At 40.8% G+C, this 121,896-nt stretch overlaps 2 protein-coding genes and 1 long non-coding RNA gene across 6 annotated transcripts; 1 reads left to right on the forward strand and 2 right to left on the reverse strand.

The window, feature by feature from the left end:
- Positions 1–46,981: 46,981 nt before the first annotated feature.
- LOC133060461 (uncharacterized) lies at positions 46,982–57,433 on the reverse strand. Its single transcript, XR_009693768.1, has 3 exons — positions 57,094–57,433; positions 47,537–47,641; positions 46,982–47,359 (listed from the first exon to the last, which is right to left on the reverse strand). It is a non-coding gene; the product is annotated as an uncharacterized LOC133060461 (long non-coding RNA).
- Positions 57,434–71,172: 13,739 nt separating this feature from the next.
- On the reverse strand, positions 71,173–93,548 carry FASTKD2 (FAST kinase domains 2). 4 transcript variants are annotated; one of them, XM_061148914.1, is made up of 12 exons: positions 93,424–93,548; positions 91,613–92,433; positions 88,414–88,517; positions 87,411–87,519; positions 87,003–87,078; positions 86,616–86,755; positions 85,352–85,524; positions 80,402–80,565; positions 78,511–78,723; positions 78,016–78,100; positions 76,212–76,326; positions 71,173–75,285 (listed from the first exon to the last, which is right to left on the reverse strand). In XM_061148914.1, exons 2-12 carry the CDS (start codon positions 92,330–92,332, stop codon positions 75,166–75,168), a joined length of 2,019 nt encoding a protein of 672 aa, XP_061004897.1. In that variant the 5' UTR covers positions 92,333–92,433; positions 93,424–93,548; the 3' UTR covers positions 71,173–75,165. The 4 variants fall into 4 exon arrangements, with proteins under 4 accessions (XP_061004897.1, XP_061004898.1, XP_061004895.1 ...); XM_061148912.1 differs by having other exon boundaries at positions 71,176–75,285; positions 87,003–87,126; XM_061148913.1 differs by having other exon boundaries at positions 71,176–75,285; positions 87,003–87,126; positions 93,341–93,464.
- Positions 93,549–93,698: 150 nt separating this feature from the next.
- MDH1B (malate dehydrogenase 1B) lies at positions 93,699–121,063 on the forward strand. The gene is made up of 11 exons (XM_061148916.1): positions 93,699–93,811; positions 98,303–98,415; positions 101,617–101,751; positions 101,936–102,078; positions 104,087–104,583; positions 109,556–109,697; positions 111,066–111,229; positions 114,390–114,529; positions 114,847–114,898; positions 116,985–117,065; positions 120,244–121,063. Exons 1-11 carry the CDS (start codon positions 93,790–93,792, stop codon positions 120,321–120,323), a joined length of 1,569 nt encoding a protein of 522 aa, XP_061004899.1. The 5' UTR covers positions 93,699–93,789; the 3' UTR covers positions 120,324–121,063.
- The last annotated feature ends 833 nt before the right edge of the window (positions 121,064–121,896 follow it).

Genomic DNA, 121,896 nt, shown 5'->3' on the forward strand with positions numbered 1-121,896 from the left:
AATGATAGCTCTCCTTTGGTTAGCTCTAATTTGTATTGTGTTGGCTTCATCCTCAGGCATGTTATCCCTCTATGATGACAAGATCTCTCGTCTCAGCTCCAAGCTTACTTCCTAAAACTTAAAACCCAGAGAAAAGAGTTTATTGTGCACCATAGTTCCAGGGGGAAAAAAAAAAATCCCAGAACTGAGTTTCACTGAATTTGATTGACTTGAGTCACATTCCTAAACCACTCACGGTATGAACAGGGAATGCAGTGTTTCAACTGGCCAGACCTAGGTGACATGCTGGGCTCTGGAGCCAGGAGTAGAGTCCATACCTACAGAGCCTGAGAGTGAGGGAAGATTGATTTCCGGAGAAAAACCAAGGGTCAGCTATAGAATAGAGGGAAAGTGGGGTTTGAAAGTTCAGAACAACAGATGTCCACTGTAGGATAAAACAACTGCCTCTAAGGCCCCTTGAACCCCTAAAATTGCTCCTTGAAACTTTTTCTTTATTAGGTAAGGAGATCATTACCCAGAAAGTTGGAATAATTTGCCCATCTCACAGCTAATTAATAATAGACATTGAATCCTGATCCCTTAACTCACCATATTGTGTTTTAATATCTTTTCAAGGGTTCTAATTCCAGGGATCACAATGCACTCAACACAAAACGGTTCACAAAGTGTGAACTCTACCACCTCAGGCAAGTATCCTAATGAAGATCATTTCCTATATTTCTTCTGAAGATGCTCTGATCACTTATCGTAGGTGTAGCAGAAAGTCTCAGCCTTGCCTAATTTGGTTGGCTGAGCCTACTCCAAATGCTGGCACCTGTTTCTAGTCCAGCTGAAGATGCCTTGAGTTCTCATTTTAAATGTCTAAGAAGAACAGAGTTTGTGGTTACCATAGCAACAGTCTAGCAGTGACTCCTGTGTGGAGATGGGAATACTCACAACAATACTGTTTCTTCTTCTTGATCTAGACTAGCTCTGCAGTGGACCCAGGCAAGGATGATTTTCTTTTTTAAGCTTCTCAGATGATAATGTATGATCAGTGTTAGGAGCCCTGATCTAGCCCTTTAAATTCTTATTAAGGCAGGTTTAGCTGAGAGTTCAAACAGTTCATTCAATCCCACACCTTTTGTTTCACTTCAGAGCTTCCCCTAGTGCATATCTGGTGACTTATTTTAAATTGCATTTTTTCTGTCTTCTCAAAGGAAAGGATATTGTCCACTCTGGGATATTGTGTGATTTCTGGCTTTCCAAGGTGCAAACTCATGAATATTCTTAATTAGAACTGTGGTTTCTCCATCTCTTTCAAATTGGGCTGTGTTGGAACTTAATTGCAGCAAGAGACTTGGAACATCTGGCAGGTCTGAAGCAGCCATGATCTGTGGTTCTGAATATACCGTATGAATTACCAGCAGAGTGATGCATCACTATGATTGCTGATATGCTGTGGAGATGCGGAGGAAGAAGGAAGCAAAGCAAATAATGACCTCTCAATTAAGTTTTCCAAAAGGCTCAGATGATTAACTGGCTACAGGCAAAGTTTACTTCTCAATCACAGACATAAGCAACAACATAAAACAGGCACACCTGCCATCTCAATAATTTAGGGATGGTGAAAAGAAACATCTCATTTTTTTTAACATTAGCAGGCTGTCCAATGTTTGGCAGCTCCTTTTCAAGGGATTTTTATTTTTCTTCCTTCATTTGTGTGAGCTTGAAATAAGTTCTATTCAGTTTCATATTATTGACTTGATTTATGTCAAAACATTGTACTGGTGATGACCTTGGCAAGAATAGACATCTTCAAGAGAATATGGCTTGTTATTTAAGATGTGATCCTTAGAAACTGGGTGAGAAATGTTTAGTAGAGAAATTCCACCTGATTTTTTAGTTCTTAATGGATTAAATTTAAATGTTTATGATTGAAAACCATGTTGAGAGTTTTGGTAAACAATGAGAATTTGTTCAATAAATACGGAGCATACACTATTTGCAAACTTTTAAAATGCTACAAGGAATATAAAGATGCATGTTTGGGGGATGTTTACAATATGTAAGAGGAGATGGGAGAGCCATTATTAGTCAGACTACTAGGCCAGATGTGATAATGTATGATAGTATTTCAAAGTAAGTAGACTTTGAACTTGGCAGGGGAGAGCAAATCATGTAAAAGGACCAGTAGAAACAAAAATTCACAAGAGACAAAGAGTGTGGCAAGAAAATTCACAAGACAAAGGGTGTGGCAAGAAAAATTCACAAGAGACAGGCAGTGGCAGGTAAGACCCATTGAGTGTCTATAGGATGAGAAGCAAGGCACAGATTTTTTTACATGTTATCACAGTTCATTCTTGAAACAACCTCCTGAGCTTATTCCCAGATAATTCTCACATAAGTAGATTGAAGCTCTTTTAAAAAATTTATTGGAGTATCATTCTTTACAACGTTGTGTTAATTTCTGCTGTACAAAGCAGTCGATCAGCAATATGTATACATCCACGCCCTCCCCCGGGGACCTCCGTCCCCACCACCATCCCGCCTCTCTAGGTCACCACAAACACCAGGGTGAGCTCCCTGTGCTATAGAGCCGCTTCCTAGCAGCTACATTACCCGTGGTGTTGGTATATGCCAACGCTACTCTCCCAATTCATCCCACGCTGCCCTTCCCTGCCACGTCCTCACTTCTGTTTGTTATGTCTGCATCTCTGTCCTGCCCTGGAACTAATTCATCTGTACCAGTTCTCTAGATCCCACATACTTGAGTTAATATGCAATCCTTGCTTTTCTCTTTCTGATTTATTTCACGCTGTATGACAGACTCTAGCCCTGTCCACATCTTGACTCCCTTTCTGACACAAATCCATACCCTTGGGGGTCTTTAGTGCTTTGTCTTCTTCCCCAATACCTTGTGAGATATCTTTCCTAAACCAATGCAGGGTTCTCGTTGGGAGGAGGTCAAGGAGGATAGATCAATGCAATTGAGTGAGCCTGGAAGTGGGAAGATACATGTTGAGGCCATGGCCCAGGCACAGCATGAGCTGATAATGACTTGACCTAGATTCCAGCAGTAAACATAGGAGAATAGAGGGAACACATGAGACCTTAAGGACAAAATATTTTTCAAAAGATAGCAAGGAGAGCTTTTCTAGCTTGTAGATTTGTTTGTACCATGAAAACCACTTCTGTTCTCAATGAGGTTTAGGGTAATTTTTTCCTTCCTCTTCCAAAAGCTATAGTTCCATCTAAGTTTTGGCCAGAAGGCTGTATTCTCTCTAGTTATAAAATAGAATATCAGCAGGTGGTCTCAGAAAAGAATTTTCCTAACATGCTGTATACTTTGTCAGGAAAATTTTTTCAGACTGCTAGCTTTTTTTTTTTTTCCTTAAATCATAACTTCGTTTCCAGATATTTAAACCTTTATTTCCATTTAGCTTGCTTTGAAAAGCAGCAGATTAGCTGGAGCCCAAGATTGTCTATGATGAGCTGAGCGGCAGAGAACACGGCCACAGTAAGGGAGCTGAGAACGCGAGTCATTTGTCTTTTCAGCAGGCACACACAAATGATCCTTTCCTGCCATATGTTCCAGAGAATTCTTTTATTTCCCTTCAGGTATTTGACCCCCTATTGAATAGCGGCATTGATCAAAGTTGAAGCTGCCAAGTGACTGATAGAATAGCTTCAGTTTTCAGTAAATCAAATGTTAAAAAAGAATCAAAAGTAAAATTCTTGATGTTTAATTCCCATTCCTGAGTCCCTGGCTTATGTGAATATGAGGATATTGCTTAACAATCTTATGCTTCTGGTTTCTTTTCTTCCTTTCTTTTTAAAAAATGCACACAGCCAAGGAATTCTACAATAAGAAATTTTTTTGACTTCTACTGACCTTGGAGATGGAACTCCTTCAGTAAAAATGGTGATTTGAAATAAAGCTCCTTGTGTCTATTTCTAAAGAATTATGACTTGGAAGGTTCATGTGAGGTGAAGGGGAACAAGAAGAAATAGACATCAAGTTGAGACGCTGTGCCAAACATCTGGAGGAGTTGAGAGCATTATGGGAAAACAGATGGCGGGAAGCTTGGCCAGATAAAATTAAAGGCAAGGCCGCACAGCATCTGATTAGCTAAGAGAATTCTCTTTGAAAGGAAAATATCTATAAAACCTGTACTTTGAATAGTCTCTTGACACAAAAAATGCTTAAAAAAATTATACAGTTCTTATCAGGCCTTGAGGTTTACTTTGAAGGTTTTCATTTACTAATTACTATATGTATTGTTTTGTTTTGCTTTTTAATTAGAAACAAGACCCTAATTGATTACCAAAAGGCTTATAGATAAAGACCTACACTAAAAATTATTTCTATGCTATTTTAATTAACCTACTGAAATCCTGTTTGAACACTCAGGGTCTGAGTCATTTTTGGATGTGAGTGAAATATCTGTGTTTGTCAAGGAAAGCTGATAACACTTCTTTGGGAATTGGCTTTACCTCTTCAAGAAAGAGCTTACTTTCACATATGAACATTTTATCCATTAGCTAAAGCAAGCACAGGGCTGAAGGCTCGTAAGCCTTGCAAAGGTAGATTAAAATATTTAAGATCTGATCTTAAGAAATGTGTTGGGTCAAAAAAAAAAAACACTCTAAAAAGTAAATTAATATTTATGTCAAGAATGTATAATAATGTCAAAACAAGATTACCAAGATGGCTTCACATTTATATAACAAAATACAGTGTTGTATTTATTGTGACAATATAACTTGAGCCCTCCAAAATCAAGATGCCCAAGATTTAGAGATGTCTTAAAACAGCGCTGCTAGTAAGAAAGCACACACATTCTTCTGCAATACAGTACATCCCTTTTGTTGCCTGAAAGGAAAAAAGTGCCCTTTCCTTTAACATCCAAATGAAATAGTTGGCGTCTTCAATCCATGAACTGAGAGATGAACAGCCCACTCCTCCAGATTTCAGGGTATCCCCCAGTGGTCCCCCAGAGGTAGCATCCTAATTACCTCTTGCTCAGACTTCCTGCTTCTTCTGAATTCTTGATACCTATGATGCTGGGAGGGATTGGGGGCAGGAGGAGAAGGGGACAACAGAGGATGAGATGGCTGGATGGCATCACTGACTCGATGGACATGAGTTTGAGTAAACTCTGGGAGTTGGTGATGGACAGGGAGGCCTGGCATGCTGGGATTCATGGGGTCGCAAAGAGTCTGACACGACTGAATGACTGAACCGACTGACTGACTGACTTGTCCTTCTCCTGTGACTTCTCTCCTCTTCCAGTGCTATGTGCAGCCACCTTGGTCTTCATTTCTTCCAAAATACACCACTAATGAAAAAGCCATTGTGCACAACAGACTCTTCTGAGTGTTTTGGAGGAATGAAGAGGAACTGGCCTCCCGTGGAATAATAAACAACTGAACATCAGCTACAGGACAACAGTGCACTTGCAGTTCCTCAGCCATCTCCACAGGGGAAATTTTTTTACCATCACTTTCTCCCCTTGTGGCACAACTGGTAAAGAATCTGCTTGCAATGAGGGAGAACTGGGTTCAATCCCTGGGCTGGGAAGATCCCCTGGAGAAAGGAAAGGCTACCCACTGCAGTATTCTGGCCTGAAGAATTCCACTACTGTGTAGCCCATCCGGTCGCAAAGTGTCAGACACAACTGAGCGACTTTCACTTTCACTTTTTCTTGCCTTGGGTATCAGCGCCTGCTACCAAATTGGCAGGACTTCCATCCCTATCAAGATTCCCATTTTGCAACTCTCCTCTTCCAGCTCCCAGCATCTTGCCTACCAGAGAAAAAGTGAGCATTCCTGTTACAGACCACCTGGCTTGCCCCACCTGGTGCTTTCTTTTGCACACCAAATGATGCCCATTATTGGACGCTCTTGGCAAAGAAGTCTTTTGCCCTTCGTTAAATTCTGCTACATCCTTGAAACGTAGAAGATGCTAAATAATCTTTTTTGGAACGGTAGTCATTACCTTCCTAAAAGATTTCCAAAGAAGAACCACGTGCTCAAATTAACAAATGGCATATGTTCCAGTAAGCCTTCTTCCTCTGATTTTTTTGCGGGGGAAGGGCTAAGGCAAAAAAAAAAAAAAAAGCCCTAGGAGATTCAACTCCTTTGCTGCCTAACAGAAAATACAGAGTGGAAAGAGTCACAAGACACAGCTTTTGCTTTCCCAGATCAACATATTTCAACCCAAAATACTGATTGAGTGCAGGGTAGGGAATTAGAGAATGGGTTATACAGTAAAGCCAATCATCATTAGAAGAGTTAAATAAAAAGAGACAAACACGGGAATGAGAAGCCAACTAAAGCCCCAGGGAGAAGATGATGCATGAGCTGGGCCTTGATGGAGAAGTGGGATCATTTCCCAGAAATGCTGGGGAACCATTTTCTTCCATTTCATTTGATTCTGGACATCTAGACTGAAACTATAGCCTTAAAAGTCCATTTTATCTAGATGTGGTTTAAAGGACAAAACCACAGTGTTGGTTTACTCCACAAAGACTAAAGAAAATATTCATTGATTTTCACCAAATTTGCTAAACTCTCTGAGACTCAAGGTACTCTTTGACTCCAAAGTGAGCTAAGTGCACTGATTTTTCTCATTTACAACCGGCTACGGACGAGCACTAGGCTAGGAGATAGGATATGAAGGAACATACGCAGTAAGACATGGGCTCTCTGAGAGCTGAGTGACGGGTGATACAGATGCACGATAAAAATTGTAAGACACACACACACAAAAAAAATTGTAAGACAAGGCAGTGAATGGTGACTTGGAGAAGGGCAGGGAGATCACAAAGGGTGGACCAAGCCCTCCTCAGGGACGTTGTGATGGTTCTAAGAGGAGGGGACATCTCAACTCCTTCTCAAAAGATCAGAGGAGATCATTGGATAGAGATAAGGTGGAGAGCATTCCAGAAAAAAGAGGCAGCCTAGGCAAAGGTGGAGCGCACATTGAGGGCTCTGCAGTTGAAGCTGTGCGGGAGGAGAGCTGAGAAGGAGGCTGGAAGAACTGGGCTGCGTGCTTTAGGGTGCTCATGCTCCAAACAGGTTCTAGAGGATCCTGTGGATGCCCCTGAGAGGACCGAAACTGGTCAAGGTCAACAAGGTGAATGATTTCAGGAGACGGGCTGAGCGTGCCCGCACCCTGTCCACACCCACACCCACTTCCACAGAGCAGGGCTGCTTCAGTGTTTCATAGAAGATTCCATATTACATTTCATTTAGGGGGAAAAGGAAACCAAAGGACACCAACAAAGCAGGTGACAATGACAACTGTAGATGTGTGGTTGAGAAGGACAATTCCAGCATCAGTCACAAAGAGAAGGGAAGACACAGAGACCAATAAGTTGTTTATTCCTGTGGTTCAGGCAAGAGATGATGAAACCTTGAATGAAGGTATATCAGAGATCAGAAATAGAATGCAATCATTACAGGATTGTCAAATGTATTTCAGGGCCACTTTGTAGAGGAGGAAAATGTTCCAGAGGGCTAAGATTGTGCTGGGTGAGGAGGGAGAAGTGCATAGTGCACAAAAGGGCTTATTCATTTCACTTAGACCTATGCACAGGAGAGGCCACATGGTTTTATGGTCAACTGGTTAGATGGTCCGTTTAGGACTGTTTTCATGACCCAGGCTCCCTTACTGATGGAATCCAGCTGACAGCTGGTCACTGGGGATGGAACAGTCAAAATGTATTCAACATGGATTGGGAATCCCCCCCCCCTCAAATTTAGTCAATTCTCTGCCTCAGATGCAAATAAGCTTCTCCATGCAGAACCAGGGGATAACATGCTCTGGTGAGTGGCCTCCCGAGTCTCTTTAAGACACCTGAGTTCACAGGTGTGGCCGTCCTCTGCCTGCTCCAGGAGTACCACCTGCCTGCCCATGGCCTACTCTAGGCCTATGCTCTCTCTCTCCCTCAGTCCCTCGACCTTGCTGCCTCGCATCCCCTTCCCCAAGATCCCTGACCTTGTGTATTACCAGTCATCCTCTCCCACACAGGCTGGTAAAGACTCCAGAACTAAAGGATGGAGGAGGAAAAGGGAAGGGAGCCCATCACTGTAGCCGAGCTTAAGGTTAGAACTGTGAAACACAATTAGACACTCAGTGAACTACAAAGATTAAATTGCTAGCCAGCCTCCTGTAGTTCACCATGCTAACAGTGTTTCTCAAATTTGTCACATTTCAACATAGATACAGTTGTAGAAGTTGATATACATGTACATAGAAAAAACTGAAATGTTAGTCAGTCAGTCATGTATGACTCTTGTGACCCCATGGACTGCAGCTTGCCAGGCTCCTCTGTCCATGGAATTCTCCAGGCCAGAATACTGGAGTCAGTTGCCCATTCCCTTCTCCAGGGGATTTTCCTGACCCGGGGATCAAACCTGTGTCTCCTGTGTCTCCTGCATTGTAGGCAGATTCTTTACCCTTTGAGCAAGTAAAATCTAAAATAGAGCAAAAGAAATCTGGAAACCAAAAAAACAAAAGAATCACTATGCAATATATCTGAAACTAACACAATCCTATAAGTCAATTATACTTCAACAAATCCATATATGTGTGCAATCAGAAAAAAAATTTCTAAATAAAATAGAGCCAAAGAAACCAAGGCCCAGGATACTACGGGAGATTCATGGAGGGACAGGAAATGTTTTTGACCTACAGAGCATCCTTAGTGATCCATATCCTTCATCTGCTATGTCTTCTTCACTGGAGGGAAGATGAGTCTGGTTGACAAGAAAGTAACCCCAGAGGTAGTATTTGGTAAAGGGGAACATTTTGTTAACTTAAGAGATCGTCCTCCATCAAAGCCAACAGTCTCTATTTCTTTTTCAATAATTTCTACTCCATCCTTCAAATGCTCTCACATTCTCTGTAAATCTCCCCCCTTTTCACACTAATCCATAATGATTTACTGCTCTCTGAACTACCATTATGCTGAAGTGGTTAAGATCTGCGGGTCTTGGGATCACTCAGGTTTGAGTTTGAATTCTCGTCCTGATATAAATTTATTGAGTGAATGCTGGCAAGTTATTTAACCTCTCTGAGCCTCAGGGTCATAAAACCTAATATTCATAGACCATTGACTCCACATCAGGCACCATTTCAAGCAGGATACTTACTTTTTCTCATTTAAAACCAACTCTATAAAGTAAGTTCCATGATGATTCTTATTTCACAAATGAGGAAATAGAAGCAAAGGGAGGGATATCAGTGCTCCAAGAGTCCCACTGCCAGTAACAAAGGCTGGATATAACAACCACATATCTGGGGAAAATGGTTCTCTGCAGCCGGGAGAGGCCAGGCCACATTGGACCCAGGACCTTGGGATCTGAATCCGGAGTCTGGCCCACCCACCATGCCCTACTGCCTCTGCACACCTATGCACCTTTGGTTGGTGGTTAGGATTCAAGAGGTATGCGCGTGGCATCCTTAGTCCTTAGCATGGGGCCTGGCACATAGCAAATACTTTTTAAATGGGAACCGTAATGACTAGGAGTCTGATTGTGATGATGATGGTTATTTGCTCAGTCATGTCCAACACTTTGTGACCCCTCTTTGTGACTATAGCCTGGCAGACTCCTCTGTCCATGGAGTTCTCCTCACAAGAATACTGGAGTGGGTTGCCATTCCCTTCTCCAGGGAATCTTCCCAACCCAGGGATCAAACCCACATCTCCTGGGTCTCCTGCATTGCAGGTGGATTCTGTACCATCTGAGCCACCAGGGAAGCCCTTGTGGATTTTGTTTTCGACCACTTAACACTTAGATGTTTTCTTCGCTCTGTATCTGTTCCGTCATCTTCCCATCTTGTCGTGTCCCTGGAGAAGGAGCCAGTCTCCGATCTAATCCCCATAGCACAATGCTGGGAACATATGTGCCAGCATCCATGGATTACCGATAATTCTAGATTGAGGCAGTGTGTGTTGCTGTGGGTTTTCCCCAGTTTAATCCAAAAGGATCAGTATTATGGCAGAGTATGGGCCTATACACATTCCCGTCTTTATGTCTTCATAATACGCCCTGGCTTGAAAACATAGATGAGTCACTGACCCTGCCATAAACCCAGAAGGAAAGAAAGACAGAGAACAAGAAAGGAGGTGGCAGTGGAAAAGGGAGGAAGAGAGAGAGGTAGAGACAAAGAGAGGAAAATCTGCCTCCTTTTGAAGTACCTTTAAGCATCCTTAAGAGAAACTGATACTCTGATGACGCTTCCTCTATCTGTCCCAAACCCTGCCTTCCAAGGGTGATTGCAGTTTGTACTAAGAACATGTAGGGAAAACTTTGATCTCTTTTAAACATCAGACAGGGGTTAAAAAAAAGAAAAAAATCAAGACCGTGGCAGTCATGAAACTGCCATTCTGCTCTAACAGAGTCAGTATTGCCACCTTAGGAATTGAGGACGGAAGTCCTCTGCGAAGTTGTCAAGGAGGTTCTATTTTTGGCCCCCCAGTCTGTTTCCGCAGTGATTAGAAAAAGCCAGCCAGAACACAAAAAGTGGTTGAGGGCATCTGAAATATCCATGAAAGGGACACGGAAAGCACTTACATGTGTCAGACGGAGGAGACAATTTGAAACAAAGGGAAAATCTGGAGGCAGATTATTTAACATTCATTTATGCATTCATTCAACAAATATTTGCTGAGTGCCTATTTGGTCCCGAGCCCTGCATGGGGTGATCCTATGGAGGGTATAAATATTAAACAGGTTCAACTTCTGCCCTTATCTTACAGTCAAGTGGGGGAGATAAGACATGCACATATTTATTATTTAGTGGTATCGTGTAAATGTCTGAGGTGGAAATCTGTGGGCTAAAGGGCTATATTAGTCATTCGACCGAGAGTGAGGACACAAATCAGCCTGGCCCACGGCATCATCAGCCAGCACATGGCCTCAGCCTTCTGGCCTTTCCATAAACTAACAGCACACAGGTCCTCACTCTTTCAGAGGAAGCAATGGCTGCATGAATTACACTCAAAAGGCTGTATTCAATGGCCTAGGATTTTAAGACCCTTAAAGGGGCAGATTCAGAATTTCAGAGAGGCGGGGTCCCAAGATGGTTTAGCACAGAAGCTTTGGAGGTGCCGTCCTGGGTTTGCTCTCAACCCTGCCTGCTGGCTTCTTGACAATGGACCTCTCGAAACCTCTGTCTCCCCCTCAGTAAAATGTCAGTTATGAACATTCCATGATACAACGTGCTCTGAAATAGAGTACACAGGAAGAGACGCCTGGTCGGAAATGGAGTGCTCTGAAGACAGACGCTAAGTTGACAAGGTCATTTTGGGTTCACAGCATTCTATCCTACCATACTAGGCTCTGGTCCTGCAGTCTATTCTTAGTTCCTCCTTTTGTGATGTGTGATACTAGTTTAGCCATCGCATTGTTCTCTTCCCCATTTTTTTGTTGCGGTAGCAAAATATAGCTAACATAAAATTTGCCATTGTAGCTGTGTTTAAATGCATAGTTCAGTGGCATGGTGTACATTCACACTGTGAGTGCAACCATCACCATCATTCATCTCCAGAACTTTTCATCTTTCAAAACTGAAACAGTACACCCATTAAATGTTAACTTCCCATTCCCCTCTTTTTCCAGCCCCTAGCAACCATCATTCTACTTTCTGCCTCTATGAATGTGACCATTTTAAGTACCATATATAAGTAGAAATGTACAACATTGATCATTTTGTGTCCATCACTTTTCACTTGGCATAATGTCTTCAAGGCTTATCCATGTTGTAGCATGTATAATAATTTAATTCCCTTTTTAAGATGGACTAATATTCCATTGAATAATATATATCACATTTTGTTTATTCATGCATCCATTGATGGGCATTGGAGTTATTTCCACCTTTTGGCTCTTGTGAATAATGCTGCTATGAACATTAGTATACAAATATCTGTTCAATCCTTCTTCATTTAAAAAATATATTAATGCTGTATTTTAAAAATATCTTTTATCCCTTGGAGTGACAATATATGGGTTGTTAAGGTAGTTTCTCATTAAACCATTCTGTGATCTTGGTGGGAGTATTAGGAAAGTTATTTTATTTTGGTCCTATAATGTAATTCTTCAATAAATCTCTATAATTGTAAGGCAAACACCCTTGCAACCAGCATGTTTTGTCAATACAGATTGGCTATATTTTAAAATAAATTACTAAATGTAGAAAATGTTGAACAGATACTATTGCTGAACTTTAAGAAGCATTACATGTTTTCTTTAGCAGTAAATAAGGCTTGTAGAAATAGGAATTGACTAACAATGTCCCACGGGCCAGAATCCAGCCCACTGCCTGCTTTTTCACTGGCTTGCAAACTAAGAAAGGGTTTCATACTTTTCTAATGGTTGAAAAAAATCGTAAGAAAAGTAGTACTTCATAACATGAAAATTTCAAAAATTCAAATTCAAGTGCCCATAAAGAGTTTAATCAGGACGCACCGACATGCGCTCATTTCTATATTGTCTGTGGCTGCTTTTGAGCCACAGTGGCAGAGCTGAGTAGTTGTGACAGAAACTGTAAAGCCCTTGAGTCCTAAATATTTATGATCTAGCCCTTTAGAGAAAAAGAATTTGCCAACCACTGATATAAATCACTGATCTACCCTTACTTCCTCATTTGTAGCTGAGCAAACCAAGGCCCAGTAAGCGTCCTGTTGGACTGGCGATCACAAAGCATAGAGTCACTGTGAGGAGTCCAGCGGGCCCAACAGCCCACCCCACGTTCCTAAACTACACCCCAGTGTGTTCCTGGGGTAAAGCCCAGAGTCTTACCTTCCAGCTGCACATCATGAACCAGTATCATCACTGCATCACATTAACAGTGCAAGAAATTGTGTCTCTGTTCTTAATTTCCTCTGCTGAATGCGAGGGGGAAAAGAGATATATGCTTAGTTATTAACTTCTTGGAGAGAGTCACACCGGTTCATATCTTTCTAGGAGGACCTTTGTCTTTAATTTCTTAAGCACTATTTCATTTGATGAAATACTTCCCAATTACTTTCAGGATAAAGCTTAAGTGACTAAATATGTTATAAAGCTCTTCCTGACCCTGCTCCAACTTAACCTTCTCAGTCTTATTTCTCTATCCTTGCCTTCCTTGCTGCTCTCTTTGTCTTCCGTGCTCAGAAGAATTCAGCAAACTCTCAGTACCCACTGCAGATGCATCTTACCTTTGCGTCTTTGTTCATGCTTTCCCTAGACCAGGGACTCATGAGTCTGCTCATCCATCCAGCAAGGTCCTCTTCATCTTCCAAGGTTCACCTCAAGTGCCTCAGCCTTTGAGTGGCCTCCCCAGGTCCTGCCACAGGCAGAAGTAGTAACTCTTTCTTTCACTGCAGATGGTGGTCCAAATCATTTGAGGAATTCTGTATTAAAACATCTGAATTTATTATGGGATTAGACAAGAAGTTATCTCTATAGATCAGCAGACAATATGACATCAAAGGGGTGGGCCCACAGACATTTTCCAAGCTTTTAATTCACAGAGATATTATTTAATGTATATGCAGAGTACATCATGTGAAATGCCAGACTAGATGAAGCACAAGCTGGTATCAGCTTGTGGGAGAAATATCAATAACCTCAATATATGCAGATGACACCACCTTTATGGCAGAAAGCGAAGAGGAACTAGAGAGCCTCTAGATGAAAGTGAAAGAGGAGAGTGAAAAGCTGGCTTAGAACTCAGCTTTCAAAAAACTAAGATCATGGCATCTGGCCCCATCACCTAATGGCAATAGTGAAAGACTAATATTTTCTTGGGCTCCAAAATCACTGTGGTTGGTGACTGCAGCCATGATATTAAAAGACGCTTGCTCTTTGGAAGAAAAGCTATGACAAACCTAAAGAGCATACCAAAAAGCAGAACATACCTTTGCCAACAGAGGTCTGTATAGTCAAAACTATGGTTTTTTCAGTAGTCATGTATGGATGTGAGAGTTGGACCATAAAGAAAGCTGAGCACCAAAGAATTGATGCTTTTGAACTCTGGTGTTGGAGAAGACTCCTGAGAGTCCCTTGGACTGCAAGGAGATCCAACCAGTCCATCCTAAAGGAGATCAGTCCTGGGTGTTCATTGGAAGGGCTGATGCTGAAACTGAAACTCCAATACTTTGGCCACCTCATGCGAAGAAGTGACTCATTGGAAAAGACCCTGATGCTGGGAAAGATTGAAGGCAGGAGGAGAAGAGGATGGCAGAGGATGAGATGGTAGGATGGTATCACTGACTCGATGGACATGAGTTTGAGCAAGCTCTAGGAGTTGGTGATGGACAGGGAAGCCTGGAGTGCTGCAGTCCACGGAGTCCCAAAGAGTCGAACACAAGTGAGTGAGTGAACAACAACAAAGCGATTCAGTGCCGTTCGGTCATCATTAGTCACAAGAGCTTGGACTGGCTTCGTGTGCTCCATAATGTGGAGATATTGTAACTACAGTTTCTGAGTCATAATGCTTTATACTAATAAGTACAAAGCAGTATGTTATGAAAACAAAATATTTTGTAATGTTTATTTTGAATAAACATTCTAAAAGCTAGAATAATAAACTCGGAGCCTCATTTTGTTTGATTCTCACCCGATAAATAATCCTGCCAGAACTGAACTGTGCATTTGAGTTTTCTTCATTCTTTTTAAAAATTATTTATTTATTTATTTACTTTGACTGTGCTGGGTCTTCGTTGATGCAAGGGCTTTCTCTAATTGTGGTAAGAGGAGGCTACTCTCTAGTTGTGCGTCGGCATCTTATTTAAGTGGCTTTTCCTGTTGCAGAGTATGGGCTCCAGAGCACAGGTCAGTAGTTGTGGCTCCTGGGCTTACTTGCTCCAAGGCATGTGGGATCTTCCCAGACCAGGGATCGAGCCGATATCTCTTGCATTGGCAGTTAGATACTTTACCATTGAGCCACCAGGGAAGCCCCATGAGTTTTCTTCATTCTTGTTGAGCTGATAAGACTTCAATGTCAACACAACTCAGCACATAAAAAAAACTTCCTAAAGACAGCATAACATACAAGTGAGACTACAGGGAGGTTTAGTTTTTTTGTTTTGTTTTGTTTTGTTTTTTTGATATAAATTATGGATTTAGGTCTTGATGTGTTACAATGAGTTATGTCATTATAGTGACTGGAGCCTTCCCAGGTAGGGCCAGTGATACAGAACCCACCAGCCAAAGCAGGAGACACAGGAGACTCAGGTTCAATCCCCGGGTCGGGAAGATCTCCTGAAGGAGGCCATGGAAACCGACTCCAGAATTCTTGCCTAGAGAATCCCATGGACAGAGGAGCCTGACGGGCTACCGTTCCATCTACAGGATCACAAAGAGTGGGACACGTCTGAACTTACTTAGCAAACAAGCATAGGGACTGGAGGGAAAACATCCGTAGTATGTTCAATCGGCTCTTCAGGTCATTTCTAGCAGCATTTCATTGCCACCTTCTTGATTGTCTTTCTCTTCCCTTGTGTGCATTGACCACAGAGACAATGGAATTCCCACTGGGGTGAACTTTGGAACTGCCATCCATGTTTCACTACTCCTAAAATTTTCTCTAAAGATAATTGTAGAGGTCAAAAAAATTGACTTCCTGTCAGAACACCTTGGATCCAGGCTTTTATTCTTACTATTGACAGTTATTTTGTCAAGTCAGTCTCTTTTGGCTATTTTCTCATCAGTAAAATAGTCATAGCAATTCCTATCTCCCAGTTTGTTTTTTGAGAATTAAGTTGTGTGATTTTTTTTTTCAGAGTTGGGCACACTTAGGAGTATGACACTTGTTCAGAGAGTAATTCATCTCAAACACATCCTGCCAAATGGTCACTGAGTCCCAATGAAGTGCCATTCTGCATTATGCCTAGTGATGAGGAAGCGACCACCCCACCTCCAGCTGGCAGAAAGACAGAAAAGAAATAAATGTCTAAGAAGAAATTGTGGTGGATGACACAAAGGAACAGATGAGCACCTCTGAGGGAGAAAACACCTTTGAGGGGTTGACCTGTAAGCATCAACCACAGAAAGGAGATGGGTTCCAAGTGAATGATTAAAAAATAATCAAAGCCATCCTCTAGTGGGACCAGAAAGACACTGCTCTCTCTAACAGCAGAGGTGTCTCCTTGTCTATGCCACATAAAGAGGGAGGGCCTGCCCGACGTGTCTGCTTTTTCTAGGTGAGACTTCAAGGCAGGAGTGGGGAATAGAAGTATTGAAAACATCAGGAAGCACGCCATCCTTGTACAGCACTATCTAGGAATCATGTGTGAAGAAGGATTATATATACATTATATATATACTCTATGTATACATATGTACACATTCTCTATAGCATAATTGTTGAGAGTAGAGAGTCTGTCTTTCCCAAGCAACCTCAAGTCATTACTCCATTTGGGATAGTGGAGCTACACTTTCTAGATTCACTCAGTAAACATTTATTTGGAGGCACACATGATGGATGCCTGGGACTGTGATTGGCACTGGAGAAAGACAGAACCCCTGCCTCCTGGCAGCTCAGAACCCAGCCTAGAGTAGACGAGTCATGGAGGGATCCAGGGCAGGACCAGAGATCCAGGTGGGACACAGGGCAGCATGAAGGAGGAAGTGAGCTCAAAGCTGATGGACCCACAGAGAGAAGTGGCTCAAAGCAGAGCGGATGGCCGCTGGCAGGAGGCTTCCTGGAGCAGACGTGTAAACACGAGCAAGCACAACCATTCAGGATATTGTAGCTGGTTCCATACAGTTGGAGCAGAATCTTTGCATTTCAGAAGACAAAGAAGAAGAAAAAGCAGCTCATAGAGATGGGCTTTGCGTGCCCTTCTAAAGATCTAAGATTATGTCCTAAGGGTTATGGATTACTAATAAATCATTCTAAACAGAGGAGTGATGAATCACTTTTGTATCCATGAAAATGTTACTATATTTTACATTTAATTTTTAAAATTTCTATGTACATATAAATGTATCAACCATAAATGTGCAGCTCAATAATCTACAAATTATTTTGTAGGAGGGGATTTTGTGATTCTATAGTAATTTACGGTCATTTTGGTCCTGCCTGCTTGCTAAATCACTTCATTCGTGTCTAACTCTTTGCAACACTATGGACAGTCATCTGCCAGGCTCCTCTGGTCATGGGGTTCAAGAATACTGAAGTGGTTTGCCATGACCTTCTCCAGGGGATCTTCCTGACCCAGGAATCGAAACTGCATTTCTTACATCTTCTGCATTGGCAGGTGGGTTCTTTACCACTGGTGCCACTCTGGAAGCCCTGTTATCTCCTTATTTGTTACTATAGGTGTTTAGTTCTTCCTCTGAGAAAGTGAAAGTGAAGTCGCTCAGTCGTGTCCGCCTCTTTGCGACCCCATGGACTGTAGCCCACCAGGCTCCTCCATTCATGGGATTTTCTAGGCAAGAGCACGGGAGTGGGTTATCGTTTCCTTCTCCAGGAGATCTTCCCGACCCAGGGATCGAACCTGGGTCTGAAGACAAGCTTAAATCTGAAGCTTCAACTGCCAATGAAGACAAATTTATTCTGGTCAAAATTATGATAGATTCCTCCTAAATCTGAAGGATGTAGAAGAATTCAGTAAACATGATATTCCTAAGGGCAGTGTGGTTGTCAAATTTCATTCTGGCAAAGGGGTAACAAAGGTGGATGGGGGAGGCACCGCCCTGTTTGCTGGGGAATGGGTAGGACAAATGAAGAAATGAGACCACCAAGGCAGAGAACCCAGGAGGTGTCCTGCATCCAGGCCTTCTGGAAACAGATCACCCTGGAGGACCCTACTTTCCCCTAGAACCAGGTCCTTTTGGTTTTTTTCAATTCCACTTCCCAGTGGCATGAATTAATTGACTCCATTGATAAAGATCAGTGTCTTTTTGCTGTGGCTCCCCCTCTGCCCTGGGCATCTTCCTCGGCCTTTTATGCTTACCTCTAAGTTCTGCTCATTTCTAACCATCCTTACAGTGTTACTCTCTCTGTGAGCTCCTCCTCCTGCTACCGTCTGCTGCTGCTTCAGCCACGAAACGCACTCCCTTTGGAGTGGTTTGTTGCTCTCAATCACTGACCTTGTTGGGCTAGGTGGGCCACTTCCCTACGCGCTGGCCAGCCTGTAGTCTGACTTCGCTGGTGCCTCTCTTGGTCCGGTCTCTGGGTCCAGGGTGATAGGACAGGTGAGGCAGAATATGATTCCTCCATGTGAGGGGTTGCTTGGGCTGCTACCTACGCAGGGTCTGTGAGCATGACTTCCCTCCAGATCTGGGATCGATGCAGAAATTCATAGATCCGTTTTCCACAGAGGCTACAACCCACCTTAAAGTAGTTCTATGTCAGCTTTAGAGTCCAAAAAAGAGCAGGACAAGAGTCTAGGGCTGATGATTGCTTCAAAGCAAGAAGTAGAATGAATCCTATTACTGCATTTTTATCCCCTTACAAGGCTCTCTGAGCATTGCTTTAAAAGTATGTGAGCCAGGTCAGGTTTCCCTGCTTAAAGCTTTCTAAAGATTTTGCACTGCACTCAGAATAAATCTATCCTCCTCCCCATGGCCACTCAGGTGCTGCCTGATCCAACTTTTCCTCTTCTTCAACATCAGCATGGGAGTCTTTTCCGCTCACTCACCAGCCTTCAGCCAGGTCAGCCTCCCTTCTGTCACTCAAACACGAGAGCTCAGAGAACTTATACCTGCTGGTCCCTCTATCTGGAACTCTTCCTTCAGCTCCCAGGGAATTAGATCCTTTATGTCCCAACTTGAATGTCACCTCCCCCAGGAGATCTTCCCTGACCAGCTGAATCAGAAACTCAGAGGGTGGTGTGAAATGACATCCAGGCTTGACGGCAAGACAAGAAAAATTTAAACTTAAAAAAATATTGTCTCTGCCCTCTGGCCTCCTCTCACCCCTCCACTGTGCATCGTGTTTCTCCATTATGCACCTACTCATCAGCAGAAATTCCTGCTCAACCATGAAGAGCAGCTTCTCCTAAGACAATTCCTTAAAGATGACATTCCTTCTTATAAGAGATCACTGGCACTCGGATCTGGATCATGCAAACTGTCAATAGGAAGTCATTTGATGTACAGCCCTCTGTCTCAAAAAAGCTTATATGACAGTGTCTTGACTTCTAACAGGTGGTACAGTTCTTGGAGTTTTCTGAGTTGCTGTTCCTGGGTTATAATCTTCAAATTTGGCTCAAATAAGAATTCCACTTCTTTCATAGATTGACTATTGATTAATTTTCATCAACAACGGGCACAACACACACTGAATTTTGAGAATCTTGTCTAAGAGAGCACATGGAAAGAATTCTACTTAAAGTCAGGGAGAGTCTGAGTTCTAAAGGATGCAATACTACAAATTTATCAGATAAGTAAATATATATAGATAGATAGATAAAGATATATACATATATATCTTTATGCACTGTTTATGTGATAAGTGCTATAAAGAAAACAGGATAAAAACAGAAACCAATGATGCTAGTATGCTGTGAACCCTGAGTTTCCCCCAAATCCATTCATTCATTTGTTAAAGAGGGCCCTGGCCTTGGCCAAGTGTAATTGATGTAGGATGGTCAGAGAAGACATTCTGTGGTCCTGAATCTGCACTGATTTGAGATGTGAGTCAGGAGCTGTCTGAGGATCTGAAAGGAGGGTGGTCCAGGCAGAAAGGTTTAAGCAGAAAAGAGCTCAGCATATTTGAGAAACAAAAAGGAGACTAGTGTGTCTAGAGCACAGAGCTGGGATGCAGAGAGAAAGCTGAGAGTGCAGAAGGAGGCGTGAGCTATACGGACATGGCGGGCGGGTAGCTTGCATTTCATTCTCCTTGCAATAGGCAGTCCTCAGAGTATTTTAAACAGTCAGGTGGCATGAATGGATTCTTGGTTTTAAAAGATCACTGTGGATGCTCTGTGGAGAATGGATCATTAAGGTAGAAATGTAACTGATAATTTTTGCTTAAATATTTAACTGTTTAACTTTGTTTTATTGAAGTATAGTTGACTTACAATGTTTCAGTATATAGCAAAGTGATTCAATTTTATGTATGCATATATAAAAATATATACATTATTTATCAGATTCTTTTTCATTTTAACTTAGCATAAGATATTGAATATAGTTCCCTATGCTATACAGTAAGTCCTTGTTGTTTATCTATTTTATTTAGAATGGTGTGTATCTGTTAATCCCAAATTCTCAATTTATCTCTCTCTCCCCTTCTTTCCCTTTCAGTAACCATAAATCTTTTTCTATGTCTGTGGGTCTTTTTCTGTTTTGTAAATAAGTTCCTGTGTATCATCTTTTCAGATTCCACATATGATGTCCTGTGATATTTTTAATAACACATTCATGAGGCTTGCAGTGTACTCAGCACTACTTTAAACCCTTTGTAAGCTGTTACTCACCAAGTCCTATAACACCCCATGAGGTAGATACATCACTCATTCCATTTTTTGAATGAGACAACTGAGATTCAGAGTGCCAATAACTTTTCTCAGATTGGACAGCTGGTAAATGGCAGACGCAGGACTCAGACTTAGGCAGCAGGAATTCAGAGTCTGGGCTTGTGACCACCATGCTTTAAATAGGTATACTATTCACGCCTTCGCTCCTGACAAAGGATGGCTTTGAGCTTAAAATAGCATGCTCTGGTAAAGTGCTTTGAATATTAAGAAGGGTACTATATGACTTTAACAATGCCATTATATTGTATAAATGTAACTCATTAAACAAAGTATAATGAATTGGCTGCTAATCTTCTGTATATTGTGGTTAAAAGCAGCACTAATATTTGCAGCAAGAAAAACAATTAGCACGTTCATTAAGTAGAGTCCTGCTCATACACTTCACTCATTAACTTTAATCATCTATGAGATGCTTAAACTAAACTAACCTGTCAGCCCCAGAGTCATTAGTGCTTGTCTTCAAAAGATGATGCTTTAATTTTTAGGGCATGTTTTAATTTTACAGACTAACAAAGAAGCCAGCACAGTCACTAATTTCCCTTAATGGTACTCATGATCAAGATATTGAATATTATTTAAGCTAAGAAATCATTATCCTTCACAATAGCACCATTAACTGGATCCTAATTAATAGCTACATTTCTTTCCCTTCTCTTTTCCAAATCTTCTATCTCCTATTTGGCCTTTAAATAGTAATATACATTCTTAAACAGAATATATCAATATTTCTAAGATGGTATAATTCTTAAGTCTAAATCAACACAAAGAGTTCCATATATGACACCAGATAACAAAGAAAATTTAGGAAAGTAGTTCTTAATGTTTTGAGTATGATAGATATGTTTGGTGGACTTCCTTATAGCTCAGATGGTAAAGAATCTGCCTGCAATGCAGGAGATCTGGGTTCCATCCCTGGGTCAGGAATATCCTCTGTAGAAGGAAATGGCAATCCACTCAGGTATTCTTGTCTGGAGAATGCCATGGACAGAGGAGCCTGGTGGGCTACAGTCCATGGGGTCACAAAGAGTCAGACATGGCTAAGTGACACACACAGATACCTTTGAGAATCTGAGTATACTATGGACCTCCTTCCAAGAAAAAAATGTACATGTATACAATTCACTAGATTCACAAAACTTCTAAAGTGTATCCTTGCATCACTAGGAATCCCAGGGTAAGAATCTATGCTCTAATTTAACTTGCCTGTTTAGAAGCAACTGAAGTTTATATTTATTTGATGATAAAAGCGAATCTTAAAAGAATACTAACTAACAGACATAGAAGGGAGAAGTAGAAAACTCACTGCTAAGAAAATTTGAATATGGAGTTGATATGGGATGGTCTTAGGATAGGAATGCTCTAATTTTTAGGAGATATTTGTTAACGTATTTGAGGATAAAAGGTCAAAAGACTGAAATTTACATTGAAAAGTTTTAATAAGATAAACAGATGATAGATGGATAGAGACATACGTATATACATACAGTTATGGACTGAATTGTGATTTCCCCTTTAAATTCACATGTTGAAGCCATAATCACCAATGTGACTATACTTTGAGATGGCTTTTAAAGAAGTAATTAAGGTTATATAATGCCATAAGAATGGGGTCTTTCAAAAAATGGGCCAAAGAACTAAACAGACATTTCTCCAAAGAAGACATACAGATGGCTAACAAACACATGAAAAGATGCTCAACATCACTCATTATCAGAGAAATGCAAATCAAAACCACAATGAGGTACCATTACACGCCAGTCAGAATGGCTGCTATCCAAAAGTCTACAAGCAATAAATGCTGGAGAGGGTGTGGAGAAAAGGGAACCCTCTTACACTGTTGGTGGGAATGCAAACTAGTACAGCCACTATGGAAAACAGTGTGGAGATTTCTTAAAAAAAGTGGAAATAGAACTGCCATACGACCCAGCAATCCCACTCCTGGGCATACACACTGAGGAAACCAGATCTGAAAGAGACATGTGTACCCCAATGTTCATCGCAACACTGTTTATAATAGCCAGGACATGGAAGCAACCTAGATGCCCATCAGCAGACGAATGGATAAGGAAGCTGTGGTACATATACACCATGGAATATTACTCAGCCGTTAAAAAGAATTCATTTGCATCAGTTCTAATGAGATGGATGAAACTGGAGCCCATTATACAGAGTGAAGTAAGCCAGAAAGATAAAGACCAATACAGTATACTAATGCATATATATGGAATTTAGAAAGATGGTAATGATAACCCTATATGCAAAGCAGAAAAAGAGACACAGAAATACAGAACAGACTTTTGGACTCTGTGGGAGAAGGTGAGGGGGAGATGTTTCGAGAGAACAGCATTGAAACATGTATATTATCAAGGGTGAAACAGATCACCAGCCCAGGTTGGATGCATGAGACCAGTGCTCAGGCCTGGTGCACTGGGAAGACCCAGAGGGATGGGGTGGAGAGGGTGGTGGGAGAGGGGATCGGGATGGGGAATACATGTAAATCCATGGCTGATTCATGTCAATGTATGACAAAAACCACTACAATATTGTAAAGTAATTAGCCTCCAACTAATAAAAATAAATGGAAAAAAAAAAAAAAAGAATGGGGTCTTTATCAAGTAAGACTGATGTCCTTACAAGGAAAGAAAGAGACAGGAGTATACATGCACAAAGAAAAGACCATGTGAGGACAAAACTGGATGGCAATAAACTTCACAATTGAAGAAAATAAACTTTTTTGTTTAAGCCACCCAGTTCATGGTATTGTGTCATGGCAGTTCTAACAGAGTAAGATAAATTGGATGGATAGATAGATGATAGATAGAGATATTAAATGTAGGGAAATAATAACTAAAGAAACTAGATTGCAGGTATGTGGTTGTTACTTTACTATTGCTGCAAATTTTCTGTTTGGAAGTTTGCTAATAAAAATTAAGAGGGGGGACCTCCTTGCTTTTGAGCATTTGGGATATTGGAAAAGAAAGCATGAATGTAATATTAAAGTCTAGGGGGGAAAGTAGGATTTACATGGATATTTATTCTTGAATAGAAGCTGATATGAGAAGATTCCATGGAAAAGAAGTTTCAGAGTTGTTCTAGAAATAAGATTGGGGAAGAGGTTAATAAAAAAGGAATGCCTCAGGTTAGAATCCTCATTGTCTCAACCCATTTTAATTTCAAGTAAACGGAAACTTATTACAGATTTTCTTCATTTAATATGTTCTGTGTACAGCTATAACTATCAACTTTGATCACCAGAGTATTAAATTTTGAAGAAGCTGTTTAAAAATATTGATTTGATTTATGGCTTGCCAGAGTTTGAGGATATTACCAGTAGATAAGGCAAGCAGAACTGATGTGGAATGAGGCCCTTCCACTGCAAACGTAGGATCACTGGATAAAAGGACTTTTAATACATTGTTAGGACATAAAAGGAAATAATACATAAATGGAGAGATGTACTACAGTCTTGAATGGAAAAGCAATTGTAAAGACATCAATTTTCTCCAAATCTATACATAGGATCAATGTAATTCCCATCAAAATCTCAATCAGATGTTTACGCATCTCGATTCTAAGATTTGTATTAAAAACCAAGGTTGCCAACAGTAGAAAACAAAAACAATCTACATAAAAAGAGGAAGAAAAAGATTGGGTGCCTTGTCCCAGCAGATGCTAAGTTCTGGTTACGAAAATGTATCATAGCGTGCTGTGGGAAAAACAAATAAATAAACTAGTCCAGAAACTGAACCACATTATATATATTGATATATCATAGAAGACACTTTGCATATTACTGAAAAATAGGGAGATTTGCAAATACCTGGTGCTTGGACCATTGACCATGTTTATTGGATATAAAGCTAAGTCTTTCACAATATAGCCAAAAAATCTACTTAATTCAGGTTAAAATTTCAAATAAAACTTCTTTTTTATAAATTTAGGTTAAGGAAAGAACTTACTTCATTATGACCAGATATATAGACAAACTACAAAGGAAAACACTGATACTTTTGACTACACCAAAGTTTAAATTTTCTGTATGTTAAAAGGCCTTATTGAACAGACGACAATAATCAATTCATGGGTAGAAGATATTGCAATTCATACAGTAAACAGAGGCTTAGTATGCAAAATATTTTGAACTCCTCAAAGTAAAAAGAAAACTAAGTTAATAGGCAAAGGCAGAATAAACATTCAATGAAGGGAAAACAGAGTCAAAAAAGTATGAAAATGTTCCCTTATTAGAAATCAAGGAAATGCAGATTGAAACCACAGAAAGGTGCCATTTACACTCACTACATGGACAGAAAATGTAAAGTCATACAGTCCCACGTGTTGGCAAGGATGAGGGGCAACAGCAGAACTTACACACACTGATGTGTGACTCATCCACATTTTCCAATAAAGTTAAAAAATTCATATACCCTGTGGTTCAGCAGTTTAATTTCAAGCAAATACCGTAACAAAAAGCTTTCCTGTGTGAATATCCATATAGTGTTGTTCATAATAGCAGACAACTGGAAACGAACTCAGTGGTCATGCTGAAACTCAGTCGCTCAGTCGTGTCCGATTCTGCAACCCCACCACGCTCCTCTGTCAGTGGAATTCTCCAGGCAAGAATACTGGAGTGGTTTGCCATTTCCCGCTCCAGAGGATCTTCCTGACCCAGGGATCGAACCCTGTTCTTCCGCATTGCAGGCAGATTCTTTACCATCTGAGCTACCAGAGAGGGCGAAATGGTCACAATGACACTTAATAAATATCATTATCTAGATAGATAGATATACCCCTTAATATTTTAATTTGTACTTCCTATGAAGGTTTTTCTCTTATGTATCCACTGTATAGCACAGTTATCAACATCAGGAAATTCAACAAGGATGGAATATTTTTATCTTATCGTCTGTCCATAGTCAATTTTCCCTATTGTTTCAATAATATATCTTTATCTTCCAGTACAGGATCCAATCAAGGATCACACACTACACTTATTTATCATGTTGCTTTATTCTCCTTTAATTCGTGAGAATTTCTCAAATTTTCCTTTCTTACTCTTTCTTGATATCAACTTTTTTAAGAATATTGAGCAGTAATTAAACAAAAATTCTCAATCTGTTTTTTATTTCATGTTTGTAGTTTTTTAATTTTTATATTTAGATCTTCAGTTAATGTGCAATTTATTCTTGTATGTAGTGTGAGCAATGATTCTAATTTTATCTTTTTCCAACTGGTTATCCAGTTGTCATGCTTCAACACCATTTGGTTGAAAAAAAGCTAATCTTCGTTCCAATAACTTGAGATACCACCTTTCCCATGTACTAGAATCCTTGATATAGGCAGTTTATGTATGAATTTCCCTTTTTTTAACTTTGATACTATTTCTTTTTTTAATGTTTATTTTTATTTATTTGACTGAACTGGGGCTTAGTTGGTGGCACATGGGATCTTTGATCTTCACTGTGGTATGCGGGATCACCGGGGATCGAACCTGGGCCCTCTGCATCGGGACCAAGCAGTCTTAGCCACTGGACGACCAGGGACGTCCCTGAACTTGCTATTCTGTTACCAGTTACTCTAAATAATCACAGAGGCTTTGGAGTGTTCTCAGATAACTGGTAGACTTAGCCTTTTCTCATACTTCTTCCTTTTCAGTGTTTTTCTAAATATTCTCATGTGTTAATTTTCCTCTATTAAGTTTATAATCAATTTATCTAGCTGTGAAAAGGAGCTTGTTGGTGTTGGTGCTTTTATTAGGATTGCATTAAATTTATAAATTAATTTAGGGAGATATAGCATCTTGACTATGCTGAGATGATCTAAGCAAAACAAGAAATGTCTGTCCATTTGCTCAAGTCTGCTTTTTTGAACATTTTTGATCTACAAAAATGGCATTTTAATACAGCTAAACCTAATGAATGGAGAAAATTTATCATGCCTTTGGATAGGAGACTCAATGTAATGAGGATGTCACTTCTTCCCAACTTAAAGCACAAATTTAATAAAACTCTAATTATAGTCTCAGCAGCAATTTCATTGCCCTTGATAATAATTATAAAATTCATTTGGAAAGATAAAAAGTCAAAGAAGATAAGAAAGAGAAGGATGTTGGAGACTTGCTCTATTAGAAGCCAAGATTTCCCATAAAGTCAAAATAATAAAGACAGTGCGGTATGGGTGTGTAGATAGATAGATGGACCAGTGGAAGAAAATAGAGAATCCAGAATCAGAAGCATGGTGTATTAATCAGGGTAAGTTAATAACAAATATGTCCAGAAATTTCAAAGGTTTAGCACTTACAGTTTACTTCTTGTTCATACTGAGCGCACTCTTACTACAGATGACCAGAAGATAATTTAACAATCCAAGCAGTTCCTTTCTTGTCTGCCATCTCAACATTCTTCAGGGAAGCTGAGAGACTGATCAATGAATTTTCAGTCTCACCTCAGAATTGACACGCGTGCTTTCTGCTCACAGGTCATTGGTCATTGCTAGTTACATGGCCCTGCAGAACTGAGAGCAGATGGGAGATTGCATCTTTAGGTATCCAGGAAGGACAGAATAATCAGATATTGGTGAGTGCTAGTAATGTCTAGGGATTCCCTGGTGTCTCAGGGGTAAAATATCTGCCCAACGCCGGAGATGCAGGTTCAATGCCTAGGTCAGGAAGATCCCCTGGAGGAGGAAATGGCAACCCACTCCATTATTCTTGCCTGGGAAATCCCATGGACAGAGGAGCCTTGGGGCTATAATCCATGGGGTTGCAAAGGGTTGGATATGACTGAGCATGCACAGTAATATCTATCTCATACAGACAGGAACCTAGCATATGAAAACAGTGACATACAGATAGGTAAGAAAAAAGTGGAATATGCAAAAACTCATAATGGATAAATTGGTTTTCACATAGAAAATAGTACTAAATTAACTCTCTATTTCACACTTTGCCCAAGCATCCCAAATGAAGATTTAAATGTAGAACACCAAACACTAACAGTCTTATTAGAAATTAGAAGTTACTCTCTTTACTAAATCTAGTAAGAAAGACAAAAAGCACCAGTTTTACTAGATAGTAATTAGAAGTTACTCTCTTTACTAAATCTGATAAGAAAGACAAAAAGCACCAGTTATATAGAAAAGGATTGATAAATTTCACTAGGAACAAAAGAAAACACAAATAATGTTTAAAAATAAACTGTAAACTTTAAGGAGATATTTGCAGTATATAAAAACAACAGATTGTTATTAAGAAATTTAACTCCCTCAATAAGTATGAAAAAAAAATTTTTTTAAACACAAAAAATATGATTATATAATTGGGCAATTCTACTTCTAGGTACAAAGATGAATACTGGAGTATTGTTGGTATTAAATAAAAATTAGAAACAACAAAAATGTTCAAAGATAGAAATGGATAAATAATCCATTAAATGCATAAATAATCTGCAGCATATCAGTACTTCCCTGGTGGTCCAGTGGCTAAAACTTCGCCTTGCAGTGCAGGGGGCATGGGTTTGATCCTTGGTTAGGGAGTTAAGACCCCCTATATCTCTAGGCCAAAATATAAAAATAAAAACCAAAACATAAAACAGAAGTACTATTGTAACAAATTCAATAAAGACTTTAAAAATGGTCCACATTAAAAAAAAAAGTCTTTTAAAAAAGTAAATAACCTAAAGCATAACTTATACAATAGAATTCTAAACCATGATTAAAATAAAGATCTAGATCCACTCATATCAATACAGAAAGGGGTTAGAAAACACAATGCTGAATAAAAATGCAAGTTGTAGAACATGTATAGTAATGATGTCATTTATTCTCTATATTCTGAATAACTCTGTGTATCTAGTATGTGGTTTGTTCATGCATACACATGTACCTAGTCCAATATAAAATTTTGAAAATGAAGAACACACATTAACTTCAAGATAAGGGTGGATGACAGAGGATGAGATGGTTGGATGGCATCACCGACTCAATGGTCATGAGTTTGGGTAAACTCCAGGAGTTGGTGATGGACAGGGATACCTGGAGTGCTGTGGTTCATGGGGTCACAAAAAGTCAACTGAGCAACTGAACTGAACTGAACTTGAGGCGAGAGAGGAATGGGCTTGGAAAAGTCCTTCCCAACTCTATTCAGAGTGCTTTGATCTCCCCACCACTGCTCCATAAAAGATTTGGACTAAACATGGCAGAACACCAGCATTTATTAAATCTCGATAGTTAGTAACAGTGTTTGTTATGTAGCTCTCTATACTTTTCTGTTTGTTAGATACATTTCTCAATAAGAAGGGAAAATAAAGGAAAGTAGAAAGCATTAGAAGACCTGATTTGTTAAATGTTTTCTATGTGATCAAAACAGAGCCCCCTAATTAGAACAAATGCACAGACACTACATGCATAGGTTTTCACAAACACTATATTTATTCATCAGAGACCAAGCTAAATTGGAAGTTTAAGAAGCCTGAGTTTGTCTCTCTGAGGTCAGGTCTTACTTTTCCCACTGGCTTCCTTTTAAGGACACAGTAAATGTTGCAGTGTTTATCAGAACAGATCCTGCCTGGGCACTGGAAACCTTCAGAGGTGCATTTATGTTTTCAGGTCACAGGAATACAATCTAGTCCATAAAAGCAATAATTTAAATAAAGGCACCCCAATGACCTTTGCAGAGTAAGCGATCTCACAAATAGTCCTGTTTTATGGTTACTAATATGCACATGTCATATTCCTGCTGCTAAGAGGCTTTGAATTCCTGAGAGGGAAAAATGATTATAAAATACTATCTAACATACTTTTCCCCCTATTTTTGGACATCAGTAGCATTTTAATAGCTGCCATAATTTTGGTTACACTGTAAAGAGACCCATATATCATTTACGAAGCTACCCAGACATCTGTTTCTTGCATTTAGGTAATTAGTTTTAGACCAAGTTATGGTGAATGATGTATATTCATTTGACCATCTGCCTCCGTAATATAGCTTACTTTCAGGACATGGCTCTTGTCTTGTTCTACGTCATATCCTCAGTACTCACTGCATAGGTGCTTTGTCCAAAATTCTGCTTCTATTTTCTGATCATTTGTATCTTTACTCCTTCCATTAAGATTTACAGAGCAGACCCACAACGAACACAAGACAGATTTAGTTTCAGAAAGGTTTAGGAGATGCAGTCAAATCCCTTTAAAGATAGACTGGTCAAATAGTTACAAATGGATGTTTTTATATGTGATGTGGTTTTTCCTAAATCAACAAATCTTATTATATGTTGTACATCACGGTAACAATGACAGCTAAGAGCAGGGCTCTGAAAGGACTCTGAAGTGTCAGGGTGAATGTCAGACATTTCTTTGGGGGAAGAACAACAGTTCTCAGGATAGTGCTGTGGGACCAGCTATGAAATCATCTTGAATTTCCTGTTATGTTCAAAACTCACATGTGTTGGTATGGCAGCCTTTCTTGCTCCTTGTTCTATTAGCCTTGGAAAAGTGGATTACCATGTTATTCACTAGGGGTTAGTTGGTTGGGGAAAACAAAAAACAAAAAAGAAAGGGAGGAGGGGGGGAGTGAGTCTTATTTTCCGATTTCAATTATAGGATGCAGTGTGTGTGTGTGTTTTAATCTGAGACTTAATTTTCCATAATAATATTCAAACATCACTTTGCAGGGCATCATTTCTATTTTCAATTGCCATGCTGCTGTTCCTTCCTCACAAGAATTATGGGTGAATAATTCACCCTAATTTTCACTTCTCTATATTTTCTGTGTTTTTTATAATAAGCACATATTAATTCTATAAGTAGGAGAAAGAAGCACTTTAATTCAAAAATGTTTTAGGATTTGCCAAAATATTGTGATTTCATCCCATAATTTTATTTCTTCCTTATCCGGTTCTACCACTCACAGATGTAATGTGATAGTAACTGGGAATTCCTTTGTATCCACTGCTTTTCTGCAAATTTTAGGTAACTATGTCATACTAGCTACAAATTCTTTACTTTGTCCCTGTTGTTACTAAGAGATTACAACACTCAATTGGCAAATGTTAACAAGTAGCAAAGCAAATGTAAACACCATTTGCTCTGCTGATATTTTAATAGGTAGGCTTTCTTTGCTGTAAGGTCTCTTGACACCATAACATGATAGATATGCAAGTATCACTTAAATAGCCAAATAACAATATAATGTAAATGGATCAATAATTAGATGCCCACAAATTTAATATACTATAAGATTCAGCTAAAATAAAGAATGGAACAATAAAATGTGATTTTATCTACTAGATTAGACCAGGCTGAATAGATAAATACACAAATTTTAAAGGTCAATAACCATAGAATCACAAGCATTCTTAAATGTGCTATATTTTTTTTTCTTCAAGACCTTACTCAAATTTTACCTCTCCCCTGAGGCTTTTCCTATTATTTCTAGAATGGTCTCTCTTTCTCTGGCTTTTTCTATAACTGTGTCATTTTATTATAGCACTCACCACGGCCTCATAGTGTATTGTCCCCACACTGAGGGACATCATAATTATGCATATTTTAACATTTCTGAAATTGAAATGCCTACTATAATTTATATGTGTATTTCACGTGGTGCTGTTTTTCCTTCTCTCCCTCCTGCTCCCTCCACTCAGCTCTCATTAAATCAGTGGAAGGATTTACAGCTGATCAAGCCTGGGAATAGCCTTGCAGGAGGCTGGAGGACAAGTGTCATATCTGTTGATTCCTGTGTTCTGTAAGAACATAGACCACAGTGCTTACAGGACAGTGGTTGTTGTGCATGTCTGACTCTTTGTGACCCCATGGACTGCAGCATGCCAGGCTTCCCTGTCCTTCACCATCTCCAGGAGCTTGCTCAAACTCATGTCCAGTGGAAATTAATAACCTCAGGCTCTCTAAGGAAAAAGGAAAATTTCAAAGAGGTGACCAGCATCAGGAGGAATTTTTTAAAATTGTATAATTGGAGTCATATCCAACAATTTCTCTTTCATCTCTCGAAATTCACATTAGGGTTAAGTCTCAATCTCAAATGATTCTACAATATTGTATTAGTCTGCACGGCACCAAACAAATCAGACTTAATCTATTTTATGTAAATGACTTAAAGGTCAAAGCTCCAACTTGCTTTTCTTTCTCTAATGGACACTCTGCTGAACTGTCCAGAGGCCTCTACCATCTCAAGAGTGAAGCACTGATATCCTGACTGCTAAGAGTGTGGATGGCTAACAACTCAATATTGAATCCTGCTGTAGAGATTGGTTTTTGTTAAAGAAAATTGCCTAACCTAAGCACACATCACCCTCCTGGGAACAGGCCACGTCTAATGACTGTCAGAGATATAAAAGGCACATCTCCTGCCCCAGTTGGAGATAATATTGCAGAAACACCCCCAACTCCAGAGCAAACCATGGGCTTGGCTGGGGCCTTGGTCACAAATGTACCACATCTTATTCTACACTCTCTTGATTCCTTCTCTTTCCCATGAGAGTTTATCCAAGGCAATCCTCTTGTGTGGTTGGTGGGAATACAAATTGATTTAGCCACTATGGAAAACAGTATGGAGATTTCCTTTAAAAACTAGAAATAAAACTCAACATGACCCAACAATCCCACTACTGGACATATACCCTGAGGAAATATACCATAACTTATATTTGGGTAAATATACTGGGCATATACCATAATTGAAAAAGACACATGCACTCCAATGTTCATTGCATCATTAGTTACAGTAGTGATGACATGGAAACATCCTAGATGTCCATAGACAGATGAGTGGATAAAGAAGTTGTGGTACATATACACCACGGAATATTACTCAACCATAAAAAGGAACACATTTGACTCAGTTCTAATAAGATGGATGAACCTAGAGCCTATTATATATAGTGAAGTAAGTCAGAAAGAGAAAGACAAATATCATATATTAATGCATATATTAGGAAGATGTACTGATGAACCTATCTTCAGGGCAGCAATAGAGATGTAGCAGATACAGAGAACAGATTTATGGACACAGTGAGGAAAGGAGAGGGTGGGATAGATTGAGAGAGGAGCATTGAAATACATGCATTACCACATGTTAAATCAGATAGCCAATGGAAATTTACTGTACGATGTAGGGAGCTCTGGGACAACCTAGAGGGATGGGATGAGGGGTGGAAGGAAGGTTCAAGAGGAGTGGACATATGTATACCTATGGCTGATTCATGTTGATATCTGGCAGAAACCAACAAAATTCAGTTCAGTTCAGTCACTTATTTACGTCCGACTCTTTGTGACACCATGAACTGCAGCATGCCAGGCCTCCCTGTCCATCACAAAGTCCTGGCATTTACCCAAATTCATGTCCATTGAGTCGATGACGCCATCCAACCATCTCATCCTCTGTCGTCCCCTTCTCCTCCTGCCCTCAATCTTTCCCAGCATCAGAGTCTTTTCAGATGAGTCAGCTCTTCACATCAGGTGGCCGAAGTATTGGAGTTTCAGCTTCAACATCAGTCCTTCCAGTGAAAACCCAGGACTGATCTCCTTTAGGATGGACTGGTTGGATCTCCTTGCAGTCCAAAGGACTCTCAGGAGTCTTCTCCAACACCACAGTTCAAAAGCATCAATTCTTTGGCACTCAGCTTTCTTTATAGTCCAACTCTCACATCCATACATGACTACTGGAAAAACCATAGCCTTGACTAGATGGACCTTTGTTGACAAAGTAATGTCTCTGCTTTTTAATATGCTGTCTAGGTTGGTCATAACTTTCCTTCCAAAGAACAAGCGTCTTTTAATTTCATGGCTGCAATCACCATCTGCAGTGATTTTGGAGTCCCCAAAAATAAAGTCAGTCATAGTTTCCACTGTTTCCCCATCTATTTGACATGAAGTGATGGGACCGGACGACATGATCTTTGTTTTCTGAATGTTGAGTTTCAAGCCAGCGTTTTCACTCTCCTCTTTCACTTTCATCAAGAGGCTCTTTAGTTCTTCTTCACTTTCTGCCATAAGGGTGGTGGTGTCTGCATATCTGAGGTTATTGATATTTCTCCCAGCAATCTTGATTCCAGCTTGTGCTTCTTCCAGCCAGCGTTTCTCATGATGTACTTTGCATATAAATTAAATAAGCAGGGTGACAATACACAGCCTTGATGTACTGCTTTTCCTATTTGGAACCAGTCTGTTGTTCCATGTCCAGTTCTAACTGTTGCTTCCTGACCTGCACACAGGTTTCTCAAGAGGCAGGTCAGGTGGTCTGGTATTCCCATTTCTTTCATAATTTTCCAAAGTTTATTGTCATCCACATAGTCAAAGGCTTTGGCATCATCAATAAAGCAAAAATAGATATTTTTCTGGAACTCTCTTGCTTTTTCGATGATCCAGCGGATGTTAGCAATTTAATCTCTGGTTCCTCTGCCTTTTCTAAAACCAGCTTGAACATCTGGAAAGCAATTACCCTTCAATTAAAAATAAACAATTTTTTTTAAAAGAGTCTATCCAGAGATTACCATTACCCAAGAAACCTGATCAGTGACAGTTGATGTGTTAGGAGTGATCCCAAAAAGTGAGCCAAAGGAAAAAAAAAAAAAAAAGTGAGCCAAAGATTATATTTTGGAGCTGGACAATCCACAAACCAGTTAATAATAATAATTCTTATTACTGGGGGAGGTGAAGCCTGGATAAAACCTAGCATGTGGCAAAACGTTCACTGTTGCTGAATTGGGATGGCATACTAGCAAAATGGAATGTTTAGCCTGTCTAGTAAATGAGGCACTTGCAAAATACAGAGAAAAGAAGAGTAATAAGGGTAATTCATCACCAATTAAAGACGAAGTGTGAAGTCAAAGCCTGCTTTGCAAAATGACTCTCATCTCTTGCCTCTAGAAGAGAGACAAGGCTGAGAATGAAGTCCACAGCCTGTTAAGAACAAGAGTAGCATAATTCCCAATAATTCAACATCCCTGGCAGGTCTGATACGCCAAGGTCAAGACTCTGAGTAGGAAGGAACAGGACCTTGAGATCTGAGATAGGAATATCTGGGTTGGTACACTCAACAATCCTGAGACCCCAGAGTCCCCTGAACCCCTCTGTGGACGTGACCTGCTTTTCCCTGTTAAAGGCCCGTGCTCCTTCTCCCCCCACTCCCACCTTGATGGAAGACAAAGCAGAGGGAATCTACTCTTACAAGATAACATGGACTCTATTCAGCATCTTCCCTGACCTCCCTTCTGGGCACTCAAATAACTAGAATTAAATCACAACAAAATTTGCCTGGGAAGAGCTGGGCATGCTAAGAGAGGAAAGAGGTCATAGGCCGAAGAAGCTACGGGTCCTGGACAAATATGTGCTAACAGAGACCCAGAGAGTATGTGTGAGACTGATGGCCAGGGATGAAAGAGGGGAGAGCATAAAAGCAGATAAGGGAGAATGTATAGGTATGAGAGTAGCACGGGATTTAACACTTGAACAGGACCCAGTTGGGCAGAGATAATATATGTTACCAGGAGGTTTTTCAGGAAACAAAGGCCTACACTAAGTGATGTAGAAATACTGTGCTGTAAAGTCAAAGGAAGGATTAAGAGCATCAGAAAAGTGGGCAATAGTGGGTATACCAGATAAAACTAGAAAATCCTCCAGATGACTCTGATCCACAAGAAGGCCTAGAAAGCATACTACTTAACAAGAATGAATTCACTGGTGCGAAGGGCAATACATTGTTAAGAAGCTCCATGGTGACCAACCTCTATAGATCCCACCTGACAAATAGGGGTATCATTACAAAATTGACCTCCTCAGTAGTTATGGGGATCACTGGATCCCCAAAAATAAAGGAGAGGGAGCAACTGGCACTTAGGCATCTGAAGCAAAGTGGGTGCTATTATTGCAATAAGTAGCAAGGTCAGAGAGGCAGCCAAGCAGGGCTTGGCCCTTAGAAAAGGATGGGGATGCTTAAAAGAACAAGGCCTCCCTAGAAATAATAGAAGTAGGGACTACAGTTTACTCCAATTAAACTTCTACTTATAAGTGTCTCCTGGAGAAAGAGGGACATGGACTCCCAAATGAGCTGTTCCCAGGACATCCATTAATCAGGTAGACTTGAATGTCCTGAGAGGAAGGTTCTAGCAGACTCTGTGTGCTGACCCCAGATCCTCCTTCTAGGACTGAAGAACTCAGTCCCCCAGATGCTAAGAGAGTTTGCAACTGCCAGCTCATAACTGAGTCTCTCCCTGGAGACTGTCCTCTACTAAGAGCACCATCACACCCAATATAACACCCCACCCTGACCCCAGGCGTAGCCACATTCCTTTACTCATCAGCAAGGAAATAGGCAAGCCCATCTTCTTTGCCCTAATTTGGACAGCTATGCAGAGTTGTTCTAGATCCAGAGGTTTCCTTGGAATCATCCACGGTCTTGGTGACTGTCTCATAGCCCAAATTTTCTCTCTGCTGTATCTTCTTCCTTCACCTACCTACCACAAATGCCGGTCACAAGAGCATCTTCCAGTATTCTGTAGGCAAATCTTTGCCCCAAGTCTGCTTCATAGAGAGCCTGACATGCCACATCCCCCTCTACCCACACCACAACTGACATAAGCAGCTTCTAACTACATGTCTTTGGACTTGCTGGAGCAGAAACACCTTGAGAAAGAAAAGATATATGCATATTTCTCATTTTCCACCCCATGCTGATAAACTCATAGTCTTCATGAATGGGCCCCAAGAGTGTGTATTTTTTAAAGCACTCTGTACGAATTCTGTTTTGTAGCTTAATTTAGGAACAGCTCCTACATCAAGAAGTCAGCCTCAAATCAGCCCATAATGTAGATCTTATCCCATCTTCCTGTTTCAGCATATTACATAATCGAGAAGCAAAAATGGTCAAAAGTAGGGTACCATCTAAATAAAACATGCAAAGCTAGTGTCAGTTCTCAGGGGAAGCTTCTATATTTTTGACTATTGGACACTATGACTGTTTCAACTCATCCCATTTCCTCCTTGACTCAAAAAGTCAAAACAGGGTTTGTAGCCAACCTCTGGCTTTTAAGAGAACTTTTTCCTTTGTGTTTCCAAATGTTAACTTCACCCCTGGCTGTCTCTCCTTTTAGCAAATACAATTTCCCTTTCACCCCAATTTCCTCCTCTATTTCTTGTGATATTTTATATTTCACAAATTACTGTAGGCAGCCTAAAATCCATTTTTGATTCTTGTGAGGAACAAGTGGAGAATGATTAAATGGAGAAGGAGAAAGAGGAAAAAGCTCAAGTCTGTGCCACAAGTAGAGGTAATAGTGGGATATACAGGACTTGAATTATTCAGAGTATAGATGATCACATGCTGCTTTTATCAGACTTTTTTTAGAATGAGAACTTCACGGAGTGTTTTTCTTAACATTGGACAGTTAAATTTGCAATGTGTATACCAAGGTGAAAGGGTGAGAAGAAATGGGAAGATGCGCTTGGCCTTGGTTGGTGTGTACCCCATTGCTCTAACTGAAGGTTCAAGTTTCAGAGTTTGCCTTTAGGCAAGACCACTTCCCCCAGGCCCCACCTGTCCTTCAGACCCAGAATACTAACATCTGTACTGAAGCTGGTGGGGTGGAGAAGGTGTAGGGGGCAGGACTGAGGGATATGTTTAGAAATCATCCTTACTTTGTCCACTGAATCATATTTATTGTAATTGCAGATCCCTAAATTCCTGTCTGATTCCATTCTTTTTCTACCCAGTAGCCCTTGTGTGTTTTATATTAAGATTCCGTGTCATGGGAGGGAAAGTGAAAAGCTTTCTCTGGAACAAATTTGAAATAGAAACCTAAAAATGTTTTTGTTTTTTTTCTTTCAGGCTGAATACATGTCCTAGATGAAAGTGCCAAAAAGTCTGACAGTACGTTTGTGATTATAAGTTTTTTCTCTCCTTCTGTAGTTGGTAATTACTTGGGAGAATAAAGCTACGCTTTCCCAATGTATCAGAATTTTAGAAAAAAATGGCTTGCACACGTTAAGTTTATTTTTTTCTCTCTGGAAGGTAAATGATCATGATTAATAGCAATTCCACTGGTGGGACTCCTGTGCCACTTGACCCCCTAAGGAAAAATGAGAAAATAAAATCAAGCTAAAATGCATTTGTCTTCATCTCAAGTATGTGTTATTCACTTCTATTTATTTAATGGTGTGTTTTATCAGTCTTTGGCTGGGGTTACCTATAATATTCTTGCATCTCCTAGAAGATTTGCAATGGCCCAGCTTCACTTCAGAGCTTGCTCTGGACTAAGCTTATCATCCAGCCTGGCTTCCTACCCTCAGGCACCCTCCGGTCACTTCTCAGTCACTCAGTCATACCTGACTCTGCGAGCCCATGGACTTTAACCTGCCAAGCTCCTCTGTCCATGAGATGTTCCAGGCAAGAATGCTAGAGTGGATTTCCTCCTCCAGGGGAATCTTCCTGACTCAGGGATTGAACCCAGGTCTCCTGTGTCTCCCGCACTGGAGGCAGATTCTTTCCCACTGTGCCACCTGGGAAGCCCAAAAGCCATCTGGTCCCTTATAGACAGCCTAAGGCAGGGAAGCAAGCACCAGTCCCTCAGTCCATACCAAAGTGTGGGGTGAACTTCAAGGGTTCTTGCTAAATTCACTAAAGGGCTTGATGGTATGTAAATGCTATACTAGTCAGCTTACAAGAGCTAAGAAGTCAGAACCCTGAGGGGTATTAAGGCATAAGATAAACTTCCTCCTGAAGCAGAAGTGATTTTTGAGAAAACTGACCAATATTTACCTGGCTTATCTGGAGAAAAAAATATAACCTCACCTTTGTATGGCATGTTATTATTCATGATGAACTTTCACCATATCATTCATGGGGTTGAATGATAAAACTGTGAAAGAGGCAGAACTGTTGCTATCAATTTCTTTACACAACCATCTTCTCTGCCTCAACTCCTGGACACTAAGGTCTCCCTTGCTCTGACATTTATGGATTTATTCAATATATTTAAGATACACAAAATAATTAACTGGTTTTATTGATCACTCTCGTAAAGGGTGCTAAGACATCATCTTCACATCCTTTTGGACAGAATGACCACTTCAAGGTCTCAGCTTTCTCATCTTAAAATTGAGGGGTTGTTGATATCACTTCTATGTGGGATCTAAAATATGACACAAAAGAACAGATCTACAAAGCAGATTGATAGATATAGAGAACAGATAGGTGGTTGCCAAGTGTGGGGAGCGGGAGTGGAGGAAAGCTGGATTGGGAGTCTGGGCTCAGCAGGTACACGCTATTTTATATGTGGAATGTATAAACACGTTCCCACTGTGCTGCACCGGGGACTATATTCAACATTCTGTGACAAACCATAACGGGAAGGAATATATAAAAGAATATGCATGTATGTATAACCAAAGCACTTTGCAGTACAGCAGAAATTAATACAACATTGTAAATCAACTACACTTGAATAAAATTAATTCTTTAAAAAACAAAGTATATACCCTTAGGAAACTCTCAAACATGTGCACAAAGGAAGGTGAACAAAGATGCCTATGAAAGCATTACCAGTAGTAATGGAACAGTCAGAACAACACAATTGTCCATTAATGGGGCAATTGACAAATAAGTTGTGTTGTTTTTTTTTAACAAGGGTTGGTATTATAGGATTGCTTAGCATCCATCTAGCTCTAATACTCTCTTGACGTATAAAAACTTCTAACCAGAGTACAGACATGAGCAGTCCACAGCGGAAAGCACATGACCACAATGGGCATAAGACACAGGAAATTCTCCCATAAACAAAGAACTGTATTAACTGGACAGGTTATAGCCTGTAAAAGAAAATAAAAAATAAGCGCCATGAAGCGGGGAGACAGCATGCGGTCAAGGCTGTTAGTGATGACACACAGACCATCTGGTTTGGGTGATCTCTCCATAAAATTTGTAATAGTGATGGGTTAAATCGGGTATAGCAGGATATGTAGGGAGAGCATCAGTGAATCCACTGGGGGGTGACTAAAGCAGATTATGCATTTCAAGAATGAACAGACATCCATATAGGAGAAGATCTGTTACTGATAATAAGATCTGGCTTCTGTGACAATGGTGGAAAATTCCATTTTTCCATTTACCTTGCTGGTCTCCCTTCTCAGACTCTTTTGCTGACTCTTCCTCCTCTGTTACAATCTCTAAGCACAGTTGTGCCCCAGGGCTCAGTCCTAGGGCCCTCACTTATGCCATGCACCCATAAATTATCAGATCTAGACTCACGCCTTTAAATAGCATCTATATGGTAAAGACTCCCATATTTTTTCTCTAGATCTGACTGCTCTATTGAGCTTCAGCTTCATATCCAATGGCTGATTAAGCATCTCAAATGTATCATGACCAAAATAGACTCACGATCTCCTCTCTAACTCCAGACGCTACCAACCCAAATCTCCTTCCTCCCCCAATCTTCCAATCTCAGCAAATGACATTATCTTCCATTAGCTGCTTAAACCTAAAAATCTGTGTATCATCTATGATTCTTTTTCCCTCCACCTTGACAACCAGTTCACAAAACATCAGCCTCTGCCTATCAACATATCCTGAATCCATCCATTTTTATTCATTCCCACTGCTATCATAATCCAAATTACCATCATCTCCCATCTAGAATACCATAAAAAAAGTCATTGTACCTCTAGTTGCCAGACATAATATCCAATCTCTAGGTGTAGATACTTGACCATAACTAGGTCAATCACATTCCTCTCCCAGGAATTTGAATCTTAATCAAGGGAACACATAGAAGTCACCCTCTGTCATGTTCCTATTTTAAGAAGTTAGCTAAAACAATGCTGACACCACAAGAAACAACACAAGGCTTCCTGATCCTGAGATTCTAGAGCTTTTTTGGCATTGTTCCTCTGAAGCATCATCATTTAGCTTTTCTTTTGGTTTGGTAAGTCACCCAATATCCTTCTCTAGAGAATGATGCAGCGGAATGTTTCCTTTGGGGGCTCCCTGAGGAATCCACAGATGAACTCTAGCTGTGTGCCTGCTGTGACAGATAACCAAAAACCCTGATTAGAACAGCAGCAGTCCTGATATCAGCAAACAAGACTTCTCTATTTTAATTACTATCATATCCTTCATGCCTAGTACAAAGCCTCACTAATACTATGGAAGCATTAAGAAACTGTGTGTGAAGTGAGTGATTGAATGTTATCCAAGAAGGAGAGCAGGGAGTTCCAGAGAGAAAAAGCATCTCATTGAGATAAGAGAAAGCATATATTAAAGAAACTACAAAGAGGTCAGTCTGGATGTGTCCTAGAAACCCAGAGAGGGGTGGTCAAAGATAAAGCTAGGGAGATAAAACAGTCAGGAGTCACATATGGCTATAATCCTCATGAAAGTGTGAACTTCATGGAGGAAAGGGCATATCTTTTTAAAATTTTAGGCAGGGGAGAAAATGATAAAACTTTGTGTTCAGAAAGGACACTCTGGCAGCAGTTTGTAGGCTTGGGTTAGAGAGGTGATGGACTACAAATAAAGATACCAATTTAGGGACTTTCAGGCGGTTCAGTGGTTAAAGACTCTGGGCTTCCAATGCAGGTGGCATGGGTTTGATCCCTGGTTGGGGAACTAAGATCCTGCAGGCCATGTGGCATGGCCAAAAAATAAATGTTAATTTTTTTTTAAGTATAAAAGAAGTAATCTCGGCAAGAAGACTTGGTGGCTAGCCTAAGGTAGTAGTAGTATATAGCTGTATTTTGAGAGGAATTTTTAAGAAGTAAAATGATGATGATGGACAACTAACAGGTAAGGATAATGTCCTGGTATTTGACTTGTCTGCCAGATGGGTAGAGAGGCCACTGACTAAACTAGAGAATATAGGGGAAGGAGCAGGTATCAAGGGGATGGCAATGAGTTGAGTTGTGGATGTTTAGGTTTCTATAAAACATGAACTATAGAGTCCAAGAAGTATCTGGGGGTAAATGGATCTAGAGCTAATAGGAAATATGGGAGCTGAAGATGTGAGTTAGGCAGTCATTAGCATAAAGACATAATGAAGACATAGGAGCAAGTAAGATTAAGCAGCAAGATCATGTAAGGAATAGAAGCCCCAGGACAAAAACCTGGGGAGAAGTATACCAACATTTAGAAACAGGTAGAAGAAGAGTAACCCCAGGTGGTGATAGTGGTAAAGAACCTGCTTCCCAACGCAGGAGACATAAGAGAAGCAGGTTCAATCCCTGGGTTGAGAAGATCCCCTGAAGAAGGAAATGACAACCCACTCCTGTATTCTTGCTTGAGAATCCCATGGACAGAGGAGCCTGGCAGGCTACAGTCCATGGGGTCACAAAGAGTCAGACACGACTGAATAGACTTAGCAATATTGAAAAGGAGTGGCTAAAAAAAAAAATTAGGAGACACAGAAACATTTTAAAATCAATAAAAGGGACAATTCCAAGAAGGAAGGAGCAGTTAAAAGCTACTCTGTAAACAAATGAATAAGGACCTCAAGTCTGCATCACATTTAGCAACAAGGGTATCACTAGGATTCCTGGAGAATGATTCCAAGGAAGGAAATGGAAAGGAGTCAGTGGGGGTGGGATAAAAGGGAGGTGCTAGAGAATTGAGGGCAGAACCTCTCCTAGGAGTTCATCCTTGAAGAGGAGGAAGGGAAAGGCAATTGTTAGAGAGGGATTTGGGGCGGTGGGAGGGTTTATATGCTTAAGGTGCATGCATGTGAGCATCTTTAGACAGTGGGGAAGAGACAATAGGGGGGAAAGAGGGTCGTAAATAGATGGGACTGAAGTGGAAGAGATTCTAAATGCTGACAGGCAACCCCCTCTACTTTCCCATCAGCCATCTCTCATGCTTTCCAAGTAACCATTTCACAGTTTCCTACTCCACTAAAACTCTTGACCTCCCGGCCCCCAGCCACTCTCAGCTGAAGACAGATAGCCTCCCACAACTCATAGAGAAGAGCCTTCAGACGGGAACTCCCCGGACATTTTTATCCAGGCCAATCTACTCCTCCCTTTGTCTGATGTGCTGAGAGGGGTTACAACTCCTGCTTGGGGCTACAGCCCCACTTCCTTCTCCCTCATCCTCACTCTGCCTTTTTAACAGCCCATCCTTTGGGTCAGGTATACACTAAGCTCAGAAGTTGCAAAGTTGGAGATGATAAAGTTCTTCCACAAGGAGTTCAGAGTCTATTGGAGAGAAAGATAAGTGACACTACTTATTCCTTGGAGGAAAAGCTATGACAAAACTAGACAGCTTATTAAAAAGCAGAAACTAGGAATAAAACCACCATATAGCCCAGCAATCCCACTCCTAGGCACATACCCCGAGGAAACCAAAATTGAAAGAGACACATGCATTTCATTTTTCATTGCAGCACTATTTACAATAGCTGGAAGTAGCCTAGATGTCCATTGACAGATGAGTGGATAAAGAGGTTCTGGTACATATACACAATGGAGTATTACTCAGCTATAAAAAGGAACACATTTGGGTGAGTTCTAATGAGGTGGATGAACCTAGAACCTAGAGTGAAGTAAGTCAGAAAGAGAAAGATAAATATCATATTCTGATGCAAATATACAGAATCTAGAAAAATGGTACTGAAGAATTTATTTACAGGGCAACAATGGAGAAACAGACATAGAGAACAGACTTATGAACATGGGGAGAGGGGAGAAGAGGGTGAGATGTATGGAAAGAGAAACATGGAAACTTACATGACCATGTGTGAAATAGATAGCCAACAGGAATGTGCTGTATAGCTCAGGAAACCCAAACAGGGGCTCTGTATCAACCTAGAGGGGTGGGATGGGAGGGAGACGGGAGGGGGGTTCAAAAGGGAGGGGATACATGTATGCCTATGGCTGATTCATGTTGAGGTTTGACAGAAAACAGCAAAATTCTGTAAAGCAATTATCTTTCAAAAAAAATAAATAAGTTTTAAAAAAATATTCAAAGAAAGAAAAGAAAAAAAAGCAGAGACATCACTTTACCAACAAAGGTCCATACAGTCAAAGCTATGGTTTTTGCAGTAGTCACACAAGGATGTGAGAGTTGGACCATAAAAAAGGCTGAGCACTGAAGAATTGATGTTTACAAACTGTAGTGCTAGAGAAGACTCTTGAGAGTCCCTTGAACAGCAAGGAGATCAAACCAGTCCATCCTAAATGAAATCAATCCTGAATATTCATTCAAGGACTGATGCTGAAACTGAAGCTCCAATACTTCGTCCACCTGATACAAAGATTCGACTCACTGGAAAAGACCCTGATTCTGGTAACGATTGAGGGCAGGAGGAGAATGGGGTGACAGAGGATGAGATGGTTGGATGGCATCATCGACTCAATGCACAAAAGTTTGAGAAAACTCTGGGAGATAGTGAAGGATAGGGAAGCCTGGCATGCTGCAGTCCACGGGATCTCAAAGAGTTGGACATGACTGAGTGACTGAACGACAACTATAAAGTGGATAATAATGTTAGTGCTGTGAGAAAAGTTTGAATGACCCCAAATGGTTCTTTTTGGACTCTCAGGAAATCCTCCTAAACTTCCAAAGACGAGGCCCTCTCAATTTACCAGCCCCAACTCATCAAGGATCATCACAATAGCCCTACAGAAAAATGCCATTTTAACATTGTAGAAGAAAACAAAACTCCAAATTCTCCCAGATGTATTTCACAGCATAGAAGCAAAACTTTCTGTTTTGAGATACAAAATGTATTCCTAGTAAATTTTCTGTAGGATGTAAATAAACAATGCACCACATTCAATTTCAAATGTCATTTATTTTCTGGTAGCATATCTTAATTGCCACATTCCAGCGACAGGTTTATGGAACAAGACAGGAAAATCCTTAATGTATATTCAGGTTTCCCTTGGATTTAGTTTAAGAAAGCATGGTAAATATGATAGACAATGTAATTATCACCATGTTGAGCTTGCTACATTAAGACTGAAGTGTATTCATGTATGAATAACTGAAATGTATGAAATATTCAAATTGTATCAGTTTGAACATGACATTTGAAATATGTAATTTCCAATGGCTTCTCTCTCAGCAATGAACAGTCACCATCTGGGCATCATCAATAAGATGCAAGGGCCCCTGCCCAAACACCCCATAAAATGAAACTGATTCCAGAGAAAGAGAGCAATCACTAAAGCAGATCCAAAAGACTGTGTGGCAGAGACTACCACACGCCCTCCCCATCATCTCCATTTTCCCCATCTTCCTGTGAGTACTATAAAATTTGGGTTTTAGCTGAGCACTTGACTGCCCGACTAGAGGCTTTATTTTCCAGATTCCCTTGAAGGTAGGTGTGATCACATGATGTTATTCTGACCAATGGGATGAGCAACTTCTGGATTATATCCTAGATGAGCAACTTCTGGGTTATATCTTTTCAAAGGGAGCTCAATCCCTCCTTCCCTCTTCCATGGGCTGGAAAGAGGATATGATGCTTATGGCCTGGCTTAGATCAGCCGACTGAAGACATTAGTCCAAGGGAAGGCAAAGAAACAAGGTAGAAGAAAACTTAGACCCTACAGAGCTGGTGGAGCAGAATCATCTACCTACCCCAGCCTTATCTTTACCTCTGAACTGTTACATAAAAGAGAAGTAAACTTCCAGCTTATGTGAGACATGATATATTGGGGTCTCTGTTATAGCAGTTTATTCTGAGCATGACTAATACAACTTGGTTCTAGATAACCATCTTCAAAATGAGGAACCTCTTGCAGGTACATGCTCATAGCCAGTGGAGGATAACCACAGAACCCACTGTAGCCCAGGAACCACCAAGACCCTCTAGAGTCTAGAGGATCACCAGCACCCAACCTGAAGATAGAAGAAGAACCTGAGACAAGGACAGTTGAGTGTGACATACTCATCTATAGCATACTGGTCTTGTGGGTTTCTGTTACATCCAATACCAGAAAATCGGTGAATTTTTTTTTTTCATCAAGTTGTTTAAGGAAAAAAAAAAAGGAACCAGGTAGGCAAGGTAAAGGCATACTTTTCCCCTTGCTGCCACATTCCAGTGGCCCACCAATACAGACAGCAATCTGACAGTGAAGGATTTTATAACCAAAAATTTCACAGAGCAATTAGAAAAAAATAGTCCTTTGTGTACACTGAATGGTCAGCAATATGGTATTATTTGTTCTAAGAGCTATTAGCACTGCATTCCCACACATGGTCACAGTTTGCTATTTTTCTGTCCACATTTTTTTTTTCTATTATCCATTGGATGTTATACTAAATACATATTAAAATGTAATTTTTTTCTGGAACAGAACCTTCTATTGCTGAATTGGTACATGAAAACATTTTCATTTTTCATAAGAGTTAGGGTTCATTGTTGATTATAAACCCCATAAACAAACATCCTTTTATTGCCTCATTGACAATTACACAATATCTCTACCCTCTTACCTACTGAGTTTTATGGAAACTATTTCAACAGCACAGACATTTATCATCACAGGAGAAACTCCCATTTAGACATTAACTACCTCAGCTTTATTAGAAACTCATTTTCCACAGATGTCCAGGCATGATTTGCTCCTTTTTATCAGGAAATAAATAATATCAGGTAATAGCTTCCTGTGGCAAGAGGTTACATCTTTATTATACCCAGGGATATAGATATCAACCAGTCAGGGAACAGCCAGATGGCTTATCCTTCTTATCAATAAAATTTAATTTTCACTAAGCCAATTGCAACCAAGCTCATTTTAAAATAGGAAGCAGACACTTAGGATTCTTACAAGAAGCAGCAAATACGCCATCCATGAGAGTTTCAGATTTGCACTAACACAGATCCCAAACCAGAAACCTGGGCACCTTCCTTGGCACTAGGCCAATCATTCATCAGGTCCTATTGGTTCTAACTCATGTGGTTTCCTGAATCTGTCTACTCTCTACATTTCTATATTAAATTAGGGATATAGTGTAACTATCATCTATCACCTGGTTCATGGAAACAACCAACTCATTCCTGCCCCATCCTTTCTCCTCCTTGCTGTCACAATTGTCTTTCAAAAATGGAAGCTCATTCCTTTTAGGACAGAGCAAAATGCCTAAATGTGATTTTAAATGTCCACCTGGTCAGCTTCGTTACCTAGTTTCTGGCCTTGTCTGCTCCCTCCCTCCACTCCCTACCCCTTATCTCTGACTCTAGGTTTCATTTATATGCTACTTGTAGTTCCCTCAATGACCAAGTTCACTTCTGCTCATTTGCAAATACTGTTCCTTTTTTTCCCAGGATGCCTTTCCCTCTGACCTTACCCTCCCTTCCAATTCAACCTCAGTAGCTAACTGCTGCTTTCCTTGAGTTTTCGGCATACACATCATCTCCTTAATGAAGGCATTCCTGGTTCTTTAAGACTAAATAGGGTGCCCTCCCTATATGCTTTCACTGCATCTAAGTGAACATGTAATAAGTCTCATTGACAAACAGTAGCATTGTCAACATCAACTGGTTAGTCTTGTGAGATCTTGCATAGACGATCAGCTTGGGCGGGGGGTGGGGGGGGGGTTGCGCAGTGTTACTCAAACATGATTAATTACTGTGGTTTCTGATTCTGACATCACCACCCTCAGACCACTGAACTTCACAATTCCACCAATATTGCTAGGTGTCTCAGTTAGAATCTACAATAAACTGGTCATATCAGAAAACAGACATAACAGAGGCTTAAACAAGGTATGTTACTACACTTAAACAAAAAGGAAAGTCTAGAGCTGGATGGTCCAGGGTTGGTACTGCAACCCCACAGTCATCAGACACTGCAACTCCTTCTTCAGCTGCTCCACTATCTTTAGCATAATGACCTCCACTATCAAAGCCACAAAATGTCTCTGGGTTTCTAGATACTCAATCTTCATCCTAAACAAGGAAAAGGGAAGAGTAAGTAGTAAAGAGGGACTTTTTTTTTTTTTGGCCACACCACATATGGAAATTCCCCAACTAGGGATTGAACCCATGCCCCCTTCATTAGAAGAGCAGAGTCTTAACTACTGGACCACCAGGGAAGTCCAAGATGGCCTCTTCTTGATGCCTTACCTATTGCCTTCAGCTTGTATCACATTGGCTGCCTTCAGCTTGTATCACATTGGTCACTTGTATCACAATGAAGCTTCTCAGTGATGCACACTGACATCTCAGCATCTTATTAAGAAAGAAGGAAAAAAGTGAATAATGGGTAGGCAACTAGCAGTTTATTTCACATTCAGCCTAGTTCTGGAATCCATTCCTGAAGAAAATAATTACCTGCTTTATAAATTCAAATTTCATGTAATCCAAGAAACAATTGTTTAGTAAGAATTACAGCAGGGACTTGTACAATTTGTAAAATAGCACACTTCAAATATGAAAGAGTTTTAAAAATTCAAATCACTTACAGTCTTTTAGGAACACATCTCTTGTGTATGGGGAGGGACACCCTCATGCAGAAATCTCACTTATTCACTCCTATTATCCACAATGAACTATTGATAACTAACATTGAATGTATTACCTTCTTTGCTCCTTAACTTATGAAGCAGAATTATTATTCCCACTTTGTAGATGAGAACATCGAGACAGAGAGAAGTGACTTGCATAGAATTATGTTGCTGACAAGAGCACCAGTATTTGAACCCAGTTTGGTCTGGTACTCTCTACTCTTTTATGAAGACTCTCCACTAATTCTCCCTGCCCTACCTTCATTTTGACCAATGATTCTGTCACTCCAAGGATGAATTTCCACCATGCTGCTTGCCACATTAAGATTGAAGTATATTCAAGTACAAATAACTGAAATGTATGAAATCTTCAAATTGTATCAGTTTAAATATGACAAAAATAACGGATCCCAGGCTGCCCAGTCTTTAATGGAAAATATTGGCCACTTTATTGTGTTTAATATGCAGTGAGTAATTTACTCAGGTTATGCGGGGGAGTCTTAAAGCTAAAAATGTCTACACAGATAATCTAGAATGCTTTACTCATTTTTGAGATGAGAAAATAAAAACTGGCTAAGTTCATTGGTGAGAGTCACACAACCAATGAATTGAACGGCCAAGGAGGGGATTCAGGCCTCTAGACTCTAATTTTTTCTAGGCTCTCTTCTTCCTCAGCTTTATCTTTCCCAACATCTTACAGCCACTGATTGAAGCCCTCTGCCACAACTCAATATTCTTTATTTTATAGAGGTATCAAAACTTTTAAAAGTCCAGCTTAAATTCCATGGTATCCTTAAGGCACTCCATGATTTTCCTAATGAAAATTAATTATTACTCATTCTTCACTTAAGCTATACTTTGAACTTCAGTTTGAGCATTTAATTCCTTCTGATTTGTATTAATTTTGTGTACTGGTATCCTGTTTTAGATATTATAATAAACTCTTTAAGAACTACTTCTTTATAACCTCCAACCATTTTGCCTATTATTTTGTCTATACTGGGTGTTCAACATGTGTTTATTGAACGAATGAATGAATAACATAATAGTATTTTAGTATTTACAGTGTCTTCCATTAAAGCAAGAAGTGTGCACTAATAGGCTTATTTACATTTCTCCCTTCAATTCCCCAGTGCCTATCACTATGTCTGATAGAGTCAGAACCCAAATAGCTGATAAATGACAAATAAGTGAATGAATTTCTTCTGTTTCACAGACATGCACAAGATTTTTAGAATTTCAATCCAAGTCTTTCAGAAGCATGAACTCAGCGGAAGCAAATACCTCAAAACAGCTCAAAACATTCTTGCAAAGAAATTATTGTGGAATCTGTGAGAACACCCAATTGGCAGATACACGACCAACCACAACACATCAATGGCATACAACAATAAGTGATTCTTACTCGTTCCTTTGAGATGGTTGATTTGGCAACTCTGCTAATCTTAGCTGAGCTTGACTGAGTGGTTCTTTTGGTTTCACTTGGACAGTCTCACATGTATAGGGAGATCTATTGTTGTGAGGGGTTCAGTTCAGTTTCAGCCACTATAGGATGCTGTTGGCTGGAATGACTGGGCCAATTCATCTTTGTCTCAAATGTCACTAATCATCCAATGAACTAGTACAGACATTATTAAAGTGACAAAGAGGGTAAGAATGAGGACAAGCCTGATTGCACAACTGCTTTCAACCTTTGCTTATGTTATGCTTACCAACAACTCATTGGCCAAAGCAAGTTTCATGGCTGGGATCAGAATCAATGTGAAAAGGAACTCTAAAGTAATATAGCTAAGAGGGATGAGTGGGGGAATTGGAACCATTTTTGCAAACCTACCACAAAAGTTAAAGACTAAATATGGCTTACTTAAATCTTTTGACCCTAGTACATAATAGTAGGCTCAACAAAGACTTGTTGAACAGAAGCACAGATCAATGGATACATAGATGAATGGATGAATTAATGAAGCCAGTTTATGAAGCTCTTAACAGAAATTAGTCATCAATAATTCATATTAACTTGATGGCAGCAAGAAAACATTTATCCAGAGGTTTCTACAAGATCCAATATAATATCTTACAAAAATAGAAACAAACACACACTTATTGGATCCATCAAGCAACTCTGGGGATGGGCTCTCAGAATGCTTCTCTAATGAACTTGAAGTACTTTCCAAGACATCTATCTACCCTTCTTTATTATCTTCCCATGTAACTAGCTGGGTTTTTTTTTTTATCACAGTTGTATTAAAAACAGTTGAATACTGTCAATTCTTGTTTTCTTACTAAACAAAGCTAAAGCATCAGAGGCGTATTTTTTATCTTAAATATAAGCATTTTTATTGTAAGAACAGAAACATCAAAAGACTCCTGAACCCATAGCTAGCTACTGACAAGGCCATGCAAAATTTCCTGGAGTTTCTAGGCAGATCTCTACTTGGGAAACTTTAATAGAGGAGAAAATTTTCCACTGGTGATTAAATTACAATAGAACATTCTGAACTGCAACTCATAATTGCTATGCCTTCCTCTATATTCTTTGTATCTAACCCAAGAAGAGTAAGTAGCATTCTAGTGAAATGGATTTAATAAAAAAAATTAATTCATCCACGTCAAGGGGTTAGGATGGTGAGACTTCTATATAATACTTAAAGGAAACAGGAAGAAAAGCACCCTTGTTGCAAGAAATAACAGATCTCTTAGTGAGTTCCATATGATAAATATATGAGAAATAGTAATTATTGATAGTATTAAACATTCCACATTTCCTGAGAAACATGAAAAGTTGTACATGTATAGTTAGTTCAATAACTAACATCTATTGACTTTTAGCATCTAGGTCCTGTGCTAAGCACTCTTTATTCATTGCCTCATTGAATCCTTTCAATGTCTTATGTGATGGACGTCTTTCAAATTCTTACATTTTTCCTACACATTTTACAGAGGAAAGAACTTATACTGCTAACAATAGGATGACCATGAATCCAGGTTTGGCCAAGACTATCCTGATTTACACTTGTTGCCCTGGCATAATGATTGATGATACTCCCCTTCAACTCTTCGAAGTACACTGGTTTGGATAATTGTTATGATCTTTTTGTTTAAGAATTTTTCCCACAAAGTGAATAAATGGCAGAGCTAAGACTAGAAGGTAGGTCAGTCCAACACCAAAGTCAGCAATTTCACACTAAAATCCTCACTGTCTTGCAAGTTCAACCAGAATGATTGCAATCACAAGTCCATTCCTCTACTATCTGCCACCTTAAGTCCAGAAACTGGGAGCATGAAATGCTCAAATGTAATAAGACTAGAAAGTAGAACTTGAGTAAATTCTAGCTGTATTTCAAGAAGACTGGAAAAAACAAATTGCCAGGGAAAGGAGGAAGGAATACAGACTTTCCAAGGCAAAGTCCCTGAAATGACTCCTTTGGATAGAAATTAAAACATTATTTTATGTACTTAAATATCAACATATTTGGGCTTCCCAGGTGGCACTAGTGTTAAAGAACCCATTTGCCAATGCAGAAGACGTTAAGAGATGCGGGTTCGATCCCTGGGTCAGGAATATCCCTTAGAGAAGGGCATGGCAACCCACTCCAATATTCTTGCCTGGAGAATCCCAGGGACAGAGGATCCTGCTGGGCTACAATCCACAGGGTTGCAAAGAGTCGGACACAACTGAAGCAATTTAGCACAACACATCAACGCATTTATTGAACTGCTGTTGCTTATTGAATATGCACATTGAAGAGGTCCCTGTCAGCTACTGTCCCTGCTCTCAAGTAGAAGAGAGAGGACAGCTTTACAGATGGTATATAATTCCCCTTTCTCCTTTATCTTGTTCCCAGTAGAGCAGCAACTTTTATCTTCTATTGTGCAACAGGAAGGACAGTTTGTATTTCCAAAGAGGGTCAATTTGGTTACAATGTAAATCAGCAACATCATGAATTTCTTCTTTCTACCCTCCCTTCCACCAATAGCAGGCATTAGCAGCACAGAAATGTAGAGGAAGTAAGGCGGAAAACTATGGGGAAAATGTAAATAAGAAGAATTTTTATATTTACTAATGAGTAGATTTCTTGAGAAAAGAGACAATTATCTGAGTTTTTCGGATCCTGTAGATTTCTCTTTGCCACATGCCTTATGCAAAATTCAAGCAGATTCTCCTTATGCAAATCAAATTGGAAAAATATTAACCTGGAGGTGTTGTTGTTTGTTCTTATAAAAGAATTGTCTTTAAATTTTTTGAGAAAATACATTGACTAAATCAAAGGATGAAGAAATAACTAGTACAGAAAAAAAGATAGTCATAGAAGTCAGTTCAAATTATAAGAACAGAAGCCAAAAACAAATGAGGGAAATAAAAGCAGTAAAAGAATGAGCATGTATAGATATGAGAGAAAAGAAGTTGATATCAGGCCTTCCTTATAGAATAATCAGAAAGAGTGCTGGTGACATTAATAAATTGCTTTCCCCAAATACAATATGAAGCTAGAGCACCTCTGGTTCATGGGGGATAAATCCATTTTTGACAGTGATAACAGATGTTTTCAGTCGCTTGAGTGCTCTGGAGAGAACTATGGGAGCAATAATGCAAACCCCACCTAGGAGATAGACAGAGAAGGAGAGGAAATTCACTGATTCATAAAGGAAGAAAGGAGTTGGGTGGCCACTCAGCCATCTGCCTGTCATCATGCAGAGCCACACCTAAACCATCCCAAGCTGATGAGGCCTCCAGAGACGTAGCTGCACAATCTCCTTGGTCACAAGGTTCCAGGGTGGAACGCTGGTCAGAATGTTTTCCTTATTACTGATCAACACCCAGTACAGAGGATTATTCTCTTTCATTCCATTTGCAGGGGAAACACGGCAGGCGAGCCCCTCACTGCCTTGTTTTCCTATAGGGCCAAAGGGCACTGGCATTATTTGTAGTTGTGGAGATACCATCTTCTGGAAGAGCATTACCAAGAACTCCCTTTGTCATCTCCAGGCACTTTTATCAGGATCATCAAAATCAGCTAACATTAAAATAGGGAGACTGGGGACTTTGCTGGCAGGCCAGTGGTTAAGACCTCATGTCCCAAGGCAGCAGGTATAGGTCTGATCCCTGTTCGCGGAGCTAAGATCCCACATGCCTGGTGGCCAAAAATCAAAACATAAAATAGAAGCAGTATTGTGACAGATTCAATAAAGGCTTTTTAAAGATGGTCCACATTACAAAATAATGTTTTTTTTAAATAAGGAAGTTATCCTGGATTATCTGAGTGGGCACAGTGCAATCAGAGACCCTTAAGAGGGAGGTAGAAAAGTCAGCATCACCCAGTCATTGCTAGCTTGGAAGATGGAAGAAGAGCCCAGGACAAAAGAGTGCATGTAGCCTCTAGAAGTCAAAAAAAAAAAAAGCAAAGCAAACAAACAAAAATCCAGATTCTCTTTTAGAGACCCTAGAAAGGAAGGCAGTCCTGTTGACACACTAATTTTATCCTAGTAAGACCTAGTTGAGTTGGACATGAGTTTGAAACTCGTGTCCAACTCAATAGACTCAGTAGACGTGAGTTTGAGCAAGCTCCAGGAGATGGTGAAGGACAGGGAAGTCTGGTGTGATGCAGTCCATGGGGTCTCAAAGAGTCGGACAGGACAGAAATACAACAAAGACCTAGTTTGGACTTCTGTCCTCCAGCACTATACATGTATGTTGTTTTAAACCACGAAGTTTATGGTAGCTTGTTCCAGCAACAAAAGGCAACTAATACACTGTGCAAAATGTATCACATCCAATTATCTCTAACTCTTACAAACACTATAAGAGGCATGATCACTGCATTCATACAAATGAAGAAACTGAGGTTCCAGAGGTTAAGTGACTTGTCTAAGGCCTCAACCAGTAAAATGCTGAGCTAGAGCGTAATCCAGGTGCATTTGACTCCAAAGCCCATTTTTCTTCTCTATGTGAAACTAACCCATGAGAAAGCAAACCCGAGATGACCTTAGCTTGGTGTCCAGACACGCACTGCTCGGCCTCAGCTGTTAGATGGGTTCCATAGAGGCTGAACAACACACACACACACACACACACAGTCAATTACCATTTAAAAATAGCTCCCTCTCCAAAGAGCCAAGTGAAAGTATTATTTTGGTCTAATTGGTCTTCATGTATTCACTATGTAGGACTCTTCTGAGAAAAAGGAGAGAGGAGACAAGGGTGACTTGTGAATGTAACCTAAAAGCTTGGCTAAAAGCACTTTGAATCAATAAGCAAGCCGATGCTTTGGTCTGGGAAATTTACTATAGTCAGATTCAACATTCTTCCTTGTTTTCACTTTCATAATCACCATAGATAATGCTTTCTGTTAATATTTTTATAATAAATTACCAAATGGTGTTAGTAGCCAGCAACTTTTCTTACACTGCTTCAACACACAGAGATAGGAAATCAGAACCATAACCAGAGTGCACGTTCATGGATTACTAAAATACTCACATAAGAATTACACACTAATTCAACTACAATAAAAAAAAATTACACTTGAAGAGCTTATTATATACTATTCCTTCCCCTCTGAGAAACATTTGAGCAGAAGCCTAGCATGGTTACCATGGCAACTATAATGCAAAATTGGCAGTAACTTTATGAATTGCAAATTCCTCTAAGGGTGTTGGGGATTTTTTTTTTTTCTACTTCCATTTTTAACCATCTCATATGCATTATTCCAGCAATATGTTAAACAAGGTTTTTGGGAACTCATGCATCATTTCGAAACAAGCTATGTTTTAAACCCTCAAATTTCATTATTCTAACAAGTGCAGGCTAAACAGGGAACACCTAATTTAATGAATTTTAAATTGTCCATTGTTTTTAACACGTTTATTACCCTCACCTTTTCTGAAAGAGTTGAATAAATGGAATCCCAATCCTTTTTAGTGTTATCTAAACCTCTCTGAGAATGGAGAAAGGGGATAATCCCAATTTCAAAAACAGAACAATATAAAATAAAAACTCACACTCTCACAATGTGTTTTTCCCTCAAGGTAACTTCAACTGCACTGTGCCAAACCTTTAGTCAAATGACTGGTCAACATTCACTGTTTTCCTTTCTCAAACCCACCTTCTCTTATAGCTGCTTCTCTCTCATTAGACCATGAAAATGACTCAGAGAAGTTCTTTGAGTAACCAGTTACCAAACATGGATCATTTGCTTTGGTAGATTAAAGACTTTCAAAGGCTGCCAAAAATATTGTGCTACAATGCGTGTGCCTTCTCAGTAATGAATTCTCACAATGGGAAGTAGGATTACCCCATAATCATAGCGGGTTTGGGTATTGGCACAATATCTTCAGCTGTGTGACTTTGGATAAGTCTTAGCTTCAGCTTCTTCATCTACATAACAGGTATTTTCATTTTTGCCTGGTCCATTTCACCAGACTGTTGGAGGATCACATTTTTTAAAAATGTATTCAAAACTACCATATCCTATTAAAATATCACTATCAATTCTTCTTAAATTTTATTTCAGGTAACCAACGCTAGGAGGCTCAAAATATGAATATCCTTTATCTTCAGAATCTGATATCAAGAAGATAGGTGCCAATTCATGGTGTCGGTGTCTTGGGATTTAGGAGATGAATCGAAATAAAGGTAAGAACAAAAAGATCAGATTTAAATCATATTTTTACATATATATGTATGACTTAGTCCCTTCACTGTTCACCTGAAACCATCACAACATTGTTAATTGGCTATACCCCAATACAAAATAAAAGGTTTCTTTAAAAACTTAAATTCTGTTTTATTAAGGAAGACCTAAATGACTGCCTGGAACACCTACTGATTTGCCAGACTGTCCACAGGAAGTGACTGCATTCAAAGCACATCTCTAAGACCAATGTCCGTCTACTTGCTGCTGAGCGAAGGGAGCAAAAGCATATGTGAAGACAAGCATGTCTACTGGCTTGTTCCTTCCTGGGCTGTTCTACAGCAGCTTCCCAAGGTCAGAAGAGCATTAGCTGTTTTCCTACCCTGGAACAGTAGCCTTCAAAAAGGATGTGAGAGGGCATGAAAACCTGATAGACGTAAATTATCACGAACAAGATAACCAAAGATATATGGGAGAAGTTTCAAAGACTGAAATACTGCTTGATTTCCAAGGACTTCCCATTCATTTGTTCACTGGTTCACTCAATAAACATTTACTGAGAGTCAGTTATACTCTGGGCTTCCTAGATGGCACAAGTGATAAAGAACCTGCATCTCTTATGCAGGAGACATAAGAGATGCAGGTTTGATCCCCAGGTCGGGAAGATCCCCTGGAGGAATGCATGAAAACCCACTCCAGTATTAAACCCCATGGACAGAGGAGCCTGGCAGGCTACAGTCCATAGGGTCATAAAGAGACACAATCAGACACAACTAAAGTGACTTAACACATACACACACAGTTACATAAAGGGAATGGTAAGATATACTCTCACTCATGAAGAACTCTCCAACATGGATGGCAATTATACATCTCTCCTTTCTCACCCCAACTGCATCTAAGGACTATGGAACACAGAAATGGCACAGATTAATCAGAATGGGCAGGCAACGAGTGAGCTGATACGTTACACGCAGGGTAGGTGTTGCTCAAACTGCATCAATCACAAGCTTTCCAGGTGGAGACAGGATGGGAGGGATGCTGCAGAGGAGAAAGCAGGTGGAAAGACTCAGGGAGATGAGACTGGAATGTGGCTAGAACACAAGATGCCAAGGATGGTGAATAATGACCCAGGAATCTGAAAAAGCAAGTCGGGGGTTAAATAGCACACATTGCATGCATGAAGCCATGAGTCTGGCATTTTTTGAAAAGGGGAGAGAAATGACCCTGTCAGACCTGGGCTTTAGACAAGCCTCTTGAGGAGTTGCAGAGTTGACCAAAACAAGTACAAGTGGTCTAAAGTCGCTGACCTGTCCATCAAGAGAGCTTGCTTTCACCCGGACAGATCTGAACCCTCAGGGTTACAGGCAGCCTGGAAGAGCAGCAGGAAGGAAGCTCTGCTCTGCTTCCTGAGAAGTGAGGACAACCTTGGAAACCTGCTAGCGCAATCTCAGAAGGTGAGCACAGATTACACAGTATTTCTACCTTCCCGAGCTTGGCAACCATACAAAAACGCAGTCGACTCCCTTCACTCTGAGTAACTCACACCAGATGCAGATGCCCTTGGACTCTTCCAGTTCCAGCTACAGTTCCCCAAATCACTTCTTCCCAGAGGTCAGGCATATGGAGCTCATTAAGTCCCATTCACCAGCATTTCAACTGTGTACAACTTTTTGTTTGCAGTGCAGTTTAATGTTGAATTTGATTTACGAAGCACAGGGTACTCTTGGTCCCGGATGACAGCCTGGTCTTCTTCTAGGAGCTTAAATTGTGGCTGGAGGCAATGGGGAAGACCTTTGACCAAAAGCTGGAACTGGAAATCTGGGCTATGCTAATGATTTGTAAAGAAGAGAGAGTGGTGTGTCCTAGAGATGTTCTCTCTGACTTCCTTGTCATGCAGACAAGTACACCAAGCCCCAGAGAAGTTCAGTGACAGGGTTGGAGGCTGGAACCCAGGTCTCTTGATCCTCAGTCCAGTGGACTTTCCTCCTACTCACACTCTTATCCCCACCCCACCTCCTTACAGTTCAAAAGAAAAACAAGAGGGTGGGGAAAGAGTCTTTTTAAACCATGAAGAAATTCATTCAAAAGTGAAAGAAAAAAGAAAAAACATGATAATGAATTGGTACCTTCAAATCCTAGTATAAAAATGAGAGAAACTGGATGCTATTTGTTTGAAAATGACTTACTGCCATGCAGGAGACCCAGGTTCAATCCCTGGGTGGGGAAGATACCCTGGAGAAGAAAATGGCAACCCTTTCTAGTCCTCATACCTGGAGAATCCCATGGACAAAGGATCCTGGTGGGCTACAGTCCATGGGGTTGAAAAGAGTTGGACACAGCTGAGTGACTAACACACACACACTTTGTCTGATTTATATGAAGTTATATAATGTGTCCATATGGCTCTGGAATCAAATCTGAAAGATTAAATAACTTGTTCAAAATCATGTGACTAAGTCTAGGGTCCTTCATCTGTGAAATGGGCATAATAATATATACCTCAAAGTTAGAGGCTTTAATTTAATTAACCTTTGAGAAAAATGCAAAGAGACAGTGGCTATTATTACACTTGATATATTATAGTTGTGGGTCTGGGCTTAAAATAGTTTCCCTGGGAGACTTACCCTATATGCATTCCCATGATGCTGACATTCTTCAAAATATCAGCTGCCTTTCCCTTTTGGAACTGCTTCCAGAGCTTAGCAGAAAATTTTCTCTTTATGCCTACATTTGACCAAAAAGATTTTAACTCAGTTTTATCAACCTCATTCACCAATGTTAGCTGTGAGCATGTTTAACCATTTGTGAAAACCACAGCTAAATGCAAAGGATGAAAATTTGAAGATGTGCCATGACTGAAGATATTTGGAAGAATTTGCTTCTTCCAGTGGAGGGGATAGATATCCTGTTTGCCAGACCAGGCCCCCAAACCTTGGGAAAGTCATAAACCATGGCACCAAACAGTGTTTCAGAGTCGAGAAAATGGAAAGCAGGGGTGCTGATCCTCAAGGTCAGCCCTGGGGAAGCTAGAATTTTCTGAACTTCTAAGAGAGAAATACTTAAAGCTATGGTTTTTCCAGTAGTCATGTATGGATGTGAGAGTTGGACTATAAAGAAAACTGAGCGCCAAAGAAGTGATGCCTTTGAACTGTGGTGTTGAAGAAGACTCTTGAGAGTTCCTTGGACTGCAAGAAGATCAAATCAGTGAATCCTAAAGGAAATCAGTCCTGAGTATTCATTGGAAGGACTGATGATGAAGCTGGAACTCCAATACTTTGGCCACCTGATGCAAGGAACTGACTCTTTGGAAAAGACCCTGATGGCGGGAATGATTGAAGACAGGAGGAGAAGGGAACGACAGAGGATGAGATGGTTGGATGGCATCACTGACTTGATGGACATGAGTTTGAGTAAACTCCCGGAGTTGGCGATGAACAGGGAAGCCTGGTTTGCTGCAGTCTATGGGGTTGCAAAGAGTTGGACATGACTGAACAACTGAACTGAACTGAAGAGAGAAATACAGCCTCTCTGAAACAGTTACATGTGGATTTTCACAAGCAGGAAAGATCACTGTAGTTCTGGTAATGATTATTTCTTATTCTGTGTGAGGGACTGAAGGAAGGAACAAGCTTGTGGGAGCCCTAAGCACTCTTGACCTTGAATGCAAAGCAGCCTCTGGAATACGGAAGAGGAGCACCCGAGCCACTTCTGCCCCACCCATAGTCACATATGCAGGGTAATCTTATCCCTTTCTCTCTCCTCTTTCCTCAGAGAAACACACACACCCAAACACACACACACACACACACACACACACACACACACACACACACACACACACACACGGAATAGACTCTTTGCCTCTGAGACTTTCAGGTTCTAAGGTTAGCATCTTGCCAGCAATTTATACCTCAAACATTTTCACGTGTCATGTTGTTATCATTACAACCCTATCACTACAGTGCTGGTTAATCATGAATAAAACAATAAACATTGCTGTCTGACTCAGGAAACTCAGACAGGGGCTCTGTATCAACCTAGAGGGGTGGGATGGGGAGGGAGATGGGAGGGAGGTTCTGGAGGGAGGGGATATATGTATACCCATGGCTGATTCAAGTTGAGGTTTGACAGAAAACAACAAAATTCTGTGAAGCAATTATCCTTCAATAAAAAAATAAATAAATTTTTTAAAAATCTGAAAAAAAGAAATAAAAAAAGTCTTTTCCCTGGCAAGCACAAATAATTGCAGATGAGTTCCTCTTCTTCACACTGTTGTGTGCTATTATAAGCAGGAGTAGAGGATATTTTATTGCAAGAGATAATTTTTTTCTAATTGTAATGTTGACTCCCTTCAGAGTCTAACCTTACCGCGAGGGCCCAACAAAGTCACCTAGAAGGAGTTTGCAGCTCTTGCCTGCGACTTATGGAAAAAGTAGTCTCTTTCCTTGGTAATAAGTTCAAAATGGGAAACCAAGCAGAAGAGGGTGGGGGCTGCTTCACCAACCAGAAGTTAAGAAAAGAAAACCCACAGGCTGTGGATTCTAGAAGCAGCCTAGCTGCTGGGGGTGAAGGAGCAAGGGAGAGAAAGCCAGTGATTTCTTTGAAAATATCTTGGAAGGCTTTCCGGAAGTGAAACCAGCCTGACGTGTGGGCTGGATCAGTGCTTAGACTGCTGTTGCTGCTCTGACGCTTAGTCGTGTCTGACTCTTTGCAACCCCAGGGACTGCAGCCCACCAGTATCTTCTATCTATGGAATTTTCCAGGCAACAATACTGGAATGTGTGGGGTGCCATTTCCCACTCTAGGGGATCTTCCCAACCCAGAGATCGAACCTGCGTCTCTTACATCTCCTGCTTTTGCGGGCAGATTCCTAACCACTAGCGCCCCGGGGGAAGCCCTTTACTTAGACTGGAAACAGCTCAATTTTCCCCCACCCCCTGCCTGGCATGCCTGCTCAGCCAGCTTTCCTTCCTCCCCCAGTGAGGAGACCTCAAGCCTATACCGGAACATTTTGGGGCCACACTTGACTATTAGAATAATCTCACTGTTAGGTATTAAAAAGTCCACCTACTGATTGATTCCCCAAATACTAATCTCTCATCCAATTTAATGTGGAGCCCCATGCTGAGGTCATAGGGCAATATTTCCAGAATTAGCCAAGCTCTATGGCAACCATGGTCATGAGCCATCCTGTTTGTCATGAACCAGCCTGGCCCTAACCAGCCAGCTCCTGTCTCCATACCAGGAAAGATGGGCACCAAAGGCCACTGACCAATGACCTAATGCCACCCTTCCCCACAGGAGTATTGTCTTGAGACTTTAGAAGTTGGCCCAAAGCCCATGAAAGGGGTCAGCTCTCCCTGGTCTGTCAGGAAGTGGGTCCGCTATCTTTGCAGTGACCCTCACTACCTCAGCACTTTGTCCTCCATAAATTCTCTCTCTTCTAAAATGCTCTGTGTCTGGAAATTCTGTTCCAACCTGAGCTCAGACTGCCTCCACATTTAAGGCTCCCTCCTGCTCAGTTAGGAGCAGCGTCTCTTCTTTTGCTGTTTGTCCACCTCGTTCTTTCCTTCCCTCCTCCTGCCCTCCTCACCGTGATCCCTATGGCTCCTCCAGGGTCAGAATGGAGAGGAAAGGCAAGAGGTACAGCATCAGGGTCTTTATATTTACCCGAGACTTGTGAAGGTGCCTTTTTGTGTGTTGGATGTGCAAATGCTAGTTCTTCCACGATGGGGGCTCTTAAGAGACACTCGACCACCAACACGCCCCTTTCCATTGGCTGCAGCCCTTTGACACCACAGGTCCCCTGCCCTGACCCTACGGTGGGCTCAAGCTGACTGTGAAGAGCTCACACAGCCTCCTTCCGCTGGGTTTGCTGCACCCTAGCAGAAAGTCCTCTGTTTTTGTTTAGTTGCTGAGTGGTGTCTGACTCTGTGAACCCACAGACTGTAGCCCACCCGGCTCCTCTGTCCATGGGATTTCTGAGGCAAGAATACTGGAGTGGGTTGCTATTTCCTTCTCTAGGGGATCTTCCCGACCCAGGGATTGAACCTGCATTTCCTGCAACACAGGCAGATTCTTTACCATTGAGCCACCAGGGTGATGCTTTTCAGGATGACTCAAACCTGCCATCTTCCTTGGCATCTGTTTATTTGATGGAAAAGATCATGCCTTCCCCTCCTCAGTAAAGCTTGGAAGCCTGCAACCCTCTCCCGCTGCCCTCTGCTTTTGCTCCGCCATCTAGCAACTCCAGGCCTTTGAGCTGTTTCAAGCAAAAGTCACGATCCTACCTCCAAGACCCCGAGTGCTCAAAGGACTCATTTCAAGCTCTCAAAAGAATTCTGAGTGGAGGTTTCCAAGCGTTCCTCTCTGAGTCGTGGCTCTATTTCACCGAGTGAACAACGGGTCTGAGCCAGCAAACAAGCCCTTCAGGACAAGGGCCACCCCTCTTCCTCTCTGCACTCTGAGTTCCCTGCGTGGCAGATGGCTCTAGCTGGAGTCACAGATCATGTTACTTTTGAGTCTCCATCAGCCTTTGACTTTACTAAAAATTTTAAGCATAACATCCTTCCCTGTGATCATTTTAGGCAATTTATAAACATGATATCATATCTATAGCACATATAGCATGCATTTTTAGACTACTTAGAATATATAATTCTCACATATAAAAGCTTATATTCATACATAGTATTTCCACAACAGTCAAGTCAAAGATGGTCCTATTATTATAGTATAGTAGAACTTATCTCGGATGAATTAAACTTGGTCCTGAAAACCTTGTCAACCACACATAATACATGGTGCCTAATACATTCATAAATTTTTACGAAATGGATGAGTAGGTGAATGGATGGATAAGTGGAAGGGTTTTTTTAAAGCACCAAATCTAGGAAGGCAGCATGAAATTAGTGATGGGTGTGGTTCCTTTTCTTCAACAGAATCATTGAGACCTTGGGAAGTGTCATTTAACCTCTTAATGTCTCGATTCCCTCATCTGTAAGTGGATATACCATGAAGACCAGCTGCAAGCATCGAATGAGGTCATTCTGAGAGTGCTGAAGCCGTATATGGCGGAAAGGCATTGGTGGGGACAGAGGTTTTGAGCTCTCCTGTTGCCTTGAACAATTTCGATGTTTCTGTGACTCATTTTCACCACCTGCAAAATGGACACGACAAGACCTCTCTCCAGCTTTCCTTAGAAGGCAGTGCCCTTACTGGATATCGGAGGCCCTTTGATATCAGGGTCCAGAAGATCTAACTAGCTGGACAACCAGAGACCAATCATCAGAATCTTTCTGCTCCAGTTGTCTCAACTGTTTAAAAGAATAATGATGACTACTGCATAGCATGGTTGTAAGAATCAAACGTCTTCAAGTCATTCAGTGCCTTGTTCATAGGTAACGGTACTCACTCTATACAATTATTAGAATCACCAGTGTCCTGTGAGTTACCAGTAAAAAATACCATGGGGTTACCTCTTCCTTTATTGCCTAGATTCAGTCATTTCTGAATAAGCTTAGTTGCTATGGTTACCATCCAAAGACACCACATTTGAAAATGTGTTGGGAGATGGGGATTGATGGCAGAAGGCTTTAGTGGGGGACACAAAGCAACTTCAGCAATTGAGACATTTTAATCCATGTGAACTCTTTCCCTTGGAAACCAAAGTCACATTTTGCCAAAATGCAAATGAACTCAGGAAGCAGAGTTTCAGAAGTTCTGACTCACATTTGGCCGGTCTCCTTCCCCGCATCACTGGGACCTCAAGGACAGGTATACCTGGCCCTGAACCAACGCCTGAGCATCTCAGCTTGCTCCCCCAGGATCTGGCAGTCTGAAAGATGGTGGTTGCCAGACAGAATTCATCAGACTCACTTCCCAGATGCTATCGCTTCTGATGCCGAAAGAAAAATAGGTTGCCCAGAAATTGAGGTTGGAGGGGATGAATCTAGCTGAGAAATGCACAGTGATACACACAAAACAGTCAAGGGCGATTCTTGTTCGAATTCATTAGCATATTCTATATGGATATTCCAGGGGTCCTCCCGTCCCTCCAGTCCCACACTGAGTCCCCAGAGGGGCAAGCACTAACATCCCAGGCTAAAGCATCCCCCACAGCAGAGTTATAAATGGTTCTCGACCTGTCAAAATGAGGCAGGGCTCCAACAGAGAATGAATAAAAGTTGGCCTGACCCCGCTTCCTGTTTCCAGCTACAGCCAACTCAACACCCGAAGGGGCCTCACCGGCAAGAGTATTGTATACTCAATCCTACTAAAAAGACTCTTTCTTCCTGGTCAGTTTTTCCCAGACATCTCACGGAGCTGTCCTGCTCTCATTTGAAATTCAAACCAGAAGGAAGTCACCTCTAAAAATACCAAATTTCCCACTTGCACTTTCACGATGATGCAGCGCCACCTAGGGGACATTTGTATTCACTTCCTACGCTTTCCACTGTAACGTGCCTTCTAAAATATTGCGGCACCCTGCCCCCACCACCAGCTCCCCATATCTACATGAGATAGGTATAGAAGCTTTTCCGTACACGTTTTTCAAGATTTCAGCTCCAGCCTTAATTCAGCAGGAAACCCTGGTTGGCTAGCTCATTATATAAGGATGACTGCCAAGGGCTGCAGTTCACACTTACAGTTCAGTTCAGTTCGGTTCAGTTCAGTCGCTCAGTCGTGTCCGACTCTTTGCGACCCCATGAACTGCAGCACGCCAGGCCTGTCCATCACCAACTCCCGGAGTCCACCCAAACTCATGTCCATTGAGTCGGTGATGCCATCCAACCATCTCATCCTCTGCTGTCCCCTTCTCCTCTTGCCTTCAATCTTTCCCAGCATCAGGGTCTTTTCCAATGAGTAGCTCTTCCCATCAGGTGACCAAAGTATTGGAGTTTCAGCTTCAGCATCAGTCCTTCCAATGAACACCCAGGAATGATCTCCTTTAGGATGGACTGGTTGGATCTCCTTGCAGTCCAAAGGACTCTCAAGAGTCTTCTCCAACACCACAGTTCAAAAGCATCAATTCTTCGGCGCTCAGCTTTCTTTATATTCCAACTCTCACATCCATACATGACTACTGCAAAAACCATAGCCTTGACTAGACGGACCTTTGTTGACAAAGTAATAATCACCATAGAAGTTTTGCTTAATTATAATATTATTATCAATATATTATATTAATATATATTATGTTATATAAAATAGATCATAGATTTTATAACAGAATATTTTATATTCTACTATATAAATATATATCATATATAATAGAATGTAATACATTTAATGTTAAGCATTATATAAATATTATATATTCATATAAAATATATTTAATATTGTATCGATAGCTCAGTTGATAAAGAATCCGCCTGCAACGCCGGAGACCATGGTTCAATTCCTGGGTAGGGAAGATCCTCTGGAGAAGGGATAGGCTACCTACCCACTCCAGTATTCTTGGGCTTCCCTTGTGGCTCAGATGGTAAAGAATCTGCTTGCAATGTGGGAGACCTGGGCTCGATCCCCGGGTTGGGAAGATCCCAAGGGAAATGCTACCCACTCCAGTATGCTGGCCTGGAGAATTCCAGGGATTGAATAGTCCGTGGGCTTGCAAGGAGTCCCACGCAACTGAGTGACTTTCACTTTCACTTTCAATATATGAAAATGGGCTTCCCAGGTGGCACTAATAGTAAAGAACCTGCCTGCCAAAGCAGAAGATGTAAGAGACTCCGGTTTGACCCCTGGGTTGGGAGGATCCTCTGGAGGAGGACACAGCAACCCATTTCAGTATTCTTGCCTGGAGAATCCCATGAATAGATGAGCCTGGCAGGCTACAGTCCATGGGGTCACACAGAGTTGGACACAACCGCAGCAACTTAGCGCATACACAAAATATATTAAAATAATATAAATACATATTATTTATTAATATAAGAATCACCAATTAAGCATCTGCTACATGACAAGGAATATTTCTAATATGTACAACAGTCCTTCATATGGGTACTAGCACTGTTGTTTTTACAGATGAAGAAACCAAGGCTGTGAAAGTTAAAAGATTTATCCAGGATCCCAGATCAGGGCTATCTTACTCTTTCCACTATAAAATGCCACGAGTTGTGCCTACATACCAGTGAGTCTGCTCATCTTAGTGACAATAAAGCAGAGAACATTCAAATATCAGCTTCCAAAGAAGTCATCCTGAAGCCTGTACTGTCATTACAATAACCAATGCTTGTAACATTTCTAGTATCTGTGGTGGGAAGTGCCCCAGAACTGTGAGCCGCATAACACAATCTCTTTATTTCAAATGCATGTCACACATTTAACAAAAACACGGTGGAGATACCCTGACTTCAAGCAGTGTGATTTTTTTCAGGCCCCTCCTCTGTATACTTTGATTGGGTATATCTGGGCTAGAGCCCAGGAATTCGTACTTTCACCAATTATGCAAGTGATTGTAATCATTAGGAAAGTTTTAGAGATAGTGGTGTAAAGACGCATGAGTTTTGGATCAGAAGGACTCAGGCTACAGATCTAGGTCTGTCTTTTTTCTAATAGTGCACTCCTGGGAAACCCATTTAAAGCTTAAAGCCCATGAGCAACAGTTTCCTCATCTATAAAATGAATTTAACGTTTATCAACAGCTGCCAAGCAGATTGTGATAAGGATGAATGAGATTATGGGTGTGAAATGCTAGTATAGCACCTGGCACAGAGTAGGCACTTAATAAATGCCATTTCTATTGTTACCTAGTCACCCACTCTCAATTCATCAAACTTGCCTTCTGTGGTTTCTTGTTATTTCCAAAAATTAAATCCACAGCAAAAGAATATGAGGATACATAAAATATAATATAGTAACATGTACTTAATTTAAAAATAAACAACTAAAGATTTTCTTAGGAAAAATGACAGATGATTGGTAGATGATAGAGACAGAGATACATAATCTTTTTTTTGGTGATTGTACTTATTTTTAAAATGTCATTATTAGAATATAATTACAATTTTGTGTTAGTTCCTGCTGTGCAACAAAGTGAAACAGCTATATACATACCTAGACCCCCTCCCCTTTGAGCTTCTCTGCCACCCCCCACCCCATCCCACCCCGCCAGGTCATCACATAACACCAAGCTGAGCCCCCTGTGCTGTCCAGCGGTTTCCCACTAGCTATCTAATTTACACATGGCAGTGTATATATGTCAGTGCTCAGCGATATATAATCTTTGGGGTAAGAAAATGCTCTAGAAATATGAAACTAAGATTTAAAACAGTTTGACACTCAGGAGAATAACAAGTTTCTGGGAGGGGGCAGAAACAACACCTTGATACAAAAGGTAGAAGCAACCCAAGTATTTAAGGATGGAGGAGTAAACAAAATGTGGTGCATATATACAAGAGGATATCATTTATCCTTAAAAAGGAAGGATATTCTGATACATACTGCAGTGAGGGTGAACACGGTGGATACTACGCTAAATGAAATGAGCCATCACACAAAAGGACAGATACTGTATGATTTCATTCATATGAGGTATGTATCAGATTCATAGAGACAGAAAGTGGTATTGCTGGGGGCCAAAGGAAAGGGGATGGGAGTTAGAGTTGAATAAGCGCAGTTTCAGTTTTACAGGCTGAATGGCGTTCTAGAGATGGAAGGTGGTGATGGCTGCACAATCAATAAGAAGACATTCTGACTGCCCTCGTGCTGTACACTTTAAAATGGCCAAGAGAGATGGCAAATTTTGTATATTTTACACAACTTCTTAAAAACTTAAAAACCCAGATTGATATCAAAATCACAGTTGAGGTGAAATTGAGAAATGTCTTGTTTTCTGCTTGTTGTTGCTCTGTCATGTCCAATTCTTTGTGATCCTTTGGACTGTAACCCACCAGGCTTCCCTGTCCACGGGATTTTTCAGGCAAGAATGCTGGAGTGGATTGCCATTTCCTCCTCCACACCTCCTGCCTCTCGCATCGCAGGTAGATTCTTTACTGCTGAGCCATTGGGGAAGTGTCTTGCTTGGGTTGTTTTTCTAGGACAAAGAGTGCCATGTGAGATTCTGTGGCTTAGAAAAGCATATGGTGCAACCTTTTTAAAATGATCAAGTAAGTTCTCAAAAGGGTGACCTTCTTTAGTTGCCTCTATTTTTCTTTTAAAGCTTCGTGTTTACCCAAGATATATTGTTGGGCAAGATAGGAGGTTAAGTCTAGAATACTTGTTCTGATTTTACTACCTCAGCCCAGGAGAGTGCTTTGAGAAGAATGGCTGTGGATCAGAGCACACCCTAAGGAAAACTTAGAGTAAGTGGTATCTGCAATCTTAAAATGCAGGGGTCTGTGCAGAGTTCAGCATGGCGGGGATGGGAGAGGGTGTCTGTGCAGCTGAATACAGGCAGGTGTGTCAGGGGCATAGCCTGTGGACTGCTCTGGATGGGACCCTGTTTTCACTATGGCCTACAGCAGCAGTGGAGGCTACTTCATGTGAACCTCAAGCTGGAGAAGAGGGCATTGCCCCTCCCTTTCTATTATCTTCAGCTGATTTTCTTCAAGACTAGCATTTAACAGAGTAGATGAAATATGTTTTGATGAGTGTGACACTGAAGCACTTCAAAGATCCCAAAATATGATAGCATTGGCTTATTGTCTAACTTAAACACTGTGACAAGATGAAAGTTTCCCTTCACTGCATTTTTTTTTTTAGTAAAAATATGAACAAATTTCCCAAGACAATTAAGCAAAAGTTTGAGGGTATTCTTCTTTCTCTCTTTCTACATTAGGATTGTGGGTCCTCGTGTAAAGAAACTGCCCGAGATGGAACTGGCAGGGTTGCAAAATGGGGAAGTATGGGGAAAATTGGGTAGAAGGAGAGAAAAGTAGAAAACAAAGTCAAGTTGGCTGACTTTGCCATTCACCTGCCAGTGAAATTTTATTGCTGCCTGGAGGAGCCTCCTGAGGGTGACGTACATGTAAAACCAGTTGACAGTATGTGTGGATATTCCTAGTGGGTCTTAGTTACATGATATATGTCTCTTACCTTGAGTGAAACTCTTTAGGGCAAAATTCAGAAAGTGTTAAAAAATGGTATCCCATTATGTGTGTGTACATACACCAAATGCATTATATATAGTACATGTATACTATATGTGTATGTATATAGAATATATATATATATATATACTATAATATATATTACAGTGTCTTTATCAGTGTTCAGCTGCTGTTAATAGAAACCATTAGTTCAAACACAACATACTTGGATGTCAACTTCTGGGCATTCACAGAAGCCTCCTTCTGCTGATGAGATATTTGGACAAGCTGAAGCAGCAGCCTTTAATCTGACTTCCAGGAACGCCTCTCATAACGCCACCATAGAACTGGCTGTCCAGAGAGCTGCTCTCTCTGCTTACAGCCCCGAAGGTAGGAAAGCATGAAGATGCTGCCCTGCTGTGGGTTCCAGATCCACATTACCTGAGCCACTGTGCCCGCAGCAAAATGGAAGTCCCACATCCTGCTGCACCACACCCTGGGATCTCTGCTATTGTTATTCCAGGAAAATCCAATGTCCCTGACTGATGGCAGAAACAAGGCCCCCATCTCATCTGGCCTTCTTAATCTCAGGCAGGCACATTCGTTTGGGAGGTTAGGTCACATCTGGAATTCAAGCTGTAAGGGGGAGAGGTTGGAAAATGTATAGATGTCAGTGTTGTGGGCCCACCAGTGAGCCTCACACACACATGTGGCACAAACGGGTCATAAGTGTATCAAGAAAGAGCTATTTCCGCAGCCTTCTGGGTAGCCACAAGCGGCTGAGCAGCCAAAGGCCAGTTGGCCAGTAACCTCCTCACCTAGTGCTCCCCAGAAGGTAGCCTGAACAGAGTGGAGGCGGGGAGGTTGATGGTTCACTTCTCAGTTCCTATGGATGAACACGAGAAGCGTCTGGCCCAGGACACGCTGCTGTGATGTTGCGTGAAGCCAAGCATGTGTCCAGTCACCTAGAGAGTTTCTTAAGAAGCCTGCTGCTGAGTGAGACACTGACCCTCATGAACAAAAAACACTCCAGCTGCTGAGTAAGTTCATCGTAAGGTGCAGTCAGGGGCTGAGAAAGGCCAGATTCCCCTAAGTACAGCTCTGGGTAGATGTTCCCAATCTCTGTCTTATGTTTACTTATATTTGTTCACTTAGAGATGTCTGAACTAGTTGCAGAGTGACTGCTCTGTCAACACACACACACTGTGCAAATTAGAACTCCATTATTATTTGTAAATATTTGATATGAAGAAATTTAACTGCATTTATCAATTTGTATTATCACAAAAAATATCATTACATTTGTCAATGACAGAACAAGAAAACGGTTAGGCTCTAAATACAACTCTTAGTTTTTGAATGCTTTCAAAAAGTTTAAAATTATTTCACCAGTTATTTATGTAAAGTGTCCTGTCAACAGTGATAACCAAGAATTGATAAAATATCTTGATCAAAAATTGCATATAGCCATTTCAAACACACAACTTGATATTTAATAGTTATGTCTAGAAAGCAAGATCAAGCTTCTCATTAAGGAACTTGGGAAAATTAATGTGTTTGGGAATTTTATACAAAGTCAATAATTAAAGTAGTTCTTAATAATACTTGGAATTTTACTAATTTTAGTTCTTGTTATATCGTATGCAATTTTGTTCTACAAGGCTCCAAATAAACACCAAAATACTCTCCCACTTAGTGCTAAAAGAACTGCCATTCCCTGTGTGCACCACAACCTAAAAAAGAGAAACCATGGAATAGGGTAGAAGGAACCAATGTGCAAAACAGGCTGCCCTGTCACATACACAAGGTTTCACAGGAAACACAAGCAAATTATTTACTTGCAACATTAACATTCTAAGGATACTGCTCCTGGCTCCACTCCCTTTTAAAATTCAGATGTCAGAATTAACACAAGTACCACCATCAATATTGTTCCATCTCAAAAAACCTGGGAGAAATAGTTTTCAGATCATATATGGTCTCCCTTTGCTGCCAAATCTTGTTCACCCTCCTCTATTTAGCTGAGTACAGCTCTGAAAACCCAACCCAGTGACCCCTTCCTGCCCCACCCCCAACTTCTTACCTTCTGCTTTGGACCTTGTCATACATCAGTTTATCTTTCAACATACAATAATGGCATCTTATGAGCAACTTGAGAGGTTCTCTATTTTCATTTCTTCATATCCCCCACAGTTCTGGGTATATATTAAGCTCTTAGTAGTTACCACTAATAGCCAAAATGCTGTTTGGGAAATCAAACATTAGAAATGGATTAAGATCAGTTAATACGTGGCTCAGATAGTAAAGAATCTGTGGGAGACCCAAGTTGGATCCCTGGGTTGGGAAGATCCCCTGGAGAAGGGAATGCTACCCATTTCAGTATTCTTGCCTGGAGAATTCCATGGACAGAGGACCCTGGCAGGCTACAGTCCATGGGGTTGCAAAGAGTTGGACACAACTGAGAAATTAACACTTTCACTTTCTTTTCACTTTTAATCATTTTACTTTCTATTTTAAGTATAATACATATTCATTCTTGAAATACAAAAAATAAATCATAAAGGATTGAAATTACTCAATTCTACTATTCAGAAATACCACTTTCTACATTTTTATACACCTCTTGCCATTATTTAAAACAAAATTTGGAAAAAAAACAGGAAAACAAAATTTGGAAAAAAAAAACAGGAAAACAAAATTTGAATCCTCTACATATAGAATCAAGTGTTTGTTTTCCCATTTAATAAAAGTGTAAAGTTTTCTCCACATCATTAAGTAAATTATGGTATATCTAGATATTTTACAAATATTAAAATGATGTCTTAGAACAGCGCTTCCCGCATTTTCATGAGCATACAAATCACTTGGGATATTGTAAAAATACAGGTTCCTGTTCAGTAGGTCTGAGATGGGTTCCAAGAGTCTGCATTCCTAACAACCTCCCAGAAGATGCTGATCCTGCTAATCTGTGGACCACATTCTGAGTAGCAAGGGCTTAGAAGATATATATTCCATTAATGAGGAACGCTTAAGTACTTCCCGGTGTTAGGCTATATGCAGTAAAATATGAAATCAATGGAGTGGTAAGAATCCTTACATACAGTGTGGGAATAATACAAATATTTATCATGTGTATACTAAGGGTGCGTAAGTCACAAAGACAATTAAAAATCTAACTCCTAGTCAATGTCAATAGGTATCAATGGTTTCAAGACAATAGAGCATTCCATGGTGGTGGAAAGCCCGTCACTGGTTTCCAGGGAACAAAAGGAAAGGCAAAAAGGGAGGAAACTTTCGGGGATGGTGGCTGTTCACTACCTTGATTGTGGTGGCATTTTCATGGATATTTTATATATATGTGAAATCTGTTAAAACAACAGATTGGGCACTTTAAATATATGCAGTTTGCTGTTTGTCAATTATACTTCCATAAAGCTATTTTTTAAAGTACAGGGGGAAAAGTCACAAAATGCATTCCAGAAAGATTGTATTAATTTACATTCTACCAGCAGCATACGCAAGTGCCTGCCTCATTACCTGTCACCACTATGATTCTTAAAAGGAAAAAAACACACGGTGCTAATTTAGAAAGGCAAAACCTCTCATTTGTTTGAATGTGTATGTCTCTGATTACGAACAGACTGAAATTTTTTGATGTTGATCAGCTCCTCACTCGTTTTTCTTTTGTAATGTGTATCTTATCAAACTATAGGAGCTCTTTACTTAGATATGTGTCATAAACATATCACCTTTATTTTTCTCTTGACTAGATGTTTACATTTGTGTGATGCAACACAAATGGACATATTAAAAAAGTTTAAGAATCAAAAAATAAAAACAAAAGCCAATCCTAACACTGCTCAAAACACAACCAAAAAAAAGGTCAGGACTCAAAATTAAACATTAAAAAAAAAATCAGTCTTTTACATCTATTTACATCTTTTACATCTATTACAGCCTTCCTTCACAAGGTGGCTGACTTATTAGCATAAGGCTGCATCAGAAGCAAGCCATATACATAAATGTATCCAACTTTATATCTTTCATATTCACTCTTTCAGTTGGTTAATAAAGTAGATTACTTTATCCTCTTTAGAGTTTGGAACTAAAATATTAACATATTTTGTGATTTAATCAGGAAGAGTCAGGATTTAGATTTATAAACTCCCATCTTTTATTTATTGATCCTAATTGTGTGAGAAATGGGCCCATGAAATCAGATGAGTTAAGTGGTTTTCATTTTCAATCAACTGAATAAATACCAGAAAAGGAAAATATTTATATATTTTCCTGGAGTGGAGAGTAAATCTTAATCCTGAGAAGACGTATGTACTATTAAATTATTTTCCTTCCCTCTATACCTTCAGTCTCACAAGATTTTTTTTAGACTATACAGCAAAGAAGAATGCTAATACCAGTAATACCAGTGAAAGAGCAATGCTGGTTCCTCCAAAGAATCGATAAATTTGTCCAATCCTTTGAAAATGAGTCATAATTAGCCATTAGAAAAAACTTACATATGTATTTACTATTTAAAGAATGAAAATGTTAGTTCCCTAATAAGAGTATTTTCAACTCTTGTTCTGAAGCTTATAAGATTAAATCACTTGGTCAAGTACATAAAACTAGACGATGTCCAATCTGGAATAAAAGTCCAGATTTCCTGATACACAAGCTGCAGAGCAGCAGAAAAGGAAATAACGTGGAAATCAATGATGTGGCTGAAACTCCAGAAAAATCAAATTCTTGAACCTTTACTTCCTCATCCATAAAATGAGGGAGGTGGATTAAATGATTGATGTGTTTCCTTTCAGCTCTAACCTTTTCTAAATGCAGGGAGGATAAGCTGCTAAAACCTGTGACAGATGCAGTCATATTGCTAGAGGCTTTTTATTGCCAACTTGGGGTTTCTCAACTACTTTTCTTGTAAGTCCATATGAGCTCAGGTTCAAATTCCAGCCCTATCCTATTTATATAGCCTTTATAAATAATTTATCCTCTTATTAGATAAGAGGAAATAAGGGTCCCAAGGAAATGGCAACCCACTCCAGTACTATTGCCTGGAAAATCCCATGGACGGAGGAGCCTGGTAGGCTACACTCCATGGGGTCGCAAAGAGTCGGACACAACTGAGCGACTTCACACGTCAAGCAGTTAATGGAGAAATATACCCAAATACTTAGCAGTGCCCGGCAGAGAGTAAGATGTTCAGTAATTGCACGTCTGTGTATTTGGAGTATCTCAGTCCATCCCAGCTGACATTAACAGAATGCCATAGACTAAGTAGCTTATAAACAACAGAAATGTATTTCTCACAAATAACTGTGGGAGAGGTTTGGAAGTCCAAGATCAAGGCTTTGGCAGATTCTGTGTCTGGTGAGGGCCCCTTTCCTGGTTCACAGATGGTCATCTTCTCACTGACTTCACAAGGAAAAGTGATAGGGAGCTCTCTGAGGTCTCTTTCAGAAGAGAACTAATTCAATTCATGAGACCTCCACCCTCATGATCTAGCCATCTCCCAAAGCTCTACCTCCAAATACTATCACACTGGGGGTTAGGTTTCAATAAATGAATTTCAGGGATGGTGAGAGGGTGGGGCCTCACCACACACTCACCTCACATTCAGGCTTTTGCATGGGGGTAAAATAATACCAACATACACATGGTAAAACCTGCTATATCAAGCAAGTCAAACCTGCTATACCAGCAAGTCAAATATTAGACAGACAGGCATACGACAAACGTGAACAAGTATTTCCACAAAAGAATTACACACATAACTGAAAAATAGCCCCCAAGTCTGGCTCACAAGAGTTCAGCTATATATATTTAGTTAAAAAGACTTTGTGAAATGGTGAACGCAGTGGGGAAGAGGGAGAAAGGAATGACCTCAAAAAAGAGGCAACCCACAGCCTATCAGTCTTAAGGAATTTGGACTCCTTGCCATCTCTGTGTTATCTCATCTCTGTTTCTCTTAGGTTGGTCCACAAACTACTTTCACCTAGAATGCTTGTTACAACTGCAGATGCCCGATACTCACTCATTTTTAACATGCCACCTCCTTAATTTGTATACATTTTTAACTTGAGAACCTAGTCCAATCGCTTTGTGGTCAGTGCTTGAAAATGCTGTCCACAACTAAGTCCTAAAATAGCTTAGACTCCAAGCTGAGGACTGCCCACACCAAACTACCTGCAACCCATCACAGCCAAGAAATCAGTTTCTAATGCATCAAATGAGATGCAAATGCATCTATGAGAATGCAAATGCATCAGATGAGTTTCAAATGCATCTAATGAGAAACAGTAAAATCTACAGCTCATGAATCTGTAGGGTATCTGCATACTGGAAAGAATAGGTACTACTGCAAAGATGACCCTTCTGGAATTTTCTCAGCATATTCTAAAGTGCCAGTAACAACATTTCTTTCATTCTTAACACTAATTTTAACAGTGAACTGAAATAACACTTCGTATTATGGTGAGCAGTCACGTAAATTACATCAACAACTGAATTACAGTCTTTATTAAAGTTATTTTTACAAATTCAGGTCTCAAAACATTAAAAGGTTGCTTTTTACTTTAACATGTGCTTTGCAAATGTGTATCAGCAGCAGACAGTGCTTTGGGTGAATAGATTTTAGTCTTCAAAAACGTGACTGCATCCTTCATCTGTAGTTTTTCCACCTCCCAATTATTGACCTTACCAAAGAAAGAGGAAAATAATCAGTTTGCAAGAAGATGATGACATATAAAATAAAAGCTAGTTTTGACACCCAAGGATATTAAAATAACATCAAGCCAACCACTTACAATTTATGCACATTTTAAAAAGTTTAGTTATGACTATATATACTAGGGTTGAAGAAAGCTCTCACAGTGAAAATTACAAAAAACTTTAAAGGTCCTCTAAAGGGTGCAAACATTTCTTTTTTGGGATAATCTTCCTTAGAATATACACAATAGCCAAAATGAAAAAAAAAAAGTGTTACAGATTAGCTTATTAGAGAAATGGGCCATCTTAACCTTGATGATCCAGTTTTAGATACTAAAGTATCATAATGAAGATTCAAATGTTTACATTTCACATTATATGCAGGACCAAATGACTAGCATTTAGATTGATCCTAACATTAATATAAATTTATTTGTATGGTCCTCACTCCATACAGATACCTTGAGGCTGCTCAAGTTGTAGTGTTCAGAATCATATGAAGCACAAAGAGGGAAGAACTATCCGCTTACAACCCTCCAGCATTTTCTAGTGAGAAATATCCTTAATGGCCTCACACTGACCCATGAAAACAAAGCTTTAATCAACATCTTTTCTTCTCCTATTTAAGATAACCTAGAAACTGAATATGGCTTCATGTTCTTAAAAAGGAAAACATATTATTTACATTTTTCCACTTAACAAAAAAGATTAAATTATCAAACCCCTAGTAATCAACTGAGCAGGAGCCAAATCATGTACCAGAAATGTTCTTTTTCAAAGAAAACAATAAGCAAAACACTTATTCCAATACTGCTGGCAGTTCCTCTAGTCCTAGTAACCAACTACAACCATAACATTCCTGGCAAAATGAGCATCAGTAATTGAAGATGATTTCATTTGCAGTTTTTCTTACCACGATTACATGAAAACCCATTATTTTCAAATGCCGCATTTTCATAGCAAGGTATCCTTTGGGGTGGGTTGAATCCAAACAGTAGGCAGATTTAGGAACACAGAGTACAGCTACTCTGAAAACACAAATACAAACTAGTTACTAATGAGGTGACTCTGTACATCCTTGCCTGTATGCTTGTTCTTTGGAGATTTTAAAGCTGAGCCGCCACTGACCACATTCCTCACCGTTCCCTCCTGTGCTAGCCCTTCACTTCCTTATGACCTGGCTGTGCAGACATTCCAGTAAGTGAAGGCCACTTAGGAACCAAAAGCTTATAAAGATGTTTTATACAAACAGTATCTCTTAACCATCTTTAAGAAGGGCTACATTCTTCATGAGGAAAATTTTCAGATATGAAAGCACCCATTTTAGGGCTTTCTTATACAGAGGTAACTGCTGATCTAAATATAATTATTTATGCCACTACAAGTACTGGTGTAGATAACACTAAATGGAAAATGCTCTGTTTGTACATATTGTCTCCCCAAGAGACAAGCATTTAAAAACCAGGATGGGGAGACCAAAAACAAAGAAGAGATAGACAAGACTGTTGAAAAGATAATATCTGTATGTGTAAAAAACACTGAAGGTGAAATTTTTTTTCATTGTTCACAGCCTTTTAGAAAGATTAAGTTCATTGGGGGAAAAAGACATTTGTATCCTTACTGTCTCCTGTGATACTACTCTGACTGTTATCTGAGATAAAGAGAAAGAAATTTTATATCTTTAAAGGAACACTGATTTCTCATTTCTTCTCAGTACTTTAGGCTGAGAGCTATTACATTATATTATTATGCCAGAACAGCTGAATTCCAGAAAAAGAAAAATGATCTTTCAATGAGGCCAGAGAGAAAGGCTTTTCTTAAGGGGAGGTAGGCACTACGTATAGGGAAGACAGTGGCTGAAAAGATGGCCAAGGGGCAATCTGGACGGATTTGGAAAGGAGCAAAAGCTACAGAGCTGCATGTGAGTGGGAAGCGATGGGCAGATAAAAGAGTCTGAATCCCTACAGACTTTTTTCTGTACCTCTCTCTATGTATTTATGTCCTACAAAGCAGTAGGGGATGTAAGCCGCCTGGGGCCGGGATCCATGCCTGACTCAGCTGTGTGCGCCCCGCAGGCCCTCGCAGAGCCATTCCACAAAGGCTGATTGAACAGGGGGTGTGGACACAGGGTGTGTGCAACACGACCTGACCCAGCTGCTTACAAGGCAGAACATGCTCCTGGGGAGCAGCATCAACTTATCCCAGAGACGCCTTCTGTACTGTGGGAATCGAGGCAACTACTTCTAACTAACCTCAATATGATGTGATCCATATACAATATACCTTAATTAAAAAACTAAAGTTTTTCTACCTTTTGAAAGGTTTGACCGGTAAAACAAAATATTTATACTGGGTATTTTATTTGGGTAGAAGTCTTAATTCTTTAGGATCACTATTGCATTATCTTGTCAAAAATTCACACTGCGCTGATGGTTTGAATTATGTCAGTGTTGTTTGAGTGCACTGTTTAGCCTTAACTCCTAATATTTAAAAACTGCCTGTTTCATTAAATGGATGGCCAACTCCAACCCACAGTCTTCAACCATAGAGCCTACATGTATACCTAAGTAGTAGACTAATGGATGAAAAGTCCCTAGGTGCATAACAAGCTCCACACAAATAGAAAGTCTCTGTATTGTTACTGCTATTTAATATGAAGTCTTTGGGAATTAAGATTTAAATACAGAGAGCTCAGCAAATGAGTGTGTGTAAACAACCTCTGAATATCTGTAGCAGTCACCACATCCACATCGGAAAATGGAAGCACTTGGCTCCGGTTATTATCCATTCTGATTTCAAAATCTGGAAGAAAAAAAAAAATGGATACTAATTTTTCAAACATTGCTCAGTGACTTTTTTTGTTTGAAAATTACTACTCCTCCTACCAATAATGGCAACGGCAACAGCGAAGCTGTGCTGGGCTCGCTTACATGTGCCGGACACTAGTCTGGGTGTGACCTGTACGGTCTCACCTGCAGGTCACAGGAACCCTGTGAGGTGGGTAGTACCACGACTGCCATCTGACACACAAGGAAAGAGGCTGGCGAGTGCTGAGAGAGGCACTCAGAAGCCGGGGAGTGAACATCCACACCCAGCTAGTCTAGCTCCAGGGCCAGTGCTGCCCCACACAAGCTGCCGCAGTAAACCCCTAACCTTTTGTCAGAAAAAAAAATATAAAGTCAAACAGAAGACACTCATATAAAGTCCCATACCGATAAAATAATTGTGCGGCAACCGTACACTTTGAGAGAAGTGTCCTTCTCCCAGAAGGTCACTCAGCGCTGCGGCAACCTTTGGTTGAGGATATGAGGGTGCGGGGGGCAACCGCGGCAGCGCCAAGTCCAGGTCCTTGTGACGAGGAGCGTCATCGAGCTTTAGACAAGCAGCCACAACATGCAGCCTGTGAGCATTCCTCTCCACGTCACCTAAAAAAAATGTAGTTAAGAAAAATATTAATGCCACATTAAAGAAACTGTATTAATGTACCTATAATTCTGATTATTTGCTTCTTATCAGGAGGGATTTCTCTGTGCCCCCCAAGTTCCCACAGTGTGTAGATCTGTGCCTGTACCTGATAAGGTTTTAAGGTTTTAAATACCTTTCAAGGTGCTTTAGCCTCACTCTTCACTGAACTGATGGGGAAATGCTCAAGAATGTTAAAACGAGCCTCCTGATTAAGGGCAAAGTTGGAACTAGAATTCAAGTCTCCTGGGCTCACGGCTGCTTCCCCTACATTAGACTGCTTGAAATATCAGCACACAGTGTTCCTCTTACACACTTCAACTCTGAAATTTCATTCCACTGTTTTTAAAAGGATTTCAAATAACCCTGTTTCCCAGATATGGGCTTTCCAGGTGGCGCAATGGTAAAGAATCCACCTGCCAATGCAGGAGACCCAAGAGATTTGGGTTCGATCCCTGAGTCAGGAAGATCCCCCAGAGCAGGATATAGCAACCCACTCCAGTATTCTTGCCTGGAGAATCCCATGGACAGAGGAGCCTGGCAGGCTACAGTCCACGGGGTCGCAAAGGAGTCAGACACGATGAAGCAAATGAACATGGGCATAAGCCTGATACTGCTTTCCCCCTTTTTTTTTTAAAGGAAGAAGAATATTTATTTATTTGGCTGTAACAGGTCTCAGTTGCCACGTGTGGGATCTAGTTCCCTGACCAGGTATCTAACCCAGGCCCCCTGCATTGGGGACGTGGAGTCTTAACCACTGAACCACCAGGGAAGTCCCTGCTTTTCTTTTTTTAATAGTAAAAACCAAAAGTAAACAGTTAATTTTGGTTCCAAGAGTAAATAAATTCATTATTTTGGTAACTATTTGGTTTTTAATCTAATGGCTGTGCCCTCATTACAGACCATGAGTGGCAAAGCTTTATAGCTGCAAAAGTTGACTTAACTTGGCTTCAAATGTGACATGTAAAAATTAGAAGTATAAACACCTCTGATAGTGGCATAAAGAGCAACTTGAACATTTAGTCTTTGTATAGGTGCATAAAGTATAAATAAAGAAAAACAATGACGATGTGTTTCTTACTCCTGCCGTCTATGTGCAGGGTCTGTCATTAAAGGAGGCTCCACAGGGACTTCCCTCAAAGCTCAGATTCTTTACCAGAATCCGCCTGCAATGCAGGAGACCCTGGTTTGATTTCTGGGTTGGGAAGATCCACTGGAGAAGGGATAGGCTGCACACTCCAGTATTCTTGGGCTTCCCTGGTAGCTCAGCTGGTAAAGCTGCAATGCGAGAGACCTGGGTTCGATCCCTGGGTCGGGAAGATCCCCTGGAGAAGAGGAAGGCTACCCACTCCAATATTCCATGGACAGAGGAGCCTGGAATTCCATGGACAGAGGAGCCATGTGTCCATGAGGTCACAAAGAGTAGGACACAACTGAGTGACTTTCACTTTACTTACTTTACTTTACAGGTTTGCTGGTTTAAAGCATGGCCCTTTGACTCCACCATCTTTGTTCCTTTCATTAGGAGCACCTGCTCCAGAAGGTTTAGCTGATACCGCTGCAACCAAGCCCCTATTCAGAATCACTGGGGAGCCTGGCAGAACTGTCTTATTTCACTCACACCGCGCACTGACATCCTACCTGACGTCAGCAGATCATCAATGACGTCCTTTTGAAGAAGCTGATTAATGAGGGCCAGGGGAAAATGGTTCATCCAGCAAAATGAACACACTGCATTTAACAGGTTTTCAGAAGATATGTGGTGAAGACTACCAGTCAGAGCACTGGCCATAACTCCTAGGAACCTAGAGGGGCAGAAAGGAAACTTGGCTTCCAAATATGAAGAGAAGACAAGATCATGATAGAGCTAGCAAGGTGTCACAGAACCAACGGCTTTCAGTGGATAAAACCATCAGGCTTGCGTTTGCACTAGGTCTTCACACATCTTTCAGGTCAGCTGACTCTCATAACAGACACATACACTCAATAAATGTTAGCTGCCATGGTATGTCTTACATAGGGCAAATATTTATAGGCTTTAACTCATTTAATTCCCATTCAGACTCTATGAGATAGGTGTCATTATTGTCCTCATAATAAAAATGGGTAAATAGGCTCAGTAAGGTCGAGTAAGTCATCCAAGGGCACACAGCCAGGAAGCAGCAAGGACAGCCCTGAAATCCAAGGGTCCAGAGCCTTTTAACCACTGTGCTAGGCTGTTATCCTTGAGTAACTCTACAAGGCCTGGAATGCCACTACAGGTTTATAACCTATTAAAATTCTGTTGCTATTAATGCTCTGAGCTGAAAGAACCATAAGCCTAATCATACCTAATCAGCTAAGGTTATGTAGGATAACAAAGCAGGTGAGCACAGATGAAGAGAAGGGAGATCAAGGTTAGTTGAGGCCATGGCCCAGTGTGACACTGCTAATAAAGGGCCCAGACGCACTTTGAACCCAGGTCAGTTTGACTCTTAGGACCTAGGTTATATTTCATTATACCAGAAAAAAAAAAGTAGTGCATGCAAAGTACTGTGATAGTGTACAGGGAAGAATGTAGATAGGGTGGCTTTGGGGATAAGGGGAATTTCAGTAAGTAGAAAAGATGGCAAAAGCAAAGACCACTTGTAACTAGGCACAGAAACGGGCGCCCTGACAGTGTGTCCCGTTCACGCTGTGGCAAGTGACCAATGAGGCACAGGCGGGGCCCACAGCAGGCCAGTGTGCCCGGGAGTGAGCCCTGAGGAACAGTCGGGCATAAAGGGAAACGTCTGAGGCCGACTGGGAGAGCCCACGGGGGGAGGGGATGGGTGACGAGAAAGGCTGTGGCAGGTCCTAGAGACACAGTGAGGAAAAGGCGAGACCGATGGGAGTCTGGAGGAGGCAGCCAGAAAGAGCTGACCCGGAGCCCGAGGGGTCATCACCTCTCCCACTCCTTCTGCCGCACTTCATCTTCCGCAACAGCACAATCTGTGTCACTCCCCGCACGTGCTCCGTGTTTCTTTCCCTCCTGACGTGAATATAGAGTCCTCTCTACACCGGATGCTCTTTCCATGGCTAACTCCTAGGCATCCATCTTTTAAGATCTGCTCAGGTACCATCTCCTCTAGGGAGGACGCTTGACATCCACCCTGACCGTCTACTTCACCAGGCTAGCATTCCGGCACATTCCTCCTCTGTCCCTAGGTAACCTGTATAGGTAACCTGTAACTCTGCCACTTCCATGTTCGTGCTATATTTAATTGCCAACTGATGTCCACGTTACCCATTACACAGAATCTTCTGGCAAAACAGGCTTATGTCTTACTCACTTTTGTCTGAAGGACCTGAGCACCTGGTACACGTGTTCTGACTAAATGAACAAACACAATCAGAAGAGGGAGAGGAGAATGTTACTGGAAGAGAAAGAGTCAGGAATAATATTGAGCTAAAAATTCACCACGTTGTAAACGCTGAACATGCACAGCTCTTACATGCTGCTAACTCATACCTCAATAAAGAGGAGCAGGAGACGGCAACCCACTGCAGCACTCTTGCCTGGAGAGTCCCACAGACAGAGGAGCCCACGGGTTGTAAAGGGTCGGGCACGACTGAGCGCCGACACAAGCAAAGTGGTTTAAAAAGACCCACTTGACACGGTACTTGACAAACAGTAAACAAACAAACAGAAAACCACGAATTCGCTGGTTCCAGAATTACTGAAGCTGAGGCCCTGCGGGAGCTCCGGTGACCATACACAGCCTGGAGCCCAGGAGCGCACTAATGACCAGAGATGCAAGAAGGATTATCTGTAGGGTGGCAAGCACAGATCCAAAAGAGAAGAAACCAAAGCACTGGAACCAAAGAGTTGAAATGTTAAATGTTTTCTTCCTGGGGCTTCAAACCCAGGAGAATATTCTAGATTTAACACATTCTCTTTACCAGAGGCCATAACATAAATAAAATGATTAAGGAACAGCGTGTGGATATACAAAGTGCTAAGTCAATAAATTTTCTACAACTCTCCTACCTAATCCATCTCTTCCAGTCAACTCACTTCCCAAATGCTTCGCGTTACTGCTCCTAAAACCTCTGCCATTCCACCCTAGGAGGCCATCTTCCTTCCTCCTTCCTCCATAAAGCATTCATTTGGTACCTATCACATTGCCTTCCTCTCAATATACATGACTGCCTCCTCCTCTATCCTAAGAAGGATAGAGAACACAAACTTCTTTATTTATAGTCCGCAAAATACCAACTTCAGGCAACTGCACATTCATGGACATTCAGGAATTTCTTATTGATTAACCTCAATCTCTTAGCTACTCTTATCACCCCTACCTCTCCAAAGGAGAACTGCTGGGGTGGGAGTGGAGGGCTGGACCGCTGCCCCTCAGTCTCAGCACGGCTGACAGTCTGGCCCGGGTGAGTCTTCGCTGCAGTGCTGTCTTATGCACAGTGGGACGCTGGCAGCACCCCCAGCCTGCACCCACCAGAGGCTGGACAACAACCCTCTCCCCCCACCTCCCCAACCACACAAAAACTAACGTCCCCAGGTATTGCCAAACGTCCCCTAGGAAGCAAAATCACCGCCAGCTGAGAACCAATGAGTCAGATGGAAGCAGAGCAGAGAAGTACCGTATTCGTGACTCCCCCTCAGTATGACCTGTTCCCAGTTGTGTTCTGTCGAATTTCCTAACCTGTGCGTAGTTACTTAGGGTTCCCTTTGTTATTCATCCTCTAGTTCCAACATAACAACTTTACTGGACCAGATTATCTCCTGGGACACCTACAGTCAGGTGAAAAACTCCCTAACTACTTAGTGTTTGTTCTCTGAATTCTACGGCATCCATGGGGCTGTTTCTGGAGTTTTAACTACTACTCAGCTTAACAGTGCTACTTACCCCAGCATTCCTGCCTGCAGAATCCCATGGACAGAGGAGCCTGGTAGGCTGCAATCCATGGGGTCAAAAGAGTCGGACACGACTGAGCGACTAACAGTGTCACACTTTTCACTTTCACATCTTAAGAGTATTTGTCAAGAAGGGGCAGGAGGCACATAGGAGCCAGCTTCATAATAAAACCAAGAGTGGGTAGTAGAGGAAGGCTGAATTTGGGGAGAATCTTTTCAACCTTTATTTTATGTTTATTCTGTGCCAGGCTTTGTGCTCTGTTAGAAACACAGGTACCTGGGTCTGACGCTAGAAAGCTCTGCAGTTGTGGAGAGAGGTTTACTGACAAATAACTGCAGCTATGTGTCAAAGTTCCACCAGAGATTTACATAAGACACGACAAGCACAGGAGCTCTGATGGAGACATAAGGGAAAGCACAGGACACGTATAGGAAGTGAGTCCTTCCGGAACAATGGGGGGTTCAGTGGGCAGCTGCTTTTCTTGGCCCAACATTTCTTTGATCACCAAAGCCAAAGAAACGGGCATGTGACCCAAACTCGGTCAATCAGATTTTCTCTTCTGGAAATCTGGATCTTAAGAAAAAAAAACCACAGGGACAAAAAGCTGATAGAGCCAAGCTGGGCATGCATGCTCAGTTGCTCAGCCATGTCCAACTCTTTGCAACCCCATGAACTGTAGCTCTCCAGGCTCCTCTGTCCATGGGATTCTCCAGGCAAGAATACTAAAGCAGGTGGCCACTTCCTACTCCAGGGGATTTTCCCAACTCAGGAATCAAACCCATGTCTCTTGCGTCTCCTGCATTGGCAGGTGGATTCTTAACCACTGCATAACCTGGGAGCCAAGCCACTTGGTGGCAAAGAAATGGCCTGTGAACCCTGCCACTGAGACCCTCAGAACTGTCACAGTTTATTCCGCCAAGGCCTCTGTGACCTATAATTTATTTTTTTTAATCTAATAATTACTGTGTGCCAGGCACTGCCTTAAGATTCTGACACAGGTTAACTCACTTAATCCTCATAACAACGATTATTAAATTGTCCAGTATGATTAGAAATAAGTCATTATTCATCCCTATTTTAACAAATGAAGAAACTGAGGTACAGGTAAGTAATTTGCCAAAGTTAAGTAGATAACGAATGGCAGAGCTAAGATTCAAACCTAAGCAAGATGTCTCCTGGGTCTGCACTTTTAATCACTCTTCTAACAAATGACATGTTATATACGTTTCTGGTTTTTAACGAACACTTAACTGATCTAGAGAATAAGGAAAGATGTTCTGGGTGGAAAGAAGAGGTCTGAAAGAGCCTGGGGTGTCCAAGGAATTGCTGTGTTTATTAGTAGAAATGTATGATTGGAGTTAAAATGAAAAGAACAGAAAGCGGTAGTTTGGGACCAGATAAAGAGCTAGGGTCAAATGAACTATAAACCAGGGTGCTAAGGGAATAAGTTGGGCAAAAGTTTGAAACAAAGTCTCCTACACTGAATTATCAAATACACTGCAAAGAACACCACCAAAAAAGCAAAAGCAAAGCACGTATCTTTATCAAAGATAAAATTGCTTAACTTCATAAATAAAGAATATTATGTTTTATTTCTGGACATGGATGGGTTTGCTTGTAAGAATTCATTGAGCTTTGTAATCTTTTATATAAATATGATATGTGGCAATACAAAAAATAAAATGGAACAAGTACATACTCGTGGGTCTGGCATTTGTAGAAGTGATTGAGAGAAGAATATACATTAAGAATACAGACAAGGCTTTTCACATTTAAGAAGCCAGATTCATCTGCTGCTTTCTTTATAAACAAGTCCATCAAACCAACAGGTCGAAAGCCAAAGTTTTCAAATAAAATGAGGAGAAAAAGAACCTAAGAAAAAAAAAAGAATTGAGGGAAAACTTCTTAAGAATTACAGTATGTTATCAGCAATCTTTCCAATCTCAAACAGTTTAAATAGCAACAAAATTGTCCTGATTGAAAAATATTCCCTTAAAAGGAATAATTATCTTTTCCTTACAAAATATCAAGTTAATAACCAACCTCTTTTTATAAGCCGAGAAGCAGAGCACACAATGGTTCCCATTTCCAATGTCATTTAAAATAAATCCTTTCCTACATGCTTTTCATACAAAATCTCTGCAAACTACCTTTAAATATAGCTCTTCTGAAGTTTTTCAAAATGACCAAGTCAATTTCAAATTGCTCTCCTTTCCAAACCTAGACGCTTCCTATATTCTAATACATAAAAGATAACTCAAAAATTTCTATGTTCAATATTAAATACTAGAAATGAGAATAGAGCTGAAAAATGATGATTAAAATAAATGTTCCACCTCACCTTTCATTTCCCTCTTTGTCCTTCTTACAATAAGGACTTCTCTTTCCAAAATCAATTTCCATAGTAAACACTATATTCACCTCAACCTCCAAAGTGAACTAAGCCAGTGATCTAACATGGTTACCTCTGCTTCACTATAAAAAGTTTTTACCAGCTGCTTCATTTAGATGTTTTATTATTAACACAGGCCCTGAACTTAAAGGCTCTTACCCTTGAAGAACCAAGCAAACTTTCCATAAATAGAAGACAGTAATGACATTTTATTCTTCAAAAAGCTTAAGCCTGTCACATTAACTATCTTTATTATTCTAAATCTAACAAAGGAAACATAGAAAGGCAGAAATAATCATTAGTATCCAACCAAAGTAACATAATATTTTGAAAAACAGACTTTGGCAATACTATTTTTGTTTCAGATAGAAAGACGATCAAGACGTTGAACAGTGTATTAATAGGTAACACTCAGAAATTGTAAGGAGCTAATTTTTCAAACCAATTTAGCATTGGAATATTTTGGAATCCAAACCACTTTAAAATGATAGAGAAGTATATTCACAAATAAATTAATTAATACACTTCTTGAAAGTTTCTGAGACTTATTCTAAACTATTAACATACTTACTTTTTTCAGCTTCCAGATGTCAAAGGTTGTAGCCACATAATCCGCTATTCCTTTAAAAAGGTCTATATTAATATACTGGAGGTCCCTGCAAGACTGCAATATGTTGATCAATATTTTAAAAGGACACCCATGGATGTTACCTTTAAGAATGAGTTAGAAAAACAGAAATTACCAAATGTTTTGACTGTAAGATTTAAGATACTATATACCCAGCACTTTTCTTTAGAAAAACAGCACTGTATTTTGTAAAAACAAAAAACAATAACTATAGGCAAAAATAAACTTTAGATCTAACCATATCATCAGATATTTTTTCATATAACAGCAAACAAATATAGTTCAGAACAGATCAGATGCTACAGACCATGTAAGAAAAATTCCCCTTACTTGTGACTCTCTTACTGCACTCATTCAGAAGGATAACAGAACGGTGATTCATGGCGGCCAGTACCGCAAACATGTGCTGGCAATTCAAAACAGAAAATTGGTCTAATTCTTTCAAGGCTTTCATCTAAAGAAAAATAAACTTTATCATTTGTGGCAAAATAAATTAAAATCTTGTATTTAAATAAAAAAGGATAAAGTTTGAGCAAAATGACTCAGACATATATAAACGTATGTAAATACATATACACACAAATATTTCTATTATTCCACTTGAGCAAAGTTATACCCAAAAGCACAACAATGTCCTCCTAATGAACTGACTTTAGGAGATGATAGCAAATCACAGGGAAAAAAAATATATATCTTTTTCAAATTTTATACAATAGTGAAAATTCAGAAAGTATTTACCTCCAATTTCCTTTTAAGACCAATCGGAGCATCTTTTCCAATACTTCTCATTACAGTTTGTAATGTGAAGACATGTTTTATTTTCCAAACTTGCTCATCAACTAGCATCCTGTCATTAAACACAACAAATACCACAGTCTTAGGATCTTAAAACCAGAAGAGAAATCTTAAAAGTCTTTTGGTCCAGTTCCTACTTATAGGCAAGGAATATGAAGCCCAAAGAAATGAAATGTCTGCCCACTAGAGTGTAAACAGCTAATGAAAGCTCCAGGACCCGACTGGCATTCTTTTCTCTCACATTATTTTGCTATCTTCGTGCATAAACAAATACCAGGAGATTATATTAAGACATCCCAATGCACAGTCAATGAAAATGGGAATTAAAAATTATTCTCATAAACCTATGACATAAGATTAGGTGCATCAATTTTACAAAAACTCAACCTCCTTTTCAAGCCTGGCTACTGTCACGTGACCTCCACATAGTACCCAAATAACCCTTATGAACTGAGCATGTATCAGTTCTCCCCCAGCCCTTGTCAATATTATGTTTTAAGATAATTTTAATGTTATCCATACTTTTTTTATAGTGAATCCTGAAAGAAGCATTATTTCTAGCTTCACCTGTTCCAAAGTCAGGACTTTAAGTTTAATAAGCTATTAAAGACCAGCTTCCCATATATATCAGTTGGTAAAGAATCTGCCTACAATGCAGGAGACCTGGGTTCGATTCCCAGGTCAGGAAGATCCCCTGGAGAAGGAAATGGCAACCCACTTCAGTATTCTTGCCTGGAGAATCCCATGGACGGAGGAGCTGGCAGGCTACAGTCCATGGGGTCGCAAGAGTCCGACATGACTTAGCAACCAAACCCCCACAGCCACCAACAAAGTCTTTCATGCCCCCACTTAAAAAAAAAAAGAAGTTCAACTTTCATCTTGGTTTCTGATTTGAGATAAGAGAAAAAGAGAAAGCCATTTGAAGAAAGTGTAAGTGAGTTCTCACCGCATTCCTGCCAGAAGAACATCCACATTCTTGCATGGCTCCATTGTGTTTAAGATAGTTGACAAAACTGAAAGACATTTCTCATCACACTCATTGATACGTTCCTATTGAAATGTAATCACAAAAACACTATAGGTAATGAGTTCATAGTAGATGACCTCACCCAAGCAAAACCACTGAATTGATGCTTTCAACTACAGGATGAAGTATCAAACCAATTATTCACAGTCAGTTCACAATAAAAAGCAACTTTGGAAAACCAGAAGTTATAAGTAAGTGAACTTTTCAAATAATTGATACACATTCTTTTTGTATCAACAATTTCTTTACACTTTCAATTACCACTGAAAATGATTTGACATTGATTATATTCCTCCACTTCTGAAATAACTTTCATCAAGCATTATTTTTACCCCTTCTTGAGACTGAAGGCCATCATGGTGATGAGTGCAATAATAAGCTATAGGACAGTTTTCCCACCCCTAATGAATCTGACATTGCTGTGCTTACAATTTCCCTATATTCTTTCCTGAGTACCAAACTGCAACCTCAGTTGTGAACTTTCTAATTCACATCTGCTGTCACATTTTACCACCACTATCTGGATCTCAAGAGTAACCCAGGCTCCCTGGATCCTTCTTTCAAACCCTTTGAATCAGGGTATTAATTTAGTTCCAGAAATGACCTAATTTAGAAAGTGAACAGTAATAGCACAGCTCACCCAGTGCTTGACAATTTAATCACAACTAGTCTATACACCTAACAAGAGTACTTGTAATCACACCTGAAAGATGTATGTTCTTTTGCTAAAATTACATGACCAACAAGCCACAAAGCCTCAAGTCAGAACCAGATGATGATAAGAAATGGATACTGCTGGAAGGAAAAAAAGGTCTCATTCCCACGAGAGGGTTTCCATTATAGCATTCCATCAATATCTCCTGTAAAAGAAAAGACCACCTGGCTGTTTGAAGGGCAAGATTCACTGACAATATAGTTCATACCTAGCTAAAAGGTCTCTGCAACATTCCCACGTTAGTGAGATACAATTATATGTACCGATAATCTGACCCCAAATACCCACTGTTCATATCTCTCCAATGCAGATACTATGATGATGGGAATACCTGTCCAAAATTCATTTAGAGAATCACTGACCAGGTAAAGTGACTTACTACAATTACTTTTAAGTAACTATATAGGGAACAGAGTCTACCAAAAAACACAGATATTCTGCAGTTTAAACAAACACACACAATACAAATTAGTTACTGGTTGAAAACATATGGAAATCACAGTAATGTTAAAGTTAAAAACTCTCAAAGATCTATAAACTCAATCCTTGAATTCTATAGTAAGATAAGATACATGTCAGATTATCCTCAGGAAATTCCTATCTTTAAAAAAAATTATTTAATTATGATCATTGAGTTTCGAAGTCTGAAGAGCCCACTCTTAAGAGGTAAACAATTACTTAAAGGAAATATTCTTTCCCTTGGCCAACCTGGTGTCATTTCAGTGACATCGAAGAGGACACTGACTCCTTTGTCTGAAACCAAAAGTGGTTTCCCCATCCAATTTCATTCTTTTTCCAATATATTTTCCACTCAGAGTGATCTAAATACTAACTAGAGCAGCTTGACCTTTGCTTAAAATACTTCAGTGGATCCCCACTGCCTATACCATAAAGGCAAACTCCTTAGCCAAGCATAAAAGGCTCTGATTCAACCTCTTTTTCTCCCCAACCTCATGCCTTGTCATGACACCAACCCCTCCTCCTTGACAACCACAGGCACAATTTCCTACCAATTCCCTCAAACTCATAACCCCAATAATCTGTACTTCCAGCCACAGTGAACTACTTTCAGCTCCCCAAACTTTTCTCCAGGATTTGAACATAGTCTTCTCTACTTGAAACACCATCTCTTGCACCCAGCCTAGACATCATCTCCTACTGGGCTTGAATTTTAGCTCTACTATGACAAGGTGTTTGTTCATTAAACCAGCAAATATTTATCAAATACCTACAAATGGTGACATTAACAAATATGTGGCCTTGGGCAAGCTATATAACCTCTCTAAGCCTAAATTTCCTAATAAGGAAGAAGAAAGTAACAATAACTACTTTTACAAGCTACATTGAGAATTATATGAGACAATCCTCCTTTCAAACTCTGTACATATCACTGCTTCAAACAGTAATCTTGTATCCTTCTCCCCCCACCCCCACCATCACCTCTTCCCATCATGAAGGCATTCTCCCAAATAGGCTTGAAGCCCCTCGTTACACACTGTGTATATTTTTCTTTCATTGCACTAAAAGCTCTATGTGGCCCTTATTTTGTAATTGTATTCCCAATGATCAATGCTACAATATCATAGTGCCTACAATGTTGTAAATGTATGAATGAATATTGGTTATTTTTGTAATTGGAGGGATTGGGGGCAGGAGAAGGGGACAACAGAGGATGAGATGGCTGGATGGCATCACCGACTCGATGGATGTTTGAGTAAACTCCGGGAGTTGGTGATGGACAGGGAGGCCTGGCATGCTGCAGTTCACGGGGTCGCAAAGAGTTGGACACGACTGAGCGACTGAACTGAACTGAACAAAGTATCTGTTATCCCCGCTACAAGGGCAGGAATTATGTTTTCCATATCTTTACATCCCTAGTAACAAGTGTAATAATTAATCCACAGTTGACAGCCAATGAACATTTACTGCATGAATAAATTCAGTAGTTGTGACTTTAGCCAAGTTGCTTAACATAACCAAATCTCTTTCTTCATCTGCTAGAATAACACCAACCTCACAGGGCTATTATGAAGATTAAACAGGACAACACAAGTAAAAGGTATAGGTAGTCAATAAATACTAGCTCCCTTCCCTTCCCTTCTCTCCTCCTTTCAACTACACAACCTGTTCTTGTATATTTTGTATCTCTTCCCACTTTAGCTTATTCACTATTACTCAACTCTGGAGAGGAAAAATTGGGCAAGGGTTCATAAACTTCTAAAGCAAAAGGAAGATCTTGCTAACTTAAGGTGTCTAAACCATAGAATATTAGTATCTATGCAGAAACAAACGTAAACTACCATTCCAACGATAAGTTTCATTCAAGGAGGCTATATGTCTACTTCCTATCATTCTTTCAAGATTTGCTAAACCGAGTTTATTTACACCTCCTTTTGATTTTACCTGGACCACCCTCAGCAAAGTCTGTACGAGCAGTGTGTTCTGAGGAATCCCAAGCTTCACTATAGCATGAAGACTAAACAGCAGGTTGTCGAAATACATGATCTTGGCTTCTCTCATAACTTGTTCACACAGCTGGCTAAACGCAGGGTGGTTAAACATCAATTGTTTTTCAAAGCGCTTCTGGTCCTCGGACATCCGTTTGGCAACTGTCCACATGGCTGAGAAATAGTTACTACTAGGAAATGTAGGTGCTTTTGAAAATATGTCTAACACATCACTCAGGGAATTACACTCCTGAGACAGTTTTCTACTGTTGATCAGGGTTGGTTTTCTTCTCTTGGTGAGAACATCTTCATCAGAGGCCTCCTGATGAAAGCTTTTCTTCAGTTCATTATCAGAGGCAAGAAAGTGTTTTGAATCCAAGGACAGTCTTCTAGGACAAAGTAGTTTGTCAACTGTAAAGACTGTTACTGTGCTTATGCCCTTTGTTTGACAGCCATCACCTCCTGATTTAAAAATTAAAGCATCCTGAAAGAGATATCTAACAGATGATTGCATTTTATTATCAAAGGTATTTAAGAGGTTTCTTCGGTTCCAGTTTGAATAAGCAATATTTGGTCTGCAAAAAGCCAAAGGATACAGTCTCACAGTTCTGCCTGTTGGAACTAAAGTACTGAGTTGTCTGAGGTTCCATAAAAAGGAACCTGTTCTGTTATTCATCTTCTAGTTACTGAAATACTTTCAAAAGACTTTAAAGTTATCAAGATGACACACACGTCGCTTCTACGTATGGAAAAAAACTCATGCCTGCCGTCGTTTTCCTGCAGGGGAAGGGGTTATAAGAGAAATAAAAATTAGAGTAAAATTTCTACTTAAAAATATAAAATCCATTTAACAGAGACTAAAGTGGGGACCTAGGGAGACATTAAGATTTACCTTAGAAGGGTACCAAATACGGGCTTCTTCCACTTCTACTGCAATGTGTATACACAGTCTTAAAGGAGCAAGGTTACTTTGGAAGTAGTGTATGCATAAATAAGGCTTAAAAAAAAGAAGAAGAAGTGGATCTCTAACGGGAAAGTTTTCATATAAAGCTTTCTTTGCAGTAAGAGATTTTACAGAGATTTCGGCAATAAAAATTAAGGGGTTAACCTTGATGGATACTTTTCAACCCGAGGATTTGGTATTGGAGAAGACTCTTGAGAGTCCCTTGGACTGCAAGGAGATCCACCCAGTCCATCCTAAAGGAGATCAGTCCTGGGCGTTCATTGGAAGGACTGATGCTGAAGCTCCAATACTTTGGCCACCTCATGCCAAGAGTTGACTCATTGGAAAAGACCCTGATGCTGGGAGGGATTGGGGGCAGGAGAAGGGGACGACAGAGGATGAGATGGCTGGATGGCATCACCGACTCGATGGACATGAGTTTGAGAGAACTCCGGGAATTGGTGATGGACAAGGAGGCCTGGCGTGCTGCGATTCATGGGGTCGCAAAGAGTCGGACACGACTGAGCGACTGAACTGAACTGAAACACGAACTGTTAAAATATGGACTTGGACAAGCAGAACGGTTCAGGGGAGGAAGCCGCAAACTAAAGTGATGCTTGCACGTGATGCCTGAGTTTGGGATAGAGATGCAACCAGTCTCACCAGGTCTCAGAACCGGTGTGATAAGTTCGTGCTTCCGGAGCCGGACCTTTTAGTATGAACCCACCTCCCTCAACTTACTTCCCGGGCAACTTTCTCCGAAAGGCAAGAAGTCTAAAGCGCAGTACAAGCAACTGTTCCGCTTAAGTTCGTCCTCCACTCACCTTAGAGTAGAAGCCTGTGATTGTAGATAGGCGCGGCCATGACAGTTTGCTCGCGAGCTGAGCCTATCGCGAGATTTTACGGATCCTTCATAGGTCAAAAAGGGTGTGTTCGCGGACGGTTGGAAATATTTAGAGTGAAGAAAGCCTAACGAAAACAATGACTACTTTTACTCAACTGCAGGCAACAGGCACAACGGAGACCACAGAGGTTTTAATAGCAATGTATAACTCTGTACCCCAGCATCTCTCCAGCTGAGCGCCAGAGTCCGCGCTCAGCTTGAGAGTGCGCCTGCGCCAAGTCCTGGGCGGTGCGGTTACCTGGAAACGGTGGCGCCGCGGTCCCAGGCCCAGCGTCCCGGCTTCGACATGGCCAAATTCGTGCTCGCGGGTGAGTGATACACCCGTACGCCAGCAGATCCCTCAAAAACACCGACGACTGCTCACCTCCTGTGGCCGCCCCAGCTTCTATACAGGCCACCCAGGCTTTATGATGCTTTCATTCAAAAATTTAAATTGAGCAGTCATTATATACAAACACTGCCGGAAGCAGGATACGGTGAAGGGAAAGACATCCTTGCCTTCGAGGATGCTTTTGGTCTCACTGGATCCTGTAGCACGTAAACAAATAATTTTGATGGTGCGGTTAATGCAATGAGGGAAATGTGCACAGGGCTCTGAGAGGTGTGACATGAGCTGATTTATGAAAGTTTGGAATAGGATATTCCAGATAAAGGGACAGAGGCTAGAAGTCCCTGGATATGGAGGAAGTGACTGGACATGGGTCAAATATGGGAGCAGGAGGGCAGGAATAGAAACACAGAGAGTTCTGACTTCTGGACGCAGTGAGGGGAGAGAGAGTGGGACACATTGAGAGGGTACCGTCGAGGCATACACTAGGTAAAGTAAAGTGATTCTTGGTGAGGACCTAGACTGGGGATGGGTGGGGTGGGGGGGCTCAGGAGGGAGGGGATGTATGGATACCTATAGCTGATTCATGTTGTACAGCAGCAATCAACACAACATTGCAAAGGAATCATCTTCCAATTAAAAATAAAAAATAATTCTTTTAAAGGCTTAAAAAAAAAGAATGGGAGAAGGAGTCAGATCTTTGCCCTTCAGAGACACCAAGCAAAGTTGTTTGAGCTGTATCTTGAAAACAATGAGGAGTCATTTAAAATTTTTAAGCAGGCAGGTATCTTAATGAGTTTGCATTTTAGGAAATCCACCTTGTCAGCAGTGGAGGAGAAGGATTGGAAATGTGGACTGATATCCAGAAAACCACCGAAGACCGTCTTACTGCAACAGGCTGTTGTACCTGTCTCCTTTCCTTCTCAGCAACTTTCTCAAGAGTAGACTGTTCGTCTGTCTCCAGGTCCTCAATCTGGCTTCTGCTGCTGCCTAAATCTGGTTTCTACTTCTGCCTCCTTTCCAAAATGGCCCTCACTAAAATCACCAATGACTTTTACAGGAGCTGTCTGTCATTGTCTTATTTGACCTCTTGGAAGCGTCAACACAATTGACATCTCCCATCTGCCTGAAACCTGTTTCCTTTGTTTCTTTTTTCATTCAGAAGAATATTTTTGAGCAATGACTGACTGTATGCTGGGACGACAGTGGTAAACAAATGTGCAAAGAAGCATTTGTGGCAATGGCCAGGCTGGGTTCTATTGGAGCAGTAGCAGTGGCAGAGACTTCCCGGAGAAAGGGATTTTTTAATCAGAGTCCTGAAAGATGAGCATAACCTGTCAGAGTGGAAGTTATAAGGAGGAGAGTAAATTAGGCATGGATAGCTGGGAGCAGGGCTGGAATGAGGAGCACTAGTTGGGTAATGATGGAGAATATAAGCAGAAAATTGAAAGAGATTTAATAGGGTTGAAGCATAGAGTACAAGGAAGAGACTATTATCAGTTGAGGCCACAGTTAGATAATATATCAAAAGATTCTTGTGAGCCATGTTCAGTATTTTAAACTTTACCCAAAGTACATGGAAGGCTTTTGAAAGGAGGTACATAATCAGTGCAAAATACATTGATTTTGTATTTTGTAAATACATAATCAATGCAAAATAGAAAAATGCAAATACATAATTTGCATTTTATCTGAGTGTTATCACTACAGTGTGAGAAGAAAAAGACTGGTTATCCAGAGCCCTGTTAGGTACTGTAGTCCAGGAAGGAGATACTGGTGGCCTGGCCTGGAATGGTGGGCAATGGAGTTGGAATGAACTGAATGGACTGGGGAGACGTTAAAGAGACAGAATCTATAGAACTAGACATTTAACTGGATGGAGGAAGGAAGAGTTAAAATTATTTTCTAGCAGTAGTTTGCATAACTGGGTAGATGGGAAGTCATTGATAAAAAGCAGAAGAGCAGGCTTCATACTGTGAGTACTCCTAATACCCTTAAATAACTGGGTGCGTGCATGCTAAGTCATTTCAGTCATGTCCGACTTCATGCGACCCTATGAACTGAATCCAGGTTCCTCTGTCCGTGGGATTCTCCAGGCAAGAATACTGGAGGGGGTTGCCATGCTCTCCTCCAGGGGATCTTCCCAAGCCAAGGATTTAACCCATGTCTCCGGCATTGGCAGGTGGGTTCTTTATTACTAGTGCCACCTGGGAAGCCCAAATAACTGGGTAGATGGACGTAACATAAAAGAAGGAGCAGATATTGTGGGGGAATAGTGACAAAACATGATAAACATGCTGAGTGCCTATGAGACATTCAGAAGGAGTTGAAAAAATACAAGAACATATAAAGATAGATAAGGAAATAGTTCTAAACTGGAAATACAGATTTCTACTTGAAACCAAGAGAATGGGGGAGATTATACAGGAAGAATCATAGAGAATGAAGCTAAGATGCCTTGCAGAATGCTAATCTTTTAATGAATTGATAAATGAAAGGAACCTAAAAGTATAATGAGGAGGGGCCAGAGAAGGAGGAAAAAAAAAACAACCTGAAGAATGCCCCCACCATAGTGGGTATTTTGAGTAGAAGGGAGACAAATGCTACCAAGGGTCAATAAGAAAAGCATCAAAAACTATCCATTGGATTTAGTGACATTAAGGTCCTTGGTGACCTTCTAGAGAATTATATGAAAAGCCAGATTGCAGTGGAATGAGAAACAGAAGTGAGGAACTGGGGATGGCAAGTGTAAAGAACTGCTTCAAACAGCTTTAATAGAAAAGAGCAGGTAGTAGGCAATAGCTAAAGGGAATCATTGGCTTTTTATTTCTTAGGACAAGAGAAACTTAAATATAATGAGTATATTTAAATATGATGGAAACAGGCCATTAGAAGCAGAGCTAACATTAGAAGCAGAGCTAAGATGTTAGAGAGATAACCAATAGAAGTGGAAAAGGGTGGTGTTCAGATCATAAGTGGTGAGATTAGACCTGGATGGAAGGTAGAACCCCTCTTTCATCAAATAGAAGAAAGAAGGTAAGAATGAGTCCAAACGCAGATAGGCTGATAGGTTTGATGGCAGGAGGTTGAGGGATTTCCCAGCTGATGCCTTTTTGTATGGTTTGGTTTAGTTTATGTAAAGCAGAAAGAATTTCCTGTTGTCTTCTGATATCGCAGAAAAATAGTCGAGAGAAGGAAGTAGACAAAGTTTGTAACAGTAATTGTAGAGAACAGAAGAGAGTGCTGCTAAGGGAGACAGAGGGATCTCCAGAAAGTGTTGGGGGCCAACCGAGACTCAGTTCAGTTCAGTCGCTCAGTCTTTGCTACCCCGTGGACTGCAGCATGCCAGGCTTCCCTGTCCATCACCAACTCCTGGAGCTTGCTCAAACTCATGTCCATGAGTTGGTGATGCCAATTGCGACTGGTGACCATGAATTTATAATGACTCCTCTGCTTGGTTCTACCATGCTTATCCCAGGGTGCCAAGTACATGGAACTCAGGCACAGGAAAGGCAGATTATTGGGCTCATCCAGGGTGACAGGCCTTTACCAGGCTAGTTTGCCAGAGGCACAGTGAGGCAAGAGAATTTAAGACAAGAGCCAAAGAGTGGTCTGAATTAGTGAGCCTTGGATTTGAACTAGATAGGGAAGATAATAGGAGGAGTTTGAGAGGAGTTGATGACTTAGAAGTCACCAGAAGGTTGAAGAACTGGTGACTGGGAGTAACGAGGGAAGAAGGCCATAGAGAGGGTGTTGCCCTTGTCCTCTGCCCCAGACATCCATTCAGTCCCACCCACTTGAGTGGCTGTCACTTTCTCTATGTTGATGATTGCAAAATCTGTATCCTAAGGCATCACATGAGGCCCGCTGTTCAGATTTGAACAATGCAGCTGCCTGATGGTCATATCCACTCAGATATACTACAGACATTTACAACTGCACTTGCCTATAATTGAAACTTTGCACCCACAATTTCTCTCTAGTAAGGTCAGGATCACCTACCCACGCCAAAAAGTTATCCCAGACTCTTCTCTCTCCCTCCACTTCCCATTCCCACAGCATTCCTGCCACACATATCAGATCCTCCAGTGATTTTACCACTCCTCACTTTACACTTTGCCTTTTCGTAGCTACTAATTAGTCATTTATTATTAGTAGTTCATGCTTAATTAGTAACCTGGCAGTCTCTTAGAGGATCTGAGGTCTAAAATAGAACTGGAGAATAAATATTCATTAGTCTTTTTTTCCCTTCTACATTTTATTACTTATGATTCTGCTCTCCTATGAAATTCATTTTATTTTGCCAATATAATAAAAATCAAAAGTTTATGGAATGACAGTTTAAGTTATAACTGTATATAAATTACCTTGTAACTGTGTGATTAATTCCATAATTATATGACAAATGCTTAGAACTACATGATAATTTCCATGTGATGAAAGAAAATATTGCTAATTTGAACTCTTTTAGGTAGAGCAGATTGCCCGTATTATGCAAAAGCAGAACTTCTGGCAGATTATTTACAAAAGAATCTTCCTGATTTCCGGATACATAAAATTACACAACATCCTGATGTTTGGGAGGTAAGAGGCCTTTATAGTTTGTTAAACTCACATACATATAAAAGTGTGCTCCGGTTATTAAATATTAGCTAGTGTATCAGATAGCTTTCCAGTATTGAATGTTCTTGTACTATTGATATTTTGATACTAATAAATCCCTACTTCTCAGGAACAAAACATTATTCATATTTCTTCCTAGTGCCTAGTAGAACAAATGAGGCCCTAATCAGTAAGTAGAATAAATTTGGCAGTTCTTTTTCCTATAAGAATCCACGTGGCATGTATGCGCTCTTTAACTTTCAATTCTCCTTCATATTGATTTCTAATGGCATGAGGGACTTGTTTACTTGACATGACCTTCATTTGAATTGAGATGGACATTTAGGTGAAGGAGTTTCCTTTACTGGGGAATACTCTTGGGAACAGCATCCTGAGAAAGAATGAAGGATGCAGGATTGTGCAGCTGGCCCTACAGGGAACTCTAAAGCTGGTATGACCCTGCAGAGATACCCCCCAAAGTCAGCAAGGGGGCCAGTTTTCTATTCTCCGACAGCTAACAGTCACAGGATGTGGACTGCCCTGGGGCAGACACTTAACCTTAAGCAAAGGAACATTTTGGTTGAGGTCAATTTCCAGAGAGATGCTCAGCACTGGAACATCAGTAGTCAATAAACCCGGTGGCAGAAGGCATGCATGCCTTGGTCACGAAGGAGAAATAGGGACAACATGTGACAGGATTTGCTAGTTCAACAGTTGTGCCTTTGGGATCCACATGCTCCACATAGTAAGTTTCACACTATCTGGGAACAACTCTTCCAGAATTCTGGTTAACTTTATAAGAAATTGTTATTGTTCAGTCACTAAGTCATTTCTGACTCTTTGCGACCCCAGGAACTGCAGTACAGCAGGCTCCCCTGTCCTTCACTGTCTCCCTGAGTTTACTCAGACTTTTGTCCACTGAGTCGGTGATACCATCCAACCATCTCATCCTCTGTCAAAGTTTAGTTAACGGACAGTAGTCTCCACTGCACATCGTTTCAGCACCGTAACTGACACTCCTCACATTTCTGCTCTTCTATCCTTTGTGGAGCCCCGTCACCCTCTGCAGATCCCGGTGACTCAGTAGGTGTGGTGACTTAGACCTGTATCCTCAGCGGCCCAAGCCCTCGTCTCAACTCCTTTTTCAGGATGTGACCGCTGTGCTTGTCCATTTGCCGACAAAACTGAGCAAGCTACTACCCAGGTGTGCAGGTATCAGTCTCTAAGCTGGTGCCTGCACCTTTGGTGGGTTGTTCCATTCCTCTAACCGCGCTGCTAGATGCTTCCATACATGACAGGGCCAGTGGACCCCCTGGCTACATGCTCAAAGCCATACATCCTTTCCTCTGCGCTGGGCTTCTTGGTTCAAAGTGACATTATGCAGGAACCATGTGGTAGGTTTAATTCAGTCACTCAGTCATGTCCCGACTCTTTGTGATCCCATGGACTACAGCTCGCCAGGCTTCCCTGTCCATCACCAACTCCCAGAGCTTACCCACACTCAGGTTAAACATTTTCAAAAGTATTGAACAGGGTGCTGGCCAAAGTCTTACAAACAATAAAGGCAATTCTCTACCCAGAATATATGTTGATTAAAATCGAGATAAATCACTTCTGTTTCCAGGGAAGAGGGATCCAACGTAATCAGTTTGCCACCAAGAGGCTGGTTGTCGTCTTCGAGGGATAGCACTATTAACAGGAAGTCAGCATTAATGGCAGTAGCAATGGCTGCATTAGCTCTGTGGAGTGATAACTGTGTTCTTGGGCCATTGCATAACTTTCTCATGCCTCCATTGTGCCTTCAGCTGTCTAAGTTTTCTTACTGCTGGGGTTGCTTAGTGGTTCTTTCACAGTAGACAGTCTCTTGTGGGCACTGCCCCCGTCTTCTTTTATTTCAGAATTCTATCATCCCACTTCCTAGGGGGTCCAGCTCTTTTATAACAGCGTGAGCTTTTACAGCCATGGCCCAGAAATGACAGCCACACAGGGCTTCTCAGTGATGCTGAGACCCTTCTCATGGGAGCATTCCTTGTCACTCTGGTGAATGTAGTGTCCTCCAGGCCCTTCCAGAGGACACAGCGGACTAGTGAGTTTCCAGCCCTCCATTGTAACATACCCACTGTAACGAGCCCATTTTTTCCTAAGCATTTTCATCCCTTCTTCCGTGATCTTTCATGACAGTTCTGGCATTTCCGTTTTATTTCATCCCTTTCTCAAAGCTTTGAAGAACCGTCCTAGCAACATGTTAGCACACTCTTATGAGGTCTTTGTCAGGGAGCACTCTTGAACAGAAGAGTGACTCACTTTGATAAATTCTCTCATCCAGGTTTATGTTCCACTCCTGATTCAGCTCCCTCAGGGGTCAGTTCTATACATACTCTCCCAGCTCCTGCCAGGACATCCCCATACCCCGCTTGCTGCTGAAGGCCTTTGAGGTAGAGTCCCTTTCTTCCAGATTCACCAATACTTCACTGGCCAGCCTCGGTTGCAGCCGGAGGGACCATGGGGGCATCATCATTGTGAAAACGTCAACAAGGGAAATTCATTTCTAAGATGTTATTTGTAAGGCAGCCTCATTACACACACCTCCAAAGACAAGGATGTTGCCACATGGTTTATCCCCATAGCAACATTGCACTCTTTCTCTCTGCAGGTATTATCATTGGAAGGCCTGGTGTGTGTAAACCAGATAATGATGATTTCAGCTTTTTCTCAGTAAATATTATCAGAAATCCCCAGATAATTTTAGCTCATTAATTCAGTCTAAAAAATATAAACTATACTCACATATTTGGAAAGCCATATCAAATTTATACGGCCCTAAGACCAGAGACAGCTCATACAAAAGACCGTTTGAGTCAGAAAATTTGGCTTCTACTTAAAGCTAAACACTTGCACTTCAGGTCTGCTCAGGAAAGAGAGCAACTTTCAATACCTTTATTTGGTCAGTGAATTTGAAGAATGCTCTTTCTTACTTGATTAATCTGTTACTCAACTCATCACTATTTCTATATTTGTATTTTACAGTTTAAAGATATCTAAATTTTATTATGTATACACAGAGGTGGTAAAAAAAAAAAAAAAAAAAAAAACTAGAATTTTACTGTTTGAAGGCCAAAGTACTGAATTGAATTCCAAGGCAGATGCAATGTGTGACTTCTCATGGACAATATCATTCCATAGGAGTGGCTGAAAGATTTGTGCAAAAAGAATAGGTGGAGTCACAACAAGTCCCCTATCATCTGGAGAGAGCTGTTGGATCGTGGAGGAAAGGGTTTGCTTTTGGGAGGATATAACGAGTTCCTAGAACATGCACAGGTATAAAAATTAAGTTGACTTATCTTTCTGAAACATTATTGCTCTATTATTGTATTTTTCAAATGTCTTTCGTTATAAGGTAGTCTCTCAGCTCTCTTTTTACTCTATTTGGGCTTGAAACAAGAACTTTCCATTACAGCCATTGTCAGCTATCTTGTTGATTTTTTTCTTTCCCAATATTTAGCTTTACTATGGTGTCACCTCTAGCATGACAACTGAGCTGATGAAGAGAGTTGCTGAAGAAAACCTGGGGACACATATAGAAAAAGAGCTGGAGAAGGAATCCCTGAAAGGTCTTGTTAACCCCTTGCAGGTCTGGATCACCAGGTGGGACCATCAAATCCCAGGATTCATGAGACTGGCTTTTTATGTTTAGAAAGGAAAAATGATATGGAATTAATTACATGATGGAAGAATATCTGAATGTCAAGTTTGAGATTTTTATGTAGGTATAAGACTATTATAGATACACAATATATGTATATGCATATATATCACCTAATATAGCCCCATATATGAGTTTTAGAGCTTCCCTGGTGGCTCAATCCATAAAGAATCCGCCTGCAATGCAGGAGACCTGGGTTTGATCCCTGAGTCAGGAAGATCCCCTGGAGGAGGGCATGGCAACCCACTCCAGTATTCTTGCCTGGAGAATCCCATGGACTGAGGATTCTGGTAGGCTACAGTCCATGGGGTCACAGAGTCAGACACGACTAAGCGACTTCACTTACTTACTTATAGTGGTGGGGCTTTCCTGATAGCTCAGTTGGTAAAGAATCCACCTGCAATGCAGGAGACCCCAGTTCCATCCCTGGGTTGGGAAGATCCCCTGGAGGAGGAAAAGGCCACCCACTCCAGTATTTTTGCCTGGAGAATCCCATGGACAGAGAAGCCTGGTGGGCTACAGTCCATGGGGTTACACAGAGTGGGACACAATTCAGCGACTAAACCACCACCATGAGTTCTAGACTACATACAGTTTTAATGTGTATGTAATACACACACATACTGAATCTAAGAGCAGCTTTATAGCAAGGACATTTACTTTGCGTGACTGTCTCCAGCCCCCCGCCCTCTCTCTGTGTGCCTCACGCTGTCCGTCCTCGTGCCATCCTTCCCTTCCCCTTGCTTCCTTCCTCCCGCCCCCGTCTTCCTGACTGCCTCCTTCTTCCTCTTCCACACGTGCCAGCGCCATCCTCATCCTTGGGTCTTCCCGATGCCCTCATGCTCTGTAACCTGCCCTCCTCACTCCTGCCCCTTCTTTCTTTTTCTCTTTCTCACTTTCATCACCCTCGCTCTCAGTGCTGGGAGGACACGTTCAATGTTTGTCACTGCTTTTTCTCTCTTTCTCTGCACTGTCTCTCTTTTTCTCTTTTGCTGTCCATCTTACTGGATCTCTCCCTCCCCCTTTCCTTTCCTCACCTCTTAATCTGTCTCTCACACTGCCCTTCTTACTGCTTATGTGTGTATCCTAATATACAGGCTCATCTGAAAAATTATTTATTATGAAATATTCCAAATGCTAAAAGAACTGAAAATGATGTACTAACCATATATGAACCAAACACCCAGATTTAATATTACATCTGCTTTAGGTATTTTTAAAGGATTAAAATGGTACAGATGCTCTTGAAAACCCCATTGCAGCTGTCTCCAAACCCAGTATGAAAATCAAAAGTGCCCAGATGTATTTCTGAAGTCCCCACAGGGGTCATTAGGGCTCTCATTATCAGCCAAGCTATAGAGTACTCAAATACCGGCTAAATTGTGGCTAAATAGAAAAGAGCTGTGGTTAAATGGACTTCCCTGGTGGCTCAGTGGTAAAGAATCCACCTGCCAATGCAGGAGACGCAGGTTCATTCCCTGGGTCAGGAAGATCACCTGGAGAAGGAAATGGCAACCCACTGTAGTATTCTTGCTTGGAGAATTGCATGGACAAAAGAGCCTGGTGGGCTACAGTCCATGGGGTTGCACAGAGTCAGATACAACTAAACGACTAACACTTTCACACTTCCAAACATGAAATTATAGTAACATGACACAGTTCATTTAAATTTTGCTTTCTGCCTATTCTGTTTAATTGGAAAAGCCTTATAAATAAGTACACTTCTTACCTTGGGATTGTTTTCAGATAACCAAAACAAGAAGGTAACAGTGATAAATTTTTTGTTTTACTTTTGATTCCTAGCCTTAAAAATATCTGTGCGGCTGTGTATGTCAATTTAAGATACTAATCAAGTATTAGTGCACATGCAAAAAAATACCTATTAAGAACAGAACCTGAAAAGGAGCCAAAGATTTAACCATTCATAATCTGGTTTTCCATTTTTATTAGTGCATCATCTCTTGCCTGCTACCATCTAATTCCCATCTTGACAAGTGGTGAAGTGTTTGGACCACAAATGGAAATCAGCATAAACCTATTTGACAATAAGCACACAGAAGAAATACTCATAAGCCACAAACAAGAGGCTGAGGACCTGGCCTCACCCTACCTCCAGAGTGTGTCCATCTGCACCCAAGCAGAGGAGGCCTTCCACGGGGCCCACGTGATCATCATCCTGGATGACCACGTGGACAAGGAGATATACAGTCTGGAAGACTGCATCCGCAGCAGAGCTTCTCTGTGTCAGCTCTACGGATCCTTGATTGAGAAAAATGCTCACAAATTTGCCAGAATTATTGTGGGAGGGAAAACCTTTGTGAATCTCAAAACAGCTTTGCTTATGAAATATGCCCCAACCTTTGCCTGCAATATTATCGCTGTGGCCTTGGGTGTGGAAGGCCAAGCGAAGGCAGCACTGGCCAGAAAACTGAAAGTTACTCCCTCATGTGAGTGAACTCGAGTTTCCATGTCTGGTTTTTAACATATGTCACACCAGCAGGTTCCAGGAAGAACCTGTCCTTTCTAAAATCAGCCAGGATATCTGGACTAGAAAGTATGGAGCAGATGCCAAGAATTTCTGATTGTGTGATTTCAACTCTGTGAAAACATTTTAATTGTTGTTGTCCAGTCACTCAGTTGTGACCAGCACTTTTGTGACCCCATGAAATTCAGGCTTCTCTGTCCATCACAATCTCCTTGAGTTTGCTCAAACTCGTGTCCGTTGAGTCAGCGATGCCATCCAACCATCTCATCTTCTGTCACCCCCTTCTCCTCCTGCCCTCAATCTTTCCCAGCATGAGGGTCTTTTCCAATGAGTCAGCTCTTCCCATCAGGTGGCCAAAGTATTGGAGCTTCAGCTTCAGCATCAGTCCTTCTGGTGAATATTCAGGGTTGATTTCCTTTAGGATTGACTGGTTTGATTTCCTTAGTTTTTATGACTAGCTGATCTTTTAACATCATTATAAAAATTAAGAAACAAATATTTAAATAATAAGATTCTATTTTTCAAGTAGTAATTTGAAACTTAATATTCAATCTTTTTCCCCCCATGAGAATAGTTATCTAAGGTCATCAGTGTTTTTGAAAACATATTCAGGGCTCTGTTAAAATGGCCCCACCCCACTTCCCAGCTGTGTGACCTGGGGCAATCACTTAACCTTACTCTAATTTACTTCCTCACCTATAGAATCAGGATGTGTGTACCACCTACCTCCTAGAATTGATGCCAAGACTCAAAGAGATAGCATTTCAAAAGGGCTTGGAGGAGTGCCTGGCACATGGTAATGGTTTGTAAGGACAGTAAACTTGTTAAGATTATGCTATCTCATCAGTTTCTGTTCCTAGTAATGTTTGGGCTGGTAGACTCCAGAATCATAAGAGGATGAGATAGAATCAGAAAATGCATTGTGTTTAAAGGGAGCACAGGAGAAGTAGAAAAGAAAAACAAATGGAGACCAGTTGGGACAAAGAAAGGGAAGTGATAGAGGGGTAGCAGTTGAAGTGGAGTAGCAGGGAGGAAGTTGGCAATGACAGAGTTAAAGTGACATGAACTAGGTAAGCCTCCATGGAGAATCATTTCAGGAAAATTCCAGATGCCAAGAAGGTAGCAAACATTTTCAAAATTTTCCTTGAGTTCAGTCACACATAAACCTGTTTCTCAGACGTAGTGCATTGGGATGCTTACTTGAGATGTTTTCCGTACAGTTCAGTTTACTTCAGTCGCTCAGTCATGTCTGACTCTTTGCGAACCTGTGAACTGCAGCACACCAGGCCTCCCTGTCCATCACCAACTCCCGGAGTTTACTCAAACTCATGTCCATTGAGTCGATGACGCCATCCAACCATCTCATCCTCTGTCATCCCCTGCTCCTCCTGCCCTCAATCTTTCCCAGCATCAGGTTCTTTTCCAGTGAGTCAGCTCTTCGCATGAGGTGGCCAAAGTATTGGAGTTTCAGCTTCAACATCAGTCCTTCCAATGAACACCTAGGACTGATCTCCTTTAGGATGGACTGGTTGGATCTCCTTGCAGTCCAAGGGACTCTCAAGAGTCTTCTCCAACACCACAGTTCAATAGCATCAATTCTTCAGTGCTCAGCTTTGTTTATAGTCCAACTCTCACATCCATACACGACCACTGGAAAAACCATAGCCTTGACTAGACGGGCCTTTGTTGGCAAAGTAATGTCTCTGCTTTTTAATATACTTTTTAATTTCTTTTAAAAAAGTTGGGCATAACTTTTCTTCCAAGGAACAAGCATCTTTTAATTTCATGGCTACAGTCACCATCTTCAGTGACTTTGGAACCCCCCAAAACAAAGTCTGTCACTGTTTTTCCAGTTTCCCATCTATTTGCCATGAGGTGATGGGACCAGATGCCATGATCTGAGTTTTCTGAATCTTGAGTTTTAAGCCAGCTTTTTCACTCTCTTCTTTCACTGTCATCAAGAGGCTCTCTAGTTCTTCACTTTCTGTCATAAGGGTGGTGTCATCTTCATATCTGACATTATTGACATTTCTCCCGGCAATCTTGATTCCAACTTGTGCTTCACCAAGCCCAGCATTTCTCATGATGTACTCTGCATATAAGTTAAATAAGCAGGGTGACAATATACAGCCTTGAGGTACTCCTTTCCCAATTTGGAACCAGTCTGTTGTTCCATACCCAGTTCTAACTGTTGCTTCCTGACCTGCATGCAGGTTTCTTAAGAGGCAGGTCAGGTGGTCTGGTGATCCCATCTCTTTCAGAATTTTCCACAGTCTGTTGTGATCCACACAGTCAAAGGCTTTGGCATAGTCAATAAAGCAGAAATAGATTTTTTCTGGAACTCTCTTGCTTTCTCTATGATCCATCAGATGTTGGCAATTTGATCTCTGCTTCCTCTGCCTTTTCTAAAACCAGTTTGAACACCTGGAAGTTCACAGTTCATGTACTGTTGAAGCCTGGCTTGGAGAATTTTGAGCATTACTTTACTAGCGTGTGAGAAGAGTGCAATTGTGTGGTAGTTTGAGCATTCTTTGGCATTGCCTTTCTTAGGGATTGGAATGAAAACTGACCTTTTCCAGTCCTGTGGCCACTGCTGAGTTTTCCAAATTTGCTGGCATATTGAGTGCAGCACTTTCACAGCATCATCTTTTAGGATTTGAAATAGCTCCACTGGAATTCCATCACCTCCACTAGCTTTGTTCATAGTGATGCTTCCTAAGGCCCAGCTGACTCCACATTCCAGGATATCTGGCTCTAGGTGAGTGGTCATACCATCATGATTATCTGTGTGATGACATCTTTTTTGTATAGTTCTGTGTGTTCTTGCCACCTCTTCTTAATATCTTCTTCTTCTGTTAGGTCCATACCATTTCTGTCCTTTATTATGCCCATCCCTGCATGAAATATTCCCTTGGTACCTCTAATTTTCTTGAGGAGATCTCGTCTTTCCCATTCTATTGTTTTCCTCTGTTGCTTTGCACTGATCACTGAGGAAAGCTTTCTTAGCTCTCCTTGCTATTCTTCAGAACTCTGCATTCAAATGGGTATAACTTTCCTTTTCTCCTCTGCTTTTCGATTCGTACAAGTGACAGAAAGTCCACTCAAAGAGACGGAAGTCAGACAGAGGGTGTTTTCCCACATAAGAGTGCAGGGGTAGTTCTTATTTCAGGCATAGCCAGATGCTGGAATTTACATGATGACGTCAAGCCTGTGCTGTCACATGGCTCATCACTCAGCTCTACTTTCCATAGCTTTGGGCTGATTCTCAGACTGACTTTCTCTAAAAAGTGGCAAAATGGCCCCATGGGGCAAAAAAAAAAAAACCAACTCTCTTAATTCTTTGTATAAAATCTAGCAGAATATTTTCTCATTGGCTATGCTTGGACCATGTGTTGTTCAGTCACTAAGTTGTGTCTGACTCTTTGCAACCCCGTGGACTATGGCACAGCAGGCTTCCCTGTCCCTCACCGTCTCCCAGAGTTTGCACAAGTTCATGTCCATTGAATCAGTGATGCTATCCAACCATCTCATCCTCTGCCACCCTCTTCTCCTTTTGCCTTCAATCTTGGACCATGTGCCCATCTCCTGATCGGAGATGAGGAGATCTGTTCAACTCTTGTGATCAGAACAGGAGATCGGATCAACTGTTGTGATCAGAAATCTGGAATCTCTGTCTCGTAACCATTGATAAACTTGAGGTATGAGAACAGCTTTACCCAAAACAAATGGGCTGAAATTGGGGAAGGGTACCTTAAAGAAAAACCTGTATGCAGTTAAAGGGAAAAAAAAAAATAGAGATGTTAAGGGAAAAATAGCAGATGTCCACTATAATTTTCTCTAGCGTAACTTAAGGCATTTAGAACCATAAAGGGCCTTAAAGCTTACAAGAAAAATTATTTTTCCTACTGCCTGCCTTTGAACACAACTGTATGAGTGTGATAACTGAAACTGCTGGAGTCATTTTTGGACCATGAGGGGAAGGCCAAGACAGTAACATCTTTGAGCTGCTGAACAAACACCAGTGTTACTGCCTACCTCTACTTATGATTTGAGAAAAGTGAACTTCCAGTTAAGCTAAGTCAGAAGGATATTCTGTTACTTGAAGCCAACAGCAAACTTAGCTCATACAGAACAGGGAAGAATTCTATCACCATACTAGAAAATGGTGTGAAATTATAAGAAATTAAGTTTTTAAGCAAATAACTTCATAAATAAATCAATAATGCCTTCTTTCACCTTGGTTACATTTGTAAAAAAAAATCCACAATTATTAGAATTGTATTAAATGCCAATCCCCATTTCTCTCTAACTGCATCCTCTTCTTTTTCTTCAAAGTACATATCATGTTTTTAGTAGTTATTTTCTCACTCACTCACCTCCACCCCCAGAATACTGCAGGAATTTGGGCTGATTTGTTTTCTTCTGAGCCTCCATCTAAAAGTACCTCCTACATACAAGCTGATTCAGTAACTCTGTGGATTAAGATGTTCCTCGGGGGTCCTCTTATTTCAACACCCCCATATTGCAGGAAATGCAAGCCATGCAGGGAGTCAAGCGACTTACCCAAATTTTCATTCTAGTCTAGAATTAAGGACTCACTGTCAGAATCAAAGCAGATTAAAAAAAATCCTCTTCATGGCAAGCAGAGTGGTGAAGTTAGGACCACAGCAGGGGTTTCATTTTCAGTAGCAGTTCCACTCAGGGAGCATTTCAGTGTCTCCTGAATTCAGTCACGTGCCCTCACCACCCACAGCCATTATTAAGAATGGCCAAACCCTGGCAATTAAGGAGATGATCCACATCATTTGCAGAGTTTTAGGGAGCATAAATTTGTCTGTTTTAAAAGGACCAGTTGTAAAACAAGCACACAAACAGAGAAAGGCTGCAGGCCATTTTTTATGTTATATTATTTTTAAAATTTCTTTTCTTCACAGGCATCAAAGATGTGATCATTTGGGGTAATATTAGTGGAAATAACTACGTTGATCTGAGAAAAGCCAAGGTTTACAGATATGAGAGCGCTATTTGGGGACCTCCGCACTATTCACGCCCTGTTTTAAGCCTGCTTTTTGATAGGTATGGTATCTCTTTAAGTGAAGTATTCTAACAAGATTGAATAAACATATAATAATTGTTACAATCTTTTAAAAATCATCTTAGAAATCTGTGTACAAAAATAACCTGACATTGTTCATGCTCAGCCTCATTTATTCTTTTTATTGAAGAAGCAAAGAAAATTCCACAGAATTTCAACTAGTCAGACCCCACCTCCAATTTATTTGATTTTGGAATTATGAATTTTTATATGTCAGATTATCCTTAAAGTGGTTCACATATTCCATTAATGTTATTGCTAAAGCAAACCTATGTAAAGTGCTTAATGCAAAGACAGAGATATGTGTTCAAATCGAAACTAGTTGAAACAAGCTTCAGGAATTAGGAATTCCGATGGTGAGCAGGTCCAGGCCAAGCTGGGTGCTCAGTCTCAGGAGAGACAGAATCGAGACGCACTAAGAAGCACTGTCTCTGGAGCCAAGCCACCAGGGCTGGAATTCTCATCCAGTCACTTATTAGCTGTGTGGCTTTAGAGAAGTTACTTAGCGTCTCTGTGCCCCAGTTTTTCCATGTGCCAACTGGAAACAATAACAGAGTACGGGCCTTACAGGGTTCCTGGAAAGACGAAATGGGTTCAGACAGGCAAGGCCCTCAGAATTGTGCCCGTCACAGTCAGCACCAACATCACAAAGAGAGTATGGGAGAAGTGGACAGAGGGACGCATTTGGAACTTTTTTCTAAGCTTTGCGGTACTTTCCCAGTGGTAGCACATGCATTTCATCAGCCCTTTCTTCCCTTCCCTTCCCTCACTTATGCCTAGAATTTGTGTCCTTGGGCTCACCATCCTGGAGGATGGTTCCTGCGGTCCCACTGAATGACTTCCTGGCGGGGCCAGCATCCCCTGGAGCTGTTGTGCTGGCTCAGCAGGGACAGCCTTTTCATGATTGTTCTAGTCCAGCTGGGCCATTCCCTGAGTTTTTAAACTTCAGATTATAAAAAACTTAATAATTCCTTACTTCCCAATATGAGGAAGTCAACATTTCATGATATTATTTTAATTAAAATGAAAGATACCCCTGGCTCCAAGATAGCCTCTACGTAGGATACATTCTTTGTGATGAAATTGCTCTCGCAGGCTTTGGCCACGCTTCTGTGTTCATATTGATTTCATCATGGTTTTAGTTTGAAACTTTAGGACTCCTTTCTGCCCTGTTTCATTACTTTTCAGTTGACTCTTTGTGGGATTGAGGAGGTTTGAAGAGGGGTTCAGGAAGTCATATTTCTGTTTTGTGGAGGTGATTTCTTGTTTCGATGCACTGACCCAGGGAACATTCTTTTCCATTCCTAGTCCTTTCTCCGTTGTAAAATTGTTTCCTTCTCTCCTCACAGGGAGTGGGTAAGCAGAGAGTTTGTGGCAAGTCTTAAAACGTTGACTGCCACAGGAAGACAATTTGGAGGCATGTTAGCCGCACACAGTGTGGCCACTACGCTGAAATACTGGTGCCATGGCTCACCCCCAGGGGAGACTGTGTCTCTAGGGGTGTTGAGCGAAGGTAAATCTGGGTTTTTTCATGTCTTATGATGGTTAAAAACCTCAGTGTATGCCTTGTGCTCCTACTTTTGTGTCCTCACCTGTCTACCTCCTTACAGGTTCTGTGAGCTACCTGGATTTTCACGATTCCATAATCATGCATGCATGCATTCCTTCACTCGTCCATTCAGCAATGCCACAGTAGTTTGTGTGTATGTGCTGGGAGCACACACAGGGAGAAGGCCTGGCTTCTGCCTATCAGGAAACTCACAGCAGAGAAAAGGAGAGTCACATATGTCAATGAAATCATCCCATTGAGTTTTTCTCACTGTTTCCCAGCTGAGGAGGGGAAAGCAATGTCAGTTTTCAGTAGGCAGCAGGAAGATCAAGACAGACATCATAAAGGAGGGGACACTTCAGAAGTGTCACCTGCAAGTCTGAGTCATGTTTCCCTGACAGACAAGTATGGGAAAAACACCTGGGTGCCGGAGCCACAGGAGCAAAGACACAGATGCAAGATACAAAGGGCACAGCTCTTTGGGTACCAGGCAGCAACCGGGATGTGGAAAGCTTGCTCTCCATCCGCAAAAGATGTGTATATATTTTTATATCCTTACTATTTTAATCTGCTAAAAACTATACAAAGCACTTCCGTGTTTAAAATATAGGAAAGAAAGAATAGCTGATGCTCTACCTAGAGTGTAGGCTCTACCTAGAGTATCTCTTACCTTTTAGTTTTCCATTCTCCCTGGGCAAAGCCCATTCATTCCCAAAGCTCCAGGCCCGGGTCTCACTGCTGAGCCCTGCCCTATCAAACATTGCCACCTAGATGTCATGTTGTCACTTCAAACTGGCAGACACCAAATTAAACCTATTGTCTTGCTCCCCGGTGTGACCCACCTCTTGTATCCTTTATATTATTAATGGAACTGTGATTCTTCCCATTGTTTCAGTGACTGTGGTACAGCTCAAGGAAGTCTCCCCAAATCCTGCAAGTCAGAATTCATGTCTGTCTCTCCTCTGTACTCACATAGCATGTGTTCCCCTATCAGAGAGGATATCACAGCCTGCTTTTATGGATGGGCTGTGAGCTGCATATGTCCTCTCCATTAGAGTTCATCCACTCTGAGGGCAGGGCCTTGGCTGGGTCTTCTTATTGCTCCTTCATGGGTAGATGCTCAAAGAGTCTTGTTCAGTTAAAGTGAAAGTGCATGAACATCCCCATCATGTGAATTCAAACCACTATGTTACCTTTTTAGTGAAATAGGCATGTAAAACCTCACCTTTTTTTGGTAAAATGTTTAATTAGGAAGTCCCTGGTATAATTAGGGAAGTGGTTAGTACTCTGTGCTTCCATTGCAGGGGGCAGGGAACGAAGATTCAAAAAAAAAAAAAATAAAGTTTAGTTCATCTCTATAGGAATTCATCAATAAGTGCTCAATGCTGGGGGCAAGTGAGGTGAGAAGCAAGTGATCCTTGTGTCCCTGAGATGGTACCAGGTATATAAGCTCCCATCTGTTGTCTGCTTGTAAGGTTGGTTCCTTACAGACCAAACAGAGTGGACAGAGTGGGACATCCTCTATGGAAAAGTCTTCCAGATCCTGGTTTCCTGGTTTCTTGACTCTCCTCAATATTTTGCCCTAATGACAACATTTATTTTCACTGAAGTATGGTTGATTTGCAATGTCGTGTTACATTCAGGTATACAGTTCAGTGACTCAGATATACATATATATACACATACTTTTCTGATGCTTTTCCCATATAGATTATTACAGAATACTAAGCATAGTTCCCTATGTTATACAATAAGTCCTTGTTGGTTCCCTGTTGGTCATCTGTTTTACGTATAGTAGTGTATATATGGGCTTCCTTGGTGGCTCAGTTAGTAAAGAATCTGCCTGCAATGCAGGAGACCCCAGTTCAATTCCTGGGTCAGGAAGATCCTCTGGAGAAGGGATGGGCTACCCACTGCAGTATCCTTGGGCTTCCTTGGTGGCTCAGACAGTTAAGAATCCACCTGCAATGCGGGAGACCTAGATTTGATCCCTGGATTGGGACGATCCCCTGGAGGAGGGTATGGCAACCCACTGCAATATTTTTGCCTGGAGAATCCCATGGACAGAGGAGCCTGGCGGGCTACAGTCCATGGGGTCACAAAGAGTTGGACATGACTGAGCGCAGCATAGCACAGTATGTAAAAGTCAATCCCATCCTCCTAATTCATCCCTCCCCTCTTTCTCTTTGGTGACCATGAGTTGTTTCCTATGTATGTGGGTCTACTTCTGTTTTGTAAATAAGTTCATTTGTATCCATTTTTTTTTATATTTCACATATAAGTGATATCATATGGTATTTATCTTTGTCTTACTTAGTATGATGATGTCTAGGTCCATCCATATTACTCAAATGGCATTATTTCATTCTTTTTTATGGGTGAGTAGTATTTCATTATAATATGTTAACACATCTTTTTTATCCGGTCATCTGTCAATGGACGTTTAGGTTACTTTTACATCTTTGCTATTGTAAATAGTGCTATGAATTTTGGAATGCATATATCTTTTCAAATTAGAGTTTTCTCCACAAGCATGCCCAGGAGTGGGATTGCAGGATCATATAGTAACTTTATTTTTAGTTTTTTAAGGAACCTCCACACTGTTCTCCATAGTGACAACATTTTTGATGACTAGAATGGTGTGAATAATTTTCCTACTTGATTGAGGCACGAAAAATGATTGTGATAAACATTATCAATCTTTTTATTTGGAGCACATTTAAACTGGGAACTGGAATTGTGAGAAAATCACCAGCTCTCCTTCCCAGTGCTCACTCTTGGCTCTGTGATTGCAGTCGTAGGTTGGAAGAGCAAAGGCCAGATTGGACAAGTGTCTGGGGCTCAGGGACCACCTAGAAGCCCAAGGAAAAGCTAAGGAGGCAGACCAGAGGAATCCAGATGAGATGGGAGAGAAGGACCGCATTAGTCCCTGAGGCAGAGGCAGGCCATCTGAACCTAGCAAGGATGAAAGGGATAAAGAGGGAAGAGCAGAAGTTTAGGGCCGCTATTATCATTAAAAACCATGTCATTAAAAACTAGGTCTGTCCTTCTCTGCAGTGTCACCGGGAAGCTTTATTTATCTGAGTGCTTCTGTCTCTTTTTGCTTTGTGTTTGTTCCCTGCAGGCCAGTTTGGGATTCCTAAAGGGATTGTCTTTTCTATGCCTGTGAAATTTGAGAATGGAACTTGGGTGGTTCTTACAGATCTCAAAAATACAGAAATAAGTCAACAAACAATGATCAGAATGGCAAGTGATCTAATTCAGGTAATGTCAGAATAGCCACAAGGAAACTGATTTTAATAATGGTCTTAAATGGATTCCCCTAGATCAAGGCATACACTGTTTTACTGCGGTTTCAATTTGCATCTTATTCCTAGAAACAATAGAAGGCCATAGAAGTTTGGAGAAATCCGCAGAAGAACACTACTTATTTGATTGTATAATGTCTAGTATGTTAAAGATAGTAGTTGGTTACTTAAATATCCAGAATCAAAGTACGTTTCTAGTAAAGAATGGTTAGGTTAGTAATGTGGTCATTTAATTCTCTGATTACAAAATTTTTTTGCAAAATTTTTCCACAGGAGAAACTTGTTGCACTTGGAGAGTTGGCAAATTTTCAGCCGTATCAATCAGGTAATCTATTAGATACGATATTTTATAGGGCTGCTATTAAAATAGTATTGAAATATGTGTTAAAATAAAATCACTATTTAATATAAATAAATATCCATATTTCATCACTTTTCAGGTAAATTATTGACAAAATAAACTTTAGGTTTAGTGTATCTTTTGAAATAAAGTATCTGATAAGAATGCTAAAGAAATCACACCCTTAAAAAGTTTTTTCTTTTGCTTATTTGTTTTTGGCTATGCTGGGTCTTGGTGCTGCGTGTGGGCCGCTCTCCAGATGCGGCTTGTAGGCTTCTCGTTGCAGGGGTTCCTCTTGTTATGGAGCACGGGCTCTCGGCTTGCAGGCACATAAGCTCAGTAGTTATGTGGCACGGGCTTAGTTGCCTCACGGCATGTGGAATCTTCCTAGACTGGGGATCAAACCCGTGTCCCCTGCATTGGCAGGCAGATTCTCACCCACTATGCCACCAAGGAAGTCCACGAAACCACATCTCAATGACACTATTCCCTTTTCCCTTGTAAACTTTGTGTATTGTTGCCGTTCTTTGGTCACTAAGTCATGTCCATGTGACCCCATGGACTGTAGCCCACCAGGTTCCCATGTCCATGGGACCTTACTTTGCAGTAAGTTCTGAAATATCAGCGAGTGCGGCCACGCCTGCACTTAGAATACAAATAACATTTGGAATAAAGATGACACTATACAGTATTCCAACAAAATTCTGAGTATTTCCATGATGACTTTATATGGAATATCAAATTATCTTCCCAAAGTTTTCCTGTTTCTCCTATTTTTTTTTTGTATGGGTGTGTCTTGTTTGACTGGCACCCTAAATGGGTGCTCTGATGATTTGGTCATTGGTATTGAACATGGGGACAGAAAATGGGTTCACTTTTGTTACTCTGCTTGGCATTTGGGTTGGAAGCAAGTGAGGCAGTGAAGACAAGGGTAATTGAAAGAAAGCTGATGAAGTAATAGACTACAGGGGGTCTCTGTTGGATAAAGAAGAAAGCAATAAATAGAAATAAAATTTAGAAAATCTAGGCAGGGGTAGGGTAATATTGAAACCATTTAACAATCAGTGTGATACAGATTTCAACCAATTCAAGAAGTTGCTGCCCCTCAGAATGGATTAACTAGTAAAAAGGAGCTGGCAGGGTACAAAAGAGTGCCCTTGGTCATACCCAAGAAGGTTTAATGAGGTCAAAGTACCAGCAGTGCAAGGAAGTGTAGAGAGACCACGAGGAAAAGAGGTTATGCGCAGAGGGTACCTTTTGAGAATTGAGACCCAGTTCTGGCTGGTGGTCAAGTCGCCAGGAGTGGGCCAGACCAAACAAAGCCTCAAGACAGCATGCAGGTGGGAGTGGGTACAGAAGTCCAATGAGGAGTTGCATTTACCTCAAACTCTTGCATGCTCAGAATGTAAGGCGCTCTTTTCCTGCCTGGCAGGCAAGAGTTTCAAACTCCTCTTATGATATTGACTGATAAGGCAGTCATTCTAAACTTGACTCCATTGACTAAATTGGTCCTAAATTTCCCATAACCCTTGCATTGTAGAAGGTTTTCTGAAAGAAAATGACCTGATTTTGTGCTGTGATTTTATTAACAAAATTTAAGTCATATACATATATGTGTTAGTCATTCAGTCATGTCTGACTCTTTGCAACCCCATGAACTGTAGCCCGCCAGACTTCTCTGTCCTTGGAATTCTCTAGGCAAGAATGCTGGAGTGGGTAACCATTCCCTTTCTCCAGGGGGTCTTCTAACCTGGGTCTCCTGCATTGTAGGCCGATTCTTTACCATCTGAGCCAACAGGGAAGCCCCATACACACACACACACGCACACGCGTGCACATACACACACATATATATGTATGTGTGTTCATTTGATCATGACTCTGTCACCATTGGACCCTTGTACCTTGCCCAAAACATTGTTCCAAAGATTCCAAGATTAGAGCATTGAAAATAATCAGAACTTAGCAGGTTGTGGAAATTTCTGCTTATTATCATATCAATGAGATAATTCATGTATAAGATTTATTTAATCTTTTCAATTAGTTTAATACTTAATTTCCCTACTTTTAGAAACTGACTTAAACCAAGAAGATGTAACGACCACCTTACCGTCCAAAAATGACCATCAGGGACATCGAAAAGTGTCAAATGGTAGGTATATCATTTGGAAAAAAGAAGTGTGCTTTTATGCAAGGCTTACCATGAAATTTCAGAGAAAGGATCATCTGTTAGCTATAAAATGGGAGTTAAATCTTTCATCTCCCTCATCCTATACTCAAAAATATCATTGTTAAAAATCTATTGAAATCTTTGAAGGAAAGTACCAGATATTCATTAAGTACCTTCTAGATGCTGGTCACTGTGAAAGACACTGGGGCCCATAGTAAGGCAGCAGTGGCCACACAAATGCAGGGAAAGGAGCCCTGGAGAATATGAAAAAGTAAACACCGAGATACACGGTAAATTTAAAAATGCAACGAAACAGGGCAAGATAGGACCCAAAGGAACAAAGTAAGTAATCTAGAAACTCACAAGGAAAGAACAGGTCCTTGTAATGTATGAAGAAGGAAATTTAATAATATTTCGAAATCTAGTTGAGACTTAAGATGGTAAAAATAATCAAATGGGCACTTATTTATTTATTCAGAAACTGTGCTGGTTTAGTCACGCAAGATGAAAAAATTCTAGCAAACTGCCATACCACGATGTACATATGTTTAACAGTTCTGTACTGTAGACTTAGAAGTTTGTGAAAAGGGTAGATTCCATGTTATGTATTTTTATCACACACACACACTCACACACACACACTGTGAGAGGTGCTAGTAATGTCAACATAGATCAGATATCTTCCTTGCCCTCAAAGTGCTCACCATCTAGCGTGGGAGACAGCAAAGCAGAGCAAAAACTACCCTGCTGAGAGATAAGTGTTATGACAGAGAGGCCCAGGGTATAGGGGAACCACATAAAGAGCATCAGGAAAGGGGCTTTCAAGAAGAGATAAAATGGGAACTGAGCCTCAAAGGAGGAGTAAGAATCACTCCTGTAATTTGGTGAAAAGGAGGCATGCTAATGGAGGGGCAGGTAGGGAAGAGATTGCAAAAGGTGTCCCACCAGAAGGAAAAACAGGAGCAAAGCAGGCATGTCAGGGAGTCCAGGCAGGGCCAGAGGTGTGAAACTGTTCAGTTCAGTTCAGTCACTCAGTCGTGTCCAACTCTTTGCGACCCCATGGACTGCAGCACACGAGGCCTCCCAGTCCATCACCAGCTCCCAGAGTTTACTCAGACTCATGTCCATTGAGTCGGTGATGCCATCCAACCATCTCATCCTCTGTTGTCCCCTTCTCCTCTCGCCTTCAATCTTTCCCAGCATCAGGGCCTTTTCAAATGAGTCAACTCTTTGCATGAGATGGCCAAAGTATTGGAGTTTCAGCTTCAGCATCAGTCCTTCCAATGAACATTCAGGACTGATTTCCTTTAGGATGGACTGGTTGGATCTCCTTGCAGTCCAAGAGACTCTCAAGAGTCTTCTCCAACACCACAGTTCAAAAGCATCAATTCTTCAGCGCTCAGCTTTCTTTATAGTCCAACTCTCACATCCACACATGACTACTGGAAAAACCATAGCCTTGACTATGGTCAAGGTCCTAATGGACCTTTGTTGGCAAAGTAATGTCTCTGCTTTTTAATATGCTGTCTGGGTTGGTCATAACTTTTCTTCCAAGGAGTAAGCATATTTTAATTTCATGGCTGCAATCACTATCTGCAGTGATTTTGGAACCCAAAAAATAAAATTTGCTACTGTTTCCACTGTCTCCCCATCTATTTGCCATGAAGTGATGGGACTAGATGCCATGATCTTAGTTTTCTTCATGTTGAGCTTTAAGCCAACTTTTTGACTCTCCTCTTTCACTTTCATCAAGAGGCTCTTTAGTTCTTCACTTTCTGCCATAAGGGTGGTATCATCTGCATATCTGAGGTTATTGATATTTCTCTCGGAAACCTTGATTCCAGCTTGTGCTTCATCCAGCCCAGTGTTTTCTCATGATGTACTCTGCATATAAGTTAAATAAGCAGGGTGACAATATACAGCCTTGACATACTCCTTTTCCTATTTGGAACCAGTCTGTTGGTCCATGTCCAATTCTAACTGTTGCTTCCTGACCTGCATGCAGGTTTCTCAAGAGGCAGGTCAGGTGGTCTGGTATTCTCATCTCTTTCAGAATTTTCCACAGTTTATTGTGATGCACACAGTCAAAGCATCAAATTGATGCTTTGGCAGCATCAAATTGTATTCAGATGATAAGCAGGGTAGCTGGGACAGAGCAGGGAATCCAGAAAGGATGGAGAGAGCTGAAAGAGATAGGTAGAGGCCATCAACTGTTCGGCTGAATGGTTGATGGAAGGCTCCACAACATGCCTGGTGGGTGGCTGGATAAAGCATGAAATGGATGGGGGCAGACTTGATGAACAAATCTAGCTTCCTCTAGAGGTTGGTCAAGCTGACCAAATCACTGTCCAGAGGAGCATGGCAAATTCAGTTCCACTCAGAATATGTATCTTAAGAGGTCCAGTTAGACCAGTGTCTCTAGGTATCTGGGTAACAGTCAACCCAGCTGGTGATAAGCAATGCCCATGGAAAGCAGGAGCCCACTGGGGCCCCTGTGGGAGGATCGAGCAAACACTATAAGGTCTGTCATGAAGGGGATGACTGGAAGCTTCCCAGGACAGAGGAGGAAAAGTCAAATTGTGGAGTCTTTGCACCAGAATCATATAAGTTGTTCATTAAAATTTTAGGCTCTTAGGCTTAACTAATTCATAAAAAATTTTAATGATGGTTAAGTGGGAAAAATGGGGTTGAATTTGGGTTGTTGTGGGGCTATTTGTTTAATGAGCACTGGAATCAATTATAACAGTATGGTGCTTTCCATATCGAAAGGTAAACTGTGAAAAAATTTAGTAGGTATGAAGTGGATATAAAAACTAGCATTTTTCTTGAGCTAGAATAAAATAGATAATAAAAGGTAAGTAAGAAGAGCAGAGACTAAATATTCTATTTAGTTCATTTTTCCAGTAAACTAAATAGAATATTAATAGAAAGAAAAAGGTATGTAGAAAAGAGAAGGGTAAGAATAAATTAGAAACGGGTATTTTATCGTGTAGCTTTTTGTTTCATTGCTTGCAGACAAGTGCAGGTATTGATCTGGAATGTTAAAAAAAATTTTATAGTGGGTAATGGTCAACAAAGTTTGAAAAGCACTCACATAGAACATCTCGTGGGCTGTTAGTTATGTTCTAAACCCACCATGTTTTATCTAATTTTGTTTCAGACTATAAAGATTTGTTTACTGATCTATTGCCAGATGATGAAAAAGATCTAATTCTGTCAGATGGTGAGTCTGTCGAGTGATAAACAATCTCCGCAGTGCTGGTGATCATGACAGACGTCGTCCAGTCTTAGAGAATGACCTTGCGGTCAGAAAACACAGTCCAGCAACTGAAGTAATTTTGAAATAACTCTTTCTCATACTCATAGATGCTTTGAAGGAGAGATAAAAAAAGATGGAAGGAAATTTTATTTTAAACCCAAAATTGCTTCCGTGTCATAACCACCTCGTCTCTCCTCAAATACTCTAATTTCAGCTCCAGCTCCTATGTCTTGTTCTTCTCAATTCCTCATTACAAAACTCGAAATGGCTGTCAGGATCCTTCTCAGAATATGGGTGAAAGGAAGACCCTGACGAGCCCAAGTGAGAAATCTCTTTAACAGGGGAAATCTGGGAAATTTTTATACGTACTTACATATACGTATCTTGCATATATTTGTATAGAGGCTTATATTTTAAAAATCTGCCTAAGGAGTTGTATATCCAGAAGATAATAATAATCTATTCTGTTTCCGTCTTGACCACTTCTTCACTTAAAACTGTACAGGAGGGAGCCGGAAAATGCTGGAACATTGCCAGTGACCAAAGTTTCAGAGGGAGGTTGGTAGACACTTCACGGAGCAGTTTGGCTAGAAACCCACTTGCCCCTGACAGTGGCTTATCCATATAAAAGTGATCTGTAATTCCATGTGTAAAACAGATAGCTAGCGGGAGGCTGCTGTCTAGCACAGGGAGGTGAGTTCAGTGTTAGCTGATGATCTAGGGGGATGAGATGGGGAGGCTGGCTTGAGAGGGAGGGGATATATGTATATATATAGCTGATCTAACACAGCAGAAATTAACACAATATTGCTAAGCAACTATATTCCAATAACAAACAATAAATTGACCTGACATCTTGCAGCTTTCAAAGAGGGCAAGGCATTCTGAGAACCTTGGAGTAGAAGGAAAAAGATAGGGAAAAATGAGAATAATAGCAAAAATCAATATACTTTAAATACTAAAAATGCCATTCTTCTAATTGTCTATTTACTGCATTGGATTTTTTAGACCTGATTCCTCAAACTGGCTCTGAAAAGCCACAAAGTCAAGAATGCACAAATGGTAGGTGGTAGACAGACATTCACATTAAAAAGTGATCTTTTCTGTTATAAATAAACTGGGTAGAGGAGCCCAAGTGTCCCTGTGATACATGATCCCACATCCCTAGGAACTCAGCCTTGTTTGCTGACTCTCTGGAGCCTAGCTTCCTACTTTAAAAACCAGGGTGATGACAGTGACAACGGAACCCTTCCCTCGGAATGAAGAAGTAAGGAAGTAGACACAAATAACGTCTGCAGATCCAGATTCTCAAGGTTTATAACTGAGTTGTTAACAATATTTTACACAAACAAGGCAGATGTAGATTTCTTTGTGGTTAGCCAACTCAGGGTATTCACACATGGCCTCACATGTATGCATGCGTACTCAGTCATGTCCGACTCTTTGTGACCCCATGGCCCCGCCAGGCTCCTCTGTCCATGGGATTTTCCAGGCAAGAATACTGGAGTGGATTTCCATTTCCTTCTCCAGGGGATCTTCCTGACCCAGGGATTG

This window comes from Dama dama, chromosome 8 (genome assembly GCF_033118175.1).
Source record: "Dama dama isolate Ldn47 chromosome 8, ASM3311817v1, whole genome shotgun sequence".
NCBI lineage: Eukaryota > Metazoa > Chordata > Mammalia > Artiodactyla > Cervidae > Dama > Dama dama.

Excerpts from the sequence above, each read along its gene's own strand:
- FASTKD2 (XM_061148915.1), bottom strand. The coding sequence starts at position 92,332 with ATGAATAACAGAACAGGTTCCTTTTTATGGAACCTCAGACAACTCAGT. Across the intron at positions 88,518-91,612 it reads CTTTGCTGAGGGTGGTCCAG|GAACGTATCAATGAGTGTGA; the intron begins GTAAAATCAAAA and ends ACATTTCAATAG. Across the intron at positions 80,566-85,351 it reads TACAAATGCCAGACCCACGA|GTTCCTAGGAGTTATGGCCA; the intron begins GTATGTACTTGT and ends CTGCCCCTCTAG.
- MDH1B (XM_061148916.1), top strand. The coding sequence starts at position 93,790 with ATGGCCAAATTCGTGCTCGCGG. Across the intron at positions 102,079-104,086 it reads TTGCAGGTCTGGATCACCAG|TGCATCATCTCTTGCCTGCT; the intron begins GTGGGACCATCA and ends CATTTTTATTAG. Across the intron at positions 114,530-114,846 it reads TGGCAAGTGATCTAATTCAG|GAGAAACTTGTTGCACTTGG; the intron begins GTAATGTCAGAA and ends ATTTTTCCACAG.